Below are 144,179 nucleotides of genomic sequence, written 5' to 3'. Positions count from 1 at the left end.
GGGCAGCTGTATTTCCCTGTGGGGAATGTATTTCACTGTTACTCGCCAGCTTAACAGCTCTTGTTGATGGTCCAGCTCTTACCAATGGTCAAGAGATGGTCCAGAGAACAGGTCCTCAGATGCCAATTGTCATTTCGACTAGCAATGATTAGGGTCAGGACTGACATGTTCATTTGTGCAAAGAAAGGCAGGATCTTTTTAGTTGTGGCACCTGGCCTCTTCATTGTTTTTAGATTCTTTAAATGGGCCTCGAGGGATTGGAAAACTGATTTTTTATGATTTCTTTTGGCTGGATTGTTTCCCTGCTGCTGTTGTGTCCCTTTGTGGTTTCATTTTAAACTCTGTATTCATTTTATTGTATTCTTGATGGCTGAATAATATAACAACTATGTATAACATAGCAGTTATACCATTATCATACCATTATCATAACTATTGGTACACATGATACCAATGGGCACCAATAGTTTTGATAACGGTATGATAATGGTATAACTGCTATGTGTAGATTCAGCCAATATGTTCATTTTATTATATTCCTGATATTTCATTTTCTTCAGCTGATTGGATTTTATTTTTGAGAGGTGGGATATAAATATTTTTAATTCATAAATGCATAGATCTGACAGGTCATAGAATCATAGAATCATAGAATAGTAGAGTTGGAAGGGGCCTACAAGGGCATCGAGTCCAACCCCCTGCTTAATGCAGGAATCCAAGTCAGAGCATCCCTGACAAATGGCTGTCCAGCCTCGTCTTGAAGGCCTCCAGTGTGGGAGAGCCCACCACCTCCCCAGGTAATTGGTTCCATTGTCGTATTGCTCTGACACTCAGGAAGTTTTTCCTGATGTTCAGCCGGAATCTGGCTTCCTGTAACTTGAGACCATTATTCCGTGTCCTGCACTCTGGGATGATCAAGAAGAGATCCTGGCCTTCTTCTCTGTGACAACCTTTCAAGTACTTGAAGAGTGCTATCATATCTCCCCTCAGTCTTCTCTTCTCAAGGCTAAACATGCCCAGTTCTTTCAGTCTCTCTTCATAGGGCTTTGTTTCCAGTCCCCTGATCATCTTTGTTGCCCTCCTCTGAACCCTCTCCAGTTTGTCTGCATCCTTCTTAAAGTGTGGTGCCCAGAACTGGACACAGTACTCCAGATGAGGCCTAACCAGTGCTGAGTAGAGGGGAACTAGTACTTCCCGGGATTTGGAAGCGATGCTTCTATGAATGCAGCCCAAAATAGCATTTGCCTTTTTTGCAGCCACATCACATTGTTGGCTCATATTCAGCTTGTGATCGACAACAATTCCAAGATCCTTCTCGCTCGTAGTGTGGTTGAGCCACGTATCCCCCATCTTGTAACTGTGCATTTGGTTTCTTTTTCCTAGGTGCAGAACTTGGCATTTGTCCCTATTAAATGCCATTCTGTTGTTTTCTGCCCAGCACTCCAGTCTATCCAGATCACTTTGTCTTCCAAAGTATTAGCTATCCCTCCCAATTTTGTGCCATCTGCAAATTTGATCAGCATTCCCTGCACCTCCTCCTCCAAGTCATTCATAAAAATGTGGAGGAGCACTGGGCCCAGGACTGAGCCCTGTGGTACCCCACTCGTTACCTCTCCCCAGCTTGAAAAGGTCCCATTGATAAGCACTCTTTGAGTCCGATTCTGTAGCCAACTGTGGATCCACCGGATCGTTGTTTCATCTAGCCCACTTTGAGCTAGTTTGCTTATCAGGATATCATGGGGCACTTTGTCGAAAGCTTTGCTGAAGTCGAGGTATATGATGTCTACAGCATTCCCACAGTCTACAAGGGAGGTTACTTGATCAAAAAATGAGATCAGATTTGTCTGGCAGGACTTGTTTTTGACAAATCCATGTTGGCTTCGAGTAGTCACGGCACTGTTGTCAAGGTGCTTACAAATGGATTCCTTTATCATCTGCTCCAGAATTTTCCCAGGGATTGATGTCAGACTGACTGGTCTGCAGTTCCCAGGTTCCTCCTTTTTACCCTTTTTGAAGATAGGGACAACGTTAGCCCTCCTCCAGTCATCTGGCACTTCCCCCGTCCTCCATGATTTCTCAAAGAGAATAGACAGCAGTTCTGAGAGTTCTTCTGCCAGTTCCTTTATGACTCTAGGATGCATTTCATCTGGCTGTGGAGATTTGAACTCATTCAAAGTCATTAGGTGTTCCTTGACCATATGCCTGTCGATCTCAAGCTGCAATCCTGCCCCTTCAGCCTGTACTTCGCCTTTGCCAGGGGGGTCATAGACCCTCTTTGGGAGAAGACTGAGCCAAAGTAGGAATTGAGCACCTCTGCCTTTTCTTTGTCATCTGTTATCATTTTTCCATCCTTATTTAATAGCTGAACCACCATTTCTTTCCTCTGCCTTTTATTATGCATGTAGCTGAAGAAAGCCTTTTTGTTGTTTTTAACATACCTTGCTAACCTCAGCTCATTCTCAGCTTTAGCCTTCCTGACGCCATCCCTGCAATTCTGTGCTATCTGCCTGTACTCTTCCTTTGTTACTTGGTCTTCTTTCCACTTCCTATATGTGTCCTTTTTTGTTTTCAGGTCATCCCTAAGCTTGTTGTGAAGCCACATTGGCTTCTTCTGTTGTCTTCCACCTTTTCTTCTTGTTGGAATTGTTTGTGATTGTGCCTTGAGAATTTCCTTTTTTAAAAGCTCCCACCCATCTTGGACTCCTTTTCTCGCTAGCATCGCTTGCCATGGGACCTTACTGATCATTGTTCTGAGTTTATGAAAATCAGCTTTCCTAAAATCCAGGGTACGCGTTTGACGACGCTCGGCTTTTACTTCCCTTAGAACCAAGAACTCAAGTACAACATGGTCGCTTTCCCCCAGAGTTCCTGTAACTGCTACTTTATCCACTAAGTCATCTCTGTTGGTTAGGATCAAGTCAAGGATAGCCGATCCTCTAGTTCCTTCCTCTACTTTCTGTAGGAGGAAGTTATCCACCACACAAGTCAGGAATTTCCTGGAGGGGCCATGTTTTGCAGAATTTGTCTCCCAACAAATATCGGGGAAATTGAAGTCCCCCATTACTACTACATCATGCTTCCTTAAAACAGTGGCTATTTGCTTTTCAAAAGTTTCATCCTTGTCTTCTCCTTGATTGGGTGGCTGGTAGTAGACTCCAACCACCAGGTTACTTTTATTCTTTGCTCCATTTATTTCAACCCAGATGCTCTCGATGGGGCTACCAAGCTCTTCCTCCTGTATTTCTGTGCAGAGATATGTATTTTTCAAATACAGTGCAACCCCACCTCCCTTTCTGTTCCTCCTGTTCTTTTTGAACAAGTTATATCCTTCGATTGCTGTATTCCAGTCATGAGAGTCATCCCACCAAGTCTCAGTTATACCTGTCAGGTCATAATTTCCCTCTTGTATTAAGAGTTCAAGTTTGTTCTGTTTGTTTCCCATACTCTGGGCATTAGTATATAGACATCGAAGATCATGTGCTTCATAGTCTGGCTTTCTTCCTACATGTGTCTGAAGACTATTATTGGGCGCTATCAGAGCTGTTCTCTCCATTGCAGTGCATGCGCCTATGTCCATTGTTACCCCCAACATTACATCTCCCTTCCCCGTAGGATTCAGTTTAAAGCCCTCCTGATGAAGTTCTTCATGCTGTGGCCAAACACATTCTTCCCAGCCTTTGTGAGGTGCAACCCATCCCTAGCCAACAGCCCATCTTCCAGGAAGTATAGCCCGTGGTCCCAGAATCCAAATCTCTCTCGTCGGCGCCACCTTCGTAGCCAGTCATTCACCCGGAGTATTTTTCGTTCCCTTTCTATCCCTCTTCTAACTACTGGAAGGATGGATGAGAAAACTATCTGGGCCCCAAAGTTCTTGAGTTTCCTTCCCAAAGCTTCAAAGTCTGACGTGATCTCTTCGTAGCTCCGCTTGGCAGTATCATTTGTTCCCACATGGATGAGAAGAAAGGGATACCTGTCAGTGGGCTTTATGAGTGCAGGCAACCTTTCAGTCACGTCTCTAATCTGTCCTCCCGGGAGACAACATACCTGGCGAGTCCATGGGTCTTCGCGACATACTTGGGTCTTGATCCCACGCAGCAAGGAGTCTCCCACTACTACCACTCTTCTCTTCTTCTTCTTGTAGGTCTGGGTTTCATCGCCTCTGTTTGACTGACCTTTAGCTTCTTGCTCACTCTCATGCAGGTTCCCCTGTGATTCTTCCTCTGCAGGCTGTCCTCCAGTCTCATCTGCAAGTACCTGGAATCGGTTCCACAGCTCCACTGCTTCCACTGGTGCAGAGTGGCGTCTAGTTCTTCTTCTCCTAACTGTCACCATTTTCCAAGGAGTATCCTCTATTCCATTTTTCTTCACCTCAGCATTTCCCACTGCCTCATCTTGCTGTTGCTCTTCAAGCTTCTGGTCTGCCCTTTGCTGCTGTAGTTCCCCCATTCTGTCCAAGAACTCTTCGTGTTCTCTTATTCCCCGGCGGGTCGACAGTCGCCGCTCCAGTCCACTTACTTTTTCCTCCAGCAGCGTGATCAACTTGCACTTGTTGCAGGTGTAGGCCATGTTGTTCTCAGGCAAGAAAACAAACATTGCACACACCTTGCAGGTCACCACCACTGGAGAGTCTTGTCCTTCCATAGCCTCTTTTCCCTTTTTGTGTCTAGCTTTGTGATTGTTCTAGACTAGCCTGTGCCTGCTCCTCTACTCAGTAGAGGTTAAAAGCAGAGTCCCACTGGTGTAGAAGTGTGTGTTACAAAACAAATAAATGAAAAAAAAGTTAGTAAAAAAATAAAAATAAAAAAAAATGTTAGGGGCCTCCCCCTTGACCTCCCCTGCCGAACTCCCCTGGCCAACTCCTGTTTGCTCCCCCTGTTCGCTCGCTCTGTTCGCTTGCTCTCTGGGAGCTTGCCTGCTTCTGTAGTCCCTGGACCAGCTGGAGCAGCTTGCTCTGCTCTGCTCTGCTCTGCTCTGCTCTGCTCTGCTCTGCTCAGCTGGGAGGCGGGAAACAGACTCAAGCTTCCCGCCCAGTCAGCTGCTGGGAGTACTCAGGCCACACCCCTCCAATTCAGTTGGAGCTCTCAGAAGCACCTGGTGAGCTCACAGCCAATCAGAAGGATAAAGGGCAGCGCCCTGGGCTTCCTGCAACCCACTTACCTCTTAGCCTCTGTCTCCTTTGTCTCCTTTGTCTCTTCAACCACTGCAACTCCCCTGGCCAACTCCTGTTTGCTCCCCCTGTTCGCTCGCTCTGTTCGCTCACTCTCTGGGAGCTTGCCTGCTTCTGTAGTCCCTGGACCAGCTGGAGCAGCTTGCTCTGCTCTGCTCTGCTCAGCTGGGAGGCGGGAAACAGACTGAAGCTTCCTGCCCACTCAGCTGCTGGGAGTACTCAGGCCACACCCCTCCAATTCAGTTGGAGCTCTCAGAAGCACCTGGTGAGCTCACAGCCAATCAGAAGGATAAAGGGCAGCGCCCTGGGCTTCCTGCAACCCACTTACCTCTTAGCCTCTGTGTCCTTTGTCTCCTTTGTCTCTTCAACCACTGCAACTCCCCTGGCCAACTCCTGTTCGCTCGCTCTGTTCGCTCGCTCTGTTCGCTCGCTGTCTGGGAGCTTGCCTGCTTCTGTAGTCCCTGGACCAGCTGGAGCAGCTTGCTCTGCTCTGCTCTGCTCTGCTCTGCTCAGTTGGGAGGCGGGAAACAGACTCAAATAGAAACAAATAGAAACATCTGAGGATAGTACATAGCAAATGAAAGATACTTGTATAGGGTGTATGAAATAAAAGTGAATCCCCTGAGAAACTATGATGGCTCAATCCTAACTGATTCAGTCCACTTGAATCAGTCCCTCGCACACACCACATGTAAGCTTGACCCTTGCCTACCTTGGCTAATACGATCTAGCAGGGATGGATGGATTGGGTGGGTCCAAGGGGTGGTAAATGCCTCACTCTTGGTGCCTGCTGCCTTGCTGTAGTGCACCCTCTCCTGAAGAGGACCTCCCTAGATCCAGAGGTATGTGAGAACTATTGCCCCATTGCTAATATTCCCTTTTGAGGCAAGGTGCTTGAGCATGTGGTGGCTGGGCAGCTTCAGACATTCTTGGAGGAAACTGATGATCTGGACCCATTTCAGTCTGGTTTCAGGCCAGGGTACAGCAATGAAATGGCCTTGGTTGTTCTGACTGACGACCTAATCCGGGTGAAAGACAGGGGGAGTGCTACCCTGTTGATCCTGCTGGATCTCTCAGCGGCTTTTGACACCACTGTTACTGGATCAGCTCTGCAAGGTAGGAGTTGGGGGCACTGTGCTACAGTGGTTCTGCTCCTACCTGCAGGGCCGATCCCAGAGAGTGGTATTGGGGGATTCCTGTTCTACCCCATGGCTTTTAAGCTGTGGGGTGCCACGGGGTTCTATTCTATCCCCCATCCTGTTCAACATCTACATGAAGCCGTTGGGTGAGGTCATTAGGAGTTTTGGGGTGGGGTGTCACCAGTATGCTGATGATGCTCAGCTCTATGTCTCCTTGTTGTCAGAGTCAAATGGGGTGATGAAGGTGCTGGACCAGTGCCTGGAGGCTGTAATGGGCTGGATGAGGGCCAATAAACTGAAGCTAAATCCTGACAAGAAGGAAGCTCTGTGGATTGGTGGTTCCCAAGTATGGGAATTGGGTAAGTGACCTGTCCTGGATGGGGTTGCACTCCCCCTGAAGGAGCAGGTGCATAGTTTGGGAGTACTCCTAGATCCATTCCTGTCACTGGAGCCCCAGGTGGTCTCCATAGCCTGGAGTACTTGGGGCCCGTTTCAGCTGATCCACCAGCTATGGCCTTTCCTAGACAGGGATAACCTAGCCACAGTAGTACATGAGCTACTTCCCAATTAGACTACAATGCACTTTACATGAAGCTCCCCTTGAAGACGACTCGGAAGTTGCTACTAGCGCAAAATGCAGCAGCTAGACTGTGGACCAGAACATCTCATAAAGATCATATAGCACCCATTTTAAAGGAATTGCATCTGCTGCCAATACGCTTCTGGTCAGAATACAAGGTGCTGGTGATGACATTTAAAGCCCTAAGGGGCTTGGCGTTGAATATTTGAGGGAATGCCTCTCCCTATATATGCCTGCCCAAGGACTAAGATCTGTTGGAGGGGCCCCCCTCTGCATCCCAACAGTGCAAGACATACACTATGGTGGGATGTGGGAGAGGGCCTTCTCTGCTGTGGCACCCCTGTTGTGGAATGCCCTCCCCTTAGAGGCCCAATTGATGCAGATTTTGGTTTCATTTTGGGGCCAAGTTAAAACACAGCTTTTCACCAAAGCCTTTGAGGGCTAATTGAATTCCCTGAAGTTGCACACTGTTTTAACTGTTTTATTGTTTTAGATTTTAATTGGTATTAGCTTCTCCATGGTTTAATATGTTTCTAGGTGTTTAAATTATGTATTGTTTTATACTGTTTAAACTGATTTTATCTGTACACTGCCCTGAGATCTTAATGATATACGGTGGGATACAAATGTTTTAAATAAATAAATAATAAATAGCTATATTTACTTGTGAAGTAAGCCCCATATATTTCAGTAAGGCTTTCCTTCTCCAATATAAGTATGCTTATTTTATTCCATGCTTTTATATCCCACCTTTCTTCCATAATGAAACTCAAAAGTGGTGGCCCGGAGCTTCCAATAGGGTCTCCCATCCAGATACTGACCAGTCCCAAACCTGCTTAGCTTTGGAAAATGGGTTGCATAATGTACCCTGGAACCTGTCAAAGATGGAATCAATAGTCTCAAACTGCTACACCCCAATCCTAGCCACACCAGTTGCTACACTGTCTTCAGCAGGCCAATTGTGTCTACATAGCTTTGAGGTCTGTGATGTCATGAGAAGATAGGAAACTGTTATACTGTGAGACTCGACCTAGATCTAGTTCAGTATTGTCTACACCAGGGGTGCACAACCTTCTCACCCCCAAAGGTTGGCTGTGGGACCAACCCGGTGTTGGCTGTGGGGCCAGTGGCCTAGGGTGGCCACTTATGAATAGCCAAAAAAGAGGAAATGTATCACCCAAAAAAGGACAAAAGAGGACACTGATTTGCATAAAATTTGCATTATGTATGTGTGTATATGTATGTATGCAAATTTAGAAATAATTATTATACCTCAAATAGAAATACAGCACATCTCACCATAGTATGGAATACTGTGTGCCTTGCTCAGCCTGCTGTCCAGGTGCTGTTAAAGGGCAATTCCAAGGCCCAGGTCTTCCTTCTGATGGCTTTCTTTAAATCAGGCTTGGACTGGACTGTCCTTCAAATGCTTCAAAATCCTCTGGCAGCCCTTTAAATAGAAGACTATCCTCTAGAAAAGAGGACACATGGCCACCCTATGAGGGACCACACATACCGATACAGAGAGAGAGTGGACTGTTTTGAGGTCGCTGAGGAAGAGAGAAGGCTGAAGCCTCCTCATTCTGACAGAGATCTCATTTGCTCTGGTAGAGCAGTAAAGCCAGCTACTTCAGGGTCGCTAGGGAAGGGGCGGGGTAAAGCCTCTCCCCCTGCAACCTCAACTGAGATCAGCGTTTTAACTCTGGTAATCACAGGCTTAGAACAGCTGCGACAATGGCCTTTTCCCTGAAGCCCAGTTGTTCATCTGGGTGGAGCACTTGCAAGCTCAGTGGGCCACACAGAGAGTGGCAGACAGCCACATATGGGCCACAAGTTGTGCATCCTTGGTTTTTCATTGACTGACAGCAGGTCCCAAGGATTTCAAAAATAGGAGTTTTTCATATTGCTAACTGCGGATGGCAGGAATCGAACCTGGGACTTCCTGCATGCAAAGCATGTGCTCTACCTCTGAGCTATTGACCAACCCAAATGCCTCCATATAGAAAAGTTGCTGAGGGAGGTTTGGAGGATGGCAACAAGGGAGAAGACCTTCTCAGTGGTGGCCCTCTGATGTGGAATGTTCTCCCCGGTGAGGTCCACCCGGCATCAACATTCTCATCTTTTTGACACCAGGTTAAGACTTTCCTATAATCTCAGCATATGATGGGGCTTTATACTGTTTGTTTTTAATCAGGTCCTGGTAGTTTTATTGTTAATTGTTTCTAACTGTTTCCAACTGTTTTAAATTTTTGTATGTTCAAGGTTGTATGTTAAAGGTTTTCTCATGTTGTGAACTGCCCAGAGAGCTTTGGCTGTTGGGCAATATAGAAATGTAATGAATGAATGAATGAATGATACCAACTATAGGCACATCAATCCCTGGAACAGCCTATATTTTCTTGATGATAGCTCTCTCCTTCTTATTCTTCTTATTTTTATTATGCACTGCATATTTTCAGGGGCTTTTGAACCACACAACTGCATACCTTATTTTGTTTTGTTTTTTGCTTTTTTAAAAAATCCTTCATAAGGAGCCCTGTCAAAGGCCTTTTGAAATCCTAAGAAAATTATGGTCGACAAGATTCCCTTCAGCCGTTGCTTTCTTCTCTCTTTCAAAGTCTTTGAGTCAGCAAGACAATGTTACAATTCACTCATACAGAAGCCGCGACAGTGGGCTCTCACCACATCATGCTTTTCTTAATGTGTGATCAACTCCTGAAATACTTTCCATTGGATGCTTGATCTTCTCCAGCTAAAGATGACAGAGGGGCAAAACCGTTCTTCATTGCACTGCAGAGACTCACACTGTTATCTTCAGAAATTCAGAAGCTTGAGACTGCATGGGGTTGAACTTCCCAGCCCAGATCCAAGAAATCGACTGTAAGCAGGGAAGTCACTGAAATTACCTGTATGCCATGGCACCACTAGGACAGGTCTTTGGGGCAGAGATCCAGGGACCCGCTCAGCGGAATGATCAGGAGCCCCCCAAATGCAACAGAGCTGGCTTAACACATTTTGAAGCAAGTGAAGGAATTCACATTACCATTTTAAAACACCCTTCCCCTGATCATAAAACCATTAAGTCCAGGATCTAACACTGCACCACCCTAAGGTTACAGGAGGAAAGTAGGACCTAAGTAGCCTAATCCAAAAAAGTAGCGAAGGTGAACAAGCTGGATTTTTAAGCCAATGTCCCATTCACCTTTTCTGATTGCCCTTTTAGGGCACAATCCTATGTGATCCGCCTTGGGTACTCATAAGCCTCTGAACTCAGAGGTTAATGAGTATCCTATGCAGAGCATTTAAGCTAGTGGAGGCTTCAGGGAGCGGGAGGGAAGGAGGCTGGGGCAGCCATAGGATTTGTCGTATGACTGCCGCCCCAGTCCCCTCCCCTGCCCCGGGAATGCCCTCTTTCCCCTGTCTCTCCGCTCCGTTTTCCAAGCGTGGAGAGGTAGCTGGCACGGTTCCCTCCATGCTGGATACAGGGAGTGGGAGGGGAGCACAGTTCCCTGGCTCAGAGCTCGGAGCCAGGAAACTGAAATATCCTATCCCCCTACCTGCCCTGTTCCCGCCCGCCCCCCCCCCCCCCGAGGCTGTCTGATGGGCTCTCTTAGTTATTGTTTTTAGAAGGCTACAGGGATGGGTGATTTGACTAAAATGGGATTGGGGCAGGGGATGGGGTTTGTGGATTTCATTAGTATGACCCCCTGCTTCCCCCCTCTCCATAATTTGAGCACTGGCTGTGTTGCAGATCAGTGCATTCAGAGTACAACAGACTATTTACATCATAATATACATCAGAAGTATACAATGAAAGTGTGCGCGTGTGTGTATGTAGAGGACAATCCTCTGTTTGAAGGGCTGTCAGATGATAGTCCTCTTTTTGAAGGTGTCCTCTATTTGAAGGTGATTCCAGTCCTAGTCCAATTTAAAGATATGGAACCATGAGAAGGGCGAGCAGAGGCCTTGAAGCTGCCCATCAGCAGTTAGCACCCGGGCAGCAAACTCAGCAGGCACGAAGATCAGTCCCCCCACCTCCACCACTACCACCACTCTAATGAGATGTATTTAATTTAATTTATTTCATTATTTCATTTATTTCATTTCTATACAGTCCAATAGCTGAAGCTCTCTGGTGGTTCACAAAAATTAAAACCACAGCGTGCAGCATAAAACAATATGAAATATGAAAGCTTAAAACCAGAATATAACAGTACAACCAGAATAAAACCTAGCAGCAATGCAGAGATTTAAAATACAGATTTAAAACACCAGAGGCTTCACCTGGCACCAGAAGGAGAACAACATAGGCGCTGGGTGAACCGGGAGCTCATTCCACAGCCTTGGTGGCCACAGCAGAAAAGGCCCTTTTCCTGGTAGCCAACTGCCTCACTTCCTTTGGCGGGGCTCCCGGAGAAGGACCCCTGAGGGTGATCTTAGGGTCTGGGCAGGCATATACGGGAAGAGGCGATCCTTCAGATAACCTGGCCTCAAGGCCTTTAGAGCTTTGAATAGTAATACCAGCACTTTGAATCGGGCCCGGAAATGGACTAGCAGCCAGTGTACCTGGAAAAGTACTGGCATAATTTATAGTTCACCTATAAATTAACACAGGGATGGGCAACATGTGGCTTGCAGACCTCATGGAGCTGATGGGATTATTTAGTAATGATGCCTCCTGTTAGAAAGGCAATTAGCAGACAAAAACAAAAAGGCAAAACAGAATGAGTGTTTACCAGTCCCACATGCACACAGGCTATCTTAGGACAGTAAAGGAGACCATACCCTTCTTTGGTGAAGAAAAGGTAAAACAGTTTTTACTTGCAAATGTTCTTGCATATAAAATGCAGGTACAGCATAGACTTTCAAAACGAGTTTATTCAGTCCATTTTGTATTCCATTACACAGGCAGGAGCAAGAGAACAAACACATATGCTCCCAGCAATGGAGGAGGTGGGGGGCAGGGGGAGGAAGGGAAGGAGCAAAAGGAAGAAATCACAGGAAACCATACTGTAGGCTATAGAGATCCTAAGGGTAGCTGTGCACAACATTCCCATGAATTAACTAAGTGCAGCACTGCCCCCTTTTAGTAATTTGCAGACAAGGTTGCAATAGTCCCATCAGGAGGCCCCTCCCCACCATGTGGGGTTTTGCGGCCTGTGCAGGGTCCCCTTCCGCCACACTGCCAAACAGATGTTTGGCAGGCTGGGTGAGCGTGCTTCTGCGGGGAAGCAAGATCCATGCCCCCCGCATGCCTTGTTCCCCAGCAGAATCGCTAAGACTCCAGCTCCGTAGCCACTTTCACCAGTGGCAAGGAGCAGCCCATGGTGGATTTGCATGCAGCCCCCCAATCTACCAAAGCTGTCCACCCATGAATTACCATATTTTATGCAAATCTGGGTCCTCCTTTGCCCTCTTTTGGAAGGGTAACGCTTTAGATGCTGCCTTATACCATCTCAGTTGCAGGGATGGTTCTCATAATAAGAAATCAGAGAATTGTAGAGTGGGTTTTTCCCATTCATGCTGGGCAAAACTCACCAACTCCACCACCCGACCAACCTCTGTCATGTCTTCTACTGCACAATTTTTCTGGGATCATATTCTCCAGAGCAAATTCAATCACGATTCTTGCTTCAGGCAGTTCTTTTCACTTTGAAGTGTGTGGGGTGTTGCCGTTTCTAACATTTGGCAAAGGTCGGGTCACTCTGTCCTTTGCTTCTTCCTTTGGCTCCTGTATTCAGTCATATAACTTGGGGTTTGTCCATGCCTGGCACTATGAATCCAGCTTCTCCCTCCCCTCCACCCCTCCGCTTTCACAATTGCTGCTTTTCATGCTGCTCCTTGGTCTTTCATTCATTTATCTTCTCTGACACACCAAAAGAAATCAGGAGGCAAGAGAGATTATTTGTATTTGAAGCTAAATTGATTGCACATTACATTTGGGCACAATCTGGCAAGGGAAGCAAAGCTGATATATCACAAATATTTCCCGCTCTGTTGTTTTGAGCATCAGTCAAGGCAAAAATCAGCTTGTCTCCACATCATCCCACTTGTCAGCAAGGTCCCATTTTATCATCTTCCCAGTGTTTTAACTTCTACAGTACAGGCTCTACGGATCACAGCATGGTTCCATGAAAGAACCACATTCTCCAACTCCCTGTATAGTCCCTGTTTTAGCGATGTCGTTGCAGGACCCATCAAGCATATGAGCAGGGCTGGCCGAAGCCATTTTGCTGCCTGAGGCAAAAGCAAGATGGCGCCCCAGATGAAGACTGAGAGCAGTAGGCTAGTGAACAGGGCAGGCCCTGGGCATATTTAGGAGCTTAAGAAGAGCCATGCTGGATCAGACCAAGAGTCCATCTAGTCCAGCATTCTGTTCACACAGTGGCTAACCAGTTGCCCACAGGAAACCCACAAGCAAGATGTGAGTGCAACAGCACCATCCGGCCCATGTTCCCCAGCAACTGGTGTAGATAGGCATACTGGAAGTAGCATATAGCCATCCGGACTAGTAGCCATTGATAGCCTTCTCCTCCATGAATTTGTCCAATTCGCTTTTTAAACCCATCCAAACTGGTGGCCATCACTACACCTTGTGGTAGCGAATTCTATAGTTTAACTATGCTTTGTGTGAAGAAGTACTTCCCTTTATCTGTCCTGAATCTCCTACCAATCAGCTTTATGGGATGTCCCTGGGCCTGAGGCGGCCACCTCACTTCGTCTAATGGTAGTGCCAGCCCTGCATAGGAGACCACCCTCGAGTGGTTCCATTCATTGCACCGGTTTTGCATGTAACGCCAGCCCACTTTTTAAAAAATAAATAAATTGTGGGTTGTTGTGAATGCGGCATTGTGCTGGTGCCTGCCCCAATTGCTCCTGCTGCAAGTGGGAGCAGCTAAACAACCCACAGAACTTCTGGTTTGGTTACCAAAGGATCACCAACCTTTTTGGGCCCATTTGTTGTTTTCTCGCAGGCACACAGGCACATTTGCCATTTTTCTGCTATTTCCTTCCCCCACCCCTGCTGCCACGCTCACCTGTCACCTCCACCTCCTCTTCCTCCTGCCCACAATTTCCCTTCCCCTGCTGCCTCTGCTCACCTCTTCCTTCCCTTGCCCATCTGCCCATGGTTTCCTTCCTTCTCTCCCAACACTGCACTCCCCTCGCCTGTCTGCCCACAATCTCTCCCCCCACCCCGCTGCCACCCCCTCCTCTTCCTCCTGCCTGTGATTTCCCTTTCCTGCCCCCTTTTTTCTATTTAAAAAAATAAATAAATTCTCAGCTGCCTTTCAGGGCAGAAGCCCTCCCAAGGCAACTCACAGCAACAGAATACATAAAAACAGTTAAAAAATTAAAAGTGATAAAAAACATAAACACAAAATAGTTATAAAAGCGACAATAAAAACCGACAATAAAACCAACAAAACCAGCAACAACAGCAATCATATCAAGAGAAGACCACAGAAAATAATATGTTTTCAAGGCCTTCCACGACTTCCCCTTCCACTACTGTGCTCCCCTCTTCCTTCTTCCTCTTCACTGGCCTGCAATTTCCTTCTCCACCCGCCACTGCCACACTCACCTGCTTCTGCTTCCTCCCTCGTTTAGGCTGCTGAGGTGAGTGGAGAGGGAATAGGCAGTATCAACGGGGGTCTGGCAGATGCACTCAGGGGTGCTGGCAGGTGCTACCTTGGTGACCCCTCATTTACTGTTATGTGTGAACCAGGAACTCTGGGCTGTCTCTTCCTTATGAAGCCAGAGAAATACCCCAAGAACAAGCTATGGGTTATTCCTCTGGCTTGTCAGGGGAGAGACGTGCCAGAGTTCCTGGTTCATGGCAAACAACTGAGGGATGGAGTATCCTTGGGTTATTGAGCCAGTCCCGCTTGCAGCAGAAGCAATCAGGCATTGTGCACCAGCACACGGCCACATTCCCAACACTGCCATGTTACATGCAAACCAGGCCATTCTTAGTAGGGAGACCCCAACAGTGGTAAAGGGCAATGGCTTGTTTACTTCCTGAGATCTCCCAGCTGGCTGTAGCACTTTGGCACCAGTTGGTCACCCCTAGTGCAAAGACCTACCCATGCTCTTTCCCCCTGCTCAGCTACTTGCACTTCAAACACTGCTTCTTCCTACCTGCCCTGCCCTGGCCCTTGTATGCTGTACCCACTGGCTCCACCTGCCTTCCATCTCATGCAACCCTTTCGTAGCTTTTTCATTAGTCCATGACTGTGTCTACCATAGCTCCCTTTTCCCCTGCCTTGGATTTTCCTTCCACATCTTTCTCTACCTCTGGATCCTGCTTCCAGCTTCTCACAGCTCACAGCTCACAGATGGGTTTCCCCTTCATCTTCTCATTGGGGTGCTCCTGGGCCTATTGCAGTGCTAACATACTTAGTTATTGCAGCAGAGGTCAGGAGTGCTCCATCAGGGAAGACAGGAACATAGGAAGCTGCCTTATACGGAGTCAGACCATTGGTACGTCTAGCTTCTATTGGTCTATCTAGCCCAATATTGAATGGCAGCTAGAGATGCCGGTGAAATCTGCAATGGAACCAAATGAGTTCAGATTTTCATGAATCCAACCCACAGACTCCACAGCAGACCGGCTTCCCCACATCAGGTGGATTCTGCAGACCTGCGGACCAGCTTTCTAACTTCCCCAAATTTTGCGCAAATTTCATCATAGAAAAATACGCAAAAAATTTAAAAAACCAGCCAAAAATGTTTATTTCCCCTACAGACTAAAGCATTAAAATGCACACTGGGGGGATTTGTACATTTTCACGCATGAGAAATTGTGCAAATGTGCATTTGCGCAAATTCAAATTTGCACAGATTTGGAAACAAAAACATCCAGTTCCTGCGATGGGCAGACAACAGAATGAAAGGCGCCTGACAATCCCCAAAACACAGACAGAATGGATTTTACACAATCCGTATATCCCTAATGGGAGCAGCTCTCCAGGGTTTCAAGCAGGATTCCTGCCTAGCCCTACCTGGACATGCCAGAAATTGAACCTGGGACTTTCTGCATGCAAGGAACAAGCTCTACCACTGAACTGTGGCCTCTCGCTGAATGCTGGCTGAGCAGAATGTGCATGCATCTTCTGCTCCCTTTTTCAGTTTACTCTAGGAATTACCACTGAGCTATGGTCCCTCCCAAGATGATGTGTGCAATCCTTTACAAGTGTTGGGAAGCTTCAGCAGCTTCAGAAAAAAAGTGATGGCCCAGTTCCTAGATCTCCAGATGTTTTGGACTTCAATTCCCAGCATTCCTGACCGTTGGCCATGCTGGCAGGGGCTTCTGGGAACTGAAGTCCAAAACATCTGGAGATCTACTTTCTCCCCACCCTGCCTTAAATCATACCTGAAAGCACATGCAGAACCTGGAGTATTGGTGGAATGAGCACCTTCCAACTTCTCAATTTGTCCTCAAGTATGATTTAAGGCAGGGGTGGCCAGAAGGTAGATCTCCAGATGTTTGGGACCAAGTCCCAGAAGCCCCTGCCAGCATAGCCAAAGGTTAGAAATGCTGGGGGTTAAAGTCCAAAACATCTGGAGACCTACTTTCTGCCCACCCCAGATTTAAGGTGCTTATTTTAACTTACATGTCCCAGTATAGGTTGGGTCTTATAGACTCAAAACTACCATCTCCTCCCAATGACCCACTGTGATCTCTCACATCAAGAGCACATGTCCAGTCTTAACATTCAAGAACCATTTTGAGCACTGAGGATGTTTGTGCGTATTCAGAAATGTACTGTGCCACTTAAACTAAATAGATGCTGGATGGCCAAGCTGGACCATATTCAAGGGAGGCTTAAGGACTGGAGGAGAAAGAGCTTGCTTTGCAGAGACAATAAGCAATGGAGCCACCCTTGCAGAAGCAATATGCCGCATGTTCTTTGGGAAGAAACCTTGAGAAGACCAAGGCCTGTATTACATGTTAGCATAGGGATGGGTGAACCAGTCTATTTCCAGTCTTGTCACTTTTGCATGGGTTCACCCACAGGTGTTATATGCATTCACCAGTGGAGGCTGGTGGGTCCGATGTCAGTGGAGCAGTGAATCTGCTCCAGGTTTCAGTCAGAACCAGTCAGAACTCTAAAGGAGCTATCCAAACCTTGGATAGTTCCTTTAGAGTTCTGACTGGTTCTGACTGAAACCCGGAGTGGATTCACCACCCCCACTGACATCGGACCCACCAGCCTCCACTGGTGTTCACCCCATCTGTCCTATTTCAACATTAACCTGCTTTTTAAAAAACTGTGCAAAAATTTGTATTTGTGTTTTGATGCATTTTTTAAAACATATTTTCCTTCAAAATATGCAGTTCTGAGACTGCAGTCCTGTACATCAGAGATGGAGAACCTCCAACCTTGGGCAGATGCAAGCTGAAAAAGTTCCCCCTCCCCTGCTATACACACTTACCTAAAAGTAAGTCCCACTGAATTCAGTGGGACTTACTTCTGAATAGACATGTATAGAATTGCACTGTAAATGTACTCTCTCTAAGTACACATTTTAAAATATATTTTGATAGATTAAAATGGCCAAGAACTGTATTACCAAATTTGAAGAAGTGCAGAATCCAGTGAATAGTTAAGTTCTGATCCATACATTAGTCCATGAGGAACAGATCAAGTCAGTGTGCATCAGAATTCACAAAAACAATTCCTCAAGCATCCTTACGTTAGTCTCCTTATATGCCCACATCACAACAACACTATGTTCTGGGGATGAGTGTGGGGAGAAAAAAAAAATGGCAGCTGCCATATTCCTGACCATTGGCCATGCTGGCAGGAGCTTCTGGGAGTTGAAGTCCCAAACATCTGGAGATCTACCTTCTGCCCACCCCAGAGGAGAGTGGTGAATTTTGTTCCCCCAACCTTATTTTGGCCTTCCTTGAAATATCAACCTCCTCATTTCACCTCCTGAGAATGGGATCACAAAATGTGGGCATTTCATCTTGATTCTAGTAGACCTATGGAAATCAATGGAATTTAAGTTAACCATGACTAAGGGCTTTTCTACATGAGGTTTTTAACCCACCACTTTACCGAAGCTTCTCTTTCCAGATTCTTTGCAGGATTAAGATTGGCTCTTTAACACGTTTTTTGGGGAGATTTTTCTTTCTCTTCCTTTCCTTATGTTCCATTATATAACCACTAGGCAGCACTGTGGTATAGTAGAATGGCACAATTATACTAGGCTTTATCCCGCCATTCACAAATAATACCAGACTTCCCTTAGAAAGTCTGGCATTATTTGAGAATAATAGCTGACTTTCTGGTTAGGGGAAAAAAACCATTAAAATGGTTGCAAAGCATGGGAGAGGCCCTGGAGGATGACAACATCGTGTAAAGCACCTATAAAGGACCAAAACTGAGGAATCACAAGTGCACAATAAAGGCCTCGTTTAGAAAGGCTCCAATTTACACCCCCTTGATTTCAATGGGTCTATTGTAAGTATGATTAAGTCTGGAAGCAACCTGTTGATGTCAGTAGGGCTAGGTTTGTTTTTTTTAGTTATTATTTTAAGGAAGCCAAAGTCTTGCCAGTGCCCATAGAGAATGTAGATAGTCCTGATAGGTCAATTGATGATTCACATAGATTTCCCAGTATGCCACAATAAAATTACTTCTGCAACTCTTAACTTCATATCATCTTTTTTCAAATGTTCAAAAAGTCTCACTTTTTGACAGCAAGAGATGATTTGTATATCTGCCCGAAGGTGAGTTGGCGAATGTCTTTTGCAGGAGGAGGTGGAGTGTTTTCCTGTTTTATCTTCTGTGCAAGTTTCTAAACAGTGGGAGACCCTGTGAAATAATGAGAGACTTGCTTACAGAATACATTCTGGCAAAGGAGCAGCATGTAAATGTTAGCAGAAGTGTCTGAACAAAGCAGACTGAATCCAGAAAGTGAAGGGCTTGGCCAACTTTACTGTGTCATAAACAGATAGTCCCCTGGCTAAGCAGCCAGAAATGCAAAAACAAATCAGGTCAAGCTTCTACTAGAATGAAACCACTGCTACTACTAAAGAACACAGTGAACGTGCTGGTCTTTTTATATACAAGAAACCCGGTGTAAGAAGGAAACTTATTTGGCTCTACCTAGCTGCTAGGCAACATTTGCCTGCCCCCCTTGTGACACCCATTTGCACCAAAGGCTCTCTGATGCATCCCAAGATGTTAATTAGCTCTGTGCCAGGAGTGACAGTTGCTATTGAATTGTACCCACTAACTGCTTTAAAACTCCAAGAACAAGTTAACCCTTAGCTTGCACTTCTCCTTCTCCTCCTCCTCCTCCTCCTTCTTTTGTGTGATACTATGCCATTATTCCCCTTCATGGGTCACTGCCTCCCCTCCATGGATCACTGCCCTGTTGTGGCAAAGGGGCTTGCATAACTCAGTGAAGCCATAAGCTATGCCATGCAGGGCCACCCAAGACGGACAGGTCATGGCGGAGAGTTCTGACAAAATGTGGTCCACTGGAGATGGAAATGGCAACCCACTCCAGTATTCTTGCCAAGAAAACCCCATGGAACGTATCACAAGGCTAAAAGATATGACGTTGGAAGATGAGCCCTTTGGGTCGGAAGGTGTCCAATATACTACTGGGGAAGAGCAGAGGGAATTTCCAAGTAGTGCCAGAAAGAGTGAAGCGGCTGGGCCAATGCCAAAAGGACCCTCAGGCTCAGCCATGGATGTGTCTGGTGGTGAAAAGAAAATCCGATGCTGTAAAGAACAATATTGTTTAGGAACCTGGAATGTCAGATCACTGAATCTAGGTAAGCTGGAGGTGGTCAAACATGAGATGGCAAGATTGAACATCGACAACTTGGGAATCAGCAAACTCAAATGGACAAGCATGGGTGAATTTAATTCAGGTGACCATTATATCTACTACTGTGGGCAAGAATCCCTTAGAAGAAATGGAGTAGCACTCACAGTCAACAAAAGGGTGGGAAAAGCAGTACTGGGTACAATCTCAAAAACGATAGAATGATCTCAGTACGAATCCAAGGCAAACCATTCAACATCACAGTAATTCAAGTCTATGCCCCAACCACTGAGGCCGAAGAAGCTGAGGTTGATCGGTTCTATGAAGACCTACAACACCTTCTAGAACTAACACCAAAAAAAGATGTCCTCTTCATCATAGGGGATTGGAATGCTAAAGTAGGAAGTCAAGAAATCACCGGGATAACAGGCAAGCATGGCCTTTGTGTACAAAATGAAGCAGGACAAAGGCTAATAGAGTTTTGCCAAGAGAACACGCTGATCATAGCAAACATTCTTTTCCAACAGCACAAGAGGCGACTCTACACATGGACATCACCAGATGGTCAATATCGAAACCAGATTGATTATGTACTTTGCAGCCAAAGATGGAGAAGCTCCATACAGTCAGTAAAAACAAGACCTGGAGCTGACTGTGGCTCAGATCATGAGCTGCTTGTTGCAAAATTTCAGCTTAAATTGAAGAATGTCGGGAAAACCACTAAACCGTTCAGGTATGACCTCAATCATATCCCTTATGAATATACAGTGGAGGTGAGGAATAGATTTCAGGGATTAGACCTGATAGACAGAGTGCCTGAGGATCTATGGATGGAGGTCTGTAACACTGTTCAGGAGGCAGCAATGAAATCCATCCCAAAGAAAAAGAAATGCAAGAAAGCCAAGTGGCTGTCTGAGGAGGCTTTACAAGTAGCTGACGAAAGAAGGGAAGTGAAAAGCAAGGGAGAAAGGGGAAGATATATCCAACTGAATGCAGAGTTCCAGAGAATAGCAAGGAGAGACAAGAAGGCCTTCTTAAATGAACAATGCAAAGAAATCGAGGAAAACAATAGAATGGGGAAGACTAGAGATCTTTTCAAGAAAATCAGAGATCTCAAGGGAACATTTTGTGCAAAGACGGGCAAAGGACAAAGAAGGCAGGGACCTAACAGAAGCAGATGAGATTAAGAAGAGGTGGAAAGAATACACAGAAGAACTATACAGGAAAGATCTGAATGTCCCTGATAGCCATGATAGTGCGGTCACTGAACGTGAGCCGGACATCCTAGAGAGTGAAGTCAAGTGGGCCTTAGGCAGCATTACTAACAACAAAGCTAGCGGAGATGACAGTCTTCCAGCTGAGCGATTTAAAATCCTAAAAGATGATGCTGTTAAAGTGCTGCACTCAATATGCCAACAAATTTGGAACACTCAACAGTGGCCGCAAGACTGGAAAAGGTCAGTTTACATTCCAGTTCCAAAGAAGGGTAATGCCAAAGAATGTTCAAACTACCGTACAATTGCGCTCATTTCACATGCCAGCAAGGTTATACTCAAAATCCTACAAGCTAGGCTTCAGCAGCATGTAAACCGAGAACTACCAGAAGTATAAGCTGGGTTTCGAAGAGGCAGAGGAACTAGAGATCAAATCGCCAACAGTCTCTGGATCATGGAAAAAGCAAGAGAATTCCAGAAAAACATCTACTTCTGCTTCATTGACTACGCTAAAGCCTTTGATTGTGTGGATCACAACAAACTGTGGCAAATTCTGAAAGAGATGGGAGTACCAGACCACCTTACTTGTCTCCTGAGAAACCTGTACAAGGGTCACGAAGCAACAGTAAGAACCGGACATGGAACAACCGATTGGTTCAAAATTGGGAAAGGAGTACGACAAGGCTGCATATTGTCACCCTGCTTATTTAACTTATATGCAGAGTACATCATGAGAAATGCCAGGTTGGATGAATCACAGGTTGGAATTAAGATTGCTGGGGGAATTATCAACAACCTCAGATACGCATATGATACCACCCTAATGGCAGAAAGTGAAGAGGCTCTAAAGAGCCTCTTGTTGAGGGTGAAAGAGGAGAGTGCAAAAGCTGGTTTGAAACTTAACATTAAAAAAACTAAGATCATGGCATCTGGCCCTATCACTTCCTGGCATAGAGAAGGGGAAGAAATGGAAGCAGTGACAGATTTTATTTTCTTGGGCTCCAAGATCACCGCAGACGGTGACTGTAGCCATGAAATTAAAAGACGCTTGCTCCTTGGGAGGAAAGCTATGGCCAACCTAGACAGCATAGTAAGAAACAGAGACATCACCTTGCCGACAAAGGTTCATATCATCAAAGCTATGGTTTTCCCAGTAGCAATGTATGGCTGTGAGAGCTGGACTATAAGGAAGGCTGAGTGCCGAAGAATCGATGCTTTCGAACTGTGGTGCTGGAAGAGACTCTTACGAGTCCCCTGGACTGCAAGGAGGTCAAATCAGTCAATCCTAAAGGAAATCAACCCTGAGTGCTCATTGGAAGGACAGATACTGAAGCTGAAGCTCAAATATTTTGGCCACCTAATGCGAAGAGAAAACTCCCTGGAAAAGACCCTGATGCTGGGAAAGATTGAAGGCAAAAGGAGAAGGGGACGGCAGAGGATGAGATGGCTAGATAGCATCACCGATGCAATGAATATGAACTTGAGCATGCTCCGGGACAGAGCGGAGGACAGGAAGGCCTGGCGTGCTATGGTCCATGGTGTTACGAAGAGTCGGACACGACTGAACGACTGAACAACAACATGCCATTATTATTCCAGCAGCAAATATTTGAATCTCATGTTGCTAAGGGGGTGGAGCTGAAAAGTTGTTAATTGCCAGCACAAATATTTAATTGCCTGAGCCATACCTAAGCCTCATCTGAGCCACGCTCAGGCTTCATCTGGCTTACTTCTCTTTCTGCACGGGTATGCCTAAGTAGTGAAGGGATTTTTTGAGCATGCACAATGTCAGTTCCTGGAGAAATGCACTGGGACATAAACTGGAAAGGCAGGACTGGTAAGAGGAAAAAAGTCCCATCTGGAGAGAAGCAAAATGCCTGACAATAAGATTATATTATTTACTAAGGAATAGGATGCAAATGAACTCCTGACTCTCTGGCCTTCTCCACAACAAGCATTTTATCCCACAAACTTACCAGGGCTTCTGCTTCCGGATTCTTTGCAGGATTAAGTTTGGATCCTTACACAGGCTGACATGGGCCTTTTTTCTGGGACTTCCTTTGTTTGCAAGTTCTGCATGTTTCATTATACAGCCACTAGATGGTGCTGTGTTATAGCAGAACTGCACAATTTCACACAGCCATTAAAATGGATTAACATTGATTACTGCATTAGGATCAAGGTCAGAAAGCCCTGGAGGTTGACGACGTTGTGTAAAGGACCCGTAAACTTCTTTGAGTGTCCAATCATGAGCGTGCAATAAAAGCCTCGTGTAGAAATGCTCACTGTGTGGCATTTTCATGGGGCTGGAGGGTCTGCTGTGGGAAGTCCACTTACGGCAGTGCAGTTGATCCAGCGTAAATCTGGTTCCAACCACAGGAAATTTTCCAGCTCAAACCCACTTACACAGGTGCCAGAAATTCTCCAGTACAAGCCCTGCTGCCTGGAAGCTTAAGGCCACAATGCAAAAGCAAGTCCCCAATTTTTGAGGCTATTGATGAAATCATTAACCTGTGTTAAACTATTTCTGTTCATTTTGAACTTTTAAGAGGTACATTTACAGAATCACGACTACAAACAAAATATACCCCACAACTGTGTACAGCCATGATTTCACAGCTACTTTGACATTTAATAAGGACCTGGTACAATGCAAGGAAATGAATATTTATTACATCCATTCTGCCCTTTGAAAATGAGCTAATGGACACAGTGTATCCTATGGCCGCTCTCATTTTCCAATTTTGACATTTCTGTAGAGGGCAGGCTAGATTTTACCAGGATAGCAAATGTGAACCGTTAACCGTCAGCTCTTTAGATATAAACCCAAAGCTGGCAATTTGGGGGTTTGAAATTGTAGACTAAGAGCATGTTTCTTATTTCAGCAAGCTGGAATAAATGGCTGTTTCTCAACGAAGCAGTTGAGAAGGAGAAGAAAAAAATGTAACTGGACCGTTCAACCTTCTGTAAATACAGTGAGGTTTTGGAAAGCTGAGTGGATAATGACTTTTTGCCCACAGAGTTTCTGATAAGCCCTTTACTTCCTGGGAGGTTAAAGCAGAAAATGTACTAGGAAATCTTTTGCTGGTGTGGAGCAGAGGCCATGATGCCTCTGCTCATGGCATGCTCATGAGGCCCTTTGCCAACATCTGTAAGAAACTTCCCCATGATGAAGTTCATTTCCAGAGCCTAGATTAGCTCAATTATTGAAGACGTTTAATGTCTGAATCAAGCGCATCCAAGTGCTGGCCAAGCATTTTGCACTCCCCACAAGGTTTACTTTGCACAGATGTTTGCATTTTCTACTCATCAGCAGTGGCCAACCTTTGGGGGCAACTGTCAAAGGTCAAGTCTAACACACGAGATTTAGAGCCACTCTAGTATGCACCACAGTGCATTTTCAATTCCCTGCACCTTCAGGGGCAAGCCGGACGTGATCATAAATTCATCTTTGGATCTAACCTGCAGGATTGTTGTTTTTAATGTAGATTGCATCAGCTGCAGGGGGTGGGGATAATTATCACAATGGGAGCAATGATGGAGAGGGAATTTAACTGTCCTTCTCTGCTGTGGTCCGAAGGACCTTCGAAACTGGCATTTGCTTTTGGTGGTGGTGGGGACCATCACTGGAGCAAATGGGGGATTTCTTTCTGATGCAAATGCTAGTTCCTGATGAGGGATTTTCCTCAGGACCATAGCAGGGTAGGAAATGGTTACATTCCCTCTCCACGTCTGCTCTGATCCTGATAATCATTAACCCCCCTGCCGGAGCAGTTGATGCAATTTGCATTTTCAAGAAGTTTCACTTCCAATGCAGAAACACATTTGCAGGGCAGGGTTTGCGCATATTCAATGGGAGCCTTCTCCAGTGTATTCAGTGGGGCCTCCTCAAGGCACGTGTGCAAAGGATTGTATGTCTTGGGCCAGCACTGGCTGTGGGTTTGTTTCCAGCCTTCTTTGCAAGGAGCAAATAGCAGTGCCCTAATGAAGAGGCAGAAAGGAGTGTAGCCCTGCTGCTTCTGCCCTGTTGCATCACAAACAAGCACCCCCGTTCCTCATGTTGCACCTGGGGCACAGGTGTGTCCCCATGTTTGGAATTAGAGGTGATTATTCACATGCCAGCAAGGTGATGCTCAAAATCCTACAAGCTAGGCTTCAGCAGTATGCGAACCGAGAACTACCGGAAGTACAAGCTGGGTTTAGAAGAGGCAGAGGAACTAGAGATCAAATCGCCAACATTCGCTGCATCATGGAGAAAGCAAGAGAATTCCAGAAAAACGTCTATTTCTGCTTCATTGACTACGCTAAAGCCTTTGATTGTGTGGATCACAACAAACTGTGGCAAATTCTTAAAGTGATGGAAGTACCAGACCACCTTACCTGTCTCCTGAGAAACCTGTACGAGGGTCAAGAAGCAACAGTAAGAACCAGACATGGAACAACCGATTGGTTCAAAATTGGGAAAGGAGTACGACAAGGCTGCATATTGTCACCCTGCTTATTTAACTTATATGCAGAGTACATCATGAGAAATGCTGGGTTGGATGAATCACAGGTCGGAATTAAGATTGCTGGGAGAATTATCAACAACCTCCGATATGCAGACGATACCACCCTAATGGCAGAAAGCGAAGAGGATCTCAAGAGCCTCTTGTTGAGGGTGAAAGAGGAGAGTGCAAAAGCTGGTTTGAAACTCAACATTAAAAAAACGAAGATCATGGCATCTGGCCCCATCACTTCCTGGCATATAGAAGGGGAAGAAATGGAAGCAGTGACAGATTTTATTTTCTTGGGCTCCAAGATCACCGCAGACGGTGACTGTAGCCATGAAATTAAAAGACACTTGCTCCTTGGGAGGAAAGCTATGGCCAACCTAGACAGCATAGTAAGAAGCAGAGACATCACCTTGCCGACAAAGGTCCGTCTAATCAAAGCTATGGTTTTCCCAGTAGTAATGTATGGCTGTGAGAGCTGGACCATAAGGAAGGCTGAGCGCCGAAGAATTGATGCTTTCGAACTGTGGTGCTGGAGAAGACTCTTACGAGTGCCCTGGACTGCAAGGAGGTCAAATCAGTCCATCCTAAAGGAAATCAACCCTGAGTGCTCATTGGAAGGACAGATAATGAAGCTGAAGCTCCAATATTTTGGCCACCTAATGCGAAGAGAAAACTCCCTGGAAAAGACCCTGATGCTGGGAAAGACTGAAGGCAAAAGGAGAAGGGGACGGCAGAGGATGAGATGGCTAGATAGCATCACGGATGCAATGAATATGAACTTGAGCACGCTCCGGGAGAGAGCGCAGGACAGGAAGGCCTGGCGTGCTATGGTCCATGGGGTCACGAAGAGTCGGACACGACTGAACGACTGAACAACAACAACAAATCCCCCAAAACATCAAAGTCAAACTCACTGTTACCAACAGATTCTCCATGTGCAATTGCACTGATGGAACCTCTTTTCATGCAGAGGAACATGATATCCAGGTGGTGCATCCATCTCCAGTGCACCACTCGCATCACTTCTGCAATCCTTCATCCACTCCTCCTGCTGGTCTCTCAAGTGCCTCACAGATTGGATTAGGGATCATGCTGAGTTCAGGCTACGGATGGAAGGATTGTATAAAATCTGTTCCATCTGTGTTTCGCAGATTGTCAGATGCTTTTCGTTCCGCCACCTGCCCATAGATGGAATTGGATTTTTTTTGTTTCTGAATTTGCACAAATTTGCACAAATGCGCATTTGCGGAAGTGTATATTTGCACAATTTTGCATATGTGAAAATGCACAGATTTCCCCCAAATGCCCCTTTTCATGCTTTAGCCTATGGGGGAAATGTGGATTTGGGGCCGGGGTTTTTTTGAGGATTTTTCTATGATGAAATTTGCGCAAAATTCAAGATAGTCAGAAAACAGGTCTGCGAGTCTGCAGAACCTGCCCAATAGGGGAAAAGCTGGTCAACTGCAGAATCTGTCATCGGTTTCATGAAAATCTGAACTCATTTGGGTCTGTTGTGGATTTCCCCAACATCCCTAGTTCAGGCTTTGGCTTGGTGGGCTCTTCAAGCATCCATGGGCTCCAGCCAGCTTCCACACCTTGCTGGCTGCTAGCCATGTCCAGCTGTGCATTCCTTCATGTCTGTCCAATATCTCAAGCTTCCCATTCTTTCTAATCCTTGCTCAGGAGGTTTATTTCTGGCCTTATCCTCCATACAGTTTGATGCAGATCTTCTTGCATGCACAGAAAACAGTGAGTGAAGCAGTACTAGAACATGTATCCATACTTTTTGGGTAATGAACAATGTTATCAGTGCACATGGGGCTTTCCCAAATGGCCACGATGCCTTTTCCCAATTGCCAATCATTTGGTGGTTTTCCACTTTTTCCATGTTATTTCCCCATTCTAAAAAGCTGAAATGGTTCTCCTGGGGATGTTGGAAAAATCTGTTTGGAGCTGGAGTTCAACAGGTTTTCCTAGGCTCGGTCCCCTGGACTTCACTCCAGTTCTCACTGCAGCACCCAATTTGGTCTGTGGCGAGTTAGGCTAGTTTGCAGATTTTCTGGGCATTTTGTGCATTTTTTCCCCACGGGTTCTGCAATTCGCACAAATTTTTGAGCAATCTGTGTAAATGTCTGAGCGATTTGCACAAATTACAGTCAAATTTGCTCACATTTGGCCATAATTTGTGCAAATTGCTCAGATATTTCTGCAAATTGAAGAATTTGCAGGAAAAAAATGTGCAATAAAAGTTCCCGGAGTCCGGAGAAAAGCCCTCAGCTCGGTTCACAAACACAAATCAATTTGTCCATGCCGCAGAACTCCCTGGAGTAAAAAAAGAACCAGATTTCCCAGCAACAGAACATCCCGAGGCTCTCCTGAGATTTTGTTGTTGGCAGTAATTGCTTTAAGCTAAAATATGCTGATATTTGTTTTGTATTTTTGCCCCCGCCCTTTGCCTTGTTGCAAAGCACCACCCACCACTGGAACGCGGTCCCTAAGAGCTTCTCCAATTTTTTTTTAATTTTTATTTATTTATTTACAGTATTTATATACCACTCCACATCAAAGATTTTGGAGCAGTGAACAACAAGATAAAAGAATAAAACCCCATAATTAAAACAATTACAACATTTTAAAAGAACAGATTCTGAACTTATAAAATAAATAATAATAAAATTGAATTTCATCCTGGGCCTGAAAGAGGCCCCTGACCCCTGCTATAGCCCAGTGCTGTAAGACGTCCCTGCCTGCCTCCCCTTAGCCACTTGCACCATTCTTTGTCACAAATGGCCAGACATTTTCCTCCTGCTGCTTGGCATGTTCCCTTAGCCCTCTATGCTAGTGGACACCTGTGCTACAGGGCCGGCCCAAGACCTTTTGCTGCCTGAGAAGGCCAGGATGCCTCACACCCACCCCATGCCCTGTTCCACTTACCGACAACTGAATTGTCCTTTGACACTGGCAATAGGATAGTGTCCATCAACACACCTGCAGAGGAGTTTAGGGGGACATAAGAGAGGCCATTTAGCACTACCCTCCCAAATCTTCTGGCTGCTCCCTACTGTCTGAGGTGCCACTTCACTCTGCCTAATGGTAGGGCCGGCCCTCAAAATTTGCCCTTCTGATGGGTGGAATGTCAGAGCTACCTGGGTGTTGCTTAACTCAGTGGCTCTTAAAATGTAGACATGGGAACTGTCAGTGGCCCCTGCAGTCCATGAAAAAAATCACAGATGAAGATATTGGACAGCCAGGGTTTTCAACATTTAAAGTCCTACCAACCATCTTCCAAATGACTAGAGATCCATTTCAGACTGAACAGCATTCTCAGATTTGCTTCTAAAAATGTCCTTTAGGAGTGCTGAGATAGGATGTGACCTTTTCTCATTTCAGTGCCTCGGTTCCCTTCATTGTTGAAAAGGCTACATTTCAAGGAAGATGTTGTGATGCCCTTTCCTATCATTCACCAACAATAAAACAATTCCCTGGCACCTGTCAGAGAAATAATTGTTGTTGCATTTCCCACTCTGGCACCACCTTTTTATCTGGGAACGTCTAAGTGCTTTAAAATCAAGCCAGAAGTGGGAGTGTTATCTTCAAAGTGTCCTGACAAATTCCAACTTGGGTAATTCCATTTGTACTGACATAATAATTTCCCTCTGGTATTCATTTAGGAAGGTTGGTCTGCTTAAAAAAAAAAAATCAAGATTCAGTGCCAAGGGAAAGCAAATTATGTGCTTAGAATAAATTATGTAAATGACGGACTTGGAATAAAAGCCCTACTTTCATAATCATTTTCTCTATTTCCGATGTTCAGGCTGTGAGTGTAATTGTTTATGTGGCCAAAACTGCACCACCCACGCACAAGAGGGGGCTGTCAGAAAACCTGGGGGGGACCCCAAGGCTTGCTGAAGTTTAAAAAAAAAAAAAAACACCTAATGGGAGGGAGAACAGCAAAACAGTCCGAGGACCTAGTGTACTCAGCTGCCGCACAGAATGCTAACTGACTGCAGGTGGTGGGGGGGGGGAATAGAAAGGGGAGGCAGAAAACCAGGTGGGGGATATAACAGAGTATCATGGAGGAGGCATGGCTGACTGAATGGCTGGAATGATCACTCTCAAGTGCAACATTTTGTTGCAGATCCACCTTGATCATTCTAACTCCACTGTTTGGAATCAAAATGAACCCTGCTGTATATCTGTGGGGGGCGAATGACATATTGCTCATAAGAAGAGCACTGCTGGATCAGACCAAAGGCTATCATCCTGTTTCACACAGCGCCTAGTCAGATGCCCATGGGCACCCCATGCGAGCAGAACATGAGAGCAAGAGCATCCTCCTGCTTGTGGTCCCCCAGCAAATGGTATTCAGAGGCGTGCTGGCCCAGATCCTGGAGGCAGCATGTAGCCATCGTGACTAGTAGCTATTGATAGCTTCAATGGGTCTAACTCTCATTTCAGTTGGAGGCCATCCCCACATCTCAAATTACGAGGAAGGGGACAGTGGGAGCCAGACCCTTAGCTACTGCTTTTAGAACAGGGGTGCAAAAAGTGTGGCCTGTCGGCTGCAGGCAGCCCTCACTGTTGGGAATATTGCAACTTCATATGCAAGTTACAGGAAGTGGGCAGTGTTGCAGTTAGTTCACGGGAATTTGGGCATAGCTAGCCTTAGGATCTCTCTAACCTACAGTGTGGCTTCCTGCTCCTCCCCTTCCTTTTCCCCTCTCTCTTTCTCTGCCTTCCTCCATTGCTGTGTAGCGGACCTCATGTTCCCAGATATGTAATTAGATCTAAACAGCTGGGAGCACATGGCTTTCTCTCTTTCTCTCTCCTGCCAGTGTTATAGAACAAAGAAATGGATTGAAAAACTTAGTCTGAAACTATCTGCTGTACCTGATTTTATGCAACAAACTGTGAGTAAATTATTTTACTTTTCTTCACTAAAGAAGAGTATGGTCTGCTTTATTAAAATAGACATTGTGTGGATGTGGGGCTGGTAAACAATCATTCTGTTCGGCCATTTGTTTTTCTCTGCTAACTGCCTTCCTAACAGGAGGCATCAATACCAAATAATCCCATCACCCACAAACCTTGTCTGGTGTCCCCTCCCAGACCCTCAGCATCCACTTTCTCGGAAAAAAAAGAGGAAAAACACTCTAGAAATGTAATCTATGGTTCCTGCCATAGAAGCCTAATTTCTAGAGCGTCCATGCTCAAAGGTTTTAGCCATGCTCAAAGGTTCTCTCTTTCACATCTTTACCACTTGCTCGCTTGAGGGGTGGTGAGCAAGTAGGGCTACTGCTCCTCCTTTTCAGTGCCACAATTGTCTGTGTCAGAGCAAGAGGTAGGTGAACGAGCAGGGAGTCATAGTGAAGGGAGGAGTAACTCCAGGGGCTGTTGTCAGTGGGGCCCTGCTGGGATGTGGGCCCACAGCTAGCGCCCTATGATGCCTACCATTGACACCGGCCCTGATATCAGCCTTCCCCAACCTGGTACACTCCAAATGTGTTGGACTGCAACTTACATGTATTGGACTGCAACTTCCCAATAAGCCTGGCCAATGGTCAGAGAATATGGGTGTTGTGGTCCAAAACATCTGGAAGTCACAAAATAGGTTGGGGAAGGCTGCTGTAGACCAACATTAATTCAGGCTAGGCCAAATATTAAGCTGGAGTAACCTCTGAACATGATCACTGAAGTCTTGTGAGAAGCCTTCTTTAGCATCTTGACAGGAAGTTGCAGCAAGAAGGGAAACACCTCAGTGTTCGTGGTAAGGACTGTGGATAGTATTGGTGGATAGTATTGACCAACACTCCAGCAGCCACAATCGTGACAAGAAAAATGGAGGCCTTTCCCCTCATATTACAACTTCCTGTCGAAACAACAGAGGAAACCAGCCTCACATGAACTTGATTCTCCTCATGAGAAAAAGGCGGGGAATGTGCTGCTGTACCCAAAGAGTGTATGCAGCATCTAAGGAAAGCACAACCTTCTGCATTGTCCTTGGAGGCATTCCTAAGGTTGCTGCTCTTGGTTTGCATTACTTCAGCCTAAAGTGCCTGGGAGAAATGCTGGGTGCTCCATTCCCTCCGGCCTCTTTCAGGGACACATGTCTCACCTGCAGCTTTCATGAGATAAACATGGTGCTGGGAATATAAATACCTTCTGAGGATAGTTTTTTTCCCCTCTCCTTCCATCCTTTGCACACACACACAAAGGGGGGCAGGGGTTTTGCTGAAAACTAAAAAAACGATTGCTTGTTGGCACATCAAAAGGCCCTCTCCCTTCCACCCTAGGTTGGATGGGTGAAGATTCTGATCCTGGAATAAACCCTGGATGGCTCTTTTATGAGGTTTCTCTGAATGAGGCAGGGTTGGGGGTGGGCCTGCAGTGGATGTGAGGCAAGACTATTGCTTCACTGTCTAGACTGGAATAGATCGGCGGGGGAGGGGTCCGCGCCATCACCAACACTCTTTCAAAGTTTTAGCCGTTGTTTCTCTCATCCCTTCCATAACTATGTTCCATAACCCGAGGACATTCATGGTATACCAGGAGCACTTTGATGATGCAAGGTGAAGTATTTGCCCTGTGATCTTCTCCTTCCCTTTATGAGTCACCAACGGTTGCCCTGATTTATCTTTCTCTTTTCCCTGACTCATCATTCTCTTTTCCCCACTCACTTCCCGTAGCATGACTTTGGGCTTGCTGAGGCCATCAACAGGGACAGTAAAGTACACACACACACACACACACACCCCTCCACTGCCACCACTGGTCAAGAAAGAAGCAGAACTAGGCCTGGAGAACCAAGTTGACCCTTGTTCACCCTATGGTAGCTGCCAGGATGATGGGTTGCAGGCCAGAAATAGGTCAAGGAGGACTCCACCCCGTGCCCTGCAACCTGACTTCCATCATAGGGGTCAAGAACCGTAAGTAGGGAGTCAATGTACCACTATGCACTCTATGCACAGACCCACAATGCCATCCTAGTCCCTTGATCATACTCTCCAGAAGCCAGGAAGTATCTTTTATATATTTGAACAGACAAATTCCTTGACCCATCAAGGGTAGGCATGGTTGGTCACCTGCTGTGGGCCCACATCCCAGCAGGGCCTCACTGACAACAGCCCCCTAGGATTGCTCCTACATTTCACCATTTAACCTGCCTGTTCACCTACCTTTCTGTCTGGTCCAGGCAATGGTTGGTGGTGAGAAGGAGGAGCAGTAGATGCCGCTGCCTACATGCTCGCTTGCTCTCTGCCTGTCAAGCAAGCAGTGGAGTGATAGGCTGATAGCAATGAAGAGAAAGAGGGTGAGGAACAATAGCAACTGGTGATAATGGTGGACTCACTGAGGGAGGGGGCCCATTGACAGTGTCTTGCCCATGGGCCCTCAACACCAGGAACGGGCACTGGCTCGACCATATGAAATAGCCAATCAGCTCCACCCACAGAGTAAAATAAATGGGCTACCAGGTCATCAGTCTTTTCCATGACCACTGATGTTTCCCATAATGCAAGTTCTCCATTGAAAAAGCACTGTCTCTCTCTCTTGCTCTCTCTGCAGGGCCATATACTCCATGGGCTACAGACGCCATTTGTTTCTTTGCAACTGCATTATATTGGTGACTAATAGTAGGTTTCTTCCTTCCCCATCATTTCCAGCTGATAAATCTGCTGCCAATAACAATTATGTTTATTATCCCCCAATGCATTTTCATTTCATTTATTACATTTCTATACCGCCCAATAGCCAAAGCTCTCTGAGCTTGCCCTTTGTGCTATTAAATTTAATTCTGTTGTGCTAACACTATGAGCTTGTCACGTTTACCTTGTGTGACCTCCTGACCCTTCTCTCCATACAAAACGTCATGCAGATTTCCCAAGATGGCTATTAAAGAGAATTATTTTAAAAATTATATAAAGCAACAATGCCATCTGACTGCAGAGGCAAGGAGAAGATCTCTCTGGCCCTTTTAATCTGGCCACATCCATCACCAAAAAGGAGGATAAAAGAGGACAGAGATTTGCACAACATTTGCATATGCTAATGTACAGGTAGGCAACCTTTTTGGGCCCGTGAGCACATTTGGCAATTTGAGAAACTGTCCCAGGCACCACTACAAAATGGCTGCCCTGGGACTGGCAGTGGCCCTCTAGGGTCTCAGGCAGGGGTCTTTCACATCACCTCCAACCTGCTCCCTTCAGCTAGAGATGCCAGAGGCTGAACCTGTGATGCCTGCAAAGGCCATATCCGCTCTACCACTGAGATACCATCCCTCCCCTAAAAGACAGGGCTACCCTGCGGCAGTGCTGAACGTAGCAATGGCAGCTGCTCCTACAGTGTGGTCTGCAGCTCCATCTGCTCCACTCCTTTTCCCTTCCTCAGCTGTATCCTTGCCTCCTCCTACATGAGAAGTTGGTGGAGACGAGCCAGCAACACCACATCACGCTCTGCCTGACAACGTTTACTCCTGGCTGTGTCAGCTGAGATGTGGCTGTGCGAGTCCTGCCGGAGCTTGCCAAGCTTCTCGCTGGTTCTTGAGAACAATTGTTTGTCTTCTCTTCAGACTTTCTGCCTCACATAAACAGACATGGTGTTAATATTTGGCTCTCCAAAGTATTGACAGTCCAAGCCTTAAGCATGGGCTACCCTACCTATTCAAGTCTAGTAAAAAAAGCAGTTTGATTTTGAATAAAGGCACTTAAATATGAATACTCAACCAGCCAATGTCTCATCAAACAGCTTCCCACACCTCTCTCTCATTTATCATTATGTACAGGATATTTACACAATGAACACAAGCAGGTTAAAAGAGTGTTCCAATGTGTAAGATGTTAGGGATCTGGGTGACAGAACATGCTGTCTTGAAAGAGATTGTGCAGAGACTGTGGCCGTGGTTGGGTTAGTCCTTAAGTACATCTAAACAATCAATCACCAACAGTTTATCTATTATCCCCCGCCCCCCAGTCAGTTTGGTCCACTTGCAGTGGAGATTGCTATTTGTTCTTTTCTTCATCCGCATTCGAGGCAGGCTTGCACAGACACTTGGGCAGGGGTGGGTGAGGACTTTGCTCCAGTGCGGTTGCTTTTTGACAGGTTTGCCTAGTTTGTACCTTCCGAGCCTTTCAGTGAGCCGAGACAGAACTGTGTTCCAAAAATCCACTTTTTTGTGAGCTTTGCGGTGTGGTTCATCTTCGGAAAAATGTGCATATTAGGGGATATGTATTTTTCTCAAAGTACGTCTATTTGAGAAAATGGACCCAAAACTACGTTCCAGCTGTAAAATGTACGCATGGGGAAAATGTGCACATTTAAAAATGCACACAGAAATGCACACATTAATGTGTACATTGTGGGGAAGGCACGCACACAAAATTGCACAAATTTCCATAAAGAGGTAGGTAGGTAGGTAGGTAGGTAGGTAGATAGATAGATAGATAGATGATAGATAGATGATAGATAGATAGATAGATAGATAGATAGATAGATAGATAGATAGACAGGCATCTCCAGCTTGTGTGGAAATTAAACTGGATGAGCTTAACCTCCAAAAATTGACAATCTCTGACAGATCCTTCCATCCCTACCTTTAGGTCTGTGTTGGTATGTAGGAGGATAGTCCTGAGTACCAAAAGCAGCTGAAAAGGGATTTCTCACAGCCTTCTTTAAAGGCAAACTGCATCATATACAGGGGATCCATGGCAGGATCTTCCGGCATTTTTGTTAACTTAAGGTGAAGAAGTGTTTAAAGTGTCATGCTTTTCACCCCATGCCGTTTTTCTAAGTCCTCCCTACTCCTAACCTGCTGTTTGCTCTGCTGAGGGGGTCGAGGAGGGATACAGGTGCCTCTGTTTTTTCCCCTAAGTGAGGCTAACAGCAGCGCTGCCATCCAGCCAAAATTTCCCCAGTAGAGAACTGATTTGTTTGGGGAAATGGCATGGAGAGAAGGGTTAAACACCCCTGGCCCTCCTGGCAACCTAACACTGCTGCTTCAATCTGTAGCTTGATTGTTAGAGCCTCTGGCAGTAGTCGACCGGGCAAACACAAATAAATAAAGGAAGGTAGGCATGAATGAATAAATGAATAACAGCATAATCCTATATATGTCTCCTCAGAAGTAAGTCATGTTGACTTCAATGGGGCTTACTCCAAGGTAAGTGGGTATAAGATTTCATACTAAAGGGCTGTGCAAAACGGCTGTTACCTTTGGAAGCAAACATGCTTCCAGTGAGAAGTTCTGGAACTTTGCTCCTGCCTGTTGAATTAACCATTTGGGGGCTGTTTAACATATGACTTTTTTATTCCAACAACAGCATAACCTCCAAGAAGGTGAAAATGTGTATGCGATCAACATTTTGGATGTGCGGTCACTTCTCATGAGACATTTTTGCACTCAGTCTCCAGAGTTGGGGCTAACAGATAGGGCCGACGCCAGGTGTGAAGTGCTTCTCAGAGGGCCCCCCCATGACATTACCCCCCCATAACATCAATGCCACCGCCCAAGGGTTTATTGATGGTGGGCTGCTGTAGCAGTTCTGCGATCTGTGGAGGGAGGCTGCGAGCCACCCTCGACCTTTTAATTCCACAATACCCCATGGGAGCATCACTCTAGGACACTGAGACAGCAGGCGGATGGGAGGGCAAAAACACAATCCTATACATATTTCCTCAGAAGTGGGCCCTGCTTGCAGGGCTGATGTCAAGGGTAAACGTGGCTGGGCACCTGCCAAGGGCCCATACCCCAGCAGGGGCCCACTGACAAGAGTCTAGCCTCACTTTATGCTTCCATAGTGATATGAGGAGGAAGGAATATCGCATTGTACACTTCTTCTCCTCCACTCTCTAATTCTGTCCTTATTGGGGAGAAGACAGGGCTGGCGTCAAGGGTGGGAACCACTGAAGAAAGCCCCCTGGATCTGCTCCTCCTCTTCGCCATTGCAACCTGCTTGTTCAGCTGCCTCTCACTCTGGCCCAGACAATGGTGGTGGTGAGAAGGAGGAGGAGTAGATGTCATGTCGCTGCCCAGTTGTTCACTGGCTCTCTCCCTGTCAAGTAAGCAAGTGGTAGCAATGATGAGAAAGAGGATGAGGAGCAATAGCAGCTGGTGACAATGGTGGTGAGAAGGGAGACTCATGGAGGGAGAGGGCCCATTGAGGGTGTCTTTTCCAAAGGCCCTCAAAAACCTGGGAGCCAACAATGTCTATGGTTTATTAATTCTTTAGCCCAATCAATTTGTTATACATGAGAAGACATCTTCTTTCTTTCCTGATCTTTCAAAATACAAGGAGCGATGGCTCCTTCTAAGGCACCTACCATCCTCTCTGTCATGAAGGAAACACCAGTGTGGTCTAGGCATGATGCTTCTATCGTACCACTTTCAACTCTTTTCAAAACTCTCTTCAGTCAGGGTTACAAACTGTAGAAGTTCAGGTTACAAAATACTACTGCTGAAATGCAACTAGTTGGCACCAAAGGCAGGCATGGTTGGGCACCTGCTGAGGGCCCACGTCCCAGCAGAGGCCCACCGACAAGAGCCCCCTAGACTTGTTCCTCCTCTTCATCACTGTGACCTGCTTCTTCACCTGCCTCTTGCTCTGGCCCAGACAATGGAGGTGGTCAGAAGGAGGAGTGGTAGATGCCGCTGCCCACTTGCTCGCTGGCTGTCTGCCTGTCAAGCAAGCAACCATTAGCAATGATGAGAAGGAGCAATAGAAGCTGGGGACAGCAGTGGTGAGAGAGTAGGCTCGCGGAGGGTGTCTTTCCCAAGGAACCAGGAGCTGGCACTGCCTGCCTGGGTGCCCCGGCCCCAGCAGCAGCCTGGAAATGTTCATCATCCCTCTGCCTTCAGCTTTTCCCACCCTGATGGCCTGGGGCAAATATGAAAAGCAAATCTCTCTCTCTCTCTCTCTCTCTCTCTGTCACGCACACACACACACACACACACACACACACAGAGCAGGACAGAGTAAAATTAATGAAATTAAAATGCATTGAAATTTATATATGTACTTCTTTAAAACATATGTATTTATTTAAAACATTTGTATCCCAACCCTATATCATTAGAATCTCAAGGCAGTGTACAGATAAAATCAATTTAGACAGTATAAAACAATAAATAATTTAAATAGCTAAAATGTATTAAACCATTAAGCAAGCTAATACCAATTTAAAATCTAAAACAATAAAACATTTTAAACTGTGTGCTACTTTAGGAAGTGCAATTAGCCCCCAAAGGCTTTGATAAAAGCCATGTTTTAACTTGATGCTGAAATGAAACCAGTGTCTGTGCCAATCGGGCCTCCAAGGGGAGTGCATTCCACAACCGGGGTGCCACAGCAGAAAAAGCCCTCTCCCACGTCCCACCATAGTGTATGTGGGATGCAGAGGAGGGCTTCTCCAGCAGATCTCAGTCCTTGGGCAGGCATATATAGGGGGAGGCCCTCCCTCAAATATGAAGGTCCCAAGTTGCTTGGGGCTTTAAATGTCATCACTAACACCTTGAATTCTGACTGGAAACATATCAGCAGCCAGTGCAATTGTAACACTTTTTCTTCAGGGTCTCTAAAGGGACTCACAGCAAAGGCTTTGTACAGGAACAATTAACATATATTTTAATATCTTAAGGGTGCAATCCTATACATGTTTAGACAGAAAAAAGGCCTACAAGTCCCAGCATTCTCCAGCCAGCATGGCTGGCTGATGAATGCTGGGAACTGTAGGCCTTTTTTCTGTCTAAACGTGCATAGGATTGCACCCTAAAACAAAAATAATGCACATGTAATACTTTTAAAAGCATAACCTACCCAAACAATAAAACATAGCACAGCCCTCCCAAAGTTCTGTCCTTTTTTTCAGCTTGAGTCCACAACAAAAATATAAATAAATTTTCTCTCTGATGCTTGATTTTTCTGCTGGCCCAAGAAGGAAAAACAGTCTCTACTCTGTTCAGCTCTGCAGCAATCTTATCAAATTGGATCGGGATCCAGCAACACAGGAACTTTGTTAAACAGCCCTGTCTCAAAAGTTCAGGGAGGAGAAACCAAGCTTCTTCTACACTGCAATTTTGGTAACTGCCTAAAATGGTGGCTGCTGCCTATCTCACTCCTTTACTGAGCATGTGCAGGAATCTTCCCACTCAGAATTCTTAAAGAAAAATATACCAGTGGGTTACACAATTCCCTGACTGGTGTTATGTGATCTTTGCGAGATCTTTCGGTCAGCAGTCTAGCTGCTGCATTTCTTATTCGTTTCTGCTTGACTTAAATTTTCGTCTCGACTCAAAAGGCCAGGAACAAACAGGAGGGCTTACAATAGGGATGTACGAAAGGCACTTACCTTGAACAAAATTTGATTCGCAGTGGGGGGGAGGCGCTCCGTCCCTCCCCCCCGAATCCTGGCCGGCCGGGCCGCAAATGGCGGCGGCCATAGCCGCCGCCGTTTGCGTCCCTGCAGTCAGCCATGATAGGCTACGTAAATGTTTATGTAGCCTATCACGGCTGAGTAAAAAAAAAAACCCATGCGTACACAAATGGCGGCGCCCATGGGCGCCGCCATTTGCGTTCCTTATTTTGGCACGTCTAGTCTACGTAAACATTTACGTAGACTACGGCAAAAATTAGGGGAACCAAAATAGCGTAGCATCTACACTATTTGCGTTCCCCTTATTTTCGCTGTAGTCTACGTAAATGTTTACGTAGACTAGACGTGCCAAAATAAGGAACGCAAATGGCAGCGCCCATGGGCGCCGCCATTTGCGTACGCACGGGTTTTTTGTTTTTTTTTTACTCAGCCATGATAGGCTACGTAAAGATTTATGTAGCCTATAACGGTATTTTTTTAAAATCTAGCCGTGATAGGCTACATAAATCTTTACGTAGCCTATCACGTTTTTTTGTTTTGTGTTTTTTTTACTGGAAATGGTGGCGGTGGCAGCCGGTTGGAAGACCGGCAGCCGCCAGAGCCGCTGCCGAACCGCCGCCAGAGCCGCCGCCACCAGGAGGATTCGCCCAAGGTAAGTCCTGTCCCGGGGGGGCGGGGGGGCAGACCGTTTCGCCACCAATTTCGGGGGGCCGAATGCGCTGGCATTCGGCCTCCCAGAGATTCGTGGCGAAATTCTCTGACATCCCTAGCTTACAATGCTTCTGAAATGTGTTCAGGGTGAGATTGATGAGTGTGTAGTATGGGAGTGAGTTTCCCAAACAGTAGAGCATGGACTAAACACTGAACCTGCATAGGTGCCTGTGTCTGGCCACTGGTCTATCTAACTCTGCCATCCCCAGCATGGCATCCCCCAGGGACTTCCCATGGCACCCGTGAAACCCTGGCTCCCCTCAGCTCTGGCTCGCCATAATTTTGAAGAAAGAAGCAGCCACCACAAGGTACCGTGAGATTTTGCACCAAACGTGAGATCTTGCAAGACTTTTTGCTAGTCACAAGATTTTGTGAGAGCTTGTGCTAACTGAGAGATCGTACAGGTTTTCACGCCAGTCGTGAGATGTCGCAGCAGCCATCAGGGGATCCCCTTGCAGCCTTGAGAACTGGAGGAGCTATGAGCAAAAGCTGGGGGAGAGAGAGAGAGCAGTTGGTGAGAGAGCAGCTAGAGAGAGAGAAAACACAGGAGCGTCTCTGTTTGCACACATGCACAGCAGCCATTTTGTAGTGGCACCCAGGACACTCCTTCAATATTTTAAATGTGATCACATCACCAAAAAGTTTGGTGACTCCTGGTCTAGCCCATTGGGCTCAGTGGCTCTCCATGGTTTCAGGAAGGGGTCTTTCCAAGCCACTCTGTTAAGATCCTGTTAAGTAGAAAATGCCCAGAATTGAACCTAGTTCAATTTATGCAAAGTCCATGTTCTACCACAGGGTTCCTCCCGCCGCACCCCCTGCTGCCGTGCTCTTTTGGAAGTAAACCAAAATGCATCACTTTTAATAACTAGCCTCTTTTGCCTTTAACAACCAGCCATAACATCACATCACCATGTTTCATTTTTAGTAACCAGCCTAGTGTTTTAAGACCTTTTTTTGTCTATTGGTTTGAAAAGGAGACCTTAGGCATTTAAATTCGTTTCTCAGATAATGTAATGGATGCTTCTGCCTATAAGCCGGAGCATGAAGAGATGATGTCTGTGGAATCCATCATCCCCCATTGACAAGTCTGGTTAAATTATCAGGTTGTACGTAATTTTATTTGAGTGTAGGAAAATGAGTGTTACAGCCAAGAACTTGGTGGGGTTTTCTTTCCTGAGATGATGATTTATTCCTTTTGGCTTCAATAGCTACGGTGTCAAGCATATTTTATATTTCTCCAGCTTTGACACTTCAAACATTTGATTTCCCTTTGCAACTTCCAAGCTCAAACGTGTTTCCCATTATGGATATTCAAGCGACTGCCATGCGTACACTGACTCATGAAGCTGTTTTTTATTCTCACAAAATACATAACCCCATTTGAATAAAATACAGATGGCTTCCAATGTGTTAAACATAGCAAATTTGCCATTTTCCTTTCCACCTCTCTCCGACTGTCCCCTCCCCACCGCTTCTCCGGTTTCCAGCTCAGGATTGTCTACTTGACAGCAATATGAAATCTTATCACCCCGAGCTTGAATAGACCAGAGATGTAATGACAACGCAACATCTGAAATGTCATTAATATTTTGTCTGCAGTACAAATGATCATGTATAGGTAGAATGGGTGTGGAGGGAACAGAATGTGAAGACTTTATCAAGGATGCTTTAGGATGGATTCAGATAACAGGGTTCTTCTTTTTTTCATCACCTACATGGGTTGACTTTTGTAGGAGCAATTTAGGAAGCAAGCCATAGCTCAGTAGTAGAGTGCATGCACTGCACACAAAAGGTCCAAGGTTCAGTCTCTGGCACTCCCAGCTTAAAAAAAGGATCAGCTAGCACTGGGCTGGGTCACCTACTGCCTTAGGGCCGTGCATAGCCTTTGTGTTGGGAATATTTCAACCTTGTCTGCAAGTTACTGGTAGGGGGCAGTGTTGCAGTTAGTTAGTTCATGGGAATTTTGACCACAGCTAGCCTTAGGATCTCTGTAGCCTTCAATGTGGTTTCCTGTAATTTCTTCCTTTTGCTCCTCCCCTTCTTCCTCCCCCCCCCCGACTTCTGCCATTGCTCAGAGCATATGTTGTTGCTCTCTCACTCCTGCCTGTGTAATGGAACACAAAATGGATGTTGTACCTGCACTGTATATGGAAGAATATTTGTGAGTAAACTGTTTTCTTTCTTTCACTGAAGAAAGGGTGTGGCCTCCTTTTTTATTCTAAGATAGCTGTGTGCATGTGGGACTGGAAACGCTCATTCTGTTTTGCCTTTTGTTTTTCTCTGCTAAATGCCTTTCTAACAAGAGGCATCATTACTAAATAATCCCATCACTTTGGCCCAGTTTCAAAAGCTCTCAGCCTAATTTCAAAAGCTTTCTACATGCCATCAGTTCAGACTTGTGACAAAAGTGATCTGTCCCTTCCCTGGCATACAAAGTATTTCTAAGGGAGCAATCCTATGATGACTAGACACTGTCTAGAGGGCCACAGGATTTTTCGGTTTCTGGGAACCGAGGTTGGAGTCTCAGTCTCAGAAACCACACTTCCAACCCCCTGCCCTGCCTCCTCATAGCTGGTGCATTTCTCTCCATGCAAGCTACGTCTCCATGCTCAGAAATAGAGATGTACGAAAGTTCCGCCACGGATCTCGGGGAGGCCGAATGCCAGCGCATTCGGCCCCCCGAAATCGGTGGCGGAACGGCCCGCCACCCCCCCTGCCACCCCCCCGGGACGGGACTTACCTTGGGCGGATCTTCCTGGTGGCAGCGGCTCCAGCGGCGGCTCTGGTGGCGATTTGGCAGCGGCAGCTGCGGCAGCCAGTCTTTTGACTGGCTGCCGCCACCGCCATTTCCAGGTTAAAAAACAAAACAAAAAAACGTGATAGGCTACGTAAAAATTTACGTAGCCTATCACAGCTAGATTTTAAAAAAACACCGTGATACGCTACGTAAATGTTTACGTAGCCTATCACAGCTGGCTTAAAACAAAAAACAAAACAAAACACACGTACGCAAATGGCGGCGACCATGGCCGCCGCCATTTGCGTTCCTTATTTTGGCACATCCTAGTCTATATAAACATTTACATAGACTAAGACGGCGAAAATAAGGGGAACGCAAATAGCGTAGATGCTACGCTATTTGCGTACCCCTTATTTTCGCCGTCTTAGTCTACGTAAATGTTTACGTAGACTACGATGTGCCAAAATAAAGAACACAAATGGCGGCAGCCATGGCCGCCGCCATTTGCATACGCGCGTTTTGTTTTGTTTAAAATCAGCCGTGATAGGCTACGTAAACATTTACGTAGCCTATCACGGCTGACTGCAGGGATGCAAACAGCGGCAGCCCGGCTGCTGGTGGAGCCGGCCGGCGGCTCTGCAGAATTGCTGCAGAGCACAGCTGGCCGGCCAGGATTCGGGGGGGGGGGGAGAAATGGAGCGCCTCCCCCCCCGGCGAGGATTCCAGGGGGAGGGACAGAATGCCTCCCCCCAACACCATCAGCATAATCCCCGAAAGGTAAGTGATTTTCGTACATCCCTACTCAGAAACTGAGTGCAGAGATGGGGAAAAGGGGGCAGTCCCAGGGGAGGGGAGGAGACTGTGGAAGTTTCCTATGTACCGAGCAGCCTCCCCCACTCCCATTCCAACTATCTCTATAGGATTGTGCCCTAAGCCTTTTAGTCACAGACTCTCAAGGCACTGTACAATACAACAATTTTAAAAAACGACAACCCACAGAACTTAAAACATGCAAAAGGCTTAAAAGCAGAGCAACACAATTAGCAATACTCAACTCATAAAAAATGACAGAAAGTGAGACCGAATTAGAACATCTTCACTGTCCCCCGAAAGGCAAGCAGTGAGGAAGCCAATCTAATTGCCTGTGGAAGGGGGAATAGTTCAAGAAAGTTATGCACAATGCATGCAGAATTCATGGCCATCTTTCTCTCTTTCCCACACACATTTTCTGCATGGATTGGGACCCCAGGTGAGGCAGATTTGGCCCACAGTCTTGAGGTTCAAGATCCCCTGTCCTAAAGGCAGAAATAGGTATGAAAGAGGGACAATGATTTGCCGGGGATAGGGACTGTCTGTGGTAAGCTGTTGGAGCATATGTCATCGCATTCATCAGCATCATTTTAATGTTCTTTTTGTCTGCTCATTTGAAGGACTGGAATAGATAAGCAAACTGAGGAAAAGCCTCTGCAACTTTAGGACCAGTGAAACAAAATACAAACCGGTGGGGAGGGCTTCTGGGCCTCCAAACCAAAAATTATGGCCGGGCAAGGTTTTATTTGCATGCGGAGAGCATAAAGTATCCAGAGATTGGAGCTGAGAGGAGCAGCAGGATTCAGGAACCAAAGGAGTGTAAACACAGACAGACCTGGACTGCAAAAAAGAGTGGAGGAAATTCTTAAGGAGCTGAGAACTGAAACAGCATGAGCTGTGCTGTATCCTGATTTGGCTTTTGGGAATTAAAAATTAATCCTTTCTCGAGCCTCTGAGTGGAATTTCTGGTACTGTTTCTGTCATGCAGCCACAACCAGTTTAGCACATGGAGCAAGCCTCTACCGTGTCTTTGTTCAGGCCTGACTGATATATTTCTTCTTTTGACACTTTCTATTCCCCTATTCCCTTTACACATCACCTGTAGGATTAGATCTCTTTGCCAGCCTGTGCCAGAAGCATGCTTTTAAGCTCATATCCTCGACATAGGTAATGCAGCGCATGAAGACAACGTTGCTAGTCTTCCGCTATTACGGGCACGTCCTGTGTCACTTTCTGCGTGACCGGACTGATCGAGGCAGTGCATGGCTTAGCTAGCCTGACCTCCGCTCTAGAAGCTGCAGCAAAAGGCGAGAGCAAGAGTTGCCACAAGGCTGCTGTTGGCAGCATCTCCACGGGAAGCACACTGTGTGCTCCAGCTGAGAGAAGCCGAATTTCACAGTCGAGCGGGGGGTGGCCAGAGAGGGACACTAGGTTCGTTTTTTCGGAGGCATTATGCCTCTGATGACCAGTTGGTAGCAAGTAACAATAGGAGAAGGCCATTTCACTCATGACCCACTTGTGGGCTTCCCAGAGACACCTGGTTGGCTACTGTGGAAAACAGGACACTGGACTAGATGGATTTTGGGTCTGGTGATCAAGTAGGGTTCTTCTTACGCCAAGGATAAGAAAATAAGAAGAGCCCTGCTGGATGAGACCAAGGGTCCATTTAGCCCAGCATTCTGTTCACCCAGTAGCCAACCAGCTGCACACAGGAAACTCACAAGCAGGACATGAGTGCAACAGCACCCTCCCACCCATGTTCCCCAGCAACTGGTGTACATAGGTATACTGCCAATGATATTGGAGGCAGCATAGAGCCATCAGGACAGGTAGCCGTTGATAGCCTTCTCTGCCATGAATTTGTCCGATCCCCTTTTGAAGCCATCCAAAGTGGTGGCTAGCACTACATCTTGCAGAAGTGAGTTCCATAGTTTAACTCTGCTATGTGACACAGCCAATGCTCCTACATCCGGCTTGGGGGTGTTAAAACTCAGGCCCGTGGGCTGAATGTGGCCACCTGAGGTCCTGATCCAGCCCTCCAGAGCTCACCAGGTGGCCACACCACTTTTCTCCAATTGCCATTTGTTTGGTGGTTTCCTGGCTTTTGTGCGGTGGCGGCACTGTCCCCACTCCACCATTCTCAGAGGTTGAGATGTCTCTCCTAAGGCTTAGCTACTGGCAGTAAAAGCTTTAAGCTATAGTATGCTGGTATTTTGGCCCTGCCCCATTTTCCCTTTGGTCCGGCTTCCTTTGGCTTTGCCCACTGCTACAATGATGCTCCCAAGAGCTTCTCCAAAATTCTGTTCAGTCCTCAGGCTGAAAGAGTTTCCACACCCTTGTCCTAGCTTTACCAACTGATTTCTCACAATTCTGATTTCTCCTCCTTCTGTCGATTCTTTCCCAGGATCTGGCCCTTTCTCAGTTCAGGTAAAGCCCTCTTCCTCCTGACAAACCAACAAATCAGTAGGTCTACGTTGATTCAAGAGTAATGGCTGATGGCATGCCTCTCCCAAAATGAACCTACCTATGCTCTACATTCAACATTTAAGGTCCTCCTCTGAGTGCGTTCGCCAAGGGAAGCTCGGAAGGTGGCAACAAGGGAGAGGACCTTCTCAGTGGTGGCCCCCCATCTGTGGAACGAGCTCCCCGATGAGGTCCACCTGGCACCAACACTGTTATCTTTTCAGCGTCAGGTTAAGACCTATCTCTTTTCCCAGGCATTTGGCAGCACATGATGAGTTTTAATCAGTCCTGGATGTGTCTTTAGTTATGACTGTCTGTTCAAAGTTGTTTTTAGTTATACGTTGTTTGTGTGTATTGTCTGTGTGTTTTTATGTAAATGGTTTCTAAGCTTTTTATATTGTATTTAATGTTTTAACTTCTGTAAACCTCCCAGAGAGCTTTGGCTGTTGGGCTATATAGACATGTAATTGTTGATGATGATGACTGAGCAAAATAAGAAACCCCAATTCTCTGAAAATGCTGTATGGCTGTTCGGTCTTCTGTGCCTCCCCACCCTCCCAACACCACCAAAAAGATCCTGGTTTTGAACGTTGTTGTTGTTCAGTCGTTCAGTCGTGTCCGACTCTTCGTGACCCCATGGACCAGAGCACGCCAGGCCTTCCTGTCCTCCGCTCCTGTTAAACATTAAGCTCTATAACATGTGGTTTGTGGCCACAGAAAGAGGCAGGATGAGTGGAGTGACTCAGGAGTGGTGACGATGAATTGAAATGGATCCCAGAAGTGAACTTTGGAACAAATGAATGTGCAGTGCAATCCACTGGAAACACTGCCCCTTTGAATAGCACTCTTATGACGGAGGTTGAGGCACCTTTCGGGACATGGTAGCCACCTACTGCACAAATCTAGAACTTAAATCTGTAACAAATGTCTTTGCTAGTATAGCTGGCTGTTCAAACTATAGCTGCCACAGCTGAGTTTCTTTGGAAAAAAATAAGCATTAGAAACATGCAGTTAAAGGCAAGTGGGTACAGGGGCAAGTCAGAGGCAGAGAAGTCGCCATCTTCTTCATCCACTCAGCTTTTGCCATTCTATTTCATTCTGAGCATCATATTTAATTCAGCTCAGCTTTCATTTGCCTTGGCTAACAGCTTCTGGTAAGCCCATCCTTCATACATTTGTTCAGTCTTTATATGCTGTTGATCTATGCAGCTTTCTACGGTATCTAGTTTCATAGGTCAATAATTAACTGTGAATTAAGCATTTCCTTTAGCTTGTTTTAAAGTTGCTAATGTTTTTGGGCATGCCCCTTGGGTTTTTGCATAAGGTCAAACTGTCCCAGGCCATTAGGTACATGGCAGTCCTTTGTTCACTTTCTTCGTGCAATTCTTGTTCCTTTCCATCGTCTCCTTCAGCACTAAGAATCCACAAGTTGCCCACTATTTATTTCTCACCACCTATTGTAAAAAGTTATCATTTATTTCTCTGCTGTTTCTGCCTTGTAATCAGAAGCCATGAAAAAATCTCCTCCCACTAATAGGTTTTCTTTCCCAAAATCGGAATACTCCTCAGCCAGACCTTTGGGATTGGCATGACATGCCTGGTGCACTTTTAATAGCAGAATTTACACAGAAGTAGACTCCAATGGGCAGTATGCTATGGTGGCAGTCCGCCGCCACCAAACGTGTTGTGGAAACAAACACCAGCATGCAATGCAGAACTAGCCCTGATTTGCGCAACAGGGAGCTCATGCTTGCAGCTTGCTAGTGCAACCCCAGAAACTAGCCCAAATTAGCGCTTCCAGAGTGGGACAAGTCCCATTCCAGAAGCACTCATTAGGGCTAGTTTCCAGTTGCGCTATCAGGCGCTAGCAGCACCCTGTTGCACTAGTGCTCATTTGAGCTAGCGCCATGGCAGCGTTGGATACTGCCCATTGTAATCTACTTTACACAGACTACTACTAAAGTAGGCTACTACAGTGTTGTCTACTTTACACAGAAGTCGACAACGTAGGCCTTCTAGGACACTATCACCTGCTTGGTAGTAAATAATGTCCCCCAAATTTCAGCCACTTACTATTTACAGCAGGGGTGGGCAATGTGTGGCCCTCGTGATGATGTTTGGGCCTACAATTCCCATCAGCCCTATCCAGCATAGTCAATGGTGAGGAATGATGGGAGTTGTAGGCCAAAACATGTGGAGGGTCACAAGTTGCCTACTCCTGGTTGATGTGATGCTATCTGATTTGGGGTAGAAAAAGGAATGTTAATGTAGTCAGTAGTGGGAAGAGCTTTAGATATCAGTGCTTGCTTGCCAAATACTGATACATTGCAGAATTTGAAGGACAGCAGCCAGCAGGGAAACTGCTCACCCTTCTGTGTAACCTGGCAGCCTCTACAGCCCCGTGCTCCCTTACCACCCCTCCCACATTTTCTTACATTCCATAAGGGTCGCTGCAATAGATGTATAAGATTACCTGGATACCTTAGGGCAGAAGACAACGTATGTGGTAGAGCTGGAATTTGCTAATTTACAATAATTCAGAACTTTCACAGCTGTGCCTTTGTGGAACAAGAAAAAACAAATGCAGAAAACAAAACAAACCCCCAGTTGCAATTGTACTTTTAATAATTAATTTTAATTCTTTATTCCCGATTGGCGCCATCCCACCTTCAGACACAAGAACCAGCAAGGCTATCAATGACATCTGACATCTCTGATGCTGAGTTCTGTATATGCTTCGATGCATGGGTAGCTTTTCCCCTTAGCTTCAGTGGAAGGGCCATCTTTCCATACACATCCCTTAACATGCACAGGGCGGCCCATCTATTGAAGAGTACAAGCAAGCCTTTGTGGGAAGGGGGATCATTTGTAGATCAGAGCTATCATACTGTGCTGAGATCTCTGGGCTGAGGTGCCTCCATTTAATAAAATTGTTGGAGCTCTTCTTTCAGAAACAGTGGGTTTCAAGTGGGTCATGACTCTGGGGAACGCCAATATCTTTTTTCAGAATTATAAGAACAGCTGCTTCTAAAACTGCCACCGGCCATCCATCAGTATGATTGGTTCTTCCACATACCATATGGTATACTTATAGGCAACTTCATAAATAACAGTGTTCCCTTCTATCTGCATATGCATTCTGGGTTTCTTTAGATTTGAAGATGGGAAATAATCATTAGAATGTACCAGAAATAAGAGAGCAGATGAAGAACAAGCCAAAAGATGATTAGCAAAACAAAAACAAATGGAAGAGAAAGATGTACTTACTCCGATTTTGAATAACTGATTCATGAAAAGCACAGCCTCAGTTATCTTCACTTTGCCAAATTTCCAGCTGGTGAACATATGATTCAGTCTGATAAGGAGGCTTAATGCACCCCTTCCAGTCTAAACCTGATACAGTCCTTGCTTTAGTGGTCCCTTCTTGCCCTTCTTATGTTTTCTCACATTCTTAGAGGATCTCCGCTAGAGCAGATTTCCTTTGATTGCCAAGGCACCTCCTAGCCTCAGTTTGGGTCACTTGCACTTCAGAAAGGATATTGTAAAGCTGAAAAGCGGGCTGAAACTTCTCCCATTTTGGTGCAACTAAAATGATCAAGGGGCTGGAGCAACTCCCCTGTGAAGAAATGTTACAACAGTTGGGGCTCTTTAGCTTAGGGAAATGATACATAAAAGGAGACTTGATAGAGATGTCTAAAATTATGCACGTCTCACAATATGAGAACCCAGGGTCATCCAATGGTGGAGAGTTGGGACAGATAAAAGGAAGTCCTTCTTCACATAGCGCACATTCAAATTATGGAATTCACTACCATAAGATGTAGTGATGCCTTTAGAAGGCTAGACAAATTCATGGTGGATAAGGCTAACAATGGCTACTAATCTTGATGGGTATAGATTACCTCCAGTATCAAAGGCAGTATGTTTCTGTATACCAGTTGCTGGGGAACACTAGCCAGAGGGGGCTATTGCATTCATGACTTGGTTATGGACTTCCTATTGGGGCATCTGATTGGCATCTGCAGGAGCAGAATGCCCAAACTGGCTTTTCATCTGATCCAGCATGGCTCTTGTGTTCTTATGTACAGGACTGTCCACAGCCTACAGGAAACATTCTCTAATGGACACTAGACCAGAAATTTCACAACTTTGCCTAGAAGAAGGAGGAACAGCAGCAGCAAAACAATATTGGTCCCCACAGCTGCTACTGAAAAATGTTGCACAGAGGAGAAAACAAAAAAACAAATTTCAGAGGTGCACACAGGGTACAGTCAGGGCCAGAAATATTGGAACAAGGATAACTGTTTTGGCATTTGTCCTCCATACACCACACTGAAGTTGAAAGGAAACACATGCAGATGGGAGCAAAGTCAGGACTTTCAGCTGTCATTCAGGGGGTTTGACAAAAGTGGGGCACTACCCATTCAGGAAGTACAGCCAGTGGCATACACACACACCCATCATTGGTGGCTCCTAAGTGATGGAACGAATGTCTGACAAGCAGCTGCATGGCCAGGTGTGGCCCGTTTCCTGGGTACCCCATGACCAATCAAGCAGATGAAAGGCCTGGAGGTGGTTCAGAGTGTTACATTTGCATTTGGTAGCTGTTCACTGGAACCCCCAACATGAGCTCCAAAGAGGTGTCCATGCGAGTGAAGAAGGCCATCATTAGGCTGAGGAAACAAAATAAACCCATCAGAGAGATAGCAAAAACACTGGGAGTGGCCAATACAACAGTATGAAACATCCTGAAAAAGAAGGAATTAACTGGCAAGCTCAGCAACAGCAAAAGACCTGGACGACCACGGAAGACAACTAAAGTGGATGACCGCAGAATTCTGCTCATGGTGAGGAGGAACCCTTTCACAACATCTAGCCATGTCAAGAACACTCTTGCGGAGGTAGGCATGTCATTGTCAACATCTACAGTCAAGAGACGGCTTTATGAATGTAAATACAAAGGCTTCACAACAAGGTGCCAACCACTGGTAATGCTCAAGAACAGAAAGGCCAGATTAGCCTTTGCCAGCAAACACCTAAAAAAGCCTGCCCAGTTCTGGAATAAGTTTCTTTGGACTGATGAAACCAAGATGAACTTGTACCATAATGATAGGAAAAGTATGGAGAAGGAAAGGTACAGCTCATGATCCAAAGCATACCACATCGTCTGTCAAACATGGTGGAGGCAGTGTTATGGCATGGGCTGGTGTTTATTGATGTCCTGACTGCTGATAAAAGCAGCAGGATGAATTCTGAAGTGTATAGGGCTATACTTTCTGCTCAGATTCAGCCGAATGCTGCCAACCTGTTAGGATGTCGCTTCACATTGCAGATGGATAATGACCCAAAACATACAGCAAAAGCTACCCAAGAGTTTTTCAAGGCAACGAAGTGGGATGTTCTTCAATGGCCAAGTCAGTCACCTGATCTCAACCCAATAGAGCATGCTTTTCACTTCCTGAAGACAAGACTGAAGGCAGAAAGACCCACGAACAAGCAGCAGCTGAAGGCAGCTGCAGTAAAAGCCTGCAAAGCACCTCAAGGGAGGAAACTCAGCATTTGGCCATGTCCATGGGCTCCAGACTTCAGGCAGTCATTGACTGCAAAGGATTTTCATCCAGGTATTAAAGGCGATCCTTCGGTTTGAAATGATGTTGGTTTGTTCCATTACTTGTGAGCCACCAACGATGGGTTTGTGTGTATGCCACGGGCTGTCCTCCCTGAATGGGTAGTGCCCCACTTCTGTCAAACCTCTTGAATTACAGCTGAAAGTCCTGACTTCGCCCCCATCTGGGTGTGTTTCCCTTCAACTTCAATGTGGTGGTGTACAGAGGCCAACTGCCAAAACAGTTATCCTTGTTCCAATATTTCTGGCCCTGACTGTGTATCAGTCACCTTCTGATGGGTAATTGCAATTATCCTCTTTCTCCCATCTCCCATACGGCAATCCATATTACCAGCACAAACAACAGTAACTATCTGTTCTTCAGTGCTCTCATGGTATAGGGAAGACCCCCATGTGCTGCAGTGAACTGAAAGCATGTGTAGAAGTTTAATTTTTGCTGTGGTTTTATTTATTCCACAGCTGAGTGCACTTTACCCAGGCCCTGCTTTAGATAGGTCCCTACCTTGTCCCGTAGGAGAAGCCCTGTTTCATGGTTTCCTGCCCACTCTCTTGAACTGAACAACACCGTCAATTTATAGGTAAAAGCGCACAAAGTGTATTTAAAAGGCATTAAGACAAAAGGAAAGAATAGGTACCATGGTACTTCATGACAAATTTCAGAACAGAGGAAGAAACAAAACATGCATTACCCATTGCAGCCTTCTGCTAGCAGAGGTCACCCCCTGCCAGGATTAGCCTCCCTTAAGAGCTTGCATTCTATTAAGTATCCTATTCAGTGTATTGCCTTGGTAATGGTGTGCCCTGAAATCTGATTGTCTACTATACCTTTAATATTCAGGCCTATCCTTAGTTACCCATGCTACTTGGCTACGTCATTTGTTTGTCCTAAAATTTCTATCACTGCCACTAGAAAGCCCTTTCGACTCCATCACTGCCCTCAGATTGCCCCTTGGACCCCTAGGCTACAACAACACCAGTTTGTCCTCCTTGTAACTGTTTTCTCGCTCCTGAGTCAGCAAATGTCTAGTTCTTGTACCTACCTAGGTTCCTCTTTCTGTGACTTTCCATGGCTTTGCCATCTTATCCTAGTTTGGCTTCTTGGCCCAACCTATGCTATAGCTCTGCTTTATGTTATGCCTTTTGACTTATATTATGGTTATATGCTAGCAATGTGATTAATGGGCTGATTAATATGTGATTAGTGTAACAATATATGCTTATCATAGAATAGTAGGGTTGGAAGGGGCCTATAAGACCATCGAGTCCAACCCCTGCTAATTAGTTCCATTGTCGTATTGCTCGTATATCAGGTTTTATGTACCTTCAGTTGTTACTGTGCACAAGAATATGTACATCTAGGCCAGCCTTCTGCAATCTGGTGCATCCCCAGCCAGCATGGCCAAGTAGCCCAACACATCTTGAGAGTACTGGGTTGTGGAAGGCTGATCTAAGACATTAGTCAGTTACACACATTTGATCATTCCCATTCATCCATTCACAACCTATTCCTTCCTAAAGGTTCACATTAGGTAACAAACCATATATTTTCAAAATGTAGCTAGCCCGTTAAGGTTGTATTAATTAAACAAATAGTACTACTAACCATTTGGTCCTATGCACAGAGTTGCATATACAGCCCTTTAGCACCTCTTCCCTGTGGCTCTTTCCAACGCATAATAATGACAGACCTTTATATAACCCAGGGAAGCCATGTGGCACACACAGCTCAGTCATCCAAAACCTTGCTACCACACTCTGCACTCCCGCCACCGACCCAACATCTTCCTCCTAAGGTGGCAGCCTCACTCTTCCTAACAGTAGGGCCAGCCCTGTCAGAGCCTTCTTCATTCTTGCTCCTCTACTGTGTAACCTGCTTCCCAAGGAGGCCCATCAAGCCTGATCCTCCTTATTGAACTTCTGCCGGATGGCCAAGATATGGATTTTAGACATGCTCTTTCGGATTAACGTACATGTCTATCATTTTTACATAATCGTGGTTGCGTTGTATTTTTTATGTCTTGTTGTTTGTAAGTTGCTTTGAGAGCCTTAGTGGGATATAAAGTAGGGTATACAGTTATGAATGAATGAATGAATGAATGGTATGAAAGTATGTTATTTGCATACTATGCAAACATGACATCAGGAAGGGCCACATGTGCAGAAGGTGGTGCATGTACTTTAAATGGCATGACAGCAACCACGGAGGTAGGAACTGCCTTATCCTGAGTCGGACCCTTGATCCATCTAGCCTAGTTCTGCTGACATGGACTGGCAGCAGCTCTTCAGGGGTTCAGGCAAGAGTTTTTCCAGCCTTACTTGGAACCTTCTGCACTGAACCAGAGACTTCCTGCATGTGGCATCTGCACCACTGAATGACTGCCCTTCCTCTGAATGAAACTCCTGAATAACCCACGTCCGTGGGTAGGATACATTTAATTACAAAAAAAAATGACACCAGCCATACAGGTATGGATTGATGGTTTTCCTTCAGAGCAGGGTTCTCAAACTATTATTAGGGATGATTTGCTGTTCTCCATTATTTCAGGGTTAATTTTCCTTCACTCCCTAATGAGATCAGCCAAAATATCAAAGGACTATGCAACTGTTCATTTCCCAGTGTGATACAGTATTTGTGATCAGAAAGAGGAACCTAGGTAGGTACAAGAACTAGACACTTGCTGACTTGGTAGTAAGAAAATAGTTACAAAGAGGACAAACAGGTGTTGTCGTAGCCTAGGGGTCCAAGGGGCAATCTGAGGGCAGTAATGGAGCCTAAAGGGCTTTCTAGGGGCAGCAATGCCCTTCTGCATACCACCTAAAACAAACACGTCAGTCTCTGTGCAAAAGACTGAATGGACACAGATCTGACAACATTAAGAAACCAGTGGCAGAACATTGGAACACTACCGCTGACCTGAAAATAGCCATTTTTCAGCAAAAGAATTTAAATCATGAAACTGTTGCATTAGAACTCATCAAGAAGTTTTATTCTATTAGTTTAGGCTTGAATCCAGGCAGTGGTTTTCTGTCTCACTACAAGTGTTAATTAAGATAGCAATGCTACGATGTTATCACCAATTCTGTTATTGTGTTATCATCAATTACTGTTGTTATGAATGATGACTGCTTATCTTAATTGTCACACTTAGAATTGTCACACTGTACTTTTTGCAGTTCACAGCCATTTGTCGCCATTGTTTATATTTTGGCCTATCTATCTATCTATCTATCTATCTATCTATCTATCTATCTAGCTATCTATCTATCTATCTATCTATCATCTATCATAATACTATCATGCATCCAATGAAGTGGATTCTAGTCTACAAATGCTTATTCCATAATACATCTAAGTATTCCATAATACATCTAATGTATTATGGAATAATACATTATTCCATACATTTAAGGTGCTGTAAGACTCTTTATTCTCTTTTCCTATTCTGAATGAGAGATGTGAGAGCAAGAACTCAAAATATTAGGTTGTTATTTTTTTTAGTTTAGTTACTGCCATGCCTTTCCAAGTATATATACAGCCCTTGGCCCATAAAAGCCTACACTGAGCATACTCAAATAAATTAGCATTTTTAAAAGTTTAGTTTTCCTAGTTCTTTGCATAAATCTCTCCAACTGTACCCTCCCCCAAATCATCAACAATCCAATCTTTTCATCATGGAATTTGCAATTACACTCATACAAATGAGAGAAGGCCAACATTTCTAAAGAATGCTCTCTCTCTCTCTTATGGACAACATCCTACCTTCTGAGCTCCCTCCATCCCATTCGTTAAATTGCCTGGCAGATTGTTCATTTCAGAAGTTGACAGTTCCTTTTGCACTGTGTAAATAATATCTCTCTGTTCTGATCTCAGGAATTTTCTTTCCCTTTTATCCCAAGGATCAATTGTTTAGAACAGAACTGGTGTCTTCTTTCATTTTCCTACCTTGGAGCTGCAGGAAGTTGTTTGAAGAAGCCAATGAAATGTATAAACCAGTCAAAACTCTGAACAAATGATAAAAAATATTTTCGCCGCAAGGAAATCCTGTACGTGCACAGCTCTCTGGCAAGAGGGCTCCAACTGGACCAATCCTTCTGGACAACTTTTGTGCATCTTCCTCTCTTGTGGGCATCTTTAATGTTTTGATGTTCATAAGAACCAATGTAAACCTGACTTGGAAAGGGCCCCAGTCCATCAAAGATACAGTTACTGTACCCAACTGATTTATTCACTGCTGAAATTGTTGACTGGATCACGGTGCCTCTCAACACCTTTCTATCCACATTTCTATAGGAAATCATTATTTTCTGTACGTTTCTATGTTCATATAGCATTAACCCTATAGAATACTGTTCCATTTATTTACTACATAAGTCACCTTTCCTCCAAAGAGCTTAAGGAACATGCATGGTTCTCCCCACATCAACCTATAAAGTTGAGAGATCATGGGTGCGTTCAATCACAGTGGGGGAAGAAGTCATCATGGCTGCTCCCCCCACGCATGACTGCCATTTGCATTATTCCCTGCGCTGCAGCACGGCACGGGTTGGTGTGTATCCAAACCCTGCGTGCAGTGCAGCAGGGAGGGGGGGCTTTGTACCCACCCTACAATCTCTACTGCACATAGAATCATACAATCATAGAATAGTTGGGTTGGAAGGGGCCTACAAGACCATTGAGTCCAACACCCTGCTGAATGCAGGAATCCAAGTCAAAGCATCCCTGACAGATGGCTGCCCAGCCTCATCTTGAATGCCTCCAGTGTGGGAGAGCCCACTACCTCCCTAGGTAATTGGTTCCATATCATATTGCTCTAATAGTCAGGAAGCTTTTCCTGATGTTCAGTCAGAATCTGGCCTCCTGTAACTTGAGCCCATTATTCTGTGTCCTGCATTCTGAGATGATCGAGAAGAGATCCTGGCCTTCCTCTCTGTGACAACCTTTCAAGTACTTGAAGAGCACCATCATATCCTCTGGCTGGGGAATGCTTGGAGTTGTAGGACTTTTTTTCTGTCTAAACATACATAGGATTGCACCCTAAGAGATTAAGGTGTGAACCACAGAGTCCCCAGTTGAAATATCACCTGAGCCATAAACTCTCTAGATCAGGGGTGCTGAACCACAACGGGGTGTGGTGCCAAACTGCCACAACACTGCCCCCTTTGTCTTCCTCCACATTTAGAGTGGCATGGAGTTCTGTGCCTCTCTCAGCGCAGAGAAAGAGACTCCAGACAGCGCTGGGACAAGCAGACATGCTGATATGAGGCAACAGCAGGGATTCCTCAGGGGGTGGGGCTTCAAGGCCAAGCCACGCCCATGGAGGAACCCAAGGAGGCTCCAAGGGGCCAGATGTGGAACCTCTGTGGGCCTAATTAGGCCTGCAGGCCAGAGGTTCCACATCCTGGCTCTAGGTGGACAGCAACAGCCACCATTTCAGTAGGAGCATTGCACAACTGAACTACCTTACAGGGGTATTATAATTGTGTGTGAGAGAGGTAATGTATGTTTTGGACACGCTGTACACATGAGAGGTGTTACTATTTGGCAGTATTAAACATTCTAGATGGCAATACGCTTTTGGTTGTTCAGTTCATATAGTCAGTCTGAGGTGTGGGTGAGGCATTACTAACCAGGGTAGACAGGGCTGGACTGGATGCACCAATGCCAATTCAGTTTGTCAGCCCCTTATATCACATATCAAATCAGTGGGAAAGATGGGGAAACTTGTTTTTTCTGCAGAGGTGGCCCCTGTATTGTGAAACTGACTTCAGCCTTGTTTACAAACTATTTTATTCTGGCTTTATGACATTTTTGTACAGGTTGATACCGCTTGTACATGCTCTTTTTATCCCCATACTGTTTTATGCATTTAGATTTCAAGCTCTGTTAACCACCTTGGACCTTGTTGATAAAGCACTCTATACACAAATATGTCAAATTAAATCAATGCAGAGAGCCACACAGAAGTTCTAGAAAAGATTATAGCTTCATTTCTTAGAGCCACTGACTCTAGAAGAGTCCCATTAAAGAGAGCAGCCATGGCAAAAACAAGTTCACCAATTTCATTTTATTTTCTTACAAAAATAAACATTTTAAGGATAAAAGTACAAAAGATTCTGAATGTACAAACTAGAAAACAGCATGACATTTGTCACTTTTATCATTTCTTGCTTGCTTTCACTGAAAGCATATTATCTAGACACACTTTGCTTATGAAAAGATTTTGCTATTTCTATTGCATTATTAAGGCTCTGGTTTATTTGATGTTTTTAAGGTCATTTGTTCTTAAAGCTAGTAAGCAGCACCTTCAAAATGCCAAAGACTCAGTAGCAGAAATGTATCTTTTGTCAATAAGGGCGCAATCCTATGGGGATAGACGGCCGCCTCCGAACTTGGCGATCATTCCCTCTGTGCTTCTCCTGCCCTGCATTTGCGGCTAGACAGCCAATTTCGGCTGTCTAGCCGCAGGATGGCAGAGCGGGGGAGGAAGCTGCCAGACGATACATAGGATGTGTCATACCGGCATTTCTGCCTTCCCCGCCCCGGAATGCCCCTGACTAGCGGCCATAGGATTGTTCCCTAAGAGACTGCTGAAAAATTGTGCTGTTTGTTATTCTTAGCTGCTCTGGTGATGTGTCAGGGATACTGTGAATGGTGTTAAATAAAAATGGCAAGTCCCAGTATGATATCTGGCAATCACATGAAGATTCCCCCCAACCCACCCCACCCAGTGTTTTGAACACATAGATATGCAGAAGTTATGTCGGTATGAATTATCCACATTGCTTCCTCTAGGGCAAGCCCATCCGTTGGATCCAACAGCAATCCAGAATATCTTCCACAGTAGAGTCCCTAGGAAAGTAACATGGATAGCCCATTCCATGAACCTGAGTATCCAAACCTTTCAACTCATTCAAATATCCATGTCCATGCAGAACATCAAATATACACTTTAGTCCCATGTATCAAAACCTTTATGAATGTTTTTAAATCATATTAACTGAGGTGATACTATTCAACATTAAACACTGATCTGGGGCTAAGCAAATGAAACATGTCTTGTTAGACAACTGCTGATCAACTTAGGATGTATATCTAAAATCCAATTGCTAGATTTTGTCTCTTTGTACACTCCAGTGTCCCATTCTATCATTACTAAGAAATGGAAACCAAGAGACGCTGTGTGGATTGGTATAGGCTTGATTGTCAATGATTTCCATTAAGTTATACAGGATAAAGTAAAGAGGCTGCAATTGTCAAAAACTGCTGACGTATCAACAAAAGCTTCCATCTCAGTGGTGTTCTATATCCTTTTACTTTCTCTAAGTGCATGGTTCCCATTCATTCATACAGGAAAAGTAAATGACTGCAGCCAGGGTTGGGACACCATTTGGTGCACTCAAGGGGAGAGATGCAATATATATCTATTGGATTAACAGCAGGAACACATACACATCCTGGGTATCTGCAGTGTACAGCTCTTTTTCAGTCTACTCATTGCAGTGATAGATATCTTCCCAGTTTATTTTTTAAACTGAAAATCAGCGGCATTATTTAATCTACAGATACTAGGCCTGCAACAATTTAGTCACTCAGTTAGCTTGCTTTAAAACATTTTAATCAACTAAAAGGGTACCCTTGATTATAAGATATATTAAAGAAGTACTTATAAAAACTGCAGATGGCAAGTGCCATCTTTTAAAAAAGCATTCTTTCCAGCAGTGACTATGGGCAAAAGTCCAGGGATCTACTCAGCAGAAAGACCACCAAACGCAGCAGTTAGCTTACCGGATTTTCTGGTAAGTGAAGTAATACATGCTACCATATAAAGAGAACCACCCCAATCAAACGACACATATTGTGTGTTAAGTTCAGGCCATTAAGGGCGCAATCCTATGCATGTTTAGACGGAGAAAAGGCTTTTCTGGCTGGGGAATGCTGGGAGTTGTAGGCCTTTTCTCCATCTAAACATGCATAGGATTGCGCCCTAAGGCTATTACGTTCAGAGTCTAAAATGGGGTTTTCCAGCGTGGTGCCTGTGGACACCAATGTGCCCACAGACACCTCTCTTGGTGCTAGTCAGGCTCACTGCCCCTCCTGATCTTTATTTATTAAAATATTTTAACTTTTAAAAAAAAACTGGGAGGCTGATATGCTGCAAAACGAAGCATACTTTCCAGCAACATCATTATTTGGATTCAAAAGACAGATTGTGTTTTGGAGCTCAGACCCCACTGCTGCCTTGTAATTAGGTTCTTGGGCAACAGTCTTACCGATTTGCCATGGCAGCCGGTTTGTGAAAGCACCCATGACACTCTCTCAAAATTCCAAATGTGCCCACCAATCCAAAAGGTTTGAGAAGCCCCGATTTAAAATGACCTAACGGCACCACTAATTCCTTCCTGTGTAAAAGTGAAGGAGGAATGCTTCTTCTAAGATTATGCCTCCTACAATCCATGCTGTGCAACTTCTAAAAACGAAGTATGTTTTTTGTCCTTTTTGTCCTCATAGGCAGATTTAACCAGCTAAAACTGAATACAATTAATCTAGTCAGGGCACAATCCTATGTATGTTTCAGCAGAAAAAAGTCCTACGCCACCTAGCACTTCTCTGCCAGCCATGCTGGCTGGGGAATGCCGGGAGTTGTAGGACTTTTTCTGTCTAAATGTGCACAGATTGCTCCCTACGTTTTTTTTAATTGGATGACAACGCTAATAGATACTATACTGATCCATTGCACAATGACCACCATCATGTTTGGTCTTGTATATTTGGTACAACAAACAGAAGTATTGATTGTCTTCCATGAGATTTGATCTTCAGCTTTAGAACACATGAAGTTTAACAATCCTGCAGTGATTGTACTTGCTCACATAAATATCTGACCTGGAGGACACAAACTCCCTATGGAAAGGAAGAAGAATGTTCAACCAACCCCTATGCAAAATTATACATAGCACGTGTAACCCTAGTGGGAAAAGCACACTAAGGATGCCTGTTGCTTTCTAGCAACCTATGGCTAGCCACACAGTGTATCACATTTTGGATTTCATTCTGCTTCTTAAAACAAAGTCACATTTTTAAAATGTCATCCTATTGCACATTCGTCCTGGTCATGCAGGTCTCTTCTTTAACGTTTGGTTTCACACTTTGTAGATTAGAATGAGCGTTAGTGCAATTCCTTCTCCATCCACAGTGCCCTTGCACGCAACAGCCGTCTTCATGTAAATGCAAACTGCTGTCATTTTTCACTAGTTGGACTAGGGCTATAATTCTATGCATACTTGCTAGGGAGTAAACCTTACAAAACCTAGGAGTTACTCCTGAGAAAACATGCACAGAATTGGACTTCTAGGTCACATTAGCTTTCAGTCAGTCACTTTCACATATGTTGTCTTGTCACGATCAGATACAATGGAAGTGGATCCCATCTTGAAGTAGACAAGTTGACGACCTAGCAGAAAACAAAGAACAAATAATAGTAATTTTAAAAGAAACAACTCGTAGAGAGGAGAAAACACTGATCGTGAAAATAAACTCTTAAGGTCATCCAGGATACCCGCCCCTCAACTTCTTTTCTAATCTATGCACCAAGTCAGGACCACAAAGGCATGCAGAGAGATGTCTCAGTGGCTGTTTCTCAGGTTTGGGATATCCTTATCTGGAAAACTAGCCTAAACTGGTAATCAATGGGAAGTAGTATACAATATTTTTATTCGGATTCCATTTTGGTGACCAGGGGTAGGGAGGGAGAGGGTTTAAATTACTTTCATTGAGGTTTTATATATTACTCTTTCCATCTCTTTGTATGGGGCAGGAAATTAAAAAAAACCCACAATGCCATAAATTCATACTATTGCCACTTGAGTTTCAAAATAGTACAGTGGAACCTAATGGTAGAAGTACAGGTTACATGTATTTTGTTGATTATTTCCAGGTTGTTTTGTAGAGCATTAAAACCAACAACAAAATTAATCAAATACTTTAAAATTACTAAACCTCACTTTAATTCGATTGAATCCAACAAAAGCCTAATATCAGTAATTAAGAGATGGGCTGCTGGTGAAGGTAACCATGCATCCCTTTGTCAAGTGTTTCCCCATGCCTTTGTAACGTGTAGCATCACTGTTGCAACTTGATCACGCTTTGCATTTTTCTGTCCCTGACTGCGGCAACCAATGATGTAGAACAAAAGTCAACAACATGAGGACATCATGCCAGGGGTAAGCATGCTGAAGTAGGAAAGATGTGGAGAAATCAACACGGGAATGCCCTTTTTTGTGGCATGCCCATGTTGTGTGTAACATGCAGTTCCCACCCTACAAGTTTTGCCAACAAAACCTGAGCACTGTGACAACTTGAAATCCATCCATCCATCCATCCCCCAAGACAGAAGATTCACTCACAAATATTACAACACCAAATTTTAAAATCTCAGCTTTGAAGCTCAAATGAGAATAATATCATACTATGTAGATTAAACTGCAACAGGTTTCTTGGCACAATGCATAATTTCAGTATTGTAATCATTGTTTTAAATTGGGTTGATTCCTTCTAAATTGCTTTCCTAGGTAGAAAAAAAGGTTTTGAATGTTAACACAAGCAAGACTGCCAGCAACACACATGACCTCTGTGATATCTGTAGCATAAACTTCCCAGAGTTCATTTGAGGCTGTCCTTTGATTAAGGTAGCATTTGTTAGTATCTGCTGGTGCCTAGATATGTGGACCAAATGCTTTATTTGTCAAAGGAAAATCCTGCTCACATTTCATCCAGCTGCAAGCGGTCACCCAGCACACACACACTAATCTCTGTGGAACTGGTCATGACTGATAAAGGAAAGGTGCTGGAATGTATTTTGCAGGATCACTTCTGCAGCTGCTCGACCTTCCTCTACCTAAGCTTAATACAAAGGGCAGTGGCTTCCCTCAATCCTGCCTCTCTGAAGTGCTACTATCAGCAACACCATGTCATGCTCTGGACACTGCCAAGAGTTATTTTGCATACTCAGAAGTGAGATGCCTACGGGTGCCCTGAGGTCATAATGAGAGGCCCTGCTCTGAGTGCATCTGCATACTGAGCTTTGGCAGCTGACTACTCATAAGCAGGCCTTTTCAGTGCCCCCCCACCCCCGTGAAATGCCCTGTCTAGAGAGGTTTGCCTGCAGCCTTCCTTGTTGATCTTTCGCAGATAAACCCCCTTTTATTCTCTCAGGCATGTTAACTCACTATGTGTTTTTATTGCCCAGTTATATTGTATTTTATGCTCTGACATTGTGTTTTGAGCTGTTTTAACTGTGAGTGTTTTAAATCTTTGGTATTTGCTCTCCTGTTGCTGTTTTAGTCTCCATTTTGAAAAAATAATAATGCTGCTACATTTTACGGTGACTGCAATTTTGGCGTTATTGACCATATTGTTTTATTTTTATTACGTACATTGCCCTGAAAGCCTAGGCTACAGGGCGATTTATAAGTTAAATGAGTAGAAAAATTAATAATATAATGTATGGGGCTCCTGGGAAGTAAAATGCATTAGGAAGTCAGTGGTGTAAGGTGGCTACATGTATGTTGGTGGTGGCACAATTATGTGGGCTTTTAGAATTCTGAGGATAACAGCAAATACAGGTTGTTTGGTGTTCTTGTCACCCTTTACCTGGAAGGGACCCCTGCTCTCCTTCATTCCCCTAGGGACAAAAGGAAAAGCTCTCAATGCATTGTTAGGGGCCGTTGTGATATCAGCAGCAAATATGAACATGTTTTGTATCTTTGACATAGCCAGGCACTAACTGGAAAGCAGACCCTGTTGCCTATTTCAAACATTCCCATCTTGCTAGTATAGAATAACAGTAATTTTAGCTTGCTGACATTTATTACCTGTCCACGTTGTTTGGTTGGTGAGAACAAAAGCTGTGCACTGTGAATGACTCTCACAAACTTCAATGGCCTCACTAAGGTCAAACACAGAAAGGAGACATCCCTTGTGATGATAGGATGGCCAACACCTGTAATTCTCATTTAGGATAGCAGCTTCAGGCACCTTTCTGTAATCTAGAAAAATAAAGCAAAGGAAAACCATCATTTCAAATATGCATTTTTTCCGACAAGTGGGGCTTCAACACATTCTTAGAAGTGTTTCCAGCACTCTTCTCCATTTCCCCATACATATTAACTTTGTATGTGTGCGTTTTTAATCTTGCATGAAGGATTTGCCAAAAAGAATATTTTGTTATGCTCGCTTTGGCGGAGAAGCACTTTGTGAGGAAACGGGTTTGCCAAGAAACTCTGTGCCCCCAGATTCTACCCCTCTCCTCCTTCCTGTGCAATACAAGCCTTTGATTTTGTTGGGGTCTTTCTGGACAGAATGTTCTACTGAGTGAACAGCGTCCACTTGAATGAACAGATGACTCGACTGCCATTCCTCTGAACACTGGGCTGAATTGTCAGGGCAAGACCTGATCAGGCGTTCCCAGCCCTCCTTCTGAGTCAGGAGAGCGTGACTGTTTTTCTCCTGCCTTTGTGAAGAAAAGACAGGTTTTTAATTAAGCAAACCATTTTTATTCCTTCCTCAGATTAATACAAAAGGGCAGTTGCTTGATGGGCCCCAGAGAGAAAGACATGAGGAGGAAAATGACATGAAGTTTGGTTCTTGCCCAGCACCTCTGCACTGCCTGTGGATTAACTGCCCCCACTGGCTGCCGTTCAGTCTCCCTTCCTTTTATGAGCTCCATCACTCTCTTGTTCACTGCTCACAGCTCTGCACCATTTCCCAGCTGCCTGAGATCTCCTCTAATGAATGCATCACACAAATTAAACTAATCATTTATAAATATTTCTACTTGGCTACTGGACTCACAAACTGCTACTCAAAAAGAAAAGAAAAATGTCACACGCTTCTAATTGTACCTATAAAGGGAAGTGTAGCTGGATTTCCAGTTTCACAGCCTCTGCTGAGTTGGAGTCATTTCGGTTCAAGAGTTTTCACCCTGCAGCTATGAAATTTCAGCCCGTTGATATTTTGGAAAGGGTTTTGTTAAGGTGCTTCCAACATGACAGTCACAGAGCTGACTTTTGGCTGCAGTTCTATACAGATTTACCCAAGCGTAGGCCCCACTGAAGACAGCAGTACTTCCTGTGAAGATACCATTAATGGAGCTGCACACAATCCAACAGTCAACAGGTTGGTTTATATGAGAGTTGTTCCTCACACCATTTAGTATGCATTCCATACACCATCTCCTTAGAAAGCATGTGAACTATTTAGTAAACACGCATTCGTTTTGCACAGCCCTTAATTACTTCCACTCTAACAACAAGGAAGTAAAATGCAAAGGCACATCCAGAAAGTAGACTCCTGCACTTTGAGTAGCCTACAGAACCATTAATTCTTCACCGAAATGGATCAAGTCCTGAACCCTTCCCCCCAATGGATTCTGCAACCTGTATTACGCTACAGTCATGCCTTCATACCTGGAAGCAAGCTTCATTGGAATCAATGGGACATACTTCTGGTCAGAAATAGAGGGTTGGGCTTTAAATTGTCCAAAGTAAGGACAGTTGCTCACTCATTTTGCATAATCTATTGTCCTTCTGCTACTCAAGGGGGGATGACAAGAAACTATGAGAAGCACTAAAACTCTGTACCCCAACCACTAGAATGCTTAAGCAACACACACACACTTGTAATATTTCACCAGGCATTGTCCATATACTCCCAAGCTTGTCTTCTGAATCATAAGGGCTAGAAACTTGCTTCTAAAATAAAAAAGAGGGAGAAGAAAGCCAACAGTACGAGGAAGCTGACTGCTGCATCCAATACCAAAATCCATGCCATACTGAAAGCCAAACATTACACCACAATGGTTCTCAAAACAGCCTGCCCTCAATTCTTGCATACAACGTATTAGTGCCAAACTACATGGGACATTAATCATGTGATTTGCGCTTGAGTACATGATTTTAGGGCCGCGGTGGCTTAGTGGTTAAGACGCTGAACTGCAGACTGGAAGGTTGGCAGGACAGCAGTTCGAGACCCGAGTGCTGCATGACGGAGTGAGCTCCCGTCTTCAGTCCCAGCTCCTGCCAACCTAGCAGTTCGAAAGCAAGAAATTGCAAGTAGATAAATAGGTACCGCCTCAGCGGGAAAGGTAACAGCGCTCCGTGCACCTCGGTGTTCAGTCATGCCGGCCACATGACCACGGAAGCGTCTTCGGACAGCGCTGGCTCTTCGGCTTAGAAATGGAGATGAGCACCACACCCTAGAGTCGGACACGACTGGTTGGGGACACCTTCACCTTCACATGATTTTACTTTCACAAATAATGAGTGCAGGAGGCCAGTCCATATCGGGGCCACAGCAAGGACAAAGGGTTATCCCTACTCCAGGGTCCCAATATGGATCGGGTTGGCTATTTGTGAAAGAAAAATCCTGCACTCAGGGACAAATCACATGATTAATGTCATGTGTAGTTTGGACCTAATATGCCTCATGTTAGAAAGATGCCAGCAGACGCTTAAGGGGGATTAACTGGAACCACATTACTGAATCTGTAATTGGGAATAACCTGATTTCATAACCCGAGTCTCGGGTTAAACTAGTGCACTGACATCTCACTCTTCCTCCCCCAAGGAGCAGGTGCAATTCCCCCAGCCTCCTGGCCCTTTGAAACCAGTGTGGCTCAAAGCCTGAAGAATGTAAGCTAAGTACTGTTTTCCAGCTCATCTAACATACAGCCCCAGCCCACCCCCAGCCACAGAAGCTCCAAGTTGGAGGTCAAAGCCAGAAGGAGTCTGCTAACACGCTAAAGCAACTCCTGTTGACCTGTCAAACCCCTTATCTCATGAGGAGATGCTTGGGACACTCCCCCTGTCCCAAATGTCCTGCAATGCCTTTTTCCTGTCTGGTGTATCCATACCAGTCCCAGCCCCTTATCCTAAACAGGCCATGCAATCCACACCAAAGGGGTCTTAGAATGTGAGAAAAACAGTACTAAGGAGGTCGGGGGGGGGGGGCGAGGAGTTTTTCTCCAAAAGCCAGTTTTGGGGAAAGAGGAAAAATTCAAGCCCAGCATCACAGGCCCCACACACAAGGGGTCAGGCCATGGCCCTAGCTTTCTGCAATATTGTACTGCTGCAGCATTTTCTGAAGGAAAGCCTGTTGCTGGCCATGGAGGCACAAGTTGCCATGATAGTTGCAGAACATGCAGCACTGTATATCGGCATAATCTGTGCCAAACTGCACATTCTACTAATCACATTGGTATAGCTGAGCCTGCTATTTTTCTTTACTTTTGTACAAGTGTGTGTATTCTGGGAGAGAAGGGTTTAAGCTTTCCCAGCTTTCCCCCCAAGATTCCACAAAAAGGGGGAAAAAAAGTCTCCATTGGAATTTCAGGGAGGAAATGGGTGGGGGGAGAGAAACTGCAGGGATCAGTGTGACAGACTCAGACTGGGGAAACCCAAGTTCAAATCCCCACTCAGGCATGAGGCTCACCAAGGGACCTTGGGCCAGTCACTATCTCGCAGCCTAATGAGGATGAAAGGAGCGAGGGAGAGCTCTGTATGCTGCCCTGACCTCCTTGGAGGAAGGGTAAGATATACATGGAATAAGACCAAGGGCCTCACTTGCCTGCTTCCCACACAATGGCCACCTCTCTAACACACAACTGGAGTGCAGTGCTTGAGTTAGAGGGGGAGAAGGCATACCAGCCCTGCTACCTTCTGTTAAGTTCCCACTAGCTACTTTTTAAAAATGCAATGGGGAGCATGATTTGGCTAAAACTGGAGGAAGTCAGGAGATGGAGCCCCCCCCACACTTCTCCCATAATTTGAGTACTGCTGGCCTTTGCAATTACAATATAATATCTCACCTTGCACCTCAGTTGCACAGTTTATCCAGTAAAATGATGCTGAACTGAGTTGGACTTTATAAATTATGTGACTGATTAATTATATCACATAAGCAACATTTGTATAACATTTTCCCTCTTACTGCCATATTACAGATTTTGGATTTCGGGCTGTTGTCAATTCTGTGTTTCAGCTTACAGGAGGCCATATGTTGCCCTTCTGCTCAGAAATGTCATTACCAGAGATAGACTAACTGGAACTCTCCACACAGCCCCTGTGAGTTCAGTGGTCTAAATAAAGCTCTTGTAATATTACCTAATGTGCTCTGTTCCTGTGAAAAGGTTCAGGCAAATAAAGTAAATCTTTCCACTCTTGGCAGCTTGCATAGGTATGGAGCACAGACCCATCTGTCAAATTCCTAGAGCCCGGAAGCCACAGAGGTCTCCAAAGGTCTCTGGGCTCTGGACTAGTGTAAATACTGTGTCATAACATATTTAGTAAATGGTAACGCAAGCCACACACAAATATACAAAGAAGGAGAAGGAGGAGGACTAATTGGGCCCTGAAATGGGAAGGTACCGCATATACATTGGGAAAGACTGAAAGCTGCAATTTGAGAGAAAGACTTGAGGATAACTGCAAAAGAACAACTTGAATGGCCTCTGTCTAACAGGACCCAGTGCCTCTGCTTGGACTGGCTTTTGGCAAATTCTCAAGACTGGCACAAAACTTGGAATAGCCACCAACTTCAGTGGTTGTTCTCCTTCTACTCTCTACAGACCAGTGTAAAGGGAAACCTGTAGGGGATGGCCAGAAGTGTTCCTTCTCCATGAAGGTGGACACAGCCCCCAAATAAGAGCGAAATAAATGTCAGCTGATCTTTTGAACATAGAGAATGTCACCAAGAAAAAATGTGAGATGCAAATGTTGTGAATGTCCAAAACTCAACCATTGTTCCATCTAGCTCATCCCCAGAGGGAACCATCCTTGTGATTTTGGACACTGAGTCTCTTTACACTAAAATCAAACATGAGGATGGATTGAGAGTGATATCAAACATTGTTTCTGATAGATCAAACTCTAAAACTGCCACTGTACTGTCAGGTTTTGTCTTGACTCGCAACTACTTAAAATTCATGGGCAAATATATTTACAAATTCATGGCACTACCATGTGTATGTATATATGGCGCCACAATATATCAACCTCCTTATGGCAGACTTGGAACAGCATTTTTGGAACAACTGAGTAGAGATTTCAGTAATCTACCCAAGATATGTTGACAACATTTTCTTAATCTGGACCCATGGAGACAAGTTAAGAGATTCCATCAGAATTTTAATAATTTCCATCCTACTGTAAACCTGAGTATTACCTACTCCACCACATGCGCAAATTTTAATGGCACCACTGTTATCTTGAAAGATGGCTGCCTCCAGACCACCATAGAGAGGAAGCCAACTGACCATTACATACACCTCCCTACCAGTAGTTACCATTGTGACCATTTAAGAAGTCCACTGTATGAACAACTAGATCAGCCTTTCTTAACTTGGTGCCCTCCAGACATTTTGGATTATAACTCCCAGCATTCCTGACTTTAAGGCAAATCAGTTATAAAGACCAAAGACAGTAGGAGGCTTGATGGTGAGCATTTTAACCTCCCCCTGGGCACAAAGTCACAGACCCCAGGATAGTCATAAAGAAAATCAATGGAATGGAATAGGAGATAGCAGAATAAAAACTCACACTAAAATTTAATTGCATCAATCTCATTTTGACCTGAGGTTACAGGTTTTACGCTCATTACAAAAACACATTCTAGTTATCCTCCATTTTTGCATGCTGTGCTTAATACCACTTATATTGTAGCTATCTCTTTAAACCTCTTTCGGGCTGAGGGCTGAATTCCATTTCAGACAAGCTCTCCTGGGCTGCATTCTAGTGGTGGGTGGGGCTGAAGGCAAAATAGGTGGGACCAAAATACCAGCATATTTTGGCTTAAAGCTCTTACTGTAAATAAGCCAGTAACTAAGCTCTAGGAAAGGCATTTCAATCTTTCGGAATGGGAAAAGAAAACTGCACAAAAGTTGGGAAACCACCCAACTGTCAGTGGATGGGGGAAAGGGGCATGGCTTTCTGGGGACTCCTGGATGGCTGGATTTGGCCTCTAGACTCAAGGTTCTACACCCTTGCCTTAAAAGAAAATGGAATGTTCACTCTCTACCTGCCCTTAACTATCTCACTTTACTTCTATCCATTACTGCATCTAATGAAGTAGCTTTTACCTAAGAAAACTCATGAAAGCAACCTAAATTAAACTATTCATCTTAAAGGTGCTACTTCCATTCTTCTTCTGATCTTTATAAGAGACTAATGTGGCGCATATCACACATATTATACACACACATTGTAGCTCATTATTGTTTATGTGGACTGGCAACAGCTCTCTAGGGTTTAAGCCAGGAATCTTTTTCATCCCTACCAAAACTAAGCCCTACCTCCTAGCGCTTAGGTACTGGCAGTAGAAGCTTTAAGCTAAAATATTCTGGTATTTCTGTAAGAGATGCCAGGGATTGAATGTGGAACCTTTTGTATGCATGTGCTCTACCACTGAGCTATGACCCTTCCCTTTTAAATCACCGAAACGTGATTGCACATCTGTAAAGTGTGGGGATATATAAGAGAGTTTGCAAAATACATTTGTGATTGTCAGGATTCACATATGAATATTGATTTTCACCAAATTTTGGATATTTACATATATTTCCTGGGCTAGACACAGCAGTCCTCACGTCACATTCACAATTGGATTGTGGCAGTTTTGCATGATTCGTACATTTACAGGCTGCATCAAAGAGCAGTTTCTAATTCTTAAGTTAGTCTTGTAAACTGCAACTTGTGTACTCACCTAGAGTAAGAAGCAGGTTATTTCCAGGTTAGCACACAAATGTCAGTTAAGACAAGGGATGCCAGAGAAATCCACAACGGATTCAAATGAGTTCAGATTTCTATGGATCTCACCTGCAGATTCCACAGCAGATCAGCTTTTTCGGAGTCACACAGATTCCGCAGACTTGCAGACTGGTTTCTTACGGGGGACGGGGGGAGAGATTTGCGCAAATTCATACTTGTGCTGAACTGCATTAAGGCAAGTGTGCATTTGCGTTAATGCGCACTTGCGCAAATGGAACAAAATTGTCATACATCCCTTTAAAAAATCCGATGCAGTCAATGAACTGATGACAGAACAAAAGACACATGACAATCCATGAAACATAGGCAGAAAAGTTTTAACAAAATCCGTACATTTATTTATTTATTTCATTTCTCAGAGCTCCTTACAATATCCCAGCAACATTACAAGTTAATTAAGATTATATTAATTGCTAGATAGTTTCAGCTGAGATCCCACCACTGAACTTAATTTCCTTGGTCAGCAAACTAAATGGTTGCCTAGAATTTAAAGAACAGAATATAGGGGATATAAAACCACTTCAAGTTTTTGCATTGAGTAACATGATATAAAATAAGCACTATTAAGATATCTACACTCATTTTCTCACATTTACTTTTATTATAAATGAAATAGTGAGAAAGGGAGGAGGACTAATGCCAGGAGACAGGGCCGGCCCACATCAGGTGGCAGAGCAGGAAAGGATGGTGAATTGCACTGCTCTCCCCACACCGCCCCTTCCAGGAGGGCCACTACTTCTTTCTGTCATGGGTAGCCGTGGCTGGAGCCACCAATGCCACCCGCCCACCCATTTGCTTGACCAGCTGCTCCAATCATTCCTTGGGTGAGCAGCTGGCTGCTTGCTCCTACCTGCCTGGTTGCTCCTGCCTTGTGCCCCACCCGTGGGGCTCCTACAGGCTATTCTAAGAGGCTGGCCCTGGCCAACCTCTCCCGGGAGTTCACTGGACATCCCGCAATAGTAGGTGCAGAAGGCAGGAGCAAGCAACCAGCTGAGCTGGCTGGCCAAGCAAATGAGGGAGAGGTTAGCTGGCAGGGAGGAAGGAACATACAGGAGTGTAGGCAGCAGCAGCACTGCTGCTGCTGCCAAGAAAAGCAGTAGGCTGGCTGGGTGAGGGGCAGCACTGCCGCCTCGCTTGAGGTGGCAAGATACCTTGGCCCAGGCCTGCCAGAAGAATATCCTAAAAGTTTCAAAATTGGGAGGTAAGGGGAGCTAGAACCTTGTCTTATTCCATCCATATACAATATCCTAAGTCATTAGAAATTATATTGTTAGGCAGAACGCTGGTGAAAAATCAAGTATGGACACTGATGTTCCATAATTGGGAGTTAACGGTTGGAGGTGATTTTCCAATGGTTGGGAAAAGCTCTCTGTGTTTCTGAGTGACACATCTATCAGAGCTTGTAGAAGTTAACATTCCTCCAGCTGAGAGGAGGTGGCAGATGAGTGTGAGACTTAGGGGGGAAAGCAGTTGGGAGTTTGAGAGATACAGAGGCAAAAAGAGAGAGCAGAGACTTTCTAGCTGAAGTTAGCAGAAATGTGGGGTACAGCCTTGGGAAGGCTACCCAAGTTGTTCTCTGTGGATCTTCTGCTTTGTAGGACTGCCTATTTGCCTCCAGTTATGCTCTGCTTAACTATAAATAGAGCAAAGATTACAAAGATCTATTTGTTTTATTTATAAAAACATTCTAAACTGCCTTTGGGTCCTAACAAGGACCCTCAAAGCAGTTTACAGCAAATTCAAAACAATAAAATCATTAAAACAAGTTTAAACATTTTAACAAAAGTAGAACAGAGATTTAAAAAAAACCCAGAGAGGGTGGAGACGTTAGAATTTTATCAAACCTAAACACCATTAAAAGCCAGACAAAATAAAACCTTTCTTACTGCTTGGGTAAAAGCCAGCTAAGGCTAATAACTTATTTCAGGAGGAAATTGCATAACCGGGGAGGAGCCACAGTAAAGGCCCTGTCTCACATTCCCACCAGACAAGCCTCTTTAGGCAGTAGGTTAAAAAGCAGGGCCTCAGAAAATTAACTTACAGGCAGGTTCATACAGGATAGGGGTGGGAAACCTCTTTCAGCCCAAGGAATGAATTCAATTTCAGAGAAGCTCTCAGGGGCTACATTCATGGTGCAAAAAGGCAAAAGGGGTGGGGGCAAAAGGCAAAGGATTTGGACAGGGCCAAATCCAAAATATTGTAGCTTAAAGTTCTTACTGTCAGGAATGAAGCCTTACAAGACACATTTCAGCCTTTCAGAGTGGAAATCAAAACGGTGCAAAAGCCAGGAAACCACCAAACAAACTGTGGTCAAGGCAAGGAGGCATGGCCACCTGGGAAACCCCAGAAGGCCAGACTGGGATGCCAGGAGGGTTGTATTTGTCCACTGGCCTGAGGTTCTCCACCTCTGATATAGGAGATGGTCTTTCTGATACCCTGGCCTCAAACTGTTAGGCCAGGGGTGGGGAACCTCAGGCCGACGGGCCGAATGCAGACCGCCTCGGGTCCCAATCAGGCCATCTTGGGTTGCCCAGGTGGCCATGCCTTTTTCCCTGGCCGCAACCCCTTTCTCCTAATCACCAATCATTTGGTGATTTCCCAGCTTTTGTGCAGTTTTTTCCCATTTGTTAAAGTTGAAATGCCTCTCCTAAGGCTTAGTTACTAAGAGCCTTGGGCTACAATATGGTTAGGGCTTTATAGGTAACATGATATGTTCTCTCACCTGAAAAATTAAATCTAGTACTACTGTCCCAGAGCCTCCTATTACTGACGGGGGGGGGGGGAGACACACAACTGTAATAATACATAAACCCCTTGTTACTCGTTGTCTTTGCCATATCCACAGCATATCCAGGGGTAAAATTCTAACTCAAGAAGAAGGTAGGCCCTCACAGATGATATAATATTCTGCTCTCACCACTGAATGGCTTGCTTGCCTACTGTTCATCAAATTGAATGGGTTACCAATTCAGAAATTTAACCCAATACATTACATCAAATTATGGCTTCTCATAGGCCATCATTCAGTATATGTGTGTATAATATGTTTATATACATACTTTCTGGCAGAATATTTTTTAAAAATCTGAAATTAAAAATTTCTAAATATTACTATTGTTTTCTGTTAAAGAAACACAAGTAAAAAGGTTAGCTACTGAGACCTCAAGATAATAACTCGGTAAGCCGCCCCTGCTCCCCTCCCCGAATTCCATCCTGTCTTTATCATTACTACTATAATGGCACACCCAAGGCCACCCACTGAGTTCATGGCTAAGATCTGAACTCAGGTTAAAGTCCAGTACTCTGTCAGCTGGACCACACTCGCTGACAATTGGCAGAACAGCTGGTGGAGGAAAGAACGCAATGTTATTTGTGCTCTGCTCTGAGTTGCTTTGCTCTTTGGAGCAGAACTGAAGGAGCGAGTGGAGAGCTGGCCAGCCAATGGAAGAAACACACATACACACACCCTGAAATGTGCTACACAGACTGTAAGACAAGGCCCAGGGGATGCATAAACCCGTCAGCACATGCTAGAAGCCTTGACACACAGCACAGATCGATGCAAACTATTAGACAGAGAGAAAGAGATGTTGGCTGCAGTGGCTTCTTACGAATTAGACCCATTTGAAACAAGAGCTTTATTACAAACTAATAAATATCACTAAAAACCTATGGCATGAGTGCCTCTCTGGTCCTGTGGAGGACTACTCTACCCACACTGGTAACTAAGTCTACAGAATAGGTGAATTGGGACATTTGAGGGAGGCAGGGAAACTGTATAAATTAAAGCAATTAAAGCAGATTTGTGGGGGAGAGGGGCTCCAAACCAATGAATTAGGGTTTATACTGGCACACCAAACTAATAAAGAAGGCCCCTACCTTCCAGTCAGCACTTCCTGCTCCCATCCTAGTTGTTGCCATGGCAAAAGTTGCCTCTGGGTAAAAAGATAATCAAGGCTTAATGTGTTTGTCTCCACTAACCCTGGGGATGTGGCGTGTGTGCTTTCCTTGTGTGGTTTTGTCTAAATCCAGCATTATCCTTGAGCTGAACTGTATGCTTCCTTTGTGCATCACCTCTGTTACACAAATGATGGCTTACAGCTACCCTACATTCTCCCCCACCCCACCCCCGTTCTTCTGACCAGGTTCCTTGGGCCTAGTTCTCACAAATGGCACAAGAGGTGGTAAACCTGTAACTAGACTGTACCGCTTCAGACTAGAGGTGGGAGTTCAAAGGAATATAGGAAGCTGCCTTGTACTGAGGTCAGGCCATAGGTCCATCTCCCCCAGTACTGCTGACACTGCCTGACAGTGGCTCTCCATGGTTTCAGGCAGGAGTCACCACTGAGTGATGACCCCTCCCTGAGGGGGGTCCACTTCAGACTGGAGGTAGGAGTTCATATGATGGAACGTTTTCCCCTGGGGGTAGGGGGAGAAACACCTAGAAAACTTACCTATCCAGGAGAAGGCTTGGCTATAAATCTTCTCCCTGATATCTAGTTTTCTGCATGCAGGGATATTATTGTTGTTGTTACTGAAAAGCACTCAATTATGTTACCTCCCCCCGCCGCCACCATCTGTGATACAGCCCAGACCAGGCTTTCCGCCCTCATTTGCTGCTTGTGGGAACTAGGATAGAACTACATGTTATAAAGCCAACAGGGGTGTCTCAATCACACTTGCCTTGTAATGTTAACATAGGATGTCAAAGGGCATTTGCCAGGACCCTTCCCCTTCAGGGTCAGCCCTAGCATTAAGCGGAGTGAGGTGGTCACCTCAGGTGTCACATGCTGAAGGGTGGGGAGTGGTGGCATGGTGTTGAAGGACAGAACTGTGTAGCTTCTGCACCCCCTAAGCTAGCCTGCTGTCCTGAGGAAGATGCTGTCCCATTCAGCCAGTGCTGAAATACAATTCAACTGACAGTTCCATCAACCTCTACATATGAAAGGGGGCAGGGAGTGCCATCTCATCCTTTGCATGAGGCAGCAAAATGCCTTGGGCTGGCACTGCTTCCCCTTCCCCTGTTCCCCTTTATTTTTCTGCAACCTTTGTTGGGTACTGGAAGCAGGCGAGTGTTTGAAAATTGGTTCTAAAACACGATTAAAGTGGCAGGTGTTGCAGCCTGGAAGGAGGGAAAATGCATATATCAGAAGAACATAGGAAGCTGCCATAGACTGAGCTAGGCCACTGGTCCAGTTAGCTCAATGTTGTCTACAGGGGGTGGCAGCAGCTCTCCGGGGTTTCAGACAGGGGCCTTTCCCAGACCTACATGGAGATGCTTGGGACTAAACCTGGGAACTTCTGCATGCAAAACATGTACTCTGCCACTGAGCTACAGCTGCTCCCTTTTACTGGTCATTCTAACTAAAATTTCCACTTTTTCGACAGAGAATATTCCCCCAATCCAGCTGTATTTGTACTTCAAAAAGAAGCTGCATGCAACTAGCAGCAAGAAAGTCTAGGGGCGGTGCCACACCACCAACAAGAGACAGTGTGAAGAATGCATTTAGGAAGCCTGCCATATGTGCACATTTATCTGGCTGAATCAATGTTTTAAGCAGCTTGGGTGAGCTCCTTGTAGCCATCCAGATTTTTTGGTCTTAGAATGGCCACTTATGAATAACCAAAAATAGAGAAAATGCATAATCAAAAAAGAGGGCAAAAGACAACACCAATTTGCCTAAAATTCACATATGCTGATTTATTGGCATAGCTGCGATTATTATTGTTATTGTTATTATTATAACAGAACATCTCACCATACTGGTGTGGTACATTGCACCATACTGTGGAAGACTGAACAGGTGACCTGTGTGCCTTGCTCAGTCTGCTGTCCAGGGGCTGTTGATGGGCATCTTCAGTGCCCAGCTCTTCCTTCTGATAGTTTTCTAACTTTATACCTGACTTGGACTGGACAGCCCTTCAAATAGAGGATGCTTTCAAAATAGAGGACCGTCCTCTAGCAGTCCTTACAATAGAGGACTGACTACAAAAGAGGGCATATGGCCACCCAGGCCTACAACTCCCACGAGCCCACTGGCATAGCCAGTGGTGAGGGATGATCCAAGTTGTAGACCAAAACATCTGGAGGGTCACAGTTTGCCCACCCCTCCTATACAGAGTCATGCTTTTCCCATCAGATGTACGAAATTATGGGAGGGACAGAACTGGCTGAATTTCTGCCTGTCATACTGCCATCACATACATAAGGCCTCTGTCAAGGAAATAGTGCCAACCTTATCTCACATGTCTGTCTTGTTACTGAAGCATACTGCCTTGAGATGCCCATGATGCCTATGACAGCTCGTGCTGCATAGTGAGAGTGAGTGAAGAAGTCCCTTGTCAGATCTCACCTCACCATTAAACAGCTTTTAGGCCATACCCTCTCTTAGCCTCAGCCCCCAGCCCCCATCTGAAATATACTGAATATACAATACTGATATATATCACTGGGTTGCTGTAAGGATCACTGAGATAAATTATATATCACATGCTTTGAACACTCAAATAGCACTAGGTAAATGCTAATTCAATAATAATAACAATAGCAGCACCTGCACAAAGAATGATGGTGTTTGGACCTTTAAACAGCATATTTCTTTTTAATTATCATGTATTCCCCACTCTCCTTTCAGTAATGGGATTCTATCTGGTGACTCAAGCCTTCTTTCTATTCAGTGTACTTGAATTAAATTTAGATAGACCTCCTGGATTACAGACAAGTTTGCTTCAGGGTAGTTTGGGTGGTTTTGTCTTCTGAAACCTGTGTAAACAGAGTCCATGGAATTTGAAGACTCCCTGCTGTAAGTCACATCATAAAAAGGTCAAAGTTGTCCTCAATTTCCTGACTAATAGTGTTTAAAACCTATAAATAATTTGCCTAATAAGATAATGGTGGCAATAAATTTACACATTCAGATGTTCACACACACAGACACAAGGTTGGACATGGCATGAGTAATGCCTACCATTGTAATGTCACAAAATAGAGACAAAAATGTATTCACCAAACTGTAGCAACATCCTAATCCAAAACCTTTCTATTTGAAACTGTGCTTAAAACGATCAAATGATAGCAACATGACTATGCTACTATATATTCTGACAATCCCGAGGAGAGCTTCTGATAATTGAGGCTTGCTTGACAAGCAGTGGGAGAACACTATCAAAGCTAACTGAGAACTGAGCTGCATGTTCAGAAATATCACACACAGGTGGCACCGGAGGGGGACAGGTGCAAGGGTCTCATTGACAGGTAACTCATCATCCCCTATCAGAAATTAAAGTAAGGGTGGTCCACTGGAGAAGGAAATGGCAACCCACCCCAGTATTCTTGTCAAGAAAACCCCATGGAACGTATCACAAGGCTAAAAAGATATGATGTCAGAAGATGAGCCACTCAGGTCGGAAGGTGTCCAATATACTACTGGGGAAGAGCAGAGGGAATTTCCAAGTAGCGCCAGAAAGAGTGAAGTGGCTGGGCCAAAGCCAAAAGGACTCTCAGCCAAAAGGGGAAGATATATCTAACTGAATGCAGAGTTCCAGAGAATAGCAAGGAGAGACAAGAAGGCCTTCTTAAATGAACAATGCAAAGAAATCGAGGAAAACAATAGAATGGGGAAGACTAGAGATCTTTTCAAGAAAATCGGAGATCTCAAGGGAACGTTTTTTGCAAAGACGGGCATGATAAAGGACAAAGAAGGCAGGGACCTAAGAGAAGCAGATGAGATTAAGAAGAGGTGGAAAGAATACACAGAAGAACTATACAGGAAAGATCTGAATGTCCCTGATAGCCATGATAGTGCCGTCACTGAACTTGAGCCGGACATCCTAGAGAGTGAAGTCAAGTGGGAAGCATTACTAACAACAAAGCTAGCGGAGATGACAGTATTCCAGCTGAGCGATTTAAAATCCTAAAAGATGATGCTGTTAAAGTTCTGCACTCAATATGCCAACAAATTTGGAACACTCAACAGTGGCCACAAGCCTGGAAAAGGTCAGTTTACATTCCAATTCCAAAGAAGGGCAATGCCAAAGAGTGTTCAAACTACCGTACAATTGCACTCATTTCACATGCCAGCAAGGTTATACTCAAAATCCTACAAGCTAGGCTTCAGCAGCATGTGAACCGAGAACTACCGGAAGTACAAGCTGGGTTTCGAAGAGGCAGAGGAACTAGAGATCAAATCGCCAACATTCACTGGATCATGGAGAAAGCAAGAGAATTCCAGAAAAACGTCTATTTCTGCTTCATTGACGACGCTAAAGCCGTTGATTGTGTGGATCACAACAAACTCTGGCAAATTCTGAAAGAGATGGGAGTACCAGACCACCTTACCTGTCTCCTGAGAAACCTGTACGAGGGACAAGAAGCAACAGTAAGTACCGGCCATGGAACAACCGACTGGTTCAAAATTGGGAAAGGAGTACGACAAGGCTGTATAATGTTGCCCTGCTTATTTAATTTATATTCAGAGTACATCATGAGAAACACCAGGCTGGATGAATCACAGGTCAGAATTAAGATTGCCAGGAGAATTATCAACAACCTCAGATTCTCAGACGATACCACCCTAATGGCAGAAAGCGAAGAGGATCTAAAGAGCCTCTTGTTGAGGGTGAAAGTGGAGAATGCAAAAGCTGGTTTGAAACTCAACATTAAAAAAACTAAGATCATGGCATCTGGCCCCATCACTTCCTGGCATACAGAAGGAGAAGAAATGGAAGCAGTGACAGATTTTATTTTCTTGGGCTCCAAGATCACCGCAGACGGTGACTGTAGCCATGAAATTAAAAGACCCTTGCTCCTTGGGAGGAAAGCTATGGCAAACCTAGACAGCATAGTAAGAAGCAGAGACATCACCTTGCTGACAAAGATTTGTATAATCAAAGCTATGGTTTTCCCAGTAGCTACGTATGGCTGTGAGAGCTGGACTATAAGGAAGGCGGAGCGCTGAAGAACTGATGCCTTCGAACTGTGGTGCTGGAGAAGACTCTTACAAGTCCCCTGGACTGCAAGGAGGTCAAATCAGTCAATCCTAAAGGAAATCAACCCTGAGTGCTCATTGGAAGGACAGATACTGAAGCTGAAGCTCCAATATTTTGGCCACCTAATGCGAAGAGAAAACTCCCTGAAAAAGACCCTGATGCTGGGAAAGATTGAAGGCAAAAGGAGAAGGGGATGGCAGAGGATGAGATGGCTAGATAGCATCACCGATGCAATGAATATGAACTTGAGCACACTCCGGGAGAGAGCGGAGGCCAGGAAGGCCTGGCATGCTATGGTCCATGGGGTCACGAAGAATCGGACACGACTGAACAACTGAACAACAATCCTCAACATGCTTAGATGAAAGTTAACTCCATCAAAATCAGTAATTCTTGCTTCAGAGAAAATGGCCTGGTTTACATATAATGCTAAGCCATGGCATGATTTGTTGAAACCTGGCTTGTCATTATAAAGACACCTAGCATATGGGTTGAGTATGGGTTGTCACTGAATCATGGGTTGTCGTTAGGGGTGAATCCTGCACTATGGGGTGTTAACCACAAACAATCTAGGCGCAGCCACTGCAAAGGCCCTCTCCAGACTCCGAACTAAATGTATCTCTGCCCTCATACAAGAAGGCCTCTCTAGCAATTGAGACAAGGTTGGGGGAACCACAAGTTTGAACGTTCCTTCCTTGCAGGAGCTGCTTCACATGTTACATTTTATTTGATGTATACCTAAGATTTTTTAAAGTGCAATGTAATACATGAATAAAACATACACGTATGTGGAAACAGGTGTGAATCATACAGATACACTAATCAGAGACGCAGGATGAGCTGCTGCTCCCTATTTAGTGTAGATTCAGTGTCAAAACTGGGTTTGCTGCCATGGACTGTGTGGAGTGGCCTATAAATAACAAATTAGGCCTAAGCTAGGCTACAATTTTTCTACCTAAACAGGTTCTAGTTTACTATGTGTAGTGAGTTTTTCCATATGGGGAACCATTCAAAACTGTGATCCCCATCTGCAGTCTGAGGAAAGGCCATACCACATTATATTTCTGAGCCTGTAGTGTGATACCAAAGCAACTCTTAAAAAAGCAGCCCTTAAAAATAATAAAATCTACCTTACAATACAGGTGGTGAGGCTTATCTATCTATCAGAATATTTGAACCCTGCTTTTCTGCCCCACAAAGTGCCCCCCACAGTGCCTCACAACAATCATCCAAAGCACAATGATCAAACAACTTAAAATGACAACTTGAGTTAAAATAAAACAGCAACGTGACACAGCAGCATTTGAACCTTCCCAGCCCTAGTCTGATACTCTGACCTCTACTACACGCTGGCTCTCACATATTATGATGCATGGAAGAAGTGACTTGCCTGATCAGAGCAAGATCCATCTAGCCCAGCATTCTGCTTCCAACAGTGGTCATCCTGATGCCTCTGTGAGCTTACACAGAGGGCATGAGAGGGATATATAGGTAGATACTTTATACCGAGTCAGACGGTTTGTCAATCTAGCCCAAAATTTGTTGTCTACTCTGACTGGCTGCAGCCCTCTCAATTCTCAGGCAGAAGCCTTTCGCATCACCTGCTACCTGACCCTTTTGACTGGAGATGCTGGGAATTGAACCTGGGGCCTTTTGCATTCAAAGTATGTGCTCTACCACTGAGCTATGGTCCCTCCTCTTCTTACTGGCACCTTGCAAAAGCCACCTCTACTAGCCTGGATCAGAAAGCCAGGCAGGCCTACCTCACTCCACCCCACTCCAGACTCAGTCACACAAATGAACTCCGGGACTACAATGTAATATAAATTAGGTAAAACTGGCTGCGGTTTCCTCCTTTTAACTTGTTTGAGTCACCCTCAATCTGACTTTAATCAGCCCTAATGACCATTTATTCCAGCCGCAGCAGCCAGATTGTTGGTTTTTTATTTTACTTTTTACTACTAACTGTAGCTACCAGTTGGGAAACCGCCCAGTCTCCTTTTCTACTTATCATCTGCTAATATACCCTGGTTCAGGGACACAGCTGCAGTAATGTGCATCCTTGACAAAGTAATCTCTTTACTCTCTCTCTCTCTCTCTCTCTCACTCTCCATTTGTTGCAACGGCAAAATTAAATGCCACCAACAGCGTCCGAAGAGGAGAGAGATGGAAAGTATTAGAACTTATTTGTAGAATAGCACAGTATTGAAACTACCAGTTTCCTTTAGAGTAAAATGTAACATAATTAGAATTTGGTTGACTTAAAAAAACATTGTTCTCTGTTTTATAAACATTGAGTCATATATTAATACATTTACAATAGAACTGCTGCTTGCCTATTTTACTATTATTCATGTTCTGCTTAATTTTCACTGCATGCTATTTTCCATTATTTTACTTGCCCATATATAGCTGATTCCTGAAAAATCTGTCAAATGGTTTGGGATTAAGTAAAATAAATTGGGGGTGCTATTTATTGCTCTATAAATTGGGGTATTATTTCTTGTTCTTAGCAGCCTGATGCTATAAAATAAGGAAGGCTGAGCGCCGAAGAATTGATGCTTTCGAACTGTGGTGCTGGAGAAGACTCTTACGAGTCCCCTGGACTGCAAGGAGGTCAAATCAGTCCATCCTAAAGGAAATCAACCCTGACTGCTCATTGGAAGGACAGATAATGAAGCTGAAGCTCCAATATTTTGGCCACCTAATGCGAAGAGAAAACTCCCTGGAAAATACCCTGATGCTGGGAAAGACTGAAGGCAAAAGGAGAAGGGGGCGGCAGAGGATGAGATGGCTAGATAGCATCACGGATGCAATGAATATGAACTTGAGCATGCTCCGGGAGAGAACGCAGGACAGGAAGGCCTGGCGTGCTATGGTCCATGGGGTCACGAAGAGTCGGACACGACTGAACGACTGAACAACAACAACAACAAAGCCCACTGAACTCAGTGGGTTGAATCCAAATTTAGTCATCCTTACACTAGACCCACTGAAAATCAATGGGACAAATTAGTCATGATTTTAAGTCCCGCTGATTTTAATGGGTCTGCTCCAAGCATGACTAAGTTTGGATCCAACCCAATCAGCCTAAGTGCACCTCACTCTGCACAGGAGAAGACTGGTCTTCTGGTCTAATATTTACTCCAAGACAATGGGATTCAGTACAGTGGTTGTCTCCTACCTGCCAAGGCTTTTTTTACTTGTCCTGCTACTTACCCACAATCTAGCTGTTCTGGAATTAAGAGAGAGAAAACCATTTGCAGAGGAAACCCACTGGAGGACAGATAAGCTCCATGGGCATTATATTGCCTACCCACTGTAATAAATAAATAAACAAACAAACACCATCAGTGTATGTGGCACTTTACAGAGTAACCTAAGCATAAACAGACAAGGTCCATGCCCCAAGAAGCTTACAATGTAAATCTCAGTCACTTGGTGGATGAAACAGCCCTGCTTGTGAGGAAGATAAAGGAAGAAGAGAAGAAGGCCAGGATCTCTTCTTGATCATCCCAGAGTGCAGGACACGGAATAATGGGCTCAAGTTACAGGAAGCCAGATTCCGGCTGAACATCAGGAAAAACGTCCTGAGTGTCAGAGCAATACGACAATGGAACCGATTACCTGGGGAGGTGGTGGGCTCTCCCACACTGGAGGCCTTCAAGACGAGGCTGGACAGCCATCTGTCAGGGATGCTCTGACTTGGATTCCTGCATTGAGCAGGGGGTTGGACTCGATGGCCTTGTAGGCCCCTTCCAACCCTACTATTCTATGATTCTATGAAGAGAATAGCCGACAACAGCCGACGCAAAAACGTTGAAATGTTCCCCCTGGGGGAAGCACTTGGCAGCCACTTATTTTCAGAGACTCACAAAAACAAATCTGTTTCATCTAGACTTTCAGGGTATTAGTCTGATCCACCACAGCTCACCGGTTTTGATCATTTGTTTACCACCTCATTGAACCGGTCATCTTTTTTCTCTTTTTTGGTAAATTAAATGTTTACAGTAAATTTACTGTTTTGTAAATTACATTTTAAGAAGTGATGTATACACGTCATAAAAATAAAGTGCATAAATCAAGGTGGAGCAATGAGTAAGAGGGGATGACCTTGCACATATGCACCTATATAAAATTAGGTTTTGTTTCCGTTTGGGCTGAAGGCTAAACTGTTACGTTGCGAGATGGTGACCAGCCCAAGATTCATCTAATGAACATCGGAAGCTGCCTTACACCAAGTCAGACCATTGGTCCATCTAGCCCAGTATTGTTGACACTGACTGGCAGCGGCTCTCCAGGATTGGTCCATCTAGCCCAGTATTGTTGACACTGACTGGCAGCGGCTCTCCAGGATTGGTCCATCTAGCCCAGTATTGTTGACACTGACTGGCAGCGGCTCTCCAGGATTGGTCCATCTAGCCCAGTATTGTTGACACTGACTGGCAGCGGCTCTCCAGGGCTTCAGGCATGTGCTCTACAACTGAGCTATGGCTGGTGGTGAACAGGCATTTGAACGTGGGTCTCTCTGATCAAAGTTACAAACACTACACCGAAGTCTCTAACCACTACTACACACTGCCTCTCATTCTTGCACCTTTTATCTCCCAGTGAAATAAAAATTTCTAGGAAGCATATAGTTTCAGGGCTGTAGCCAAAAAGTAAGTCAGAGAGAGTGGGGGTGGGTGAAGGAGTATTATGTTGCGCAGCCTTCCAGTTTTCTCAGGAGGTTGCTATAGCATTTTGGAAGCACTATTGTACTGTAAATATTTACACACAGCATGGCCTTGCCAAGATGTCAAAGGGCAAATGAGAACAGCTAATGTCATACCTTATAAGCTGGCACTGCATTCCTTTCCTCTTTCAGGAAGCGATGCCCCCGCCCCCAGCCAGCTTTCTCTTGGCATTTAGGAAACCTTCAGGGCATAATAATGACTTGCTCATTTGTTTTAATTAGTTAAAAAGCAACAAGGTTTGATGCCTGAAATGCCCACGGATAGCTCAAATGCCTCCGCATGGGACGTTGGCTCTTCTCCTTAGGGTGAACGCATTTCAAAAGGGACAAGGGTTTTGCCCCATAAAGAAAGGTGACATTCAGTACATGCAATTTTCCTCTTCACACTACAACAGTGTGATAAGAGCGCCACACCTGTGAAATCTCTGCCTTTCTCAGAGCTCTCAAAAGTACAGAAGCCCAGTGCCTTTGGGAATAGGGGTAAGTTGCATTTACTTGCACTACATTAGTTAATGGATAAGGCAGAAAAGGTCTTATGAACAATCCACAGCTGGAAATACTATCATCTGGGAGATGCACTTTCCAATAGGTACTTACAGCAACCACTCGTACATCGAGTATTGTCATATATGTAAAAGGGCAATACAGCCCAGGAGACAGAATGCTTAATATGGCTCTGCTAGCCCTACACAATGCTCTACCTCCTGGTTTCTTTTTCCTTTCTGATAAAAATGGGAATAACAGTGTCCTCCTTTACATGACTGCTAGAGTCTTCTGCTCCGTCACCATGTTAGTGCTAATCTAATTATGGTTGGCACAGTTGTTAGAAATATACATTGCAAAATTTAGAAACAATAGCTCTAGTCCTTTATTTGCTTATTCTCATATTATTTCTCTGAAATCACTGAACACTGGCAAAAGTATCTCCGCAAGGGATTGATGCAAGGCAAACGAGGCAAAGAGCTTGCTGCCCTCAGGTGTGGTGGAGGACACTGTCCTATCACCAGTGTTGAAATAAGATTCATCTACCTGTCTGGTCCACATCTGTAAGTGGAATGAGAGTGGAGTGCCATCTTGTTCTTTGCCTCAGGCAGCAAAATGTATTTGGATGGCCCTAAGGGCATCACATCCATACATAGCCAATCAAGCTTGGCTATATGGTGGCATCACCGACAGCAAGTGAGGGCAAAGTAAATGAATGTGGCTGCAATTCTAGGCACAGTTATTTGGGAGTAGTAAACATCAACGAACTTCCTTCCAAGTAAACCTGCATAGGATTGTGCTGCACATATAGATCTTTGTAAGGAGTACAAAAAACTTTTTAAAAACCATCAATAAAAGGAGAGATGTTACTGAAAATGTTTGCAAAACAAAAAGTACCTAGTATTGGCTCATCTAATTTCTAAACAGCTATGAAAAGGCTATCAATGGCTACTAGTCTTGAAGGCTATGTGCTACCTCCAGTACCAGAGGCAGTGAGCCTATGTACACCTGCTGGGGAACATGGGTGGGAGGGTGCTGTTGTGCTCATGCCCTGCTTGTGGGTCCCTGGCCAACAGCTGGTTGGCCACTATGTGAACAGAATGCTGGACTAGATGGACCCTTGGTCTGATCCAGCATGGCTCTTCTTATGTTCTTATGAAGAAAAAGCTGTTCATATGCAACTTTTGCCAGTGTTCAGTGATTGAGGAATAATATGAGAATAAGCAAATAAAGGACTAGAGCCATTGTTTCTAAATTTTGCAATGTATATTTCTAACAACTGTGTCAACCATAATTAGATTAAAAGGGAGATAGTTTATACTTAAATCCTATAGGCTTACAAGTCCAGTTGGCAGCCTAAATTTTGTTTCAGGTTCACTGCAACCACTATTAATACCCCACACAAGTATTTTTAATACATTGTCATTTCAAATAGCACAGCATCCAGATAACAAACTTTAATAATAGGATGATTTATGATTCAAGAAAAACATACACAACTATTAAAGCCACACACACACACACACACACACACACACACACTGTGCTTTGTTTCTGTGTCACTAAAGCAAAGTCCAAAGTAGAATATAATTTATGGCACTATAAAAAGTTTTACAACCAAAGCACAGTGAAAGCTTAAGATCCAAGTCCTTCTGCAACATTACCAAGGTTTATCTTGTTAACGTTTATTTATGGGGAGGCTCAGATTGACAAGAACTCTCATGGAGTTGGTTTTCTACTAACTGTTGGTGCCACTTTCCTCACATGGAACTATACGTGAAAAGAGTCTCTCTTGCTCTTCCTCTCTCAGAGAAACAATTTAGGCTTGATTCTCAGCCTCTTCCATACAAAGCTGGAATCTTTGAAAAAAGGTAATTTCCCTAAGATCACCATCACATCTTACCATACAGAAGGTTTTATAATACCCTATTAAAGACACTTATTTCAATCCAGCAGTTTCTTACAACACAAAGAGCATTCTAACTATAATTAGGGATGTACGAAAGTTCCGCCACGGATCTTGGGGAGGCCGAATGCCAGCGCATTCGGCCCCCCGAAATCGGTGGCGGAACGGCCCGCCGCCCCCCCCCCGCCACCTCCCCAGGACGAGACTTACCTTGGGCGGATCTTCCTGGCGGCAGCAGCGGCTCCGGCAGCGGCTCCGGCGGTGGCCGGTCTTCCGACTGGCTGCCGCCGCCGCCATTTCCAGTTTTTTTTAAAAAAAAAAAACGTGATAGGCTACGTAAAGATTTATGTAGCCTATCATGGCTAGGTTTTTTTTAAAAAAGTGATAGGCTACGTAAATGTTTACATAGCCTATCACGGCTAACTTTAAAAAAAAAACAACGTGCGTACGCAAATGGCGGCGGCCATGGCCACCGCCATTTGCATTCCTTATTTTGGCACGTCTTAGTCTACGTAAACATTTACATAGACTAAAGAGGTAAAGGTAAAGGTGTCCCCAACCAGTCGTGTCTGACTCTAGGGTGTGGTGCTCATCTCCATTTCTAAGCCGAAGAGCCAGCGCTGTCCGAAGACGCTTCCGTGGTCATGTGGCCGGCATGACTGAACACCAAGGTGCACGGAGCGCTGTTACCTTTCCCGCCGAAGTGGTACCTATTTATCTACTTGCAATTTCTTGCTTTCGAACTGCTAGCTATTTGCGTTCCCCTTATTTTCGCCGTCTTAGTCTACGTAAATGTTTACGTTGACTAAGACGTGCCAAAATAAGGAACGCAAATGGCGGCAGCCGTGGCTGCCGCCATTTGCGTACGTGCGTTTGTTTGTTTTTTAAGTCAGCCATGATAGGCTACGTAAACATTTACGTAGCCTATCACGGCTGACTGCAGCTGCCGCCATTTGCGTCCCTGCTAGCCAGCAGCCGGATGTCCAGCTGCTGGCGGAGCCGGCCGGCGGCTCCGCAGAATCGCTGCGGAGCACAGCCGGCCGGCCAGGATTCGGGGGGAGGAGGAACGGAGAGCCTCCCCCCCCGGCGAGGATTCCGGGGGGAGGGACGGAACGCCTCCCCCCCAACCATAAACATAATTCGCGAAAGGTAAGTACCTTTCGTACATCCCTAACTATAATGGCTTGCCCATTCATTTCAACAGAAAAGGCAGATTGAAATATGCATTGTTTGTATAGCAGATTTGCTTCCTCCATTGACATGAATGGGGCAGCCTGTATGTACAAGAGAGCGTGCAGGATTCTGGACAAGGCTGAACTGAGCTTTCAGAAGTCAAAGTGAAACAAGCTATGCACATTTTCCATTTGTTTTTGTGTTTTAATGTAATCCAACCTTATACCTGATTGTTACTTGTAGTTCTTCTGAGAGGACCCAGACTGTCTATTTGCAGCCTGTATATGTGGGGATTAAAGTTGCAATCCTATACCCATTGACCTGGAAGTAAGCCCCATTAAATTCAATGGGGCTTGCTTCTGAGTAGACATGTATAGGATTGCACTATATGGCTGCTATACCATACTGGCTCTACAAGTAGACCAGTGCTCATACCCCTTATAGTGTATGGAGAGAATAGAGCTACTCTGTTCTGAGCTTTGGGAATTTCAAAAGACCTGTCACAGAGAACAGGAGTTGCTAATTCTGCTATAATGCAGTTAGGACCCCAGTTCATCTGGAGCCCAATTCTGTCCTGTATTTAGCATGATGATTAACAGCCCTACAGAAATCCAACTGATGCCAGAACATCGGGTACTTCATCATTCATCAGTTTGACAGGCAGGTTTCTTAAATACGTGGCCAGGTAATCCTTTCCAATCAGGGCAGAAGGCGACAGCACCTGGCATCCTTGGGCATCTGCCAGGGCCCATTGCTGATGCCTGCCCTGGAGGGGCCCTTAATTTTTATTATGGGTCCAGCATTCCAAGCTGCACCAGGTGTTTGGATCTAGCCACCCTTTTAATTTTCCGCAATGTTTCCAACAGCATCGCTCTGAGGCATTGTGGGAAAAGAAATGGACGACCAGACCCAGCCACCCAGCGCTCTTTGTGGCACTGCCACCACAACCAGAATAAGGGGCTCACTGGAGGACACTGTGCCCATGGACCCGCTCAAACATGTAGCTGGCCCTGCTCTGAGTTGTTATTCTCTTTGGTAGTCTTGAACATGCACGTTTGGCTCCACTTTTCAGTTTCTTCTAGGAACTTGCTAGATTTCTAAGAGCATTACTTTACCTGATTTGGGTTTCCGTGTAATGTTCTGGAGGTACATGCCACTCTTGTATAAATGCAGAACTCTTTCAAGGTGAGCAGCTGTTTCATCTATTCCCCACTGAAGTTCTCCTGTGAGAAGTAAAGGGAAATAATGGCTTAGAGACCAAAAAAAAGAAACTCTGTCCAGTAGCAGCAGCAGCTATAGAAGCTTCAGAGGGGGAGAGGTAATGACTGCAGGGCCTGGTAGGGAGCAAAAAAACAGATCGGGAGGGGCATTGGAGGGGGGACACAAGGAAAGGCATAACTATTATCGCTCATCATTCTATCCTGCCCTCCTCCAAGGAGCTCTGGACAGAAAATATTGGGTTATCTTATTTATCTTCACAACAACCCTGTGAGGGCAGGTTAGGCTGAGAGATGGTGCCTGGCCTGAGTGGGGATTTGAACCCAAATCTCCTTGGTCCAGCTCCAACACTTTATCTACTATACCACATTGGCCCCCTAGTGGGGAAGATGAAATTACGTTGAGGATAGTGTTCTCAACCTGGGCTTTCTTATTGTCCTGCCAAGTGGTAAGAATCAATTCCGAGATCAAACAGAACTATGATCTAAAAAGGCCTTTAGTAAGTGCAGTTGCTCATATTCATCCTTTGTTATCCAAACTTTTCTCATTCCCATTCTCCCTCTTACCATCCCCACTACTGATATTTAGATTGTATGTCTCTTGGGGCAGAGCTCTGCCTTTTTTCTTATGCTATAAAGCATGGTTGGGCAAAAGGTAGATCTGGAACTACTGGTAGATCTCTGGGAGCAGATCACCAAAGATTTTTGATTCCCAATCATTTTAACAATAACAGCAACAAAATGCTGAAATGAAGAAAGCTTAGGGTAACCAGGATTATTGTCTGAGCTCCATTAAACAAATTCCTGGGTGCGACATTCTTTAATTCTAAGTGTGTGTCTTTTGTACCAGGTGGATCTCAGGGCTCGGGGGGGGGGGGAGAAGGGGGTAAAATGATCAGGAAGCTGGATCACCTTCAGAAGGATGGAGCAGAATGTCTAAAATATTTGGGCCTTTTTATTCAGAAAAAAAGAACACTACAGGGGGGAAATAATAGACTGTTTTATAAAATTATTCATGGTGTCAAGACAGTAGGAAGTGAAAGGGGTTTTCCCCCTCTTTCGATATGAGAAACTAAAGGTCAGCCAATGATATTGATTGACAGTAGATTCAGGAAAGGAAGTATTTCTTCACCCAATGCATAATTAAATTCATGGAATTCGCTGCTGTTAAGATAGCCACAAGCTTGAAGGGCTTTAAAAGGGGATTAGACCATTTAATGGAGGAGAGACTGGTCAAGAGCCAGGATGGCTAAATGGAACCTCCATGTACTAAAGCAGCATGCCACTGAACTACAGATACTAGGGTGCATCAAGGGGCCTATTGCCTTCAAGCCCTCCTTTTGGGCTTCTCAAAAGCATTTCAGTGGCCACTGTGGGATGCAGAATGCTGGACTAGACAGACCTTTGGCCTGATCCAGTAAGGATCTTTGTATGCCCTGACCTGTAGCGTTGACGATGACATCCAGCAACGGTCTCAGGGATGAAGGGGCACTGTGCGGCAGAAGATATGTAAAGAAAAACCTATGAAGAAGTGGAACATGTTAGGTTTATGAGAGTTTGCCAACTGCTGAACAACATAAATGAACAATAAAAACCCAGTAATTTACAAGTCTCTGAGCTATGCAGGAAACAGAACCATATTCTATAATTAAATATATAGCTCCAGCTATATTCACACAGCTGCTTGGTGCAGCTTAGACAGAGAGCCGCTTTGCACAATGCCACCTTGTCACTACCTGTAAATATTTTATTAATGTAGAGATTTGCTATAAACCTACCCCCACCCCCCACCCCGATGGATTTGACCTGTTTGCAAAGCTGTCTGTCTCTGCTTGGACAAGGTTGTGTGTCTTTTTAGGGCTGTAAATTCAAAACTTTTTTCACACTTCCAGTCTGAAAAACAACCAACCAGATCTTTATCTATGTCGAGTCATGAACATTTTTAGCACTTCAGAACAAAAAGATGAAGGCAGGATGTTCTGCACTTTAAAGAAAGAGAGAGGCAAAATAATCCAAATTTTGCAGTTAAAAAACAATTCTGCAACTTTATTCTGCAAATTATATATTGAGCAATTTACATGATATATTTTGTAAAAATGACTATCCTAGATGACTATCCACATTCAGGCAATCTTATTCGAACCAACTAAATTGTCACAAAGTGAGTTCTTGAATTTTCTTCCAGCTTTGATGTTAATCAAACCAGGGTTGGGGGAAGGAGGCGGCAGAAGAAAAAAATGCCAAGCATGATGTTATGGCCCCAAAGTCTGGAGTTTGTAAAACTCTCAAAATGGAGTGCAGGAGATGTTAGGCAGCCTTAATTAAACTAAACATTGTAAATAAGCCCACAGAAGTTACTAGCCTAAATTTTTTTTTACTAGCCAGCTAGGAAGCTAGTGGCCTGTGTTTCTATGCTGGCTTCTGGGGGAGGGGTGGGGGGCTAGTAAAAAAATGCCTATCAAGCAGATTGCCAGGAAAGAGATGGAATGGTCCACCCCATCCTCTGCCAACCTGCTTGGTTTCCATGCTGGTTGTGGAGGAAGGGGCTTTCCTTCAGGTAATGCTTGCATGGAAAACCAATACTCGATTAGCCTCTGCTAAGTGCAAACCCCGTTTCAAACTGCACCGAAAGCTACTGGGACAAAGAAACTACCACAGTGATTCCCTGGTCAAATAGGTTTTGAAGCAATACAAAAAACCCTGCATAACCTGTTTTCCAGCATTGAAAGTAATATGAGTGTACACATTACAATGATCCTTCTTTCAAACTACCTTCAATTCCTGCAGGAGGGGGGAATAGTCCCCTCCTCCAGCCTTAGGGGTGGGACTAGCAGCACAGAGGACACATCTCAACAGAGGGTTCTTTTTAATCCATCACTAGAGATCGTTAAAGAATCCTCTTTTTAAGGTTCACTTTTGTCACAAATAAGCAAACCTTAAAAAGTGGACTCTTGATAAAAACATCAACCCCTTTGAGGATGAAGAACAGATAGCAAAAATTAACGTTGGAGAACTTTAAATCATCGTGATATGATTTAGTAAGGGGATATGCAATTCCATTGCCTCTTTGAATTCCTCCAGCCAATCGCATAGTGTTGTATTTCACTTTATCAACTCTCTTTCCTGAGTTAACTTTTAACAAGGTGGACAGTTCAGGCTCAGCATAAACAGAAGCATGAGACATAAATATTAGGTCATGAGCAGATTGGTAACATGAATAGGACATTTCAAGGGATGCTGCTCTGTTCCGTCTGTTCTGAAAAGTAATGAAAAGGTTTTTCCTTATATGCATAGATCACACTGTTACATTTAAAAAGTAGTCCTGTAATGGCACATAAGTGGGCCTTCCCAATAGTGGCACCCACCCAGTCTCCCAAGTGCGATTCGAGAGGCAGAAACTGTGGCAAGCAGCAAATGCCTACTGATAACACATTTGTTCACTCAGGCATTCCCTGACTTGAAATCAATGTTGCCCTGTTTTACTGCTTTGTTGTAATGTTTTAAATGTATTGTTTTAACAGATACGGAAGCTGAAGCTCAAATATTCTGGCCACCTAATGTGAAGAGAAAACTCACTGGAAAAGACCCTGATGCTGGGAAAGATTGAAGGCAAAAGGAGAAGGGGACGGCAGAGGATGAGATGGCTAGATAGCATCACCGATGCAACAAATATGAAGTTGAGCACACTCCGGGAGAGAGCGGAGGACAGGAAGGCCTGGGGTCACGAAGAGTTGGACACGACTTAATGACTGAACAACAACAACAATGTGTTTTTATATAAACTTGGAATGTCGTGGTATAGAAGCAGCTTAAATAAATTACTTAAATATTTAAAAGGTTTTTAATCACACCTGGGGGAGAAAATAATTTTAATCATTTAAGTGAAGACATCAGAAAGGAATAATACAAGATTTTTTGTTAGCAGGATGTGAGTTTTGTGAATATAACATGCGAGTTAGACCCAAGTCCAGAGATTTATAGAGGAAGAGTGGTCCCTGTAGGCCTGGGGTGGGCAGAAAGTAGATCTCCAGATGTTTTAGACTTCAACTCCCAGCATTCCTGACCACTGGCCATGCTAGCAGGGGCTTCTGGGAGTTGATGTCCAAAACATCTGGAGATCTACCTTCTGCTGCAGGCCTTCGAGAAAAAACCCTGGATCTATGCTGGAAATCCTTCGCAAGAGCATCCCTAACATATATCTGTCCAGGCTCCACCTACGTCTGCCACAAGATGTAGTGATGGCCACCAATTTGGAAGGCTATAAAAGGTGACTAGACAAATTCGTGGCAGATAAAGCTTTCAATGGCTACTAGTCCTGTTGGCTCTATGCTACCTCCAGTGTCACATGCAGTATGCCTCTGTATGCCAGTTGCTGGGGAACATGGAAGGAAAGTGCTGTTACATTCATGTCCTACTTGTGGGTTTCCGACAGACAGCTGGTTGGCCACTGTGTGAACAGAATCCTGGACTAGAAAGACCTTTGGTCTGATCCAGCAAGGCTCTTCTTATGTCCTTATGCCTGAAGACCTCCAGTGAGGGACTGCCCATCACTCCTCTAGGTAATTGGTTCCACTCTCTAATTTCTTTTACCTCAAGAAGCGTCTCCTAACGTTCAGTTGAAATCTACTCACCTGTAACTTAAGCCGATTTACAGAGCAATCCTATGGCCCTTAGAGAGCGGCTGAGGGGCCATCGGATTTTATTAATTAATTAATTAATTACATTTATATCCCACCTTTTTTGCTCTTTAAGGAACCTGAGGCAGTGTACATAATCCTCCTCCTCTCCATTTTATCCAGATCCTCTCCTCGGAGGCCAGAGACAGAGTTCCCACATCAAAGGAGGAGATGTGATTGTAGAGGTCAGAGCCCTCTATCCTATCAGTGTCTATCCTGTAGGATTGTGCTCTAAACTTAGTTTTCTAGTCTGCCTTCTCCTGCATGAATTTACCTCAACATTAAAATAATCCCAGGCAGCCAATCTCTGAGTTCCCCCATTTTATGAAGGTGGGGAGAAGTGATTGGGAAAAGGGCCTTGTCTGTTGTGGTGCCCAAGCTGTGAAATACTGTTCCTAGGAAGCCTTGCCTGGCTCCAATTCTGTTGTCCTTCCAGGGCCAGGTGAAGACCTTTGTATTCACCTGGGCCTTTTCTTATCACCTTTCAGACTGATTTTAATCTGGAATCATATTTTTGTTATATATGAGAGTGCAGCAATGGTGCTGCTATTAAAACTATTTTTGTTCAGGTATTTAGAATGTTTTAATTATAAGTCAGTCTGAAAATCTTCGGATTAATAGAGCAGGATACAAATAACTGTAAAACCAAATCAATCAGATCAATGATCTCCAAGAATGACATGGTCCGTTCAAGGGAAAAGACAGAGATAATATTTTAAGCATGGTCTAGGTGGTTTGACAGTGCCAACACTGCCTTCAGAATGTATGCTTTTTTTTTTTCCTGTCGGGGGAAAACTTTGGAGAAAAAACAGCTTTGCAAGTTCTTGAACCAGAAAAAAAAGCCAGATGCGGGGAGCACCTATTGCCTGGCCTAGCATCATACATTCCTTAATGCAGTTCTTTCTCCCTCCCCAAATCCCCAAACTGGTTTTGTAGATGATTTTAACGGGGGCAGGGGGATTTTCTTTTTAAAGTGAAGGATGAACGATATATGGATACGCATATGTGCCTCTTTAAAATAAATGTTTTAAAAACTTGGACAGTGTATCTAATGCACAAAACGAGAAGCAAAACAGTGACACGTCATTAATCCAGCATTCAGCTTGCTGGTGTGGATGTTTGCAACAACACTAGCAAAGCTGGGTTCACACCAGTGGAGGCTGATAGCTCCAATTTTGGTGGGGCTGTGCTTCCATTTTGGGTTTTAGTCAGAACCATCCAGAACTCTAAAGTCGAAGGTGCTGAACCCCATCCCCAAAATCAGCTCAGCACCATGGATAGTTCCTTTAGAGGTCTGGCTGGTTCTGACTGAAACCCAGAATGGAATCACAGCCCCACCGAAACTGGAGCCACCAGCCTCCAATGCTTCACACCACAGATGAATAACCACCTGACAACGGCAACTGTTCTTAAAACATTATGCCTGGTATACAATTACAGAGTTGAAAGGGATCTTGGAGGTCATCTAGTCCAACCCCCTGCTCAATACAGGATTTTCAATGTAGATTCAACTGCAATATCCCTGACAGATGTTTGTCCAGCTTCTGTTTAAATACCACCAGTGAAGAAGAGCCCACCTCCTCCAGAGTCAGTCTATTCCACTGTCGTACTGTTAGGAACTTTCTCCCAGGTATATCTTTTCCATTTTCAGTGTATATCCAAAATTATTGTGATCGACAATTAATTTCCAGTTGCTTCAATACCTGTATGCATTGTAAAGGTTCCTCTTCTCATTCATACTTTGGCATTTGCCCTCAGCAGAACATGGAAGAGTGAAGTTTCTTGCTGGGAACTCCATGAAACAGTCCCGGTTGCTAGTGCAGGAACTCTCCTCAATGCTGGCGTCATCCAGATCTGTCACTTTGAGCTCTCCATCCACGATCACAAACTGCCGAGGTCGGAAATCCAAGAGAGTCACAGAGCCAAGGGGAGAGTGGGCCAGGTAATGCAGAAGCCGAACTAAGCTTAAGCATATCTGAAATAACAAAAGCCAAATTGTCACGCATGGCTTTTGTAACAGGGAAATCCTAATAGTGTCTGTTTATTGTTACGGACCATGGAAAATGACAACAGACCTTCAGCCTTCTTCATCATTAGAAACAGACTCAAAGGCTCAGAGTGCCAAGTGTGCGTGCAATTTTTCCCTGGTGTAGTACTAATTTGGCCCTCGTAGGTCCCGGAAGGGAAATGAAGGCTAACACTGTAGATGTACACTTTAATCTCTTATAAGCAGAGATAGGCAATGTGCCAATGTCACCCTGCAAGACTTATTTCAAAGCCCGCCTCAGTACTGGCTTTGTGGATGGCACAGGGCAAATGGCAACCACTTAACCTCACAACCCAGCCTTTTGCAGATTTACTCAGAAGCATTTCCTCCTGAGTTCAAACACACGAACTAATCCATGTCATGGAGCTATTTCAATGCGGTCATGGATCTATTTCAGTGCAGCCCCACAGTTACAAAAGACTGTGTGAGAGTCAAATGTTCTAGAATAGCTTTATGCCAGGAATACGCTTGTCCTGTATGCAACCAGGCTCAGTGTCCACATGCAGCATCCTCAGGCAGCTACCAGCGCCTCAGCACCCCAGCTGGGCCCACTGCTGCACCGACACTTGCCATGAGCCTTGGAGCCAACATTTAAATTTCCCACAATGCTCCATGGCCCACGGCCAGTTGTAGTTCGACACATCCAGAGGGCACCAGGTCGGGAAAGGCTGCATGACACATATTCCAAACATGCATAAAGACTAAAGCCTCTCAGGATTCTAAATTTCTGACTGCACTTACGCGAAATCTGTCCTCCCAGGAGGTCTGCAAAAGCTGTATCATCTCCAGCGGTGAACCTAGTTCTGTGATAGCGGTCAGCGTGTCAGAGATGTCATTGCTGTCTTGGTAACAATATCCATGAAGCTGCAAAGGCAGACAAGGGAAAGGAGTCATTTTAATACGTTCCTTACATGCGTGTTTTCCCCACCTCCACCACCACCAATGCCCTGACCTCGCCCCTCTAACACATATGGGAGATGCAGAGGCGTGATGGTACAGCTGTGTCAGTACTCTACCAATTCAGGCTGAGGGTGGAGGACTCTATGTTGAAATGCGACATCGCCCCGAAATCTCCCTGAATGTAGAAAACTAGCACGCATCAGGAAGAATGGGATGAGAATGAGTTTAAAACCTGTACTATTTATATGCAGGGAGGTTTTTACTGGGAGCGGAGCATAAGGTAAAAGGTAAAGGTGTCCCCAACCAGTCGTGTCCGACTCTAGGGTGCGGTGCTCATCCCAGTTTCTAAGCTGAAGAGCCAGCGCTGTCCGAAGACGCTTCCGTGGTCATGTGGCCGGCATGACTGAACACCGAGGTGCACGGAACGCTGTTACCTTTCCCGCCGAGGCGGTACCTATTTATCTACTTGCAATTTCTTGCTTTCGAACTGCTAGGTTGGCAGGAGCTGGGACTGAAGACAGGAGCTCACTCCGTCACGCGGCACTCGGGTCTCGAACTGCTGACCTGCCGACCTTCCAGTCTGCAGTTCAGCGTCTTAACCACTAAGCCACCACCAATACATAGACTGTGCTCACGCCAGGGTCTGTTTACACCTGGGGGAGCCTTTTCTACACACTGGGGTGCTATTAGCTGGGTGTGGGGAACACATTGTTGCCAATGGCAGGTCCCCCCACACACACCTTCAATACCAGCTTCAGAGGTGCAATCCTCTGATGCAGCTTGACCTGCGGACGTTCCGTGAGGGACATGCAGAGTTCCTTAACAGAAATTTGATGTGGAAAGGGTTCTCTGGATATAGCAGTTAGCAACTGCATGAATGGCTTTTTAAAAGTAAATAGCTGCTGTGCACCTCCCAGTACAGATCAGGACCCTGGTGTGGGGACAGGGGAGGGTACTGGAGTGAATGGAAGCTTTTTCCCTATGCAAATAGGAGCAGGGACTGCAATCCAGATCAGAGCCATGCTGGGAGGTGGGGTGGGGGGACAACAGAAGGTGAACCCCCTATCTCCACACTAGACTGTAGATCACTCCACCACCACCACTATTTACATTTAAAAAGCCATTCACACAATTGCTAATTTTATGAATAGCATCATGTCTAATTTGACCCACAGTAGGGTTGCTGGAGAACTTTTAAATCTCCCCAAGGAGCTCTGTGGCATACCTAGAATCCTGATCAATGATGTCAGGGAAAGGATGGACAGCAAGGCTGGGGAGAAAAGGGGCAGAAGAAGCTTCAGTTGCCTTTTCTGCCACATCAGGAGATTTAAAGGTCTAGAAATGCTCCCCAGCTTTGAATCTTGCAGCCCTATTCCAGAGATCTGTCACTGCCTGCGAAAGTGAAGATAAAAACTACCTTTCAAAAATGTATGGTTATAAGAAGTAATTACTCCTTTCTTGAAATAAGTGCCTTTGCACATCACAATACTACTTCAAAAAATGAACAGCAGACAAATGGGAATGTAAACAAAAACAACAAAAATCTGAAAACCAGCAATAGACCCTTTGGCATCAAATATATACTTGTGGAAGTTCTTTGCACCTTTAATTCCTGGGATAGAGAGTGGGGAAATTGAAGGGGGTATTCAGACAAGCTGGGGCCGCGGCGGCTTAGTGGTTAAGATGCTGAACTGCAGACTGGAAGGTTGGCAGGTCAGCAGTTCGAGACCCAAGTGCTGCATGACAGAGTGAACTCCCGTCTTCAGTCCCAGCTCCTGCCAACCTAGCAGTTCGAAAGCAAGAAATTGCAAGTAGATAAATAGGTACTGCTTCAGTGGGAAAGGTAACAGTGTTCCATGCACCTCGGTGTTCAGTCATGCCGGCCACATGACCACGGAAGCATCTTCGGACAGCGCTGGCTCTTCAGCTTAGAAATGGGGATGAGCACCGCACCCTAGAGTCGGACACGACTGGTTGGGGACACCTTTACCTTTTACCTTTTATTCAGACAAGCATCAGGAAAGAGGCAGAAGTCAACACTGGTGGTACATAGGTAGCCTTTCAATGGGGAGGAAATAAAAGTATGAGAGCCAGTGTGGTATAGTGGCTAGAGTGTTAGACTAGGAGTCAGGAGACCCAGGTTCTAGTCTCCACTCAGCCATGAAGCTCACTGGGCGACTTTGGGCCAGTCACAGACTCTCAGCCCAACCTACCTCACAGGGTTGTTGTTGTGAGGATAAAATGGAGAGGAGGATTATGTACACCGCCTTGAGTTCCTTGAGGAGGAAAAAAGGCGGGATATAAATGTAATAAATAAAATAAATAAAAGCATTAGCAGTGGGAACTGTGGGGAGGATTGTGTTTTGAGCCTGGGTAGTTTTGACAGCTTGGCAAGGAATGCCATGACAAAGAAAAAAAGTAGACCCAATTCAAGAAAACAAAAGGCTCAGATAATATTATATGGATCAGCTATTTGTCCCTGCAATTCCAGCAGGTTGTTATGACAGCAAATGCAACTGAGCAGTGTGAATGGGTCAAATTCTATGAAACTATGCAGCGCTTTCATTGCACATCAGATCTGTTGCAGTTACCCTAGGGCAAGCACAAAGGAATAACCTAATCTCCCTCTACTCACTTGCCCAGTATCCATTTAGTCCTTTAACAACCAGAGGGCCATGCAGGCCAAAGCGAAGTGGGTCAGAAGATTCCTTGCAAAAAGGAAGAGTCAATGGGACGGTTCTCACGTCACAATAAGGCATCCTGAAAATAAGCTACGGTGGATTGGTTGTTCACTCGCTAACCCACATTGGTCTCAACAGACATTCAAACACTCTACGGCCTGCCATGACTTGTTTCCCCCTTAATCCTCCCACGCACTCCCAGCACATAGCCCATAGGCCTTTGTGGGACAACCACAAATGCACTCATTAGCTGAGTAGGCTGCTGAGGTTATGTCACAAATGCACTCATTAGTGGAGTAGAATTGATTTTGTAGAAGTTTTTTTCACCTTTGGGGAGATTTGTGCTTTTTTTTTTTAAACTTTCAGGGAGATTTGCACAAATTCACTAAAGCCCATTAACTACTGGCCTTGGGGGAAGGAGAAAGTCAGAGAAATATGGGTATGTCTACGCTACACATTTAGACTAGATTCTAGACTAGTTCAATTGTCATGATTCTGCCCCCGCTCTCCATTTCAGGGATTATATTCTGGTGCAGGTTAAGGGAATTGTCAGAAATGTTTAACTTTTCCTCTCCAAACTACATTAACCAAGGTTCCCTAGGACAGGACAGAACAAATATGCCTACTGTGTATGTATGCCCTGAGAAAGACAGAAGGAGGAGGAGTAAGAGGGACATTATGTGTGTGTTAGAAAATCAGCAATTTCACATTTGAGTTCTTTAAGGTATCTAGGTTGGATACCATCTGGGCGCAGTGATTTATTAATTTTCAGTTGGTCAATATGGTTGAGAACTTCATCTTTTGTCACCACTATTTGCCTCAGTTCCTCAGACTCCCTTCCTGAAAACATCAGTTCAGGCAAAGGTATATCTTCTGTCCTATATCTTCTACAGTGAAGATGTACGGAAATAATTCATTCAGCTTCTCTGCAATCTCCTTATCATTCTTTAGTACTCCTTTAACTCCACTGTCATCCAATGGTCCAACTGCCTACCTACGTAGTTTCTTGCTTCTGATATATTTAAAGAATTCTTTATTGTTGGCCTTGAAGTTGTTAGAGATGTGCTCCTCAAAATATTTGTTTGTATCCCTTACTGTCTGCTTGAATCTCCTTTGTGGAAGTTTGTGCTCCCTTTTGTTTTCCTCACTTGGGCAAGATTTCCATTTTCTAAGGGAAGCCTTCTTTTCTCGAATAGCTTCCTTGACACTGCTCATTAACCATGCTGGTGACCTCTTGGACTTGGTGCTACCTTTCCTAACCTGTAGTATACATTCTAGCTGAGCTTCTATTATTGTGGTTTTGAGTAACTTCCAAGCATTTTGAAGGGATTTAACCCTCTTGACTCCGTCTTTCAACTTCCTTTTTACCAGTTCCCTCATTTTAGGGAAGTTTCCTCTTTTGAAGTCAAATGTGACTGTGTTGGACTTCCTGGGCAGTTTTCCACTGAAATATATATTAAATCTGATAGCACTGTGGTCACTGTTTCTAATTTCAACAACCTTTACATCTCGTACTAGGTCCTGGGCGACACCACTTAGAATTAAATCCAAGGTCACCTCCCCTCCAATCGGTTCCATGGCCAACTGTTCTAGGGCACAGTCGTTTAGGGTATTGAGAATGTAATCTCTTTGTCATGACTGGAACATGAATTTTCAGGTTAATGTGGGAGTAATTGAATTCCCCCATTATTGTAACACTTCCCCATTAGGAGGCCTTCCTGATTTCGCTTTCCATCCCAAGAGCATTCTGATCTGGGGGATGATAGTATATTCCTAGTACTAAATTAGTTGAGGAGCCCAGTATCGTCACCCGCACCGCTTCTGTGGAGGAGTCTGCCCCTTTTAGAGGTTCAAGTCTGCTCGACACTACACCCTTCGACACACTGCTCTAGTACGCCCTTCCTTGTCCTTCCTATACAGTTTATATCCAGAGATGACCGTATCCCACAGGCTCTCTCCGTTCCACCAGGTTTATGTAATGTCCACTATATCTAGGTTCTCCTTTAAAACCAGGCACTCCAACTCTCCCATTTTGGCTTGGAGGCTTCTGGCATTTGCATAGAAACACCTATACACAGTGTCCCTCCGCCGATGTCTCTGGTGTGTGCATGTTCTGCTATGGCAGTTAGGCTTCTTTGATGGGCTATAATATTTCATCATATGCTCATGGCCAATTTCCTTCCTATTTCATCGCTAGTCAACAATTCCTATTCCTTTAGATTTCTTTTGTGAGTAGGGTGAGAACTACAAACTACAGTGACAGAAGTAACCTTGTCAAATAACACTCCCAACACGCACAAAGCAAAGGTCAGACTGGATATAAAAGGTAAAACATTTTCAGAACCCAAAATAAAAGGACCTTATTAAGCAGTCATCAGTGGGTATGGATATACAAACAAGAAGCCCTCTTGGCCTAGTGTGATTTCCAAAACTGGATTTGTACAAAAGTACATGCCAAGACAAGGTCTTAGCAAAAGTGTTACTTTTCATTGCCCAGAAATGAGGAGGAGGTGAATGAAATGTTCCAAAAATTAAGACACTACGCCATTTTCTGTGTATAATGATGATGCAAGTCCCACATAATTAACATAAATGCATTTTTGCTAGAAGTCAAACTAGGATTGCACAGGAGGTCTTCTGCTCTATTAACTGATGCTGGCTTTATGGCTGGAATTCCCCTACTGGGTGCCACATCTATCTCTTCTCCAAACCCCACCTCAAAACCTACTACTTCTATGAAGCCTTTGGTTTAACCCCTTAGTTTTCTTCCACAATTGAAACAAAGCATAAGAAAGAGCATAACCACATTTGCTCTCATTAATTCCTTTTTACCACTTCGCATGGCAGACCGGCAAGCTGCTTCTGTTTTCTGAACACAACGTGCGAAGCTGGACTGATGGGTTGTTTAGGGGCTAACAACAAACAACAAATCTCTTACTGGGTGCCACATCTACTGCATTGTTTGTCCCTCAAACAATCCATCAGTCTAGGTTCGTACGTCACACTCACAGCCTCCGATCAGGCTGACCGGAGGTTATTTACAGAAAATGCAAGTGGCTCGCAGGTGACACACGTCCCTGCAATTGTGACATATGAACCAGGTCTCTGTCACACACACACACAGAGTTCACACATAACAAGAACCCACAGTATGGGCTGTTCCCTTATCCAGAGTTTACTCATGATTTGTCTGCCAGACAATCGTGCAAAGTGAGGGTTGTTTGTTCAATTCCTGGGTTATTTGAGTCCCTCCTCCTTTGCCCCTCCCTCCCTGTATCCCAGATGCCTCTGCAGCACTGAGTACCAAGTGGCATGTAGAGTGGCCATCTTTCTAAACCACTCTTGCTCGCTGCCTCTGTAGCCTGGCAAAACAACCTATTAAGAACCCATGGTTCCAGGTTCACACATAACGACAACCCATTTGCGAACCACCCAAAGAGCTTCGGCTATTGGGCGGTATAGAAATGAAATAAATAAATAAATGTTTAAACAACCTAGACTTCACAACCCATCAACAAACCATGAGTTCTCTTTCTGGGTTGTTCATGGTTAACAACCCACAGTTCTAGGTTTGCCTGTAATGACAACCCAAAGTTCAAAAAAACACACTCAACCCATACTGAGTTGTCGTTACATGTGAACCAGGCCACAGTCTAAATTTAGATTATGAGCCCTTGGGGCAAGATCTTGTCTTTTGCTTATGTTACTAGGACAGTCATAATTTCCACATACCTTCTCCTCTCCCTGTGGGAGGTATTGCAGATTGGGCCCAGGGGAAACAATGGGCAGAGGCAACCATAGTGAGGAGGAGGTGGACAAGCTCAGGAAAGTGGCCCCATTGAGGGCATCTGCCTAAGAGCTCTCCAGAAACTGCACCCAGCACAATGGGACAGCTTGCCAATTTGCTTCAGCATTCCATCCCTGGAGCTGACACAGCATCCTCAGTACAGGGTCATCACACCCTCATATTTCTTGTACAGCACATCTGGGCCTTGGTGAAATTAATCACAGACTCTTCTATAGGTCTAGCAGCATCTGAGAGTTGGGAAAATAATCTTCTCTGCAGGCTATGCTGTGCTCCTCCAAACACAGAATATGACCTGTGGTTAGCAGCCAGCTCACCTAAAGCACACTTCGCCAGGCCCTGCCTCCTGCTATCTAGCCAGTTACAACACTGATGTTGCAGCACCATCCAAGGTGTCTGTCCTTATCAATGGCAGTCAAGGTGGAGGAGCTGTGCAGGCAAGTAGAGAAGAGGGGAGGAAACCACCACCTGGAATCGTCCTATCTTTATTATATACAGCCTGCAGATTGCAAAGAGCAGGGTATAGGGAGATGCCAATAAAAAATTATTTATTATCCCACATCACATTTTCCAGCACTGAGCCATGCTGGCAGCTAAGTTATAAAATATACAATAAAATAAAATAATATATATATATTAGGAGAGGGTGGGGATGCCATTTAGGGAGTATGGGGAGGTGGCAGCAAGGGCGGTCCTACCATTAGGCAGAGTCAGGGAGCCACCTCAGGCAGCTGATTTTGAGTGACATGAAAGGACAATAAATTTTTTAAATTATCATCATCATCATATTATTATTATTACTGGCAGGTAGAAGTGCTTGTAAGATTTTCTGCCTCAGGTGGTAAAGCAACTTGATCAAACTTGGGTACTCTGCACCTCAGTTGGAGGCAGGGAGCATCTCCTATTCTGCCTCAGGCAACACAATACCTTAAGCTGGCTCTGGAGGGGGGAGCAGTGGCTCTGCTCTCATGGTTTAGATTTCTTTCTATCTTGCTTTCCTATGACAGACTCAAACTGAAAATGGCACAAGAAAATTAAATGAAATCTAACAATAAAACAAGCAGTGGTAGAGACAACACCATACAGCATCCTCATAAAAATCGTAGCAGCAGCAGCAGACTAAAAAATACATGACATGTGATTATTCCACAGAAGCTTTTATCTCTCTTGGAATTATGAAGCATTAAAAAACACACATAGCAAATATTCTTGAGGTGTTGCTTTTGGCAATATAATCTTAAGCAACTGGGCTTGCACAGGCCTAGAACTAGGCCACATCTTCACTTTCTCACATACACACGCACACACACAGGGATTTCCCCAAATAGAAATTCAAATGGTGCCCCTGAAAAGATGTTATCTTATCACCTATTATATTCTCTAGCTATGTTGTTTATTTGCTCAGTCGCTTCCGACTCTTCGTGACTTCATGGACCAACCCACGCCAGAGCTTCCTGTTGGCTGTCGCCACCCCTGGCTCCCCCAAGGTCGAGTCCGTCACCTCCAGAATATCATCCATCCATCTTGCCCTTGGTCAGCCCCTCTTCCTTTTGCCTTCCACTTTCCCTAGCATATCTCCAATAAAAACGTATCAGTTTTATAATATTTTAATTTGGCTTCCCCCAAAGAATTGTGGGAATTGTATTTTAGTCAGCATGTGAGGAATTTGGAGTTAGGCATCCCTGGCTCTCCTCACAGAACGGCCATTCTCAAGTGCGGCTGCGTGGTGTGGGGGAATTAAATGCCTATTAAACCAATTTAAGCCAGCTCTTTAGACAGACACACCCTTTACATCTTAGGCCTTTCTGTCCATAAAACTGTCTTTCACTGTAAGCTTCAGTAGTTTTGGTACTGAAATTAGTAGTGACCGGTCCCACAACTGGCCTTTGTGGCAAGGATTCCAAAGGAAAGTAGATAAGGTTGCAAATCATCTGCTCCCATTAAAGAAGCATCAGTTGAGAATGGAGCCTTTGGGAGTGATTTACATGACATGATTCAACAAATTACCCCAGATTATTTTTAGGAAGTGCCGCTCCAAAAGTGTCTAAGGAAGGTGGGGCCTTTTATCCAACACTGCCATGTATATTTTGTTCCGTGTGGGGTTGGGAAAAAAATCCCTTCCCTGATAACAGCAACATGAGTCAAATCCTCCCTGGCCACCCCGTGGTTTTCACTGTCCAGAAATGGTGTTCGGCCGCTTCAGAGCAGAGACGTATGGCTCGTCTAATAATGACAAGGATAGTTATGGCTGGTTTACAATTGTATCAGCTCCAGGCTTCCAGCAGCAGCAAGGTTCTTGCTAACAGATCCTTTCTTCACTCTTAAAAGCTCAGGATAACATCTGGGCCTTTGGGGAAGCGTTCTTGCAATAAAGAAGCACTTTGTGTAATTCATCTTTCCTCGCCAAGCCGCATCTGTCTGCTCCTTTGGTCCACCTCCTGTCTCCCCCACTTCCCCCTCAGTCCCCTGGGTGTGAAGGAGGGAACAGCAGATGGCCACCTTCAGTGAATCGCCAGAAGGTGGCACTGCTTTGACCACCCTCCATCAAGAACCAGTTTGTGATATATAAGCATCATCTTAAATATCTGTAGCAAGACAACCAGGCCCCTAGCCAGAAAAGTAGTAGTGGGGCCATCCTAACTCAATGCACAACAGCAGAAACATATGTACGTGTTGTTCAGTGGGATAACTTTACAGTTATTTATTATTATTTATTTATTGCATTTATACCCCGTCTTTTTTCCTCTTGCAAGGAACCCAAGGCAGCTTACATTATCCCCCTCCTCTCCATTTTATCCTCACAACAACAACAACCCTGTGAGGTGGGTTGGGCTGAGAGTCTGTGACTGGCCCAAAGTCACCCAGTGAGCTTCCATGGCCGAGTGGGGACTAGAACCCGGATCTCCCAGCTCCTAGTCCAACACTCTTGCCACTACACCACACTGGCTCTCTTGTTACTTGTTAAATGAGTGTGATCACATTATTCTCTGTTTTTATTATCTTTGTTTCCTGATTTTTCTCCAAGTAGACCATATGGCATTTCCCCATTTTATCCTCACTCCAACCCTGTGAGATTAGGTTGAGAGATATTGATTTCCACAAGGCCACTCAAAGATATTCATTGCAGAGCAAGGATTTGAACTGAGCTTGGTAGCCCCATCGAGAGCATCTGGATCAAAATTAATGGAGCAAAGAATAAAAGGAACCTGGTGGTCAGAGTCTACTACCGGCCACCCAACCAAGGAGAAGACGAGGATGAAACTTTTGAAAAGCAAACAGCCAATGTTTTAAGGAAGCATGATGTAGTAGTAATGGGGGACTTCAATTTCCCCGATATTTGTTGGGAGACAAATTCTGCAAAACATGGCCCCTCCAGGAAATTCCTGACTTGTGTGGCGGATAACTTCCTCCTACAGAAAGTAGAGGAAGGAACTAGAGGATCGGCTATCCTTGACTTGATCCTAACCAACAGAGATGACTTAGTGGATAAAGTAGCAGTTACAGGAACTCTGGGGGAAAGCGACCACGTTGTACTTGAGTTCTTGGTTCTAAGGGAAGCAAAAGCTGAGTGTAGTCAAACGTGTACTCTGGATTTTAGGAAAGGTGATTTTAATAAAATCAGAACAATGATCAGTAAGGTCCAATGGCAAGTGACGCTAACGAGAAAAGGAGTCCAAGATGGGTGGGAGCTTTTAAAAAAGGAAATTCTCAAGGCACAATCACAAACAATTCCAACAAGAAGAAAAGGTGGAAGACAACAGAAGAAGCCAATGTGGCTTCACAACAAGCTTAGGGATGACCTGAAAACAAAAAAGGACACATATAGGAAGTGGAAAGAAGGCCAAGTAACAAAGGAAGAGTACAGGCAGGTAGCACAGAATTTCAGGGATGGCGTCAGGAAGGCTAAAGCTGAGAATGAGCTGATGTTAGCAAGGGATGCTAAAAACAACAAAAAGGCTTTCTTCAGCTACGTGCATAGTAAAAGCCAGAGGAAAGAAATGGTGGTTCAGCTATTAAATAAGGATGGCAAAACGATAACAGATGACAAAGAAAAGGCAGAGGTGCTCAATTCCTACTTTGGCTCAGTCTTCTCCCAAAAGAGGGTCTATGACCCCCCTGGCAAAGGCGAAGTACAGGCTGAAGGGGCAGGGTTGCAGCTTGAGATCGACAGGCATATGGTCAAGGAACACCTAATGACTTTGAATGAGTTCAAATCGCCACAGCCAGATGAACTGCATCCTAGAGTAATAAAGGAACTGGCAGAAGAACTCTCAGAACCGCTGTCTATTCTCTTTGAGAAATCATGGAGGACGGGGGAAGTGCCAGATGACTGGAGGAGGGCTAACGTTGTCCCTATCTTCAAAAAGGGTAAAAAGGAGGAACCTGGGAACTACAGACCAGTCAGTCTGACATCAATCCCTGGGAAAATTCTGGAGCAGATGATAAAGCAATCCATCTGGAAGCACCTTGACAACAATGCCATGATTACTTGAAGCCAACATGGATTTGTCAAAAACAAGTCCTGCCAGACAAATCTGATCTCATTTTTTGATCAAGTAACCTCCCTTGTAGACCATGGGAATGCTGTAGACATCATATACCTCGACTTCAGCAAAGCTTTCGACAAAGTGCCCCATGATATCCTGATGAGCAAACTAGCTCAAAGTGGGCTAGATGAAACAACGATCCGGTGGATCCACAGTTGGCTACAGATTCGGACTCAAAGAGTGCTTATCAATGGGACCTTCTCAAACTGGGGAGAGGTAACGAGTGGGGTACCGCAGGGCTCAGTCCTGGGCCCAGTGCTCGTCAACATTTTTATTAATGACTTGGAGGAGGAGGTGCAGGGAATGCTGATCAAATTTGCAGATGACACAAAATTGGGAGGGATAGCTAATACTTTGGAAGACAAAGTGATCTGGATAGACTGGAGCGCTGAGCAGAAAACAACAGAATGACATTTAATAGGGATAAATGCCAAGTTCTGCACCTAGGAAAAAGAAACCAAATGCACATTTACAAGATGGGGGATACGTGGCTCAACCACACTACAAGCGAGAAGGATCTTGGAATTGTTGTTGATCACAAGCTGAATATGAGCCAACAATGTGATGTGGCTGCAAAAAAGGCCAGTGCTCTTTTGGGCTGCATTAATAGAAGCATAGCTTCCAAATCCCGGGAAGTACTAGTTCCCCTCTACTCAGCACTGGTTAGGCCTCATCTGGAGTACTGAGTACTTCTGGGCACCACACTTTAAGAAGGATGCAGACAAACTGGAGAGGGTTCAGAGGAGGGCAACAAAGATGAGCAGGGGACTGGAAACAAAGCCCTATGAAGAGAAACTGAAAGAACTGGGCATGTTTAGTCTTGAGAAGAGAAGACTGAGGGTAGATATGATAGCAGTCTTCAAGTACTTGAAAGGTTGTCACAGAGAGGAAGGCCAGGATCTCTTCTTGATCATCCCAGAGTGCAGGACACGGAAAAATGGGCTCAAGTTAGAGGAAGCCAGATTCCGGCTGAACATCAGGAAAAACTTCCTGACTGTAAGAGCAATACGACAATGGAACCAATTACCTAGGGAGGTGGTGGGCTCTCCCACACTGGAGGCCTTCAAGATGAGGCTGGACAGCCATCTGTCAGGGATGCTCTGACTTGGATTCCTGCATTGAGCAGGGTGTTGGACTCGATGGCCTTGTAGGCCCCTTCCAACCCTACTATTCTATGATTCTATGAGATGTCCCCGTTTGGGAACGCTGTCTGTGACATCACACAGCTATTACAAAAATAAAAACTGCTTTTAGGCTACACCAATATCTTTGAACTTGCTCAGCGAAAGAAGGGAAAGCATCAGATGCAGGATGAAAGAGGAGGAGGCCTCAAAAGCGGCCTGGAAGTCAATTTATTACCAAACACGTTACGCATTAAAACCCTTCCTCAGGGTGACTTTGATTCATTACTTCCAAGGAAAATCAAAACAGTATCATCGTGTATTCCACTCCTGAATTTGATGGTCTGGAAGACAGTTCTGATTTTCTTTTAAAGAACTAAATCAAAGGCAGCCTTGAGGACATGTTTTAACTTAAATGCGTTGGGCAAAAAGTTGCCTTCTGTACCCCTATCCTCCCTTTTCCTCCTCCTTTGCATTTGTTGTCTGGAACAGTGGAAGCCTGAAGAAAGCTTACTTTTCATTGGACAAAGTGCAATAGAAATATACCATTTCTTTCTTTAAAAATCTATCTATCTATCGTTACATTTATATCCCCAACCTACATGTTAAAAAAAAAATAGTATTATGTTTATACCCTACCTTTCCTCCAAAGAGGAACGGTGCGGTATAAACATATATACTCCCTGCCCTCTCCATTTTATCCTCATAACTGTCTGGTGAGGTAGGTCAGGCTGAAAGATGGTAACTGGCTGAAGGTCACCCAGTCAGTTTCATGGCTGAGTGGGGATTCAAACCTAGGTCTCTCTAGTCCAACACACCACAATCGAAGTTCCCAGTTGTGTGGGTTGGACTCCCACAGGATTGGACTCAATGGTCTTATAGGCCCCTTCCACCCCTCCTATTCTATGATTCAGCTGTAGTCCACTGCAAGGGATGCACAGTCCCTCTCCTTCACCACATGTTTAAACCCTACATAGGATGCCAAACCTATGAACAGGGAATTCTTCAAGGCATATAACATGGCAGACATACTGGTTTAAATCATCCCTTGTCCCTACGGAACCCTGGCAATTGTCATTCAAGGCAGGGGCATTGCTAGGTTCTTAAAAGAATCCAGTAACCCAAATTTGCATATATGAGTCTAAGTGCACCTCTAGTGTGTGTGTGTGTAGTGTGTGTGTGTGTGTGTGTGTGTGTGTGTGTGTATAGATGCAGCAGTTCATGTGGAAGGGGAGTTCTGCAATTTGGGGGAGGGAATGATTTGCTTTCCCTTCCCTTCACCCCTTCCCCAATAGTTTTTGAGTAAGTGTGTATGAAAATGCACAAGTCATTAGAGGTGTCCCCCCAGGCAAGAAACCTGCAAAGTTCCTGAAGGATATACATGCATGCTAATTTAGAATTACTCAAATGTATTTACATTTCATCAATGTTAGCAGCAGGGGAACATGGGTGGGAAGGTGCTATTGCACTCATGTCCTGCTTGTGGGTTTCCAATGGACATCTGGTTGGCCACAGTGTGAACAGAATGCTGGACTAGATGGACCTTGGTCTGATGCAGCACGGCTCTTCTTATTTTCTTAAATAGAGAGTGCCTCTGAGCATATGCAGAATGCTTTCTTTTCACCACTGAGCACTTGCATTCTTCCCCTACCAATTCTATTCCCCTCCATGCAATCACCCTTCCTCATCCTACCATCCTCCAGCAACTCTTCATAAAAACAGATGTCTTGTTTTGTGCAACGCTCCTCTACGTCCTCCATGTTATACAGAAGTTCTCATTGTATCTTCCTCCCCATAATTTCATCAGTCCCAGGAGTTCACCAGGATTCAGCCAATGAGTCCGTTTTCAAAACTAGGGTTAAGTTATGGAGAAGCTCTGAGCACATACTAAGTGCCTTTCCCTCACCACTGAAGCTCGAGTTCATGCAAAATTAAAACACCCACACACAAATGACAAAACATGCATAGGACTGAGCTGAAAGGATAGTCAATTCATTAGACAGAATTGGGTAGGCACTGTGTTAAGCATGTAGTACCATGCTCACAACTCAGGACATATTTCTGAGTAAACATGCAGAACATCAGGGTGCAAGAAAGGAAAGGTTCCTCCTGTGCGAGCACCAAGTCATTGCTGACTCCTAGAGGGACGCCGCTTTCGCTGGCGTTTTCATGGCAGACTATAGTGAGGTGGTTTGCCATTGCCTTCCCCAGTCGTGACTGCCTTTCCCCCAGCAAGCTGGGTACTCATTTTACCAACCTCGGAAGGATGGAAGGCTGAGTTGACCTGAGCCGGCTACCCAAAACCCAGCTTCCGCTGGGATCGAACTCAGGTCATGGGGAGAGTTTCAGTTGCAATACTGCCGCCTACCACTCTGCACCACACGAGGCTCTATATCAGGGTGCAAACCTCCCTGCAAAAGTAACTTGTGCTGGAATCCTATGCACACTTTCCTGAGGGTAAGCCTCATTAAACATGATGGGGCTTCTGAGTAGGCATACATAGGCTTGTATAAATGAGCAGTATTTATCTCCCCTCCACTTAAAAAACAAACCCCAAACTCCTATTTTTATTAAAGCTTTCTGTTCAGAGGAACATAGGAAGCTGACTTATACTGAGTCAGACCCTGGGTCCATCTAGCCCAGTACTGTTGACACTGACTGGCAGCAGCGGCTTTCCAGGGTTTCAGGCCAGATTCTTTCCTAGCCCTACCTGGAGATGCTGGGGATTGAACCTGGTACCTTCTGCATGCCAAGCATGTGTTCTGTCACTGAACTACAGCCCTTCCTATAACTGGATAATGGCAACTGACAAACAAAACTGCCACAGATTTGTTTGTGAACCCACTTTTCTCAAAGACTTGAGTAAGAAGGAGAAAAACCAACCCTCTTGTCTGTTTGTATAAAGTCAAATACAGTTCAGAACTTCGCTTGCCCACCAAAGAGAATTCTCTTTTAAGAATTCCCCAAGATATGCTCTGGGTGGAATAAAGAAGAGAAAGAAAGAAAGGGATAGGGGAGGGAAGAAGAAAAGAAGAATGGTGATTGGAAATGCACGTGTGTGGGGCGGGTAGAGAAAATTCCCTAAGCCAAGTGGCTCCTTTCAGAGAGGAAGTGCTTCAGAGGAATTTAGGATGCTGTGGAGGGTTTGTAAGGATTGCATGTACTTAAATTAACTTTATGAGGTGAGGTGGTAGAGGGCTTTTTCTAGCTTTTTTAAAACTGTGGAACCTGTTTAAAAGCCTCAGCTGTTCCTCGATCAAGATGCCACATAGTCCTAACCCTCCTTTTGGAATAATTTGAATCCTACAGCTATTTAGGAGAAATTAATGTGGAGGGGGAGAAAGAAGTTTGTGAAGGCTGATTGGATCCTTTGCTATACTGAAGCTATTAAACTTCTGCTACTAAAGTCAAAGGTTCCAGTTTGGGGCAGTAAAATCAAATGCTGTGTAAAATACTAGTATTTCACATGGAGCTCTTTCTTCCCTTCCATCTCCCTCTTCAAAATGTCATGGGAAGCAGGCTCCCAACAGTGTGCATGTAAGAGCAGAAAAGTAGGGGGAAAGAGGTTTTTTGCACCTCAAAAAAACCGTACACCAGAGATTATGGATAGTGACCTCACCTTAAACACCTTCTGATTAGGATCTCTAATCCCCTGTATGGCTTGACAGTTTTTTACTTTTTGTTTTAGTCTTTGAGAAAAGGAAACTTTATGCATGGCTAGCAGAAAAGCCGCTGGACCTAACTGTCTGAAATTTGGCAGGCTCAGTCAGCTCCATGGGGGCTGTCAGATCCCCAAATGACATGCACTTATGTGGAAGAAGGGAAAAAAATAGCTCTTTGCTTTGACAGATTTTCTTGAAAATAGCAAATTTTACCTGTGATAAGCACAAAAGCCACTGGATCAAACTGCCTGAAATTTGGCAAGTTCAATCAGCTCTATGGGGGCTACCAGGTCTCCAAATTTCATGTATTTATAATACAAACTAAAAACGTTATGGCCATTTCTGTTTTCCAATGCAAGTCAATGGGAAAATGTAAAAAAAAAAAAATGGCAATTAGAACAGCTCAAAAGATCCAGGGCACAGTTCAAAAAAAGATCCCGTGCCCAGGAGGTCTTCTTATAACGATGCCCTTGGTTCAGGGAGTGGCCTGAGCGGGGGTGTTCCCACATAGGTGCAGAGAGAGAAAAATTATAAATAATGAATCAAATGGCAATGAAATGTAAAAAAAAAAAGACTAACCTTTCAATTACAGTCTATATGTATGCAAACGAAGCACAGCAAACATTCACAACAGCAGTCTGAATAACTGGTGATAACACAATCACCCCAGCATTGCTAAGTTAATTAACACTGTAGTGGGATAGGAAATAATCGTCTATTCACACCCAAGTTGATAGAATCAAAATTCTTGAAAAGTTCTAATTAGCAGTTTCATGGAGTCTCCTTTTAAAGTTTCTTTGCTGAAGCACTGCAACTTTCAGGTGGCAGTGAATTGTCCTGGGAGGCTGAAATGCTCTACCAATGGTTTCTGAATTTAGCTGTTTTCGATGTCAAATCTGTCTCCACATCAGACCTCATGGCAGACTATGATTTCCACAAACCAGGAAGTGGAGGAAGGAAATCAACACACATAAAGGGAAGAGGATGCGGAAGACACAAATTAATCTGGATATTACCAAAAACGTCCAGTGCCATTTTTGAGATACTGAAAGGCAACTGAGTTTATGACATTTTAAGTTAACTTTGAAAACTTAGAATTTAACAAAAGCTACCTCATTGTTAGAAGTACAACCCATCTTTAATATTATCTCTTCCATGCCCTATTACAAAAACACACCAGAACCAATATAGGCTCAAGACATGCCTTTAACTCACAGGCCCATTGATTACCATACCAATTAATCAACTAAAGCATTAGTTGGTTCATCTATGGATTAAGCCAATTAAAGCTTGCAGCCCTAATTTGTATAAACATAATGCATTTATACATGTGTTTATTTGTCCAAAAGTAGCTCAACCCTGTTCGGTCAAAAAAATACTTGACCCTATGTGTGTTTAATCAGAGGTAAGTCTCTCTCATGTAAGCCTTACTCCCAAGTCTTGATAGGACTAATACCTTACAGCCAAACTATACATAACATTACAGCTGCAGCTAGCAGCTACATCTTTTTTGCCTTTTCTTCCCACAGTTAGGGGGAGGTCTGGTTTTTATTGGGACCCCTCTACATGGGGAGGGGAAGTTTAATACTTCCCTCCCCAGCCCAGATTTTACTAGTAATCCTCCCTCACCCACATGGCTATAGGGCTTAGAAAAAAAGTCCCCATTGGGGCCAATAGAGACTTCTATTCTAAGCCCCATAGCCACACATGGGAGCAGATTATCAGTAACATCAGACCTAGGGAGGGAAGTATTAAACCTCGTCTTGAGCCGCCCCTGCCCCCGTGCCTAAGAAAAGGTAAAAGACATGGAACTGCAGTCTATGTCTTTAGCATAACATGTAACTTGGCTGTTATGTTCTCTCATTCTCAGAGTCCAATACAATAATTCTCTTTATCAACAGCAGATAAGATAATGCAAAACCAGTCATTCCAGTAAATTTCCAGTTCGCTACATCCGGTCGTTAAATCTGGAGTAGTCCCAGTGACTTGATGACTGTACTTTCACTAAGAGCTCAAATTCTGATCTACAGTTTTTAACCAAATGTTAAAAACAGTTTTTAAAATACAAGCCAAGTTCTAGTTTGACATATTTATAACGTTGCCCCAATCAGGCTAAATAGCTTGGCATAACATCATGAATATATCCATATAAAGCTAAAACTGTACTATAAACGTTCATCAATAAATCCTTTGTCACTGTAGGATTTTTAAATACTGTTTTATACCAATATTTATTTATCAAATGCCCAATAAAAGCTAGACACTGTACAATGATTTTGGGGAAAAATAAAGGCAGTGGCTTGCCCTCATACATGCCATCTTAAATAAATATATACACACACACACATATTTACCAGAGACGTCTATACAAACAATTTATGAACCCATATTTTAAATTAGATTGTTTTTAAAAATTGATAGTTTTTTAGAATCTGAATCCTAAATATGTTTACTCAGAAGTAAAGCCACCAAGTTCAACTTACTTCCTAGCAAATGTGTTTAGCCTTGGACTATTAGGCTGCAATCTTATTTATGTTTACTCAGAAGTAAATCCGAGTTGAATAGGACTCCCAAATTAGTGTTCATAGGATGGTAGCCTTAGGAGGTTTATTTATGCGTTCTTTCATTCAATTTATTAATCACCCTATAACAATTGTTCTCAGGTTAACATACAGGATATAATAAAAATTGTTCAAAGGTTCAAAAAAATTGGCACAGTTAAACAATCAAATCAAAACATAGCAGAGACTAAAATCCTAACAAACATTAAACAATGCAGAGATCTTTTTTTAAAAAAATCTGTAGAGTTAAAACCAACTTAACACACACCAGGGCAATAAAAATATACAAAGGTTAAAAGGCCTGTGAGAGGCCTTTGCCTAGCCCCAGAAATCTGTTGACAGTCTCAGGGCTCAGGTAGGAACATATAAGAAGAGACAGTCCTTCAGATACTGGGGTCCCAAGCCACGAAGGGTTTTACAAGTTAAAACTAGCACTCTGAATTGGGCCTGGAAATGAACAAGGAGACAGTGAAGAGGACAGAATCCTGGCATAATATGATCATAACATCCTGTTCCAGTCTGTTCTAAACCTCCGGATGACCACACGTAGTGGTTTCATGTAGATGTTACATGAAACATCTACATGAAACATCTACATCTCCTGCGCTATTTAAGACAGAATGTGGGACCCTGAAATAGAAGTGCCACAGGGCTGAGCAGAAATCCCCCAGCACCACTTTCTGGAAGCAGTCATCCAAGTGTGAGCAGAAACACTGAAGTCGGACTGGCTCTCCAAAGGGATACCATGGTCAATGGTATCAAAGGCCATTGAGAGGACCAGGAGAGCCAACAGAGCCATTCTCCCCATTCTCCCTCCCCACACTGGTCATCCCATAGGGTGCCCAAGGTAGTTTCATTGCAAGACCCAGGCCTACATCCCAACTGAAATAGAACTGGAAAATCAGCTTCATCCAAGAGTGCCTGAATTCGATCAGCCACCACGCACTCAAGCACCTTATCTGTCACGATGGAAAATGTTATTTCTCCTTTGGCTATATGTATTCCATATTAATACATTTTGTGCTCCAGTAACATGGAAAGGAGCAGAGAGGAGGGAGTATGCTCTATTATATCTAGTTCTCAGATACTGTTAAGTTGAGCTACAACCTTGAGCACAGTATGGCTGCTCAACAGTGTAATCCTGTGTTTACTCAGAAGTAAGTTCAGTAGGGCTACTTCCCAGGTAAGTGTGTGCAGGACTACAGCCCCAATCTCGCTGATTTCAACATTTCAAAAATTGGTTTCCAGTCTATGCCCACTATCTTTTCACTCTTAGTCATACATGTGATGAAGTAGGGCCTATTACCACAATAAACTAGTTGAGAGCTAATAAGAGAATGGGGTTATTACAGGCATGCTTATCTGCGTAAATCACACTGAGCAGGATCCAGCTACTGCTAAATCTTTTAAGTGCTTTTGATTTCACTTAAGCATTACACATGAGCTCAGATCTCTCCCAATGAAATCAATGGAACTAACAGTGCAATTGTTTGCATGTTGACTCAGAAACTGCCCCACTGCATTTAATGGGGCTTACTCCTAGATATGCCTGTATAGCATTGCATCCTTTTAAAAGTGTCTAACTATGCCTGCATTGATCCCTGTGTCTGTGTGGGCGTGTGTATGCATGTGTATTGATAGATTAAAAAGCTAGACATTTATCCTATTTATTAGCTGCTTTTCTACCAAATTGTACCCAAAGGCGCTTACAACACAAAACACCACACCAAGAAAAAAACACATAAAAATAGAAATGATCTCAGCTTAAAATCACTGTTTCAATAAAAACAGCAGCAAAATTCCAGATGTATTGCATACATCTCGACAGTGTGGAGTTGTCAAATCCAGTTCCTAAGTACAGATGAGTAGAAGCCATTTTATCAAAATGCAAGGAAGAACCCTCTGATAAAATCTTTTCCCCGCTGATGAAAAGTCAAAAGGGGGATGGCTGGGCAGATCCCCACATGGATAGAGTTCCACCAGGTGAGTAGTACCATAATAGAAATATACCATGTTTCCAAGTCCCTTCTCAGTTTCAGTTGTCTCCTTCCTTCTAGTTGGCTCCAACAACATGAGAACAATCGCTTAAGACAAGCTATTTACACACAAGGCTTATAATTATATTTGATTACAGTAAATCAAACATTGCCATTGTCTCTTTACAATCAGAACCATTGTTTGAAATTAAGAGCTAAGGTATTACAGTTACCAAGGAAAGGATTTCTGTCTTCTTTCCCAGACCGGGGGGGGGGGGGGGGCAATCTACAAATATGCCTGTTTGTCTCCAGAGCTGTACGAAAAGGCAGGACTCAGAGGTGATTTTTTTTTCCTTCCCTACTCCCAAAAGAAAAGCAACCATACTGCAGGGAGAGAAAAGAGATGGACAGGCCATCAGCTACTGTGTTTGACAGAGAGCAACTGCAAAGCAATTAGTGGGGCTGCTAAATCTTCAGATACAATAAATCAGTGACCCACATCCCTCCCTTTCTCAAATGGCTCTCATTATTGAATCAACTTTAATGAGGGACTCTCCTCCACTACTTCTCTGCATTCCAGACCAAGCGACGGTTTCCATTTTGATCTGCACCTGCACATCACAATGGCTAGCACAAAAAAGCCCACTTGATACGGGATGGGGAGGATGTGAAATTCGCAAACAACTTGAAATGCCCTGTAAGGCAAAGGCGCCTAGACCGTGGTCAAAGTCAGGGAAAGACAGCTCCTCTCTTTTTTTAAATAGAAGCTTTATGCAGCATATCAGCAAGACCAGGCTGTTAGCAGCTAAACTCTCCCCACACCCCACCCTGCTTAATGTCACTCCATCTCTTTTTGGATATTTCTTCCGAAGTGCCAAATAAGCGCTTGATGTGGCACATCTGCACTCTCCACAACGGATGTATCAACATGTGGCACAAAAAAATTTGGGATTTTTAAGAGGGCTCTTTTCAAAAGGCATTCTGTGTACATATTAAGGCACAATCCTGTACATGTTTAGATGGGGGTGAAAAGGCCTACAAATCCCAGCATGCCCCAGCCAGGATGGATGGATGGGGCATGCTGGGAGTTGTAGTAGGCCTTTTTTCTGTCTAAACATGCATAGGATTGCACCCTTAGAGCATTATCATCCAATTAAAGTAATCTAACTTGATCAATCCATTCAAATTTGGTCTATGATGTTTGCGTATAAATAAAACAGCTGTTCAGAAGAATTTGTGTATCCATGCATTCTATATATTTCTTGCCAAATGCTTTAAAAAAAACCCACACGCAGGGGGGAAAGCACACTTTATTTTTAGAACATTAACGAGCTACCATTACCTTAAAAAAAAAAAAAAAGAACAGACTGCCACAACACTTAGCAGGCAGTCCACAACCTGAATGTAAAACAAATTACTTTGTATATATTTGCAGAGTGCAATGTCCTTATTTCGAGCTATCCTTCCCTGATACTGTTGTCATTTCCAGCTTGCACCTAACACGTGCTCCCTACCCAATGCTCTTTTGAGGGCAAAGAAGGAGAGCTCATAGCAAATGGCAAAGTAACTACTTGGATTAAGAAAGTTAAAAATCAGTTGCCTTGATTAATGAGGGCCACCTCTGAAATTTAGCATAAGCTTTGTGTCAGCTAAGCATTCATTAACACGTACTGCACACCGAAAATTTGGAAAGGATGCAATTAAAAATTCAAAAACAATCTAAGCTGACTGTGACAAGAGACAGGATAAAAACAGGGAAGGGCTGAGACAGCGAAACAACAAGGTTGTTATCTTACAGGCCACACTTCAAGCTGTCAGCTGGAAGAGACTTACAAGGAAAAATGCCCATCTCTGGGGTCAAATCTGTACCCAAGGGAAGACCCACTTCCACTGAAAGTAAGACTCGTGAGCATACTCAATTTGAAAAGTCCAGGATGGCATATCTCCTAAGGGTAGGTAGCCAACAGGGCAAAAGTCAGTGTGTTAGATGTAGTGCTTGGAATAAAAATAATATTGTGATACTTCGCAGGCAATATCTGCCTGTTGATACAAGGCGTTCTTCCTAGGGCTGCCATACACAGGCCGTTGCATATTTATAGGGTTGTCACACCAAGTCCCTAGTAAGATCTGAAACAGATGAGCATGTTGCTGGGCTGTACCATTTAAAGCTCCATGCAGAGGAAGGGACGGGGTGTTTGAATGCTCCCTCACATAAAATACTCTCATGCAGCACATCAGGGGAAAGACTAGCTTAGAACCTTCCCCCTGACAAGCTCATTTTGTATGTGCTTGTTTAGGGGAGTATTGTATATGGGGAAGCACTGAAGTATTTGATTCCCAATGTGCAGTGTGAAATGGTGCAGCCAGGAAACAGATAGGATCCCTCAGTGCTGTGTCTGCTTACCATTCTCCACTATATGTAGAATAAAGTGGTAGGCTTCTCAACTGTACCACTTCAAATTGCAGATGTGGGCTCCTTTTTTTAATGTCATATCATGCAAATAAATACACTCCTTGCATATAGTAAACTAGCTCATCGGGGTTCATTGTAGCATGCTTTCTCTGGCTGGCAATGTCTCTTCACAGTCTCAAGCAGGGTCTTTCCCAGCCCTACTCCCTGAAATTATTTTTGATTGAAGAGGCTGGGGGGATAAACCTGGGGCCTTCTGGATGTAAAGTGTGAGGTTGGCCACTGAACTATAGCCTTCACTTCTTTTTCAAATTTATTGTATTTCTTTAAAATATTTCTTGGCCGCCTTTCAGGGTAGAAGCCCTCCCTTTATCTCTACTACTGCCTTTATCTGCAACATTTTACATTCATACCTTCATTGGCACAGAATCAATCAACTCAGCAATCGTGAGTTTGCTGAGCAATACTGCAGGGTTTAAACCCATGCACAGCACAACCTTATATATCTCTACTCTAATGTAAACTCAAACTTTGACCTGTTGAGCTCAAAGAGGTGGAGGGAGCAATCTTATGGCCCCTAGACAGCATCCAGGGGGACATAGGATTTGGGGGATTTGAGGTCGGAGCCAGTGTTCCGACCTCAGAGCCAGGAATCTGTGCTCCCCACCCCATCGCAGCCAGTGTGGAGAACACCATGCCAGCGACCTCGGAGGGGATAAAGGGGGCATGCCAGTGGGTGTGGAAGGGAGGGGACTGGGGAAGCCAGGATATGATGTATCCCGAGGCCTCCCCAGCCTCCTTCCCTCGCACTCGAACCACTCATCTAGCCAAAATGCAGAGCAGGAGGAGCACGGATGCGAAGATCACCTCCACCGCTCCTCCCGCTCTACACTGGATGCTCATAGCACTGGCATAGGATTGTGCCCTTAAGCGGTTATACGATTGCACCCCAAGGCCCACTGAAGGATGCCAGTCCAACAGGGCCGGTCCTATCATGAGGAAGAGTGATGTGGTTGCTTCAGGTAGCAGATGCTGGGGGATGGGGGTGGTGAAGTGTTGAAGGACAGAGCTGTGTGTGCCCTGTGGCCTACCTGCACCCCTTAAGCTAGCCTGCTAGCCTCAGACAATGCAGAGAATGCTGTCCCACTGTCAGTGTGGGATATGACTGTCAGCCCAGTAAGCTTTTGTAAGTGGAATGGGGTGGGTGGTGTCAACTTATCCTTCGCCTCAAGCACCAAAATGTCTTGGGCTGGCCCTGCAGTGTGAACTATTGTAATCCTACTGCTGGGGGAAGGGGGTGGGCTTGAAATACATTTCTTTAAAAATTAAATAAATAAAAATATATTTGTTTAAAACATTTTACCCCACCTTTTGATAAAATATTTTCATGGTGCCTTGCAACATACGTTTTAGAGAACAAAGAGCAAATAAAGGAATGCCATTTTCCAACAGCAGCAAAGTTCTTCAGAGCAAAATAGAAGCATTTTCAAAACTATTACAAACCTGGGGGCGGGGTGGGGTGGGATTTTAACCTGGCACCTCTGAATGTATGGTAGCAGTTCCAGGTGGCTAGTGCCCATGTGACACATCTTCCCACACCTCTTTCCAGTAGTTTCAGCCATGCCAAAGCAAAATACAGAAGCATAGTTGAAATCCCCTCTCTGGGAATCTACCATAAAATCCCTGGTGAGCTACTTTAACACAATCTATTTGCTACGTAGAACAGTCTGCCATGTGCTTACATGTCAATCAGCCACCCAAAACTGCAGGGCACACATATAAATGAGACCTAGATATTAAACAGAAGCAGAATACGTTTCCTTCAGTGGGACCTCCTGGGATCCTAAGCGTGGTTACTCAGAAGCAAGTTCTATCGAGTACAATGGAATTTACTTCCTAGTAAATGCATTTAGGATTATAGCTGTAATCTGTAAATCTAAACACACAAAGGAATTAGCGGGACTTACTTCAGAGTAAGTCTTCGGACAGCGCTGGCTCTTCGGCTTAGAAATGGGGATGAGCACCGCACCCTAGAGTCGGACACAACTGGTTGGGGACACCTTTACCTTTACCTTTTTACTTCAGAGTAAACTTGGCTAGGATGGCACTGTACATTGGTTTAAATCCTACTTATGTGGCTGGCCCCAGCTGTTCATCTGTATTTGTTAGAGAACTTCACACAGGTAGAGGTCCAGATGCAATTACGTTTTGCCTATGTAGAACAACTGCTCTCCAGTTTTTATTCTTTTTAAGAGGCAGCTGCTAAAGCATGAGCAATTTCCTTACCTATGTCTAAACCAGAAACCTTTGTGTGCCAGCTACTAATGGAGGAACGTGGATTTTTATTCCACAAGAACTTTCAGAACGTTTGTCTAATATTTCCCATTTAGGGAAACAGAGAGAGAGAGAGAGTGAGAGAGAGAGAGAGAAGTTGGAATAGCTTTTCCAAACATCCTGCAGCAGGCTAATGAGTGACTGAGGGCACCTATGGAAAACCACACTGACTCCCTTGGTGTAGATTAAACACTATCACTTGCTTGTTCTGTGCAGCTGCACAATTATAGCTCATAGTCTCAAGTAGTTGACAAACCTGGTTCCGTACCCACAGTCAAGTCACCCACACTGATTTGAAATAATAATAAATAATAAACTTCATCTACGGCCTTTTAAAATGTCCAGAATGCTTCACATACAGAATCCTTCCAAACCCCCTGCAAGGCAGGGCAGTAGTACGACCCCCGACAACTCACCGTATCTCTTCCTTCCATAAGGACATCTAGCAACACCTGATTTATGTGAGTTGCCAAAAATGGATGAAGCAATTACCTATTCAAGGGTTGCATATGGCTGGCCATCTTGTATAATTTTTAATTTGCAATGTGTCCGTCTATGCATCAATCCCTTCATGTACACCATGAAGTTGTGTGCTTCCCTCTAGCCTACAGCTTGCTTCAATGCAAAGGCACTGCTGCACGGGTAAAACACATTTTCAGTGAGATGCCAGACTGTGCTAAGCCCTGCACTGGTGGATGCTTTGCCTGTGCATTCCATCAACTGGTTGTGTGGGTGAGACAAGATTTGAACCAGGCTATTGCTTGTTCAGAATTATCCACCCTTTTGCCATACCTTTACCACCCCGGTTGTAGGTATGAGATGATACGTTAAGAGAAAACTAATCCATCTTAAGTGAACTTAAGCATACACCCGGTGATATACACCCGGATCATAGATGAGCCACTCATCACACATTACGCAGCAACACTCCTGAGTCTTATAACCAACAAGGAGCTGCAGCCAATACAAAATAACAACAAACATAACATCAGCACAATCCCATAATCAAACTAAACAGCCACAGAAAGACTTCCGCCAAAAGCCAAGCTAAAGAAATAGGTCTTGCAGCCCTTATGGAAAGAAAGCAAAGGCTTCGCTGGCCTAAAGTCTACTGCGAAGTATGTTTTGCAGCTTTCGAACGGCCACTGTGGAAACTCCACTCCAAGATGTCACTATTCACTTGCTGCAAATAAAGATGCCACAGACAATCAAACTTGCTGATGGATCTGAACAGGTGACTCATACAGGGAGTGATGTTCCTTGAGGTATGAGGCTCCCATGCCATGCAAGGCTTTCAAGGTTCAAACCAGCCCCTTCAATTGAGCCCGGGCCAAACTGCCAACCAGTGCAACTGACATAGTAATGGCTGAATATGGTGATGCCTTCCAACACCAGACAGCCATTTTCTGCACTAGCTGAAACTTCCAACACATCTTCAAGGGAAGACCCAGGTAAAGTGTGTTGCAGTAATCAAGCCTGGAAGTTCCAGAAGCATGAATCATGTAGCAAAATCTGACCCCACCCAGAAATGGGAACAGCTTCCTAATGAGTCGAAGATGGGAAAAGATGGAGAAAGGATGTCAAATTGTCACTTATTTAATTTACCATTATAATTTTTTAGCATGCAGAGAAAGACACTGCTTGGGTTTGTAAGACTCACACACAGGATGTCCAGGGCCGGTCCCGCTTAAAAGGAGTTAAAGGGTAAATAGTTTGCATGAAGTGATACTGTATCCACTCTGAGATTCCATGCCGTGAATTCTGATTTCTGACTGAAGTTTATAGGCTGCTCCAAAAGAAGGGACTATTTGTGGATAAATAGGCTAATTCACTAATGCTTTGGAGGCCCTTGGCAACCCATCACTCATCACGGATGGATGTGCCGCTGAGCCAGAGAGAAGAGCGGCAGAATGGGTGGTCTCCAGCGTATTCCTGCACTCAAGGAAGCAGCAACAGGAAAATGAGCTTCTGTTCTTGAAAGCTCTCTACACTTTCCCTGGACACTAAGAGCTTTGCTTTAGGAAATTCACCCAAACAGGTTGGGTTTATTTAGAAAGTCTGTCCCTCCTGTCAAAATTAAATCAGAAGCCAGAACAGCCTTGGCGGGGGGGGGGGGGAGAGATGGAGGACCATTCCCAGAAATGCATATAAAGCCATCAGTGAAGTGACACATATTGCTGGCCACTGAGAAAGAAGCCACTCCTGCTGACATTAACTTCAGGGAGCGAAAGATGAAAATCACATTTAAGAGTCTAGACCAGAAGTCTATTTTTTAAAAAACAAAGATAATCATGCCAGTCCATGAAAAAACACATGTAAAATCCACAATTGGGCAATACCATTTATTAGGCCCAATCACAAATTTCACAAAAAATGTGCAAGCTTTGGAGTCTCCAGAATGCTTCAAGCTAGGTAGTACAAAAAGCCAGGGATGGGGGAAGAAACCACCTAGCCTGATGAAGAGTTCTGGAGAACTAGAAAGCTTGCACATTTTTGTGTAATTTTGGTTGGGCCAAATACAGGTATTGCCTAACTGTGGGTTTAAAAAAAGAAGTGACGTTCTCACAACACCTGCACAGTTAATGTATGGAGTTTGCTGCCACAAGATGTCTTTAAAGGGGGAGATTAGACAAATTTGTGATGGACAAGTTTCTCCACTGGTATTAGACACAATCACTAAAATTATTTGTGTGTTTCTTTATATTATACTTATTTATTTTATTTATTACATTTCTATACTGCCCAATAGTCAAAGCTCTCTAGGCAGTTCACAAAACAAAACTTAAAGCCATAAAATACAACCTAGCAAGACATAATATAAAAACCTTAGGTTTAAAACAAAATAAAACGCCACGGTAAAAGCCAGTATCACAGCAAAGATCTAAAGATGCACTCGTGCCATTTTTAAAGATGAAGGACTTTTCTTTTTCGAAAAGAAAAAGGTCTCCACCTGGTGCCAAAAAGGCTACAGTATGGGTGCCAGGCAAGCCTCTCTGGGAAGGCCATTCCACAACTGAGGTGCCACCATTGAAAAGGCCCTCTCCTTAGTAGCCACCTGCCTCACCTCATTCAGCAGTGGCATCCAGAGAGGGGCCTCAGAGGATGATCTTAGGGTCCAGGAAGGAGACAATCCTTCAGGTTACCTGGAGGATTACAGGATTTATATCCCACCCTTCAGACATTTTGCCAGGACAGCTTTATACAAGAGATGAAAGAAAACAATCAGATAAAAAATACATTAAAAACAAAAACAAAATAAAACAGCATAAAACCAATTTGACAGGGAATTTGAAAAAGTATTCAAAAGCCTTGGGGAAAAAATTTAAAAAGTTTTTGCAAGGTGATGGAACTGACTAGACACCAGGTGAACCTCCTTTCCATGGCCGAGGTGCCACCACTGGGAAGGTCTTCTCTCGCATTGCTATGCACCTCACCTCAGATGAGAGGAGGGACCAGAGAAGAGATTTGGAAGAAGATCTTAATGCACAGGTAGGCTGACATGGGTGCAGGTGATCCCAAATGGAAACTCCTGGTTCAGAAGACCCTCTACAGGTAGGGATGGGAGCAAACAATTGGTGACGGTTGCTACTTTCATGCCCTACTATGGGCTTCCCAGAGTCATCTGACTGGCCATTGTCAGAAACACAAAACTGGACTAGATGGATCTCTGGTGTGATCCATCAGAGCTCTTCTTATGTTCTTACAATCCAAGAGTCTTGAACGAAGCCCAGCCAAGGGCAAAATGAAATCCAGTTTTAAAGCTAAAATAAAATGAGACCCAATTCAGCAACATTCCAAAATAGAATCTAATTTCTCTGGGACAGAACAAATTCAGAATTCTAGAATCTTAAATGGGATTTTGGTCTCTCTCTTTTTTATCTTTGGAAGTTAAAATTATTCAGTCCCATCCAATTTTAATACGAGATGCTGTCGAGGGAAATAAAATCTTCTCTAGGTTTCTAGAGTCTTTCATGGGCTACTGCTTGCTATTCTAGAGCAGAACACAATCAGAGTTAAGTGTCTCGAATAAAACTGGAGCTCAATACAACCTCAGGGTAGGCTGCAATCCCAGCTTAGGTTCTAAAATAGGTTGATACACAAAAATGAAACCCACACTCTGGCCTTATCCCAAATATCATCTCAAAAATCTATTTTAAAGGCACTTTGAGCAACAATAGATCAATGTCTGGGACCACAAGTGTGTCTAGCTAGATCTAACTAGTGTCAGCTTCATTTTTATTCAGATCGTGTGCACATAATGCCTTAGCAAGCATTTAGTGCTCACTTGCATTTTACCACCCACACACACCACTGCTTCTGACAGAATTTGTAGAATGAAATCGAATTGACAGCGATTTTTCTAACTTCCCGTCCACCTTCCCTCTAGTGCACTGACTATCCCATTTAAGTAAGCCTTATTGAGCCTGCAAGGAAACCAAAGCAATCTAAAGCCCATCAGCAAATATGGTTCTGATTATTTAAATGAAATATTCCCATAATTGGGGTGGCAGGTAATCCATGAAGTCGTAATTGACCAGGAGGGAGAGGGAGGCTCTGAAAGGAGGTAACCAGACCGCAGTAGATTCGGAGTCCTCCCCACCAAGTGATTGCTCATAGAAGGAGGGCAGAAAAAAACCCCAACATTGCCAAGACTGACCCAACATGCCAACGAGGGGAACATAGCTTCATTGCACCTTCTCTTTATTTTCATGGGCCAAAAACAGGACAGAAGAAATCCCCCCCTTCCAAAAACAAAACTTTTCTCCACACAGCAATTGGGTATCTACAGAGAGAAGCTGAATGCCTGGCTTTCCTTGTCTGAAGAGCACAGCCAAATTCTTTTCCCCAAACTGAAAAGGGCACATAGAGGGTGGTCGTTAGTTAAAGAGGTATTAAAGAGATGGAATGAAGCTTGAGATGAACTAAGAGGCTGGCTGACAGGGTGGAGGGAAGAGGCCCTGAAGCCCTCTTAACTTGGTCTTTCTTTTAGGTTCTCTAGGGATGTCGATCCTAGGCATGTTTTGCTTGGGAGTAACTCCAACCGAACTCAGTGGGAGCTACTTCCAAGTAAACATGGATAAAAGTGGTTGGTTTACTCTTACAGGAGACTATTTTCCTGGAAACTGGTGCCCGTTAGGAGGAGTATTGTGATGTCCTGAAAGCATGTCTTCCCTAGGTGGGAGTGGATGGAGTATTGGTTAAAAAGGCGACTTGGCTCCAGATCCCCACTACATGTTTATTTGGAAGTAAAGCGCATGGAATTCAATGTGGATTACCCCTGGGCATAGGACTGCAGCCAAAAACAATGACAAAGGGGAGAAAGGGGGAATTAAAGAGAGATTTTTCTGTTCTGCAGGAGAGGAGGGGAAGTGTGACATTGTGGACAGTCCCAAAGGTGGAAACTCTGCAAGTCCATTTCTAGTGAGACAGAAAATTTGAGACAGTAGTTTTTAAAACACAGAGAGAAAGGTTTGGAGGGGGTGGGGAGGGAAGCTTTAGCTGTCAACCTCCATCGATTGCCTTGTCTGCACTTTTGACAAGACCAATTTGATTTGCCCCAGGACAAGTAAAAATTGCTAACAGAGACCTCCTTCTCCCGTTGCTCTGGGAGCTGTTTATGATATTGCTCTCTCCCAACCGTGCAGTGCCACCTCCGCTGTGCACTCGAGTCTGTCTCTCTCTCCCTCTGTCCGGATTGAGGCAAGGAGGTGTTGATCTTTCATTCCTGGCCAGAACAATTTCAAAAAAGAGACTAAAACCCAGAGCTTCTGGATTTGAGCTGATTACACACTCCAAGAATAAAGTTTTAATTTCATTCCTGGAATAAATTTCTATTGAAATCAATGAAGCCCGAGTCCAGATTGGATGGAAACCCATGCTGCAACACAATCCTATACATGTCTACTCAGATGTAAGCTCGCTGAGTTCAATGGGGCTTTCTTCCAGGTAAGACTATAGTCTTAATTGCTTAATTCTTTGTGGATCGTTACCTCCATTAGACATTCATGGATAATTTGCCATGGATTTCGATGGCATTATGGTTGCAAAATATTTTTTGACACAATGTTTGCCATCCTTGTTTTATGTCGATCCTTTTCTGTATTACAGATTTATTATATAACAGATCTAATTCTACACCTGGCATATGCGTGATCTATAAGTAAGCTATAAATACCACACTCCAACACCCTCTGCCTACGCAATCCAGCCAGACTAACTCAGAAGCCCCACTGAGTTCAATTGAGATTACTCCTAGGTAAGTGGGTAGAGTTGCACCCTTAAGCATTTTCAAATCCCATGGATTTTGAAGAGACAGACTTAAAGGTAAATTTAATTCATCCATGCACAAGAGGGGGGATTTGTAAGTGCTTAACTTTACCTGGATGAGGATTTCTTATTATTAGACATGAACAAATATTGAGTTTGTTATGTACAGAACACGATAACTGCAAGGTCCCTGTCGCAAGGACCTAATTTTTGCAGGCGTCACCAAAGGAACAGGAGACATCAGGGTAGCATCAGAGGGTTTCTAGGGTGCCAAGAGGTGGAACGGGATTATTTTTGCTCCAATGTTCAAATCCCAAATCAGTTATCATGCATCCACTGTGTCCTGCGTAGGAACTGCAGTTGAATATGGTGCCATGTCTTGTGAAAAGAAAACACCGTTGACTATTCATAATATATACACAGAGCCAAATAGACCCATTCTATCATGTTTACCAGTTCCAATTCTGCAATACGGCTGTTTGATTATACTAAAGCCAGGATTCTTAGCCAAGTCAGCATCCAAGGTGCTAGTCCTTCGGCTTTGCTTCTCTGCCTCTACAAAGCCAGATCTTAATTAAACAAGTTTTTCTGGAGGCAAGTCTTATTAATTCGAATAGAATATTTCCAGCACGAAGAAAATGCCCAAATATTATGCTTTATGTAACTTTCTTCCTGCTGCCAAATTAGCAGTATTCCCGCAGTTCGGAGGAAACGTGACATGATAGATGGCTCTAACCACCTCGATCCCAAACACTCGGCATACGCATTAGTTACAGTGCAATCCTGTGCCTGTCTACTCAGAAGTAAGCCCCACAGAGTTCGGCGGCACTTAGTCCTAGGTAGGCGTCAACAGACTTTGCATCCTCAATGACACAGACTTCAGCGGGACTCGAGATGGGGACTCGTCTCAAACGACGCGTGTTCAAGATCGGGGAATCAGCCCCACAAAAATCATGAGACCGGTATCCGATCATCATATTTACATTTACTGGGAAGGGAGTTGCGGGAACTCCTCCGGACTCATTTCGCTGCCATTTACCTCCAGACGGAGCGAAGTGTGTTCGCATCAGTGGCCAAACCAGCCTTCGATGCACACCGATATCCTGATTCGGATTTAGCCGGATCTTGGATCGAACCGCCTGTGACAACACGATCCTAAACACGTTGACTTTTAAGTCAGTGCAACAGAACATAAGGGAAACTACCTTCCTAAAAGATTGCAGCACCTACCTACACTCCGGCTATTCGGCTTGGAAGCTATACCAACAAGAGGTCGCACGTGGCCAGTCGTAAACTTTTGACACGTTCGGGTACACTACCCTATCTTGACACGTCAGGGGGATTAACTCTCCCTCGCTGCTTCTACGAGCCCATCGATTCCAAGAGAGCCCAGTTAAAGTGCCATTATTCCAGCGCCAAAGAAAAGGATCCCGCCGCTATTCACAAAGGGCAAAATCCAACATAAATCCGACGTACAGCAGACCCACTGAAGTGAACGGGACTCGCGTCAGTCACGGCTAACTTAACTCCCATTGACTTCTACGGGTCTGCTCCAAGTAGGGCTTATGTTGGATTTTACCCAATGCAATAGCTCTCCCCCCCCCTTTTTTTTCTTCTTCATCCAGTTCCTGCTTTTCTTTATAATGCCATAAACTGACGACCATAAACAAGCCAGAATCTCATTTTTAAAAAAGCCTGTCCCGGACGTTGTCTCATATCGTTCCACTAGAGCTCGCCGCCCCCTGCAAAGAATGAGCCCGGCGTCTCCCGCACACCCCACCGCCTCCCTCGGTCTTCCTGCATCCAGTTCCCCCAGGGACGCGCCCACTTTACCTGGAGGATGTTGGGGTGCCGCAACCTTTGCAAGAGGACCATCTCCTTGACGATCTTGTAGGCGGCCAGCCTGTAACAGTCTTCCAGGGAGCCGTAGAGCTTGACGCAGTTGTCGATGTCGTGGCCCCCGAAGTCGACGGACTTGAGGGCCACCGCCAGGCTCCGGTTGAGCACCGCTTTGTAGACGGCCTTGGTGTAGCCGGAGCCCAGGTAATGCACGTCGGTCACATTGCGGATGTCGCGGCATCCCAGGCGGAGCGGGCGGAGGGACAGCTCCAGCTGGGCTCGGGGGCGCCAGGGCGCCCCGGAGGAGGTGGCCAGCTCGGGCCGCGGCCAGCCGGCGCTGCGCTCCGCGGGCGCCGGCGAGGGGGACGAGGGGAGGCGCCGCTGCGGAGCGAGATCCATGAGCCGCCGCTCCAGAGGTCTCATCGCCGGCCGAGAGCCGGCGGGGGCGGCCGGCACCGTCGCTTCCCGCTGGCGCCGCCGCCGCTGATAGCGCAGCACCTCTTCGTAGCGCTCGCGGATCTGCCGCGCTAAGTCCCAGCGGCGGCGGCTGCTGCTGCCGCCGCCGCCGCGCTCCGCGTCGCCCCGCGCGGCCAGAGGCGAGCCCGCCAGCGAGTGCGTGACGCCCGCGTTTTGCTGCTGCTGCTGCTGCGGATCAAAGGCCGGGATGAAGAAGACGTTGAGCAACGTGCCCAGCAAGAAGGAGAGGCAGAAGCCGGCTGCCACGGCCAGCTTGCGGCGCTTCATCGCGCGGCAGCCCGCTGTCCGGCAGCTCCCTGCCTCCGCGGCTCTCGCTGCGAGCGATCAGCTCGGCCGAGATCTCCCTCGCAGCATTCCGGATAAGCAGCAGCAGCGGCGGCCAAAAAAAGAAACAGAAAGAAAAAAGGAGAGGGGGGCAAATCCGCCCACCCCCAAAACCCGCCTCTTCACGCTGCGCCGCCGCCGCCGCCGCTCTGCTGAGAGCCCAGCCGAGCCCGCCGCATGACACTTGCCTGCCCAGCCCTGCCTTTATAAACCCTCCCTGAAGCGCTTCGTGCGACTGTGAGCGGTAGCTGCGGCGGCAGCCCGCGCGGACGGGAAGGAGAGTTTGCAGCGCAGACCCGGGTGGGGGGGGGGGGATGAGACTCTCCGGGCGTTCTACACACACATTGTGACGCCAATTGATTGACGTCTCGGCCTCGCCAGTGGAATGGGGAGAACAGCAGGGAGGATGGCTGGGAAGCGTAGTCTTCTTTCCCCAGGTGGCGGCCGGCAGCGAAGGGAGGGAGAACTACAAGTCCCAGAGGCGGCTTCTGGCCCGGGAGGCGGCCCCCGCGCGATAACGGCGTCGCCTGCAGTGCAGAAGGCAGCGGGGAATGGGACGGTAGGGAAGGAGCCGCTCCTGCCCGCTTCCAGGAGGAGGGGCGCGCGGACGCTGGGAATGGGTTGCCTCCCAGGTGAGTCCTACTTCGAGTAGGCCCACCGAAATGAATGGAACTTGTGACTCATCCCCAGCTTGTTTCATTCATTTCAGTGGGTTTACTCTGAGCAGGACTCACTCGGGATACAACCCCACTCACTTAAGTCTCATTCGTTCCAGTGGGTCTACTCTGAGCCGGACGAATATGGGACACAATTCGATGCAATCGCGTGTAGGGAAGGAGGGGGAGCTGTGGAGATTTAGCGGCAGAAACGATGGACGGGGCGGATTATAAAGGCCTTCGGTTGTAGAGGACAGGAGACCATCCTAAAAAAATGTGTCACTGTCTGTATCCCAGTCACCATTAACAAGTAACAGAAGTAGAAACGGACAGAGCTTTTTCGACATTTTATTTATTATTGCATTTATAGCCTGCCTTTTTTTCTCTTGAAAGGAACCCAAGGCGGTTTATATAGTCCTCCTGCCCATTTTATCCTCACAACAACCCTGTGAATAGGTTAAGACTCTGGGGCAGTGTCTGGCCCAAAGTCACCCAGTGAGCTATATATGACCCAGTGGGGACTAGGACCAGATCTCCCGAATCCCAATCCAACACTCTAACCACTACACCACACTGGCTTTCCAGTCAGCAGGACTGCCACCCAAAGAAACCATCGACACTGACACGCAAATAAACTCTCCAGCCCGTATTTTCTTCCAACCGTACGAGTCTCATTTTGAGGATGCTGTAAAAGATTAAGCGCTGACTGAGGCTGATTCTTTGAACAAATGATTGCGTGTTTTCGCAGATCTTTAGAGATACATGAATCTCGATCACGCGCAAGACCACACCCAGACCCAGACCCCCTTCTCATTTTGGTAGCCCGCCTGGCGTTGTCAGGCACTCGTCTAAGTCACATACAGAAAGCTGTGTGATGGCCTCCGAGAGAGGAACACAGAGCGCCCACGTCAAAATACCGATGTGAGGAAAGGCATGCAGTGGGCAGAAGAATGGATGTAGGGAAGGTTGCCTTTTCTCATAGCTGACCTTTCAAGAACATGTTCCCAAACTGAACAGGAAAAAGAATAGCAGAGTCATGATCGCTCGGTTTATTTCTTCTTTATTATAACATTTCTAAACTGCTTTCCTATTTAAACAAACAAAGCTCTCTCTCTCTCTCTCTCTCTCTCTCTCGCACTCTCAAATATTAGACATCACAAATATGGTCTAGTTGAGCCCTTATTTTTGGCGTACATGTTCATATTTTGCATGTGTATCTTTTAACATCTATAATATTTAATAGGCTGTCAATCAATGGCCTATTTCAGACTGTGCCATGCTTGCAAACCGAGCTGGAGAGCAACAATGGCTATGGGGTAAAATCCAACATAAGCCCCACTCAAGCCCCACTCATTTCAGTTGGTCTACTCTAAGTAGGATTTATGTTGGATTTTACCCTCTGTCTCGAAGGCTGTGATCCTGCACACAGTTACTTAGGAGCAACCTTCATCGAACTTGGTGGAACTTACTTCCCAGTAAACAGGGGCGAGCTGTACCTAACTCACTTAAAGGCAATATCTGTAATTGTTACCCATTCGTGTATTACTTATAATGTGTGTCACTCGCTCTGGAGTCCTTTGGATAGGGCCGGGAACTTACATCCAAATTAGTAAACAGTAATATTCCAAACAGAGAAAATCATACCGTGAAATGTTAGCTCAGTGGTGCAGATAGGTAATTTTAGACTCTGGACTTAAACGGTCTTACACAGGGGGCCCTCTTTTTTAGATTGTAATATGTCATTGTCTCCCTTATTTCAAAACGTGGTAAACCAATCCTAGTCATTCTGTTGATTGAGGCTGGACTTTTGCCCCAAAGTCCGCCCTCAGGACACAACTAGAAATAACTTCAGCATTAGGTGTTTAGAATCACCGCTCTGCATCTCAATACAAGTTGATATTTTAAGTCCACAAGGCGCAATCCTGTAACTGTTTGGACAGGGGGAGAAAAAGTGCTAGAACTCCCAGAATTCCCCAGCCAGCCAAGTTGGCTAAGAGTTGCAACTCTTTTTTCTGTCTAAACAGGGATAGGATTGCGCCCTTACTGAAGCTTTTCCAACTCCCCGCGCCCTTTCTTGCTTCCCAACCCCTTTCAGATAAAAACGCAAATCACGGGTCATTTGGTAAGTAATCTTTCTTCAAACAAGATATGTAAATCGGTGGCTTAAGCACTCCTCCGTCAGTGCTGAATTGCGTCTCCCTCGGGGACAGATAAAAATCAGATTTAAAATGCACGGCTAATACTGCAACAATGAAATGAATTGATTAAGCGCGGTGATTAGCTGGCAATGCGGTTAAAAACACGTGCACACAAATATTACTCATGAGGGCTTGTGAAGTCAGTGGAGCGGGGAGAGAAATAGGGCTCATCTATGCGATTGGAGGTAGGGGCGGGGGGTGCTTGGAGCGCAACCTAATGCATGTCTATTCAGTGTGCCCCACTGAATTCAATGGGACTTGCTGCCATATCAGTGGGTTGGAGCCAGACTTAGGCATACTTCGAGTGCACCTACTGAAATCAATGCGACTTAGGTTAGTCATGACTGGCTTCCCATTGATTTCAATGAGTCTACTCCAAGTATGACTAAGTCTGGATTCCAAACGAATCTGTATAGGAGGGGTTAGGCAACCTGGTGCCCACCGGACTTTTGTACTACAACTCCCACACTACCTTACCATTGGCTATGCTAGCCAAGGATGGTGGGAGTTGTAGTCCAAAATATTTGGAAGGCAGCAGGTATCCTGCCCCTGGTGTATAAGTAGGCATCCTAGGCACACACAGTGCTTATTTCTGGTGGAACTCACCGCAACTGAGTTCCCGCACCTTTTGTTCTAATGTTTGCAAGAGAGAGAGAGAGAGAGTTTGTCCACTATTTTAATGCTCTTCGTTACAATTTAATAGACATTTACTCCTGAAGAAGCGTAATCTCAGAGTTCTGGTAGCTTTTTCTCCAGAAAAAAAGCACTAGCACACTTATTTATTTAGGGCACAATCCTATGCATGTTTAGACAGGAAAAAGTATTACAACTCCCAGCGTTCCCCACCTAACATGAGTTGTTGTTGTTTTAGTTCCCGCCAAAAATGGTACTAAGTGTATATTGGTTGAAGAAGACCTCCAGTTCTGTCTGTGGGATGCAGATTTTAATCACCCGTATTAAATACTGTAAACAAATCAATACAGGAAGAACGCAGGATTGATTTCCTGAGAAGATGTGTCGAAGCTGCAGTAAAGCGGAGGGCTGATTCCCACCCCACCGAAAGAAAACGTCTCCTCAACTTGGAGCTCTGTGTTGTGACTGAGAAATAAGAACGGAAAGGTCTTCGGCGAGAGCTGTGGGGGCTGGATAGCAGGGCCTAAGCCTATGACTCCCTGGCTCAGCATGGCGTGCCCGCCCCCCGCTGGAAATGGGAATTGCAGAGGCCCAAGTGCTAACGGTGTGCTTATCCTTCAAGGCCCGCATTACGAGGCTGTTAACAGCTCATTAACAAATACAATTAGCCAGAGAAACGACACAAAGGGCAAGCACATCAAGGGGGGAGGGCTCAGCTCAAGGCAGCCAGGCGAAATTCGGTTTATAGAGAAGACAGGCTGGAGAGAGCCATTCACGTCACCCACACAAAGAAAACCACGTTGAAAAGTGACACGCTGTTTGTGCTGCCAGCTAGAAGATTTGGGGAGGGGGCAGGAGGAAGAGGAGGAGGGGGGCACAAAACCAGTGCCAGCTAATTAGGTCACTGCTACGGGTTGCTCCCTACAGGGTGATTTTGCCTCCACAGATAATCGCTTCTGTGCAGGAAATGGGTGCGTGTAGTGACTTTGCAAACACAAGTAGTCACAAACGCCTGGGAAGGTTCAAAGTTGTGCTGAGACATTTGCAAGCCTCGACAGACTGGGGAGAGGGGAATGCTCTTCTGCAACAGAAACGGCTCTTGGCACTAGAGAAAAACAGCTTGATCAACAATTTGGTTTCTCCTTTATTTCATCTTTCACTCAGCCTGGCTGAAGTCATGCCCATGGTTCTATCCTAGTTTATTATCACACAACAGCCCTGTGAACTAGGTCTGGGTGAGAGATCATGAACCTCTCAGGGACTATATTCCAGTGATGGGTGAAGCTAACAGCAAAAGGGCATGGCCAAAAACACCAACGTATTTTAGCTGAAAGCGCTTACTGCCAGTAACTAACCCTTAGGAGAGGCATTTCATCCTTTTAGAATGTGGGGGGAAATCCACAAAAAACAATTGGTGGCTGGCAAAAGGGGTGGGGCCAGGGAAGGGGCATGGCCATCTGGGGAACCCTTTAGGGCCAGATTTGGGACCCGTTCTGCACCCCTGCCCTACACCATACCATATTCCTTCCTCAAGGCATCTAACAAACAAAAAATGCATGAAACAACTACTCTAAAATGGTTCAAAATAACAAAGATAGCCATATCACTAGAAGTTACAATAACTTTAAAAAAGCTCCTTTGTCAGCTTTGAGCAATGGATAGAGGGCTGTTCTTGTCCCCTCCTAATTTTGTGGAAGATTTTTTTATTATTGTTGTTGTTGTTGTTGTTGTTGTTATTTACTACAACCTTACTTCAGGAACTTCAAGTTGGCTGGTAAATGCACTCTACACCACAGAGGTCATTTGAGCCTCTAAAGATAGTGATGGATCCAGGCACACACCCCACACTATATACCTGGTCCTTCAGGGGAAGTGCAACATCCCCCAAAACATGGCTGGCTAGGGAATGCTGGGAGTTGTAGGATGTTTCTCTGTCTAAACATGCATAGGATTGCACCCTCAGTATCTTAAGCTCATCCGGTCCATTGCTGATTCAGGCAGCTATCTAGCCCACCTGGCTCCGAAGAAAAGAAGAAATAGAGCTGTGTGTCACTGGCATACTGGCAGCACCAAACGAAAAATCTCCAGCTGATCTCACTCAGTCATTTCATGTAGATGTGAAAGGAATAAGATAGAACCCTGCAGGAGACTGAAGTGAAGATGCCATAGGGTGAAGCAGAAATCCCCTAGCACTACCTCCTGGAAACATCCATCCAAGTATGAATGGAGCCACCAGAAAGCAGTCCCACCGACACCCAACTCAACCACTCCAGAACGATACAACGGTGGATAGTATTGAAAGCCATCAAGAGTTCAAAGAGAATCGACAGGGTTATACTCACCTTGTCTCTCTTCCCACAGAAGATATCCCACAGGGTGATCAAGCCTGTTCCCGTGCCAAAACCAGGCTGAAACCTTTATTGAAATGGACTCAGAAAATTAATCTCATCCAAGAGTGCCTGGACATGTTTGTGTGGACATGTCCCATTGATTTCAGTTAAACTCACTTCTGAGTAAGTGCATTTAGCTTTACACAAAGATCCCATCGTGACTTGGAAAAGAGTCTTATTCATTTCAGTGGGACTTACTTCCATGTAAAAATGTTTAGGATGGGACTGTTCAGCTTTGGAGTTGGTGGGATTTACTTCTGAAAAAGGAGATGTATGAAAGACACACATATGTGTGGTCTATGCTAGTATATATCATGCAGAACACAGACACAAATGTGTATATAGATAGATAAAATGAAAATAAATGTACAGTAAATGACAGGTTGTGACCTATCTGTCTGTATAAAGATATTTGGGGGTGACTGAGTCTTGTGGACCCATGGGGATAAGAAAATTGTTAAGGTACTTCTGTGCCACCAGTAGCCTGAAATTTGGTACACATCTAGTCTGGGACACCCAGATTAACAGTGTTCTAATTATTGAGGGGGTGGAGTAGGGTTGCCGTCAATTAATCCACAAGCCTCATCCCCCACCAAATCTAACAAAATCTAGCTCCTGGCCCTGGAGACTTCAAAAAAACAGTAACTAAGGGGGCTCTTATGCTCCCGTAATTTTGAGCACAGCTGATTACTCCCCAAAATCTGGAAATAAGAGATTATCTTAGATCTCTCCCTCAAAATGAGGAAGAATGTGTGTCCCCAACAATAGTCAAGGTGTTTCCACATTAACAGACACCGTCATAAGGATCTACTTTTTACATAAGCTAGAGAGCCAAAATCTCATAGCCTCATAAGTAGTTTATGAATTATTATTTCATAATACCTGATTTTATAAATGGGTAAACAAGGATTTGAATTGGAAGAGGGAGGATTTTCAATAGTAGCTAGTAGCAATCTACAAACACATATGTAAAACCTGTGTGTGTGCGCGCACGCGCACACACACATGCGCGTGTGTGAATAAGTGAATGATGAGATAGGTTAAATGTTTGGATTCAAACAAATTTTAACTGTGTTACAGAGAAAGGCAGAAGCTGAAAAGTTGAACAAAATAGTCTTACACTTCTGCTGGAGATTTACGTATTTACATATATTATAATTTAGTGCTTGACGGTATCCTTTAGGATCCTGAAGCTCCTTATTTCAGTGCTGTTTACCTTTCAGATACATCCATACACATACACACATGCAAACACACTAAAACAACTAGTTAAGATATGGCCATACCTCTCTAAAAATAATGGTGTATATATATATAAAGCTCATATTTATTATGACTATGATTATTATTATTATTATTATATCTCGCCTTTGCTCAAAGAAACTCAAAATGGAACTCAAAGTTTATTTTCCCCTCCATTTTATCCCCCCAACGTCGCTGTGAGGTAGGTTAGGCTAAGAGACAGTGTCTGGCCCAAAATCACCCAGTGGCTTCATAGCTGAGAGTGGGGATTTGAGCCTGAGCCTCCCCAGTCCTACTCCAACTCTAAGCACTGCACCACATATTTTATCAATTTAATACAGAGAGATGTAATAATGATACATACAACCAGAAAATTCATCGTATCTCCTTTCTGGTACAATCTACATTTAATCCAAGTCTCCAAAGTCACAATGAAACACTAGTGACACGCTGAAAATGCCAAAAGTGAATATGAATCTGAACTCCCATAAAAAATATGTTCCTGATTTAAATGTAATATTCTTTTAATTGGACGGCATGTAAACCATGAAGCCGTAATTAAAAGAGGGTGGGAATATGGTAGATAACTTGCAGAGAGAATCTGAGAGGGAATGGGCAGACCCATCCAAGACCCTCAGGGTTTTCTCCCCCTCAGCCTTTTATAGTTTAATAACTTTAAGTCCCCAAATGGGGAGGGGGGTGTTTGTTTTTATATGAAGCTCTCATAGACTATAGACTCAATATTAACTGGACAAACTTAAAGGTTTTTGATTGTACACAGCCCTCAGAAGAGTTTAAAGGTCTCCTCCCCTTGTCCAGGTTTACACTATGTTCTTTTCAACTGAGTGATGAATTATAATTTACCCTGAGACTCATGTTTCGGCACTTATGATAAAACTGCCTCTGGGTGAATTAGAGGTTTGAGAGAAGCAGCCAGCAGAGCTGTCTCAGTGCCTTTTAATGGGGTTTCTCCTTGAAATATTGGAAAATCTGCTATACAGTTACCTGGGCCCCAAAACCTTATGCTAAGAATGAGGTGGGAGGGGCTGGTTACAGTAAAGACAGAAGCTCGGAGTGAGGACAAAACATTAGCAATTCCCAGCTGAATGATGTGGGGACTTCACAAGCCGTTGACCTCTAGTGGTATGATGAGTATGATCCGTACATCTGACAGTGCTTCCGAATGCTGCCCTTGTCCCCATGTCCCTGCTGCCAGGGAAGCCTAGGTGTCTGTGAGGGAGACAGCAAAAATGAAACAGGAGACTCAAACACGATTGACATATTATTGAAATGCCAGGCCTATAGCCTATCAATTAAGCGCCACCTACTGGCGCATGCTGCTGAAAGCATTCTTCCAAAGCAAACTTCAAGCCATCCGAATGCCCACCTGTGAGTCCTCAAGGGTGGTTTAGCAAAGCTTTAGGCCCAGGGCTCAAAGAGTACTAGCTTTAATTTTCCTGCCATACACAAACAACTTAACATGATAAGGAGCCAGCATCTTCAAGCACTAGCAAAAAGGGATAGCATCAACACTGTTCCAGCGACAGGAAAGAAACTCAAGCAGATGTGTAAAGCACAGTCACTCAAGCAGATGTATAAAGCACAGTCACTCAAGCAGATGTGTAAAGCACAGTCGTGTAGCAGAGCCAGGCCTCACAGGGATGCAGCACCGGCACATTTTTATTAGGGCTGTGCACTGCTTCGGCCCAAAGCCCAAACTCTGAGCCGAAGCAGGCCGCTTCCAAGGTGGGATGGAGGGAGCACGAAGCAGGTCGGGCTGCTCTGAAGCGCTTCAGTGCGCTCCGGGAGCCCAGCCCTCAGCTTCTTACCTGGGCTCTCAGGACACACACCAGCAGCCATCTTCTTGTCCCAGGGAGTCACCATTTTAAAAATGGTTACTCCTGGATTTCCAGAAATAGATCCTGCACAAATGGCGGCCATCAAGCACAAACATTAACGTAGCGTACTTGACAGCCACCATTCGCACAGGATCTATTTCCAGAAATACAGGGAGTCACCATGGCATCTCCCTGGAAGAAAACAGCTGCTGGCATGCGTCCTGAGGGCTCAGGTAAGGAACTGGTGGCAGCAGTGATGCCCTGGAAGACAGCTGCTGGCGTGCATGCCAAGGGCCCAGGTAAGGAGCTGGGGGCTCATGTGGCACAGTGGGGGCATCTGGGGTGTGTGGCAAAGCAGGCTGGGGGGGGCGAATTGGCCTGAAGCGGATCAGGCCCACCTTGCAAGCCCCAAAGCAGCCTCTGACACCAATTTGGGGGAGTGCCCCCACAGAGCCCTAATTTTTATTAGCGAAGACGCTGTCATCTGCCATCACCCTCAGAATTCCCTGCTTCCAAAGCAAAGTCTGTTGGGGTAGCTGGGTCTTGAATGGGTAATTATGACCCATTAGCGTCACAAAAGTCCTGCTTCTGGTCGAGATGAAAATGGCTAGAACTGGTTTGTTGACATGGATCAGCACAGCTGCCTGTAATCAGAGCATCAGCACTGGTCCAGCTACATGAAAGAAACCCGAGCAGATGTGTAAAGCATTAATATTGACAAACCCAGTATGGAACAGATCCCAGGATGTTTTGAGAAAAACAGGTCTTCTGTTTTCATCACAGATGGAAACTCAACAGATGCCCCTTCACATGCATGTTCAGCCGTTTGGGAGCTAGGTCATGGGGTTGGGGCTGACTCTATGGGTCTCTGCCACCCAACTGCCATCCCACTGGGAAGAAAGGCGAGGATTGGGTAGGAGAGACCGAGCTGAACCATACCAGAACCACATGGAAAGTGCCAAAGGAAGCCATTCCCATGCAACTCCAGGTATAGGTGAAGGGATCCAAAATGTACTCTGAGTAAGACAGTTTTATATGTGTCTGTATCACAGTCTCATAAAAAGATGCAAGTCGGTAAAAAAAAAAAAACACCTCTCGTCTTAGATTTAATTTTCAGCGATAGTATCTGTGAATGAGAGCTGGAGCTAACCCCAACATCCCTGCAAGGTAGGACAGGCCAAACCTGGCCTCAATCCCCCCAAAACACACCAGTAACTGCCCTCTCCTGCCAAGAGGCACTGAATTTAGCACTGAGGTTGAACAGAAAGGATCACACCAATTTGGAGTTGGTATAGAGTAGGTATCTGGATGCCCATCAGCCTTTAAACTCAGGGGGTGACCGGAATCTTATGCAGAGTGGGAGAAGCACAGAGGCGATGGTCGCCAACACATTTCTCCTGCTCTGCATTTTTGCTAGATGGGTGTTTTTACCGGTCTAGCTAGAACTCTGTGGCAGGGGAGGGAAGGAGGCTGAGGAAGGCTGGAGAAAGCTCATATCCCCACTTCCCCAGTCCTCTCCCCTCCCTACCCTCAGAACCACCCCCTTTCCCTCCTCTCTGAGGTCATGTTTGCAGCCCCAGGGAGGCAGCCTGCACTGTTCTCTCCACACTGGCTGCAAGGGGGAAGGGACCATGGACTCCTGGCTCCAAGGTTGAAGCACTGACTCCGACCTCAGATCCAGAAATCCAGACTATCCTATACCCTACCCCTGAAGCTGTCTAGGGGCCATAAGATTGCTCTCCCCATCTTTTAGAAGTTTGTAACTTTTTTTTTCACATATGCAGTTAATATTTCCTACCAAACTGAAGGGTGCCAGCCATTCATAATTACATATAAATATTATTGTATCTCTGTCCTTATCTTTGAGAGGGCCAAAATGCTATATCTAAATTAATTTCAGTCAGTCTTTGATTTCACAAAGATGTCTGAGGAAAAGTGGCTTCTGGAAACAGCAAAGAAAAATAGTAAGATATTATTTTACAAGAAAAGAACAAATAAGGTATAGATAGATTGACAGAGAGGCAGACACAGACCCACAGTTTGTTATACCCTCTCTGAAAACTGAAATTACTGTGTGTGCTCATAAGGGGGTATAACAGGATTGGGGAATGTGGGGGCCCTAGATATTCTTGAACTACAACTCCCATTACTACTATTAAGATCAAAGTTTATTTTCATTACTATAGTCATAACAATCCATTAGAATAAAAGACATTAGGTTGTATCCGATACTAGCCTAAGTTACATTCATTTCAATGGGTCTACTCTAAATAGGATTAACATTGGATACAACCCATTGTAACTCCATCAGACCAAAATTCTAAAAAGTATAAAGGTGTTATTTATCAGTATGGACTATTGCATTTGTACCTAGATGTTTTTTAATGGGAATTTTGATGGAATTTCATAGCTGGCTGGGGAATGCTGGCAGTTTTAGGACTTCTTCCTGTCTAAACATGCATAAGATTGTGGCTTAAATTGTTTTTAAAAAATTGTATTAAAAAAATTATACTATGTATTATTACCTTGTATTTGTGGTTTGTAATTTTTGTGAGCCGCCCAGAGAGCTTTGGCTATTAAGAACATAAGAAGAGCCGTGCTGGATCAGACCAAGGTTCCATCTAGTCCAGTATTCTGTTCACACAGTGGGCAACCAGCTGTTGACCAGAAACCCTCAAGCAGGACACTAGCGCAACTGCACCCTCCCACCCATGTTCCCCAGCAACTGGTGTACATAGGCTCACTGCCTCTCGTACTGGAGGTAGCACACAGCCATCAGGACCAGGACCAGACTGGTCTTCTCCTCCAGGAATTTGTCTAACCCCCTTTTACCTCCCCTATTGGATGTAGTAGTAGTAGTAAGAAGAAGAAGACGACGACGACGACACTGGGCCGACACGGTCTATGCCATCTTTCTCTTCCAGTACCGGGCTGACATGGTCTAAGCCATCTTTCTCTTCCAGAAAGTGGAAGAGAGAAATTTGAAAAAGAAAGAAGAGCATCTAATAGCACAGGCTTTTACATCCCCATTACAGAGCTGGCAAATGGAAACCTCATTTTAGGTGACATATGTGAGGAACACCCTTATCATCTTCTTCAATCCATTCCTTCAGACAAGTTACTGCAAACTGGGTGTTCTGCTCCTGATTTTTCAGACAGCCACTGGTGTGAACAAGGATCAGTCTATCAGCCTCTCCTGGATAGGGTAGCCTTCTTCACAGTTATAATTCCCCCTGATTGCTGCCATTGTTTTCAGACACCTAACAGCTATTTACCATTCCTCACATCTTAATCACAGGACCCATTTAGAGTGGGATTACCAGGCTTCACACATCAGCAAAGGAAAACCTCCCATCAAGTATACAATGGAGGTTTCTCCCCCTTGGAGATTGCTTATCAGATAATGAAGCAAGCTCTGCCTTATTGAAAGAGGCTTGTTTAGCCAGGGACTTTGCATCACAATTTTACCTGAGGTGGTTCAGGAGCGGGAATGTCAATAGGCCAAAGGAAAAGGGTGTGGGGGAGGCTGTTTTAAAGACCACATGCTGGTAGCAAAATTGAGCTTTTAAAATTTAGCATTCCCGCAATTAAGAACATAAGAATGGGGGGTGGGGGGAGAGGAAGATCCATCTAAGCCTACAACATCGGACAGTAGCCAAACAGCTGCTGCCCCTGGGAAACTCAGCTGGGGGGGAAGGCCAGCAATAGCCATTTCCAGTTGTTTCCCATCAACATCTGCTGATAGGATGGCCACATACACATCACCCAGAAAGAGTAAATGCATCACCAAAAAAGAAGACACCATTTTGCATACACTTTGTATCTGCTTATATAATTGGAGAAGACTGGAGAAAACATTTGGAGAAGTTGTGGCTGGCTGCCCTGTGCGCTTGCCCAGTCTGCTGTCCAGGCAATAAGTGTTGATGGGCAACTTCAAGGCCCCTGAGTTCCCTTCTTATGGTTCTTCATTGTTAAACTGAACTTGGCTGGACAGCCCTTCAAATAGAAGATGCCTTCAAATTGGGTCTACTGATCTGATTGCTTCTAATCCTTTAAAAAATCCATCGTTGTTGGGCAGCAACTTTGTGTCTTCCCCCCAACCATCATTTTTGTTTCCAACCAGTGCTTAAATTATGGGGGGGAGGGGCAGGAGGAGGTAGAGAGGCCTTTAAGAAAATTCATAAGCCCCACTTTCTGACTCCCCTCAGTTTTAGCCATATCTTGACCTCCCCCCCGCCCCGCCCATCACCTTCTGAAAGAGTTGCCAAGGCTCAAATTGTATGTTACAGTAATTGCAAAGCGTGTAGCTGAGGACAATCAGGGGCATTTTTTAGTTTAGAGGAAGTGTGCATGACCCTGATTTGAATTGAGACCACCACTTACCAGGAGGGGAGGATTAAACCTTCTCTTTCCACTTCCCCCCAATTTCCACCCCCCCATGGGGGGGGATAAAAAGATGGGAAGCCTCCATTGACACCAATGGAGAGGGGGGGGTTCCTCTTTTTTAAGCCCTGTTGCAGACGGAGGCATATGGTGGGGAAAAGGTTTAGTCCTCCCCTCCTGGTGCATGGTGGCCACATGCACTAACTCTAGAGTGGAAGAAGAAGAAGGAGGAGGAGGAGGAGGAATTATCCTCAGCTATGTACTATGAAATTAATGCAATGTGTACTTTTTCACACCGGGCATAGTTAAACTATGTAATTCGCTACCGGAAGACGACATGATGGCCACCAATTTGAATGGCTTTAAAAGGGGGTTAGACAAACTCTTGGCGGAAAAGGCTACCACGGGCTACTAGTCCTGATGACGATATGGTACCTATGTACACCGGTTTCTGGGGAATATGGACAGAAGGGTGCTGATGCACTCATGTCCTGCTTGTGGGTTTCCCATGGGCAGCTGGCTGGCCACTGGGTGAACAGAATGCTGGACTAGATGGACCTTTGGTTTGATCCAGCATGGCTCTTCTTGTGCTCTTATATTAGTTTGACCCCTAGTGGCCTGTCACAAAAGGTAAAGGTGCCAGCCCACTTCTGCCCTCCCTGTCATTCAAGCACTGATCCTTCAAGTAGCTCAGGGCGGCATTCAAGCCTCACAGCAAACCAATGCGATAGGGTGAGAAAGAGTGTAATGAAACTCTCCTTGCTCCTCCCCTTGGGCTTCATCCAAGGCCAGGA

The 144,179-nt window shown here is 44.8% G+C and overlaps 1 protein-coding gene across 1 annotated transcript; it reads right to left on the bottom strand.

The window, feature by feature from the left end:
* Positions 1–57,151: 57,151 nt before the first annotated feature.
* On the bottom strand, positions 57,152–130,258 carry PKDCC (protein kinase domain containing, cytoplasmic). Its single transcript, XM_084828913.1, has 8 exons — positions 129,239–130,258; positions 95,883–96,005; positions 94,798–95,069; positions 89,860–89,939; positions 88,317–88,424; positions 62,969–63,142; positions 59,096–60,549; positions 57,152–58,988 (listed from the first exon to the last, which is right to left on the bottom strand). The coding sequence occupies exons 1-7, from the start codon at positions 129,986–129,988 to the stop codon at positions 60,464–60,466; spliced, it is 1,593 nt and encodes a 530-aa protein (XP_084685039.1). The 5' UTR covers positions 129,989–130,258; the 3' UTR covers positions 57,152–58,988; positions 59,096–60,463.
* Positions 130,259–144,179: the final 13,921 nt, after the last annotated feature.

Source organism: Heloderma suspectum, chromosome 1 (genome assembly GCF_057233095.1).
Source record: "Heloderma suspectum isolate Gila_16-S chromosome 1, 16-S_ref, whole genome shotgun sequence".
NCBI classification, from domain to species: domain Eukaryota; kingdom Metazoa; phylum Chordata; class Lepidosauria; order Squamata; family Helodermatidae; genus Heloderma; species Heloderma suspectum.
The sequence above is the reverse complement of the archived record's forward strand: the minus strand, read 5'-3'. Positions and strand labels throughout refer to the sequence as shown.

What these genes read in the sequence shown, in the direction of transcription:
- PKDCC (XM_084828913.1), bottom strand. Translation starts at nt 129,988, where the DNA reads ATGAAGCGCCGCAAGCTGGCCGTGGCAGCCGGCTTCTGCCTCTCCTTC. An exon ending in AACCTTTACAATGCATACAG is followed by an intron (nt 89,940 to 94,797) that starts GTATTGAAGCAA and finishes ACTTCTTCATAG; the next exon opens with GTTTTTCTTTACATATCTTC. An exon ending in TGTCATCGTCAACGCTACAG is followed by an intron (nt 88,425 to 89,859) that starts GTCAGGGCATAC and finishes TACTTCTCACAG; the next exon opens with GAGAACTTCAGTGGGGAATA.